This window comes from Chiloscyllium plagiosum, unplaced genomic scaffold (assembly GCF_037043375.1).
Source record: "Chiloscyllium plagiosum isolate Xiang-an unplaced genomic scaffold, Cpla_swu_hap1 HiC_scaffold_16, whole genome shotgun sequence".
In the NCBI taxonomy this organism is placed as follows: domain Eukaryota; kingdom Metazoa; phylum Chordata; class Chondrichthyes; order Orectolobiformes; family Hemiscylliidae; genus Chiloscyllium; species Chiloscyllium plagiosum.
In genome coordinates, this window is record NW_028270154.1 from 69108273 (window position 1) to 69252451 (window position 144179).

General features: G+C 41.9%; 1 long non-coding RNA gene and 1 pseudogene across 2 annotated transcripts; both read right to left on the reverse strand.

The window, feature by feature from the left end:
• Window positions 1-16240: 16240 nt before the first annotated feature.
• Window positions 16241-105770, reverse strand: LOC122556939 (uncharacterized). 2 transcript variants are annotated; one of them, XR_015759674.1, is made up of 3 exons: window positions 105386-105770; window positions 16920-17054; window positions 16241-16564 (listed from the first exon to the last, which is right to left on the reverse strand). It is a non-coding gene; the product is annotated as an uncharacterized LOC122556939 (long non-coding RNA). The 2 variants fall into 2 exon arrangements; XR_006313716.2 differs by lacking the exon at window positions 105386-105770 and adding an exon at window positions 103621-103658.
• Window positions 83482-84306, reverse strand: LOC148147569 (uncharacterized; annotated as a pseudogene).
• Window positions 105771-144179: the final 38409 nt, after the last annotated feature.

The following is a 144179-nucleotide window of genomic DNA, read 5'->3' on the forward strand; positions in this document are numbered from 1 at the left end:
TCTGGGTTACTCCTGTTTCACAGTAACATACAATTGGAAGTGAACAGCTCCAGAAGTGATTAACTTTGATTTTAGACACTGTGAAAGTTCATTGCATCAGGTCAAACCTTCGTTCATTCATTGGTGGTCCTTAGCAGACAAGGATGACTCTCTTCTACTCTCAGGGTGAGTCTATAGATGGCTTATAGATCAATGTGGCTATAGCAGGCTCTGTTAGACTTGGGGCAGAAAGTGGTCATGGGAAGGAGGGTGTGTCAGACACTGATGTGGCAGCACACTCCTTTCACTGTTTTTACCTGGCTTTCATTTTTTCCAAACAGCAAGTCTGAAGGTGCTCAATGCCTTTCCAGATGCTTGCCTTACACTTAGGACATTCTTGGACCTGTGGTTCCCAAGTGTCTGTGGGAAGATGCACTCTGCTAGTGAGACCTTGAGGATATCACTGAAGCACTTCCTCTGTACACCCAGGGTTCACCTATCAGTTCGAACATGGAGTAGGGCACCTGCTTGGGGAGTCTCATCTCGGTCATTAAGACCTTATACCCAGCCCAGAGCAAATGTGATTAGTGACCAGTGTTGGATTGGTCATGGACATTAATGTTCCTTAATATTTCTTCCCAGCGGATTTGCAGAGTCTTGCGCAGGCCGTTTAGATTTCTGTTGTAGCCATCTAAGCATCAGAGCCATATAGGAGGGCGGAAACCATCTTGGCTCTGTAAAACATGATCTTGGTGTTGGATCTGATGTTGTTGTCCTCGAGCAGCTGGAGGCTGCACTAGCACACTGGAGGTGATGCTAGATCTCTTCATTATTAGCTGCTTTGGCCCACAAAACACTCCTGACGTATTGGAAGCGATCAACATTCTCTGAGGCATTCCCGGTGACCTTAATGATTGGGGGTTTGCTCTACAGTGCCAGGTCAGGTTGGTGGAAGACCTTCATCTTGTGGATGTTCAGGGTGAGACCTATGCTCTCATATGCCTCTGTTAAGGTGCTGACGTTGATTTGGAGTATATCGTCTGAGACTGCACATACACAAACATCATCTGCATACTGTAGCTCAATGACACTGGTTGGGCTGATTTTAGCTTGGAGGTGACAGATGTTGAATAATCTCCCACAGATTCTGTAAGTTAGCTCCACTCCAGCAGGGAGCTTGTCGACAGTGAGGTGAAGCATTGCAGCAAGGTAGGTTGAGAACTGTTTTGGGGCAGTGATGCAGCCATGCTTGATATTGGTCCAAATGAGGAATAGATCAGTGATGGAACCACTTGTCATTACCATGACTTCCATATCAATGTGAAGCAGGTGAAAGATGGTGACAATTTTATGGTGTAACTAAAGTGGACAAGGATGCTCCATAATGCTTCCTGATTGACGGTGTCAAGGCCTTTGTAAGATCGAAGAATGTTGAGCAGGGGCTTACTGACTCTTTCAGCAGTCGACAGCAGGGAGATTTCCCTGCAGTTACCATACTCGGACTTGTTCCCATTTTTGAAAATATTCATGACTGTGGGATCTTGGAGATCTCCTGGGATGCTCTCCTCCATACAGATACGGTAAACTAGGGCATGTAGCTGCAGCAGGAGCTCATTGCCTTCACGCTTCAATGCCTTTGTGGGGATATGGTCTGTTCCTGCAGCCTGTTGTTATTAAGTTGACAGATGGCCTTCTCTGCTTCATATGAGTTTGATGAACCTTTGATCTTTTCCTTATAAATTTTGTGTCTAAGGTCTTTCACTCACACTAGCACCTGATGAAAGAACAGTGCTCAGAAAGCTAGTGCTTTCAAATAAACCAATTGGTCTATAACTTGATGTCATGTGATTTTTGACCTTGTCCAGCCCAGGAAACACCAGCACCTCCATATTATGATCTGATGATATTGTTATGCAGAGACAACTTGCCATCAAGATATTGTACTTGTCCAAGAACATTCTGACGTTTACCTGAAAATGTAAAATTCTGGAAACCTACATAAACAAGAATGTTTATGCTAATATGGATCGACAGAATTATTAAAGAAGCTCAGAATAAAAATGACATTGAGATTTGGTTAAGTATTAAGTCAAAATGGGTTGAAAAGTTATCTTTTGTTGATAAGTCAAAGTCTTGTTTCCGAGTTGTGATATCTGATGATTCCATTCATAAAAATACCAAAGGCAAATTCTATAATTGCTTGATTTTTTTTCTGGCACATTAACAGTATTAATGCACATTAACATATTTAATCTTAATATCTGCAAGATAATTGCAGAAGATTGTAATTCTTATGCAATATATTTTGTTGTAAAATCTTAGGCGATATTCAGGGGCTTCAAAATATTCTGGACAGGCAACCACTTTAAGAACTCAAGCTTCACTTAACAGACTTTGCTGTTGTCATGTGAGCAATTTTCACAAAATGCTTCTTTCACAAGTACTTATTAATGGATCCATTTTATCAGTTATAGCACTTTTAAGTGATCTGGATATATTGCTAAAGTATACACAGGAAACTATGGCAGGGCCTGTGTGTGGAGACAAAACGGGTCCCAATTATTCTATTTAAAAAAAAATCTTGTTAGCATATAGTGCAAGACTTTTCTGCCAGCATAATCAGGATTTTTGGATGAAATAATTAACTCTTTGGACCTACAGTTCTACAGCTACTTCTTCAACTGTAATTCTGTAAATCTCTTATATGCGTTCACAGTGGTACACATAAATAGGTATAGGTTAGCATTTCCACTAGAACATTATTTTCATTTTATTTAGTGTGTTTAAATATATTTGGTTACTTCATATTTGATGTTAGTACTTGGATTTTAGCATGTTACCATGAAGCCATGAAAATCCCTGGCAAAAACTAATAAATCAAATCCAAAGATCAGCTGTGGAGTACATCACAGGGTTCAATACAATTTTCTCTCTCTGGATGTTGAGTTAAACCATACAAAGAGAGATCACAAATTTGATCCCTGGCCAATGCTGAGTTAATTAATTGCAGTCAAGGCATCAATAAAATTGTTCCAATTGCCTTCAATTGTTGAGAGAGAAAGAAAAATCATCTGGAGTGCTAAGATTCTGTTCCTTATCACTATCCATTCTTGGCAAGGTTGAGAGCATCTAAGTTAATTGTGAAATTTCAACAGATTTTTGGTTTTATTATAGAGTCAGAGAGATGTACAGCACGGATATAGACCCTTCGGTCCAATTCGTCCATGCCAACCTAATCTAGTCCCACTTGCCAGCACTTGGCCCATATCCCTCCAAACCCTTCCTATTCATATACCCATTCAGAGGCCTTTTAAATGTTGCAATTGTACCAGCTTCCACCATTTCTTCTGGCAGCTCTTTCCATACAAATACCACCCTCTGCATGAAAATGTTGCCCCTTACGTCTCTTTTATATCTTTCCCCTCTCACCATAAACCTATGCCCTCTAGTTCTGGACTCCCCCACCCCAGGGAAAAGACTTTGTCTATTTGTCCTATCCATGCCCCTCGTGATTTTATAAACGTTTATAAGGTCACCCCTCAGCTTCAGGGAAAACAGCCCTAGCCTATACAACCTCTCCCTATAGCTCAAATCCTCCAATCCTAGCAACATCCTTGTAAATCTTTTCTGAATCCTTTCAAGTTTCACAACATCTTTCCGATAGGAGGGAGACCAGAATTGCATGCAATATTCCAACAGTGGCCTAACCAATGTCCTGTACAGCCGCAACATGATCTCCCAGCTCCTGTACTCAATACTCTGACCAGTAAAGAAAAGCATACCAGACACCTTCTTCACTATCCTATCTACCTGTGACTCCACTTTCAAGGAGCTATGAACCTACACTCTAAGGTCTCTGTATTCAACAACACTCCCAAGAACCTCACCATTAAGTGTATAAGTCCTGCTAAGATTGGCATAGATCAACATTGAAGAGGTGTTTTCAGGCAAGCAGAATAGGTTTAATAATGCCTGTAGGACTGTACTGGCCACCACTGTTAAGAATATCATAAAGAACAGAAGGAGGCTATTCAGACCATTGTCTCTGCAGTTGCTAGTCTCCTACTTCAATCCCCTGCTTTTGCCCCAACTGCACTGCAAATTTTCCTTTTCCAAGTATTCCCCTTTACTATTTCAAGTGTGAACCCATCTTTAAACACCACTTCTGTGTGCAGTAGATCATTTTCTCCATTGGGCTGAAGTGGATACTGCAGATGCTGTAGATTAGAGTCAAGATTAGAGTAGTGCTGAAAAAGGTCAGGCAGCATCCGAGGAGCAGGAAAATTGATGATTCGGGCTCAAGCCATTCATCAGGAATGATGCTGCGCTTTTCCAGCACCACTCTAATCATTTTCTTCATTGTCATAATTGTGCACATGAAGCTAAGGAAGTAATGAACTGTTAACATGGACAGAATGGAAATTGTTCAATTTGTGTGATACTGAATGATTGATGTTGGAAAGTAGTGCAAAGGTAGAGTTTTTTTATTTTCGCCGTCATGACTTAGGATATAATGCATTCTGATGACTGAAAGCAGACTTTCAGCACATTCATCCAAAGTGTATCATCACTGCCATAGGGTGCTTGTGCTGTAGTGGTAGTGATCCTACATCTGGACCAGAAGGCCTGGCTTCAAGATCCTTCTTCCTCCAAAAGAGTGTCATAACACATCTGAACAGGTTGACTAAAAATACCAACCACCAACACCATCTTGTCTCAATGAAAGATAGTCAATAATTTAAAAATTAAAAAAAAACTTCTTCCTCCTGCATGATTCTCTTATTGGAAACATTTTTCATAATCACTTTCATTCATATTGTGTGATACATTTAATAATAGTTTGATTCAGCTGGCACTTCCAAACTAGTCCAAACTGCAGCCTTAATATTATCTTTCCAGTGCACATGATTATGTAAAAAGAAAGGTAAGCATAGAGGTTTTAGCATGTTCTCAAGAGGTATGATAACTATGTTACAAATCTCAGCTTTGTTGTCTGAACTTATGGCAGATTTATGATAATTATGATTTTCCAAGTGCTGAGTTTTACGAAACTGGCTGCATAAAATTAAGTCCTTGGACAAAAAAAAATAAGCTTGGTAGCTCTTGCTTTCTGGATGTAAAGCTATGTTTAAATTTGCAAAATGGTAACTATCAGCACAAGCACACAATTCTGAGGTGAAGTATGCCAAATATCACTGTGCATAGATGAGCATGTTAGGTAGTGTACAGGGGCCATGTCAATGCTATTTAAAAGGAGATGTCATGGTGCTTCAGTGGTTAGTACTGCTGCCTCACAGCACCAGGGCCCTGGGTTCAACTCCACTCTCAGGTGACTGTCTGTGTGCATTTTCTCTGGTAGTTCTGGTTTCCTCCCACAGTCCAAAGATGTGCAGATTTGGTGTATTGGCCATGCTAAATTGCCCAATGGTATCCAGGTATGTGCAGGCTACGTTGGTTAGCCAGAGCAAATGTGGGGTTACAGGATAATGGCTCTGGGTGGGATGCTCTTTGAAGGGTCAGTATGGACTTAGTAGGTCTAATGGCCTGCTTCCACATAGTTGGGATTCTATGATACTTATAGGTGAGTGGTTGGTTTCTTTCATCTGGTTATTGCGACAATTCTATATGTTATTGGTATTTTCTGCAGTTCGTTCAGTGTCAAAAGCCTAAAAGGAGTCTAAAAGCAGTTGTTGAAAGACTGGGCGGCACGGTGGCACAGTGGTTAGCACTGCTGCCTCACAGCGCCAGAGATCCGGGTTCAATTCCCGCCTCCGGCGACTGACTGTGTGGAGTTTGCACATTCTCCCCGTGTCTGCGTGGGTTTCCTCCGGGTGCTCCGGTTTCCTCCCACAATCCAAAGATGTGCAGGTCAGGTGAATTGGCCATGCTAAATTGCCCGTAGTGTTAGGTAAGGGATAAATGTAGGGGTGTGGGTGGGTTGCGCTTCGGCGGGTCGGTGTGGACTTGTTGGGCCGAAGGGCCTGTTTCCACACTGTAAGTAATCTAATCTAGATTACTGTTGTGAAATTGCACTGTAAGCCTGAACTTGCCAGTAGGCACTCAATGTAGATACAGAATGAAAAGAGGTCGGACAAAATTGGACAAACTACTGAAAGGAAGAAGACAAGAAAGGGTTCAAGGGCTCTCAGCAGCAGGCCATATCTATATGTTCGGGGAGTAATTTTTCTTCAGAGACTCAGCAAGGAACACTGTGTCAAGCATCGACAAGAGCATGCCGACTGAAATTTGCCACCTGTACCACCACAATTCCAACCTCAGAGGAGTACAATGACTGTTTTGGAGGTGCCCTTTAAAGTGACCATGGTAACAATCATGTAGCTGTTTGGCTCCTTCTAGCTGAAATCCAAGATAATCAAACATTTCAGTGTTGCTTCTTTACTGATGAATAAGAGAGGTCAGTGAGGTTATTTATTCAAAAGACAAAGAACTTAATTTAATTCTCTATTGCCAGAGAGAAGCAAGTGGAACATCTGCAGGGATTTAGAAGTTTTCCAGACTTCCGCATAGTGGAGATATCATTGACTGCTTGCACATTGCATTGTGAGTGTCACAAGTCAACTCTATGATATAGGAAAAATGAAGGTACCACAGGGAATGTATCTTAAAGGTCATTGCCGCATATTTTGCAGAAGCCCACTGTGCTAAATATATTTTAGCTACCACAGCTAACCAAAGGGTGGTTATGAGTTTTTGTTTTAAGATTACTTACAGTGTGGAAACAGGCCCTTCGACCCAACAAGTCCACACCGACCCGCCGAAGCGCAACCCACCTAGACCCATTCCCCTACCTTTACCCCTGCCCCTAACACTACGGGCAATTTAGCATGGTCAATTCACCTAACCTGCACATTTTTGGACTGTGGGAGGAAACCGGAGCACCCGGAGGAAACCCACGCAGACACGGGAAGAATGTGCAAACTCCACACAGTCAGTCGCCTGAGGTGTCAAGATTCATGCACTGACAATATGCCTCATGACTTCAGTGTGTAATTTGTTTGTGCATACAAAGCATGCAGCAACTGAGTGAAATACTGACTAAAGAATTATAATAGGGCAGATTATTGAAATTTTGAACCAATATTTCCACAGTATGGCATCCTATTTCCCTTGACTGAGTCCTTTTCTAGATTGTAGTAGTTTTTCACATCATGTACAATCTCATCTACATGAGTGGACAGCTCATCTATTAGATGAAAGCTGGGGAGAAGAAAAATGAGGAAAAGGATCAAAAGAAGTGAAGTTGCAGCCTAGACAACAACTTTCAGCTTGGGATACGCTCTGTTTTACTTTGACTTTCTATGGGATGTGGGCAATACCAGCAACTTTTGTTCAACCCTAATTGCATTCAAACTGGGTAGCTTTCTTATCCATTCCAGAATCAGTTATGAGTCAACCACATTGTTGCATGTCTGAAGTCCCATGTAGACCTGATGAGGTAAGCATGGCAGATTTCCTTCCTGAAAAGGGTGAATAAACTGACTGGATTTTTACAACAATCAATGATAGTTGTCCTGGGTGCTATTAAGGAAATTAGTTTTAAGGCATAAATTGACTTCACATTCCAGGAGCTTCCATTTCCCTTGAGTATTCAACTGAATTTCTGAACTGTTAGTCCAGTGACATTAAAACTACACCATATTTCCCACAGCTTCCTGTGAAGAATTATGTCAAATGTAAGGAAGTGGGAAAAGAAAGTCAGGTCGCAGGTAGATAAGATAGTGAAGAAGGCGTTTGGTATGCTTTCCTTTATTGGTCAGAACATTGAGTAAAGGAGTTGGTAGTTCCTTGAAAGTAAAGTTGCAGGTAAATAGGATAGTGAAGACAGCATTTGGTATGCTTTCCTTTATTGATCAAAGCATTGAGGTCATGTTGTGGCTGTATAGGACACTGGTTAGGTCACTTTTGAAGTATTGTGTGCAATTCTGGTCTCTTTCCTATCAGAAGGATGTTGTGAAACTTGAAAGGGTTGAGAAAAGATTTCACAAGGATGTTACCAGAGTTGGAGGATTTGAGCTATAGGGAGAGGCTGAATAGGCTGGGACTGAATTCACTGGAGGGATGAGGGGTGTTCTTAATGAAGTTTATAAAATCATGAGGAGCATGGATAGGATAAATAGATGAAGTATTTTCCCTGGGGTGGGGAGTTCAGAACTAGAGGGCATAAGTTTAGGGTGAGAAGGGAAAAATATAAAAGGCACCTAAGGGGCAACTTTTTCATGCAGTGGGTGGTGCATGTATGGAATGAGCTGAGAGACGAAGTAGCGAGGCTGGTAAACATTTAAAAGGCGTCTGGATGGATATATGAATAGGAATGGTTCAGAGGCAAGTGCTGGCAAATGGGGTTAGGTTGGGATATCTGGTTGGCATGGACAAGTTGGACCGAAGGGTCTGTTTGTGTGCTCTATAACTCGAAATGTAGCACTTCACTTCATGCAGCAACCCGCTTTATTGTCACATGTACTCAAGTACAGAAGTACAGTGAAATGTTTTACAAGGTTGCCTCTTATTTTGTGCCTCTTATTTTGTAGGTACAAACCTTTTGTAGGTACAAACCTTAGATATGAAAAGAGGAATAAAAAAGAAAAGTAGTTGCATCACTTTACAGAAATAAGACATAGTTAAAAGGATAGTCGATACAGTCATATAAACAAATTACATATGAACATTACATTGCAGTAGCTGAGCGCAGGGGTTTCCATATGTGGTCTGACCGATTGCAACAACCCCAGTCCAACAACTCACTCGGCTCTGCTCCAAGCCTCCAATCCATTCTGCACTAGCTCTCAGCTGCTCCAAGGGAAGTCTTCTCCAGGACTCGATTCTCCTCACTGGCCTCCACTCCAAGACTGCTTCCTCATGCTGGCCTCTCTCTCTTTTGAGATTGCCTCCCTTCACTGGCCTCCACTTTGGGATTGCTTTCCCACAACTCTGGGATTTGCCTCCATTTTCCTCCGGGTGAGTCAAAGTCGTTAGCTGAAAAAAGACAGGAAGGAGGAAAAAGAGAAAAGAAGAGAAAAAAAGAAAAGGAAAGAAAAAAGAACGGGCAAAGCAGAGGACCTCTGGCTGGAGCATTTTATTGTGCTGCCATTGATGATGCAGAGCTGGGCTGAGGAGTGGCAGATGGAGTTCAACCCTGCCAAGTGTGAGGTTGTCCATTTTGGAAGGACAAATAAGAATGCGGGATACAGGGTTAACGGTAGGGTTCTTAGTAAGGTGGAGGAGCAGAGGGATCTCAGGGTCTATGTTCATAGATCTTTGAAAGTTGCCACTCAGGTGGATAGAGCTTGTAAGAAGGCCTATGGTGTATTAGCGTTCATTAGCAGAGGGATTGAATTCAAGAGTCATGAAGTGATGTTACAGCTGTACAGGACTTTGGTTAGGCCACATTTGGAGTACTGTGTGCAGTTCTGGTCACCTCACTTTAGGAAAGATGTGGAAGCTTTGGAGAGGGTGCAGAGAAGATTTACCAGGATGTTGCCTGGAATGGAGAATAGGTCGTACGAGGATAGGTTGACCGTGCTAGGCCTTTTCTCATTGGAACGGAGAAGGCTGAGGGGTGACTTGATAGAGGTGTATAAGATGATCAGGGGAATAGATAAAGTAGACAATCAGAAACTTTTTCCCCGGGTACAACAGAGTGTTACAAGGGGACATAAATTTAAGGTGAAGGGTGAAAGGTATAGGGAAGATGTCAGGGGTAGGTTCTTTACCCAGAGAATGGTGGGGGCATGGAATGCACTGCCTGTGGGAGTGGCAGAGTCAGAATCATTGGCGAACTTTAAGTGGAAATTGGATAGGTACATGGATGGGTGCTTAAGCTAGGACAAATGTTCGGCACAATATCGTGGGCCGAAGGGCCTGTTCTGTGCTGTATTGTTCTATGTTCTATGTTCTATGTTCATTGTGCACTTCATTGCAGGAGATGGGAAAGGTGGAGGAAACAGTGGAGACTGGGGGAAAGATACAGTCAGTCTAGACCAGGAGATGTATAAACATCCAATGTAGGCCACTTGATCCAAATTACATACACCCAGTCCAGCATTTTGCAACAAACGGGAAATGACTGCAGGCCTCAGGTTCGGGTTACCGTCACCATCTATCTGACAGAGGATAGCAAACTAATGGTCCTTGGAAACATAGCCAATCCACTGGGTTGGTGGCATATCTGCAATTCTGGTAATTTGGTGGAGGACAGAAAACGGGACTGCTGGGATCTTCTGCAGGCTCCTTTGCACACTGTCATCAACAATCATGGGGATAGCAATCTGAGCATGCAGCAAACTGAGTTTGCAAAGTAGTAGCTTGAACTTCCATGGCGGCACTTAGACTTTCAAGATAAGCTGATACATCTGGAATCAGTTGCTGGAATATAGTTGGGTCCACAAACATGACAATGCAGTTAGCCACCACTTCTATGCTGGAAAAGACATGACCTCATGATATGCAGAGAGCTCCGTATCGCGCTGTGCTAGACTCCTTCAGCTCCTTATCATTAACTGTAGACCCATGCTACCCTATCATTGAAAATAGACTTGCTGTCAGATTTCATAATGCATGAAGTGCCAATCAGATGTTCTTCTGGTCAATTGATGTTCTCAACTCACTCCTGTGCAGTAGAACTGATATGGACCTCCTGCCCTGGCAAATTGGCACCCGCATTGTCCTTACCTTCTGTCATGTCTGCTGCACACTAGTGCTCAATATCTCACAAAGTATAGATCCATGTACTGAGTGTGTTACAGAGAACAGAATTCAGCACAGGGATCTACTGAGTATATGTAACTGCTGATATCTTAGCTGGTGACTGCAGGTGTGAACTCAAGTGACAACATGCCTCCATCATTATTGCCTTCTTGTTTTGCTCCAGGGCCTAGTCAGGTTGTATTGCTTCAATACCTAAAAGGCACAATGGGAAGGGTTGCAGTGAGATATTAGACCAAAATAAGAACTGTTGACTTACATCAAGCTGAAGCCTGGCCATGGCCTCATCAATGGTACCTCCGTTAATAGCCAAATTCCTTGGAAGTTGAAACATACAGGCCTGCCTCCCTGCCTGGGTTAACTCCTGCACTAGTAGTACCCAGCCCCTAGTCCTGAAGAATGGAAGAACTTATGTGTCTTAAGTATCTAGGGGACCATGAGGGACTATTTATGATACTAGTTGAGCAACTCATTACCCATGTAGGTTCAATATCCATCATGGGAAATTGTAAATTTGAGTTTAGTAAGTCTGTTAATGTATTTTGTAACATCAGCAAATTATGATGAAAGCTGTGAGGTTGTTAAAAAAAATTGTTTCAGAAGTGTCCTTCAGGGAAGGGAACCAGCCAGGCTGAGTCAGCCTATGAATAACACTGGTGTCATTTTATGTGATTGATTCAGAATACTGTCTGAACTAACCAACCAAATCTCAAGGCCTTAGAGAAGTACTATCAGTTTCAGATAAATTATCTGTATTAGTTAGGAAGACAGGCATTCTAACAACAGCAACTAGGAGAAAGTGAGGGCTGCAGATGCTGGAGAGTCAGATTCAAAAAGTGTGATGCTGGAAAAGAGCAGCAGGTTATGTCAGGCAGCAGGAGAGTCAAAGGAGCAGGAGAGTCAACACCTCGGGCATAAGCCCTTCATCAAGAATGTTGAGGGGGGAGGCAGCTGAGAGATAATTAGTGGGGTGGGGTAGGGCTGGGGGGAAAGTAGCGGGAAGGCGATAGGTGGATGCAGGTGGGAGGTAATTGTGATAAGTCAGTAGAAGGTGAGGACCCAGATGCTGGAGATCAGAGTCAAGAGTGTGGTGCTGGAAAAGCACAGCAGGTCAGACAGCATCTGAGGAGCAGGAGAATCAATGTTTTGGGCATCAGGAATCCTTACGCTCGAAACATTGATTCTCCTGCTTCTTGGATGCTGCCTGAGCAGCTGTGCTTTTCCAGCTCTATGTTCTCAATTGTGATAGGTCAGTGGGGATAGTGGAGAAGATAAGTGGGAAGTAAGATGGACAGATAGGGCAGGTCAAGACAGTGGTCCTGAGTTGGAGGTTTGGATCTGGGATGAGGTGGGGGGAGGGGAAACTTGGACACTGGTGAAGTCAACTTATGCCTGGACCATCGACTCTCCTGCTCCTTGGATGCTGCCTGACCTGCTGTGCTTTTTCAGCTCCACACTTATCGATACTAACAATAGCATTTTTGAAGGAACCAATAGACTGGGAATCCCATGGTGAACAACTCATCCCCTGACTTTCCCAAGCCTTTCAGTCAGCTACAATGAACAAGTCAGGAGTGTGATGAAATAATCCCCACTTGCCTGGATGAGTGCAGCTCCAAATTTCAGAATGTTTGACATCATCCAGGACAAAGCAAGCTGCTTGACTTACATCTCATCCACCATCTTAGCATTCATTCCCTCCAATACCATTGCACTGTTGCTACTGTGTGTCCCATATAGAAGTCCTGCAGGAACTTGCCAAGGACTAAAGGACGAATTTGACTAAAGTATATCCTCAGAACTTCAATGTCTGCTACATTGATGATTAAATGCAAGAACAAAATCAATTCTCATTGGAACATACAAAGCATACAAAGAACAAACAACTGTTATGGACTAGGTCAGATCACACAAAACATTCTCAAGTAGGTAGACCCAGACCATAAGTTTGCAATTTGTTTTGGTAAGTGTACAGTAAAAATTACCCAGAGTAAGATAGCTAGGTTGACTACTAGATTTTAAAACAGACAAAATTCATTCACAAAATTACACAATGAAACACAAAGAACATAATAAAGAACCCCTGCAGAACTTAGCCTATCCAACTTGACTTAATTATGCTGTTCCGAATATATCCTAATAAGCAAACTCCCTTTAAAAACCATATAAATGGAATACATGCTTACAGGTTGAAGTTGAAAGGAAGAAAGAGAGAGAGAGAGAGTTTCCACACAGCTCCCTGTTGAACTTCTCACCAGTTCAAGACCAAACTAAAACAGCTCAGCTCAGCTAGCTAGAGAGTTGACCACTCCCCTTTCTTTATAAAGGTCACTTCTAAAACATGACCACTTTGGCCTGAAGTCTCATCTGTTTACATATAAACAAAAGGCCTCTCAAAATCCTTTTCATCTCTGTACAAATCCAGAATGATCAGAGCCCAGCCCGGTTTATTGCCCCACTGAAAAATAACAAGGACATAGTCTCCTTGAGCCAAGGAACAGCTTTTAGAAAGAAAGGGACTAGCTTTGTGACACAACAAAGAACAATAAAGCACAGGAACAGTCCCTTCAACCCTCTAAACCTGCGCCAATACATTTTGCCCTTCCATACTAAAACTGCTTTCACTTTCAGGATGCATATCCCTCTATTCCCTTCCTATTGATGTATTTGTCCAGGTGCTTCTTGACTGCTGCTATTGTGTCTGCTTTCACCACTTTCTCCGTTTCCGCATTCTAGGCACTCACCACCTTTCTCGTGAAAAACTTGCCTCGCACATCTCTTTTAAACTTCCCCCAACTCTGGACCTTGAACCTGTGTCCCCTGGTAATTGACCCCTATACCCGAGGAAAAAAAGGCTCATACTTTCCACTCTATCAATGCCATTCACAATCTTATAAACTTCCATTAGGTCACCCTTCAACTTCCTAGGTTCCACTGAAAACAAACTGGAATCAATGGGTGTTTGGGGACAAACTCTATGGTGATTAGAATCATACCTAACACATAGGAAAGTGGTCGTGGTTGTTGGAGATCAGTCATCTCAGCTCCAGGATATCTCTGCAGGATTTCCTCAGGGTAGTGTCCAAGGCCCAACCAATTTTAGCTGGCTCATCAATGAGCTTCCCTCCATTATTAGGTCAGAAGTGGGAATGTTTGCTAAGGATTGCACAATACTCAGCACCATTTACAACTGACCAGACATTAAAGCAGTCTGTGTCCAAGTGCAACAAAATCTGGACAGATCTGGGCTAACAAGTGGCAAGTAACATTTGTGCCACACGAATGCCAGGCTATGACTATCACCAATAAGAGAAAATCTAACCACCACTATCAACATCCTGGGAGTAATCATTTGTTAAGAAACTCAAACTGGACTCATCACATAAATGTAGTGGCAACAAGGGCAAGTCAGAGACTAAGAATACTGAACCAAGTAACTCACCTCCTGACTCCCAAAAGCTTGTCCACCATCTACAAGGCCCAAATCGGGAGAGTGATGGAATACTCCCTGCCTTTCTGGATGAGTGCAGACCCAACAAATCAAGAAGTTTGACATCATCGAGTGCAAAGCAGCCTGCTTGATTGGCACTGATTCCACAAGCATCCATTCCCTCCAACAACAATGCTCAGTAGCAGCAGTGTGTACCATTTACAAGATGCACTGCAAAAATTCACCAATGATCCTTAGACAGCAGCTTCCAAATCCATGACTATTTCCATCCACAAGGACAAGGGCAACAGATATATGGGAACATCACCACCTTCAAGTTTCTCTTCAAGCCAATCACCATCCTGACCTGAAAATATATGGGTGACTATTATTATCACTGGGTCAAAATCCTGGAATTCCCTCCCTCATGGCATTGTGTGTCAACTCACTACAGGTGGACTGCAACAGTTCAAGAAGGCAGCTCACCACCACCTTCTCGAGGCCAATTAGGGATGGACAATAAATGCTGGTAAGCTAGTGATGCCTACATCCCGCAAAATGATTCAAAAACAGTTTTTGTTTTAAATGCAGTCTATTCAGCCTTTCTTCATACCTTTGCCAATCTGCCAAGTTTCTTTGGATGCTCTGGTTTCCTCCCACAGTGAATGGCAGAACCCTTAGGGTTACTGATATGCAGAGGGATCTGGGTATGCTGGGCCACAGGTTACTAAAGGTGGCAGCGCATGTAGATAAGGTTGTAACAAAAGGCCTATGGCATGCTTGCCTTCATTGGCAAGGGCATTTGGTATAAGGATAGATAAGTTATGCTGCAGCCTTTATTAATATTGTGGCTGTGGGGGGAGAAATTTGGAAGGAGGTGAGTGCAGGTGAGGAGAGATGAGGCAAGGAATAGTAAGCATAAGCCTTGGTGTGATGTACATAGAAGAGTAGAAGAGATATAATGAGCATGAGCTGCATAAGGTTGTATTGGCACTTAGACCTCCGACACTACTAGTTATTCTTCTGTCTTTTGGACAGCACAAACCCAGGTGGCTATCTTAGATGTGACTGCCAGGGGCCTGGTGGCATGACCTCTTCTACTGGTCCCTTGGAAATAAATGCACCACTGTTTCTAAAATTGCAGCACCACTTTCCCCTTCTCCAACATGTTTAGAATCTGTCCATCACTGAGCAGGACAGCTTAGAAATACATTGCATGTCCAAATGGACAGTAACCTTTTAAATATGTTGCAAATGTCAAAGCCACTGGTATTTCAGCATATACCCAGTAAGTGGCGAGTTGTCCCAGGAGCAGTATGTGATCAGATGGGGCCAGAAGCAAATGTGAAGGATGCTATAAATGCCAGGTTGGTCATTATGAGGCAAGTTTTCTAAGGTACAGTGAGAATAATTTGGTTTTGCTTGCATAGCTAATACAATACTTAATATCTTATATCATGATCAGTCCAGCCCTGTACCCTGTCACTTTCCTCCCTTTCCCAAGATGTTGTGTACATTTTTCTTCATGCAATAGAAGCTTACAGTGCAGAAATGTGTCCATTGTGCCTAGAACAATTGAAATCTAATCAACCTCCGAGTTCTAAAGTAGGCTCACTTAACCTGAAACATTAACTCTGATTTCTCTCCACAGATGTTGCCAGACCTGCTGAGCTTTTCTAACAATTTCTGTTTTTGTTACCTTAAGACGTGAATTGCTTCACAATAGAAAATATTCTTAAACCACACCTTACCTGTAAGTTGAGTATCTGGCCCCTCATTGTGCACTTTTCCTGATCCTTGGTGAGTGTTTGTTATGACAAGACCCTGGATGAGGCTCCTTATTCTTTACATTCCCATACAGGATAACCAAAGTTGGTAAACTTCCTGATGAAGTGGAAATAACTGGCTTCTCTTTATTCACATACTCTCTCAGTTGTCTGCAACAAGGCTAGTTTAAGAAGAATCTCTTTCTGTGTGGATATTTTTCTCCTAGACTTAAATGAACTCATATTTCAAATAGCGCCAATTTAAATAGACTTTCTTAAATCGACAAAAGTAAACTTTTATTGGTTATTACATGTGAGAATAAATACTATTGCAACACAACTACACACAAATTAGAAATAAGAAGTTAATCCAAAGAGATAAAAAGAATTTAAGGTTGGAAATGTGGCTCAGTCTCTGAATGGTTTGAAAACAACAGAGAGCTGGATCTTGCACCCATTGTGGTGGAGCTTAATGGCTGTGCTGCCACTGATAATTGAACAATTGATTTCATGATCCCTGGTTTTGCAGTTTGTTGTAATTCTGTTGTTCTGATTCCTTCTAACCATGATTGAATTCCAGCATTCAGGATGATTGAGAGTCCTTATGCTGTCCGTTTCTTTCTTAATTTCTTTGTAGCACTTAGTGATGTTAAGAAACTTTATTCACCTGCAATGGAAGGGGATAGTTATTTAGCTGTAACATTGTCAACATCATGACAACACTCAAAACCAGGCTGGTACATACATGAACATTCAGTCCAGCTAACATGCTCCAGCAGAATTCAAAATAACTATTATGGTCAGACGGGCCAATCAAAGTGATGGATCTATGATGGATTTATGAAAAACAGACAATAAATGAGGCATGCTGAGAAATTGAGACAAGCCTTGAACAAAGTGACCGTGCTAATAAACAAGATGCAAAATCAAGACAGGTTGCAGCTACAGACAGACACGTGTAATTAACCCAACAGCTGCAAACAATACAATATTTAATTGAATTTGAATTGAATAGAACCAACCTGAATGCCATCACCAAGACAATCAGAACCTCGAGTTGTTTGCCAAACACAGGGCCACCTCACACCCTTATTTGGAGACAGCTACCTGACCTATGTGCACTTAACACCTCCAGGAATGGATGCCCAAGGACCACCCTGTCAACGACATGAAAATGCCTGATTAGGTCTGATTGATCTATATGATCGAGCCCTGATTGATTTATTGGAGGACACTAAAGACCCTCCCAAAAGGGCTATAACAACTATCAAGTTTAAGAATCGCTGCAATACCATCCTCACAGTAACTCGAGACTAACCACTGTTAAGAGAAGGCACTCCTGGGGCCACCAGGAGAAGACTACTAGATGATTACCGTCACATGGATCAAGGCTAAGATCTGGTGTGGTGATATATGATCATCCAGAGTTAAGTTAAACCACAAGATAGTTGATTAGATTTATAGTGTAAATTGTTAGCTTAAACTGTATTGGTTGTTATAGTATAATTGTGTTAAATATATATTATTGGTTATTATTATTGAGTCAATTTCGAAGTTTCTTTGCTAGATCTAGGAGTTAAACACACTGTGTGGCACACGCAACACTATTTAATCCTACTCTTTTGTATCCTTCAAAAGTGAAACCACAGAAGATGTTTACTATGTGGGACTGTCTATGTGGGGTAGCTGGCCTTTCAGCTGATTTGAACATAGAATGGTACAGGCTCTTCAGCCCACAATGTCATGCTGAACATTTATCTTAGTCTAAGATCAACGTAACCCACACACCCCTCAATTTACTACGATCCATGCAGTCTCTTAAATGTCCTTAATGTCTCTCACTTTACTACCAGTACATTCCACGCACCACCACTCTCTGCGTAAAGAAACTACAACTGACATCGCCCCATACCTTCCTCAAATCACCTCAAAATTATGACCCCTCATGACACCCACTTCTGCCCAGGGGAAAAGTCTCTGGCCATCTACTCTGTCTATACCTCTCATTACCTTGTACACCTCTATCAAGTCACCTCTCTTCTTTCTTCTCTCTAGTATGAAAAGACCTAGTTCACTCAACCTCTCATCAAAAGACAAGCCCTCCAATCCAGGCAGCAACCTGGTAAATCTCCTCTTCACTTTCTCTAAAACTTCTACATTTTTCCTATAATGAAGCAACCATATTCCAAGTGTGGTCTAACCAGGGTTTTATAGGATTGCAGCAATCCTTGTGGCTCTTAAACTCAATCCTCCTGTTAATGACAGCCAAAACACCATACGCCTTCTTAACAGCCCTCTCAACTTGGGTGGCAACTTCAGGTGATCTATGTACGTGGGCCCCAAGATCCCGCTGTTCCTCCACACTGCCAAAATCCTGTCTTTAACCCTGTATTTAGCATTCAAATTTGACCTTCCATAATGAATCACATTGCATTTATCCAGGTTGAACTCCATCCACCACTTCTCTGCCAAACTCTGCATCCTATCAATGTCTTGTTGTTGCCTGCAACAGCCCTGGATGCTATCTATAACACCACCGACCTTTGTGTCATTGGCAAACTTACCACCCAACCTGATGAAGGGCTTTTGCCCGAAACATCGATTTTCCTGCTCCTCGGATACTGCCTTACCTGCTGTCCTTTTCCAGCACTACACTCTTGACTCTACTTGTCAGCATCTGTAGTACTTACTTTCGCCTTAATTTCACCATTCCACTACTTCATCCAAGTCACTTATAAAAGCTTCAAAGAGCAGAGACTCAAGAACAGATCCCTGTGGGACACCACTGTCACACACCTCCAGGAGGAATACTTTCCGTCCACTCCCACTCACCGTCTTCTTTCGGCCAGCCCATTGTACCCAGACAGTCACATTTCCCTGTATCCCATACTCCCTAACTTTCTGAATGATGAAATTGATTAAAGCTATCCTGAATAATTCTGCTGATGTGTTAGTTGGCTTAATTTATCATTTTCCTTCAGTGAAGGATTTGAGGCACCACAGTCAAATTAAGGCAACTCCAAGCATTGTCTATAGTTCCATTTACTGTACCTGGAAATGGAGGAAGTTGTGTCTCAAATCATAACTACTCTGCATTAAACAAGTTAGAAAATGAATATAGTAAACACACATTCCAAAGATTCATTATATTTCTTTTAGATGATGATGATTGAGAATCTAACAACTCCACAGTCATGTCCAATAACTACATAAAATGGTACTCTTGATTTAGTGCTCTTTATTTCTGACATAAAGTGAAATGTTGAGAATACATGCACACAAATCCTTGGTAAAGTTAGTCTACATATGTATTTGCACTGTCAACTCATAAGATTTCAATTAATGGTATCCCTCCCATATCACCCAGTAGCTCTGTACCCCTTTTCTAAATGTCTGTGAATAGGTCCATTAATGTCTTTCTAAGGGTTATATACATAATAATCTATCTTAATAATCAGCTAGTTTCTTATCAGAAATTGATACAATATCTCCTGTTTTGAGTATTAACTATCCAGGAATTAGTTGTTTTCAGTCTTCTACAATTCCATTACTTATTGGGATTAGAATAGTAGCGTGATTATTTTTGACTGGCATGGATGTAATGGGCCTAAGTGGTTTTTTTTCTGTGTCATATACCTCTGTGACTTCTATAATTCTTATCAGTGAGAATGCTGCATATCCCAAATAAAAACCAAAAATGATGGAAATTCAAAGCTGGTATCTAAGTTAGATTAGACAACCTCAAGACTAAACAGCCATCAGAATTCTTAGCTGAACAGAAACAAGAAACACTGGATAAGAATTTAACTTATGTAGTTCTGGATTATGGAGGTCTTGTGCTACTCTCTCATGTGTGCCTACCAGTGGCTGCTTCTGGTACAGCCTGCACAACATTCTTTCAGGTTAAAAGTGCATACAGATGTCTTTCATATGCTGTGAATAATTTTATTTGGCCACACCCTGATATCACAGAGACAATGGCCTCATACATTCATAGATTCATCAGCTGATAAGACGCAGGATCACAAAGTTTGGCACTAAATGTCCAGGTAATACTTTTATTGTTTACTCAAGGAAGTAAACACACACAACTGTAAGTTGGGCCATATAGCAATGTTATTTGATATGCTGGGCACCTTGACTTTCGGCAAGGCACACAGGCGATGCGTCAATCTTCTGCCTCTACCCTTGTATTATTGGAAAACATCTCCTGCCAGAGAGAAGGCATAATGTCAGTGAATGTGTGAAATAGTAGTTGGGTGAGCTGTTTGCAAGCAGAGAATGGGATCAATGAAATTGAAACATACGGCGTTCCAGTGCACTTAAACGATTAGGAGTATCTAGCTTTAGCAGAACAACAGCTGGAATGATAGGCTCAGAAACAGCAGAGGGGCTTATTGAGCAGTAGATATGGCATCTAAATTGCTGGTGATAATAACCCTTCAAAGATATTGTTTTGTTGGGAGTTCAAGCTAAACTAGTTAGAAGTATCAGTAAACTCCAAAAGGTTGTAAAACCCATTTACTTTAAGAGATCGAAAACAAAAATGTTAAAGAATACTAAACCTTAAAGACGGGTTAAGGATAACCTAAATGTGAGCTACATTTTCACAGAGATGGGTGGAATTTAGGAACGTTCTCTGAGTTCAATTTATTTATATGTTGGCAGATGGAGGAGTTAGTTACAATTTGGAGCTGGATGAGTGCTGAATCATAAGTTGTTGCTGTTAGTCAACTTCAGGAGGCTAGTGTTCAGGGAATTTTCAGGGAGTGATGGTGCAATGAAAAAAGATTAGATCTAAGCATATTTGCTGTCAGCCATCTATAGTACAGTTCAGCTGAAATTTGGGTGAAGGAAGCCCACAAGCAGAATTAAATTGACACAGCTGAAAAAAATTGGAGCTTAGAAAAATTCAGTGACAGCTCAGTGAAGCTAACTGTTCAATAAAATTTGTGTCAATAATTAAATCATGGGACAAAATCTCCCACGCACTGAATGGTATGGGCATTGGTGGGAAAGTTGGGATGGTGAGGAGCATCTCCATAAGCATAAGAGCAAGAAGTCAATTTTTTCAATGAAGTATTGAGCAGTGAGACAAGATTCTTGTTAGTAACCATGAGAAATATAATGACATGCATAGTTTCTCATTCTCTCACTTACCAAATAGAAACGAGATGGCAACAATGCCCAACATGAATGTCATATTGAATCCCTAACAGTTTCAGCTCAACATGGTTCTTTTGACACTCTTAGACTCTGGTCACCAAAGTCTCAGTGCATGCTCCATGGGTATGGACTGCATACACCTTCACCCACAGAAGCTGGGATCAGCCATTTACCAACATCTCCCATGGGAATGACATATCCCTGAGATTCTTACAAGATGCTTCTTCACTTTCACATTGCACTTTGGAGCACACCAGGTCCTGTTTGCTCTAAGGAGTCTGGAGACAGACACTCATTTCATGGATTTGACCAGGGCTGTTGACTTGCTCTTAGTTCTCACTCACTTTGTACCTACCTGAATACTTGCAGCATCACTGGCCTAGCTTGTCTTTTTGAGATTTGCCCCCTCACCCAGAGCTTAAAGATTCACAGCACTTCTGTATTACCTTATTGTTTAGTATAGACACAAAGCCAGGCAAGTTGCTATAGTTGTCAGCAATCATCAGTCAAGAAGGTGAATACACTGTTTTATGCCACTATGGTATGTCAGTGTTACACCTACACCATGTGCTTATGCAGTGTTGCGGGTTACACAGGGACATAAATTAGCTGCAGAGCTGAGCTGAGAGGTGGTGAATGGAGTTTAATGCTGAAAAGTGTGAGGTGATTTACTTTGGAAGGAGTAACAAGAATGCGAAGTGCTGGGCGAATGGCAAGATTCTTGGTAGTGTGGATGAGCAAAGAGATCTGGTGTCGATGTACGCAGATCTCTGAAAGTTGACATCCAGATTGATAGCGTTGCTAAGAAGGCATACGGGTGTGTTAGCTTTTATTAGTAGAGGGATTGAGTTTCAGAGCCATGAGGTCATGTTGCAGCTGTACAAAACTCTGCTGCGGCCGCACTCAGAATATTGCGTACAGTTCTGGTTGCCGCATTATAGGAAGGACGTGGAAGCATTAGAAAGGGTGCAGAGGATATTTACAAGGATGTTGCCTGGTATGGAGGAAATTCTTATGAGGTAAGGCTGAGGGACCTGTGGCTGTCTTCGTTACAGAGAAGAAGATTGAGAGGTGTCTGAATTGAGTCTTACAAGATGATCAGAGGATTAGATAGGGTGGACAGTGAGAGCCTTTTTCCTCAGGTGGTGATGGCTCATACGAGGGGATATAGCTTTAATGTGAGGAGTGTTAGATATAGGACAAATGTCAGAGGTAGGTTCTTTACTCAGAAGGTAGTAAGTGCATGGAATGCCCTGCCTGCAACAGTAGTAGACTCACCAAATTTAAGGACATTTAAATTGTCTTTTGATAAACATATGGATGATAATGGAACAGTGTAGGTTAGATGGGCTTCAGATTGATTTCACAGGTTGGCGTAACATTGAGGATCGAAGGACCTGTACTGCACTGTGATGTTCTATGTTCTACATGATATGTCCTGCATTCATCGGTATAAGGCACTAAGTTCACTGTTTATGTAAAGACAAACATGACTCTCCTTGTCAGAGTCCTCCATGTCCTATGAAGGAGGAACAGAAGTGCCAATAAGCCCAGGATCAGCAGCAACCTTCAGTGGATGTTGAGAATGATGAGGTCGCGACTGAAGTGTAGGAGGTACAGGAGGCCCTAAGTGTATTTTCTTTGATTACATTTCCTGCAGATAAGCAAGACACAGTGCAGGCATTGAGTAAAGTTGCCCCAGAACCATATCTCCTGCAGGAACAGGACTGAAGGATTAGGTGACATTCTATAGCCATCAAGGTGACAGCTGTTTGAAACCTTTATGCAGCCTTCTTCTTCCAAGGAGCCACTCGAGACCTACTTTGGTTGTTTCGGTCCTTAACCCACATATATATCAAGGTTTTCCAATGTAATTTGTGTGAGCAAAATGTGTTCGCATTTCATATTAGTTACAAGTCTAAAATGAATAATGACTTTCTAACTAGAAGAACAGAGAAATTAGCTAATGTTTTCAGATGAGAAACAATCTATCGTAATCTGATCTGCTAAAGTCTAAGTGTGACTATAACTACAAAAATAACCCCAGGCAAGTTGGTGAAGGGCTTGAACCAAGTAACATTGTTATGTAGTTGATAAAATATATTGCATTGACTGAAATGACATTGAGTTAGTAATGTTCAAAGCTACTATCTTTGTTTTTACAAAAATAATTGATTTTCCATTTCTGTATTCACTCGCATGCATTAAATCACACCAGCACTCATCAAATAATTCTTTTGCTTAAAATCAATGCCAAAATTTATAAAAAGCAGTGCTGGATGAATGGTCAATTAATACTTGAAAAGGGACTTAGTGTATTCTATGAGCACTGAATGATTTGACATGGTGTTATTCATGAATAAGTTTTTAAAAAAATCTTTTTCTTACTGTAATCATCTCTGTTTCACAATGTCAATTTTCTTTCATCATCAATCTTTCTGTTTATCTTCCAATCATTTTGGCTTATATTTTCTCTCTGCTCTTCACAGATTTTTCTTCTCATTATCACCCTCGCATTTGTCTCCAATTTACATCTTCTGTTAAGACCCTGCTTCCCCTTTCCTTTTCACTTAAAAAAGAGCTCAACTTATTTTTTGTAGCACAATAATGACCACACTATTGGATGATTTTTATTCAAGTATCTCAGTTTGCAGATGAACATGGCGAAATACAACTCTAATTATTGCTAAATTAGTGAGTGAGAAGGAAGTTGTTTTGGTTGGAAAACTCAAAAATCTGTGTTTTCCTTAAAACAATTAAGTTTTGACTTCATAGCACTTATGCTTCTTTTCTCAAAGGGACCCCTTTCCTAAACCCTGACCAATTCAGCAAGCAAGACTCCTTGTTGGGAGAGGAAAGGTTTGCAACTCAGCAGCAGTGACTATGTGTTTCAGAACTACAAAGAAGGGAATGGAAACAATGTGGTTTGTTGGTTCGTGATCAGGTCAGCACTGAGACAGAGGTGCGATCTTCAGTCTTCATAAGGGATGTTTGACCCCACAGAGATCAGCAATGATGGAGTTGTTCAGTGATTGTGAGGGAAGATGAGCAGTTGATATGTCATAACATTCAAGGCCTTGGGCCAAGTGCTGAAAAGTAGGACTAGTTTTTTCGTCAGCAGACTCAATTAACCAAACAGCCTCTTTGATGATATGATGATTGTGTTCAAGTCCAATTGTTAGTTGGGTATGGATGATGGGGGTGGTGGCAGTGGTTTAGGATGATGGTCCATCGTGAAGAGGAATGCAAGTATGTTTTATTACTTAAGAAGCAGAGCTCCAGCAGCTTCTTTTGATAAACATCCTGGAAGGGCACTTCAATTTTCAAAATGGCAGTCCTGTTGCCAATTAACTGCCAGGTTTTCTGAGGCCTGGAAAACACAGAAAACCAAGGTTAAACAGAAAGTGAGATAAAACCTGAGACTTTCAGCCTCATGAAAATGTTTAAATGAACTATCAATTGAAAGTGTTTTGATTGCTCACCACTTCCTCACCGTCACACCTTCATTAAAACTAAAAGTTGGCAGATTTAATGCATCTTGGCTTTAGATTGGAGATTCTTTAAAACAACCTCCCAAATCCACCCATTTTGGGGTGATAAAATTATTCTCTATGATTCTAGTCATCAATAGTGTCAAACACACACTCAATCACTCATGCCCTCACTCACTGAGCCCTGGTGCATAATGTGATTAGACTAAAATCTATCACTGTGTTACACCACATTTTGCAGATGTTTGGTACATACATAACCTGAATAACTTTTTAAAAATTCTCATAGATGTGTGTGCTTCACTGAACAGGCCAGCATTTATTACCCATTCCTAGTAGCCCTTGAGAAGGTAGTTGTGGGCTTCCTTCTTGAACTGCTGCACCCCGTGTACTGTAGGTAGACCCACGGGCAGGTTTTGCATCTTTTCGGCTTGCAGGGGAAGGTATCTGGGGGTTAGGTGGCAAAGGTGGCGTGAAATAAAGACTGTCAAAGGGAATGGCCCTTGCAGAGAGGGGTGGGGAGGAGAAGATGTTTTAGGTGATGGGGTCTATTTGGAGTTAGCAGATGTGTTTGAGGATGATGCGTTGAATGCAGAGACTAGTGGATGGTAGGTGAGGACAAGGGAGCTCTGTCTTTATTACATTGGGGGGGGTTAGACCAGTGGAAGGAGGATTGGAGGTGGTGTGGCAGAGGGCTGTCTAGATGACTGAAGGATGAAAAGCAAGTTGTTCAAAATAGGTGAACATGTGGGATGCTCACAGGCGGAATGTCTCTTCATCTGAGTGTATCCGGTGGAGGCAGTGGAATTGGGAGAATGAGATAGAGTTCTTTCAGGATATTGGGTGAGAGGAGGTGTAGTCTAGGTAGTTATGGGAGTCTGTAAGATTGTAGTAGACATCCGTCTGGAGATTGTCACTGGAGGTGGAAATGGTGAGGTCAAGAAATGGGAGGGAGGTGTCCAAGATGGAAGTTGTGGGCGAAATTGATGAACTGCTCCAATCCAGCCTAGATGCAGGTTGCTGCATCGATGCAGTCATCAATGTAATGACAGAGGAATTGGGGTACATTGTCTGGGTGGAGACTGAAGAGGGACTGTTCAACACAGCCAACAAAGAGGCAAGCATAGCTGGGGCCCATCCGGGTACCCATAGCCACCTTCTTTTTTGGAGGAAATTGGGAGAGTTAAAAGAAAAGTTATTAAGGGTGAGGAGCAGTTCGTCGAGGCGGACGAGGGTATTGGTGGAGGGGGATGGTATGGGTCTATTGGAGGGGAAGAAGAGGAGGACCTGGAGGCTGTCCTTGTTGGTTATAGACATGTATAAGGATGGCACGTCCATAGTGAAGAGAAAGTTTTGTGGGCCAGAGAACTAGAATATCTAAAGGTATGGAGGGTGTGGTTGGTATTGCGGGTATAGGTGGGAAGTGCCTGAACTAAGGGGGAGAGGATGGAGTGGAGGTAGAACAAGATGTGTTTAGTGGGTACCTTCTCCTGCAACCAGAAAAGATGCAAAACCTGTCAGTACACCACCCTCTTCATCTCCATTCAGGGCTCCAACCAGTCCTTCCAGGTGAGACAGAGGTTCACCTGCCTCTCTTCCAATCTAGTTTAATGCATCAGGTGCTCCCAATATGGCCTTCTCTGCATCGGGGAGACCAAATGTAAACTTAGCGAGTGACTCACTGAGCATCGCAGCTGGGTTCTCAGGGGCTGACCAGACCGCCCATTTTAATTCCCCACTTTCTGACATGACCATCCTTGGCCTCTCCGTTGCCAAAACAAATCACAGCTCTTATTGGAGGAACAATAGCTTATCTTCCGTCTGGGGACCCTACAGCCTGGAGGACTCAACATTGAATTCTTCAATTTCAAATAACCTCCCCCTCCATCCCCGGAATCCCTTCCCAGTCCCTCCACATCCCTGCCACCAATCTGATTCAACCAGGTCATACCCTCTACCTGTCCTCACCTATCCCCACTTCACCACCTTTCCCCCACTTCCCCCTTTATCTGCAGCTCCTCCCACACCTACCTCCAGTCTTGAAGAAGGGTTACACCTAAAATGTTGACTTCGGCATCTCTTGATGTTGCCTGGCTTGCTGTGTTCGTCTAGGCTCCTGCCTGTCCTCTCTCAGCACACCTGATGAAGGAGCAATACCCTGAAAGCTAGTGTTTCAAATAAACCTGTTGGAGTGTAAACTGGTGTTCTATGATATTTGACCTCGTCCTGAATGGTGTTAAGTTTCTTGCGTTTTGTTGGAGTTGCACTCACCCAGGCAAATGGGGGGTATTCCATCTCACAAACACAGAATTCTAGAGACATTCAGCAGGTCTGGCAGCAGCTCTGGAGAGAGAAAAAGCTCAGTATGGCTTCTTCAAAATGAGTTTGGCATTCTGTATTTGTTTCAAATATCCAGCATCCAAAGTGCTTTTGTTTTTATTTGATTATTCCATCACTCTCATGTCTTTTGCCTTTTGGAGTCAGGGGGTGAGTTACTCATTGTAGTATGCTAAGCCTCTGATCTGTTCTTGTATTATTTATATGGTGAGGCCTGTTGGATTCTGCTTAATGGTAATCCCCAGGATGCTGATAGTGGGGGATTCAGTGGTGGTAAACACCATTGCCAAGGGGCAGTGTGTTATTGGAAATATTCATTCCTGGCATTTGTGTGGTGTGAATATTACTTGCCTAAGCCTGGATATTGTCCAGGTCTTTCTGCTATTGGGCTTGGAACCTACTTCTTATAGTATACATTTTAATCCATAGCAACATTCTTTTGTGTGACAATGAATCTGGTATATTGATCTCTTTCCCCATTTTTGAATTCCCTTTCTGTTTTGCTCCATTCAGTGCCAGAAATCATATCATCACACTGTACCGTACTTTGATAACCCCCTCGCGTTTACCAATTGAAAATTTCATGCTTCCTTAATCCTGAAAACCTGTGCACTTTGAATTTAGTATACTACATTAAACTGAAACAAAAACAAAACCCTTCTGAAGAAGGGTCACTGGACCTGAAATGTTAATTCTGATTTCTGTCCACAGATTCTGAAAGACCTGATGAGTTTTTCAAGCAATTTCTGTTTATATTTCTGATTTCCAGCTTCCGCAATTCTTTCATTTTTATTATTCTGCATTAAACTGACACTATTCAGGAGCATATTTTACACATTGTAACTCTCACCTGATTGGTTTGCCATCAAGTTAAAATAGCCTTTCTCTTTCAAACAGCTGTCATTACTTTGCTGCAGCCAACTTTTGTAAGTTTCTGCCATGTGAAGCTAACAAGACATTTGTTTTGAGGAAATTGATTACATGTACTAGGTAAAGAGTCGAGCCAACTATAGCAAATAGCAACCAATAGCATTTTTTTTTCACACTACCACCACTCTCCGTTTTTTTTTCTTTTTTTTTCTTTTAACCCCCACACTACTGCCTAACTGCGGTAGTGCTTATTTTTTCCCCCAGCACCCATGGTGTGTGTGTGCAGGTGTGACACACAGTGAGAGACACAAAGTGCACAAATCTTTATTCAATTTCCACCACCAGGAAGATAGGAAAACACCCGAGTGGCCAGTGACATGCAGTGCCCTTCACATCAAAGGGCAGTGCTGTGTGATCAAACAGTGAGGGGGAGGGCAGGGATTAAATCAAAATAGAGTTGGAGGGGGAAATAATGCACTCCACTCCCTGCGGCGCCCACCTCTCCCTGAACAACTCCAGGGTGTTGGTGGACACTGCGTGCTCCTTCTCCAAGGATACCCGGGCCCTAACGTAACCAATAGCATTTTAAAATGAGGAATAGTCATTGAGCAATTAAGACATGATGACAAACCAATATCAGGAACCATGATGAGAAGAATTCAACAATACACAAAATGAAAACCTTTTTTTAAACTACTTTGGAAAATGATGAAATTAAAATGTCAAATATTTTAGGCAAATCAATTTCAAAAAGGCACATATTAGCAAGTACTTAATCTGCATATGCTTAACCATGGTAACAGTTTCGAAGTGGCATACATATCCACTATCAAATTTGATTTCACTGTATAATGCTGTTAGCTTGCTGTGTATGTTTTATTTAAAAGCTATCTTGCCACATATTGATTCCAATTAATATAATTGTGATATCTGTTATCTTTTTAGATAAATAATTGCCTGTATAATCAATTATGAACCAACATATTTACATAATAAATCAAGCACTGCAGAAGCTTATTTTTATTTATTTCATTGACATATGCAGAATGTGGGGTGGAGGGTGATGGTTGCTGATGGATTTGCATTTTGTGTAAATTTGGGATGACTGCTTTTATGTTTCACTGACATTTACAAATTAATTCATCATGAATATTTCAGCTATTAAAAACAATATCTATATTTTATAGCAGGTAATTATAATATATATACTGCATTTAAATGTTTCTAATTAACTATTAATATACATCCACATTAATTAAATTATACAACAGTGACCTTTACTTTCACCTTTTATCATCATTATCATACTACCATCAATATGCTATAGAAATTCATTGAGTTAAAAGTTACTTTAAATGACATGGGTGGCACGGTGGTACAGTGGTTAGCACTGATGCCTCACAGAGCCAGAGACAAGGGTTCAATTCTTGCCTCAGGCGACTCTCTGTGTGGAGTTTGCACATTCTCCCCACGTCTGCGTGGGTGTGCTCCGGTTTCCCCCCACTATCCACAAATGTGCAGGTTAGGTGAATTGGACATTAAATTGCCCGTAGTGTTAGGTGAAGGGGTAAATATAGGGGAATGTGTCGGTGTGGACTAGTTGGGCCAAAGGGCCTGTTTCCCCACTGTAAGTAATCTAATCTAAAAAAAGTGATAAGATATGTAAACATGCTAAATGTCATGTTCAATTATTTTTATAGTTAATGCAAGATTTGAAGTTTTCAGCTGTATACAAGGCACCCATTAGTCCCACATATTCTTTCAACAAAATCACTGTTTCGTTTTGTCTTTTCTCACATTCTTAATCTTTCAACATATTATTTACCAATCTCAACATAAATTCAGGCTTCTTCCTTCTGTCCAAGTGTGTAATTTGCATACACCGAACTGGGTAGTAGTCATATATGTCTACGAATATTCTTTTATATAAAGCTGATTTCATCCACAAACCTGCAGGTCTCACGAGGGCAAGTATAAGCAAGCTCACAATAACAGGCTTGAAGAAATCCCAGGAAAATGTGTCACCAAATACTCAGCATTCACGGGTGCTTTCTGTTTGCACATGGGAAAGCGTTTACATGGAGCATTTTTACTAAGAAATTATATTACAACATTTGGAGGTTGGCAGGTTTAACCTGCATTTCAGATGCCTTTCTATTAGCATGGAATGCTACTAATGCCACTGTGGGAACAAGAGAGAGTCATGGTTGGTGTGTTGCCTGCAGGTGCCAGGGTTCGTGATGTGTCAGATTGTGTTTTAGGGATCCTTGAGGGGGAGGGGGAGGGGCAGCAACCCCAAATCATTGTCCACATAGGCACCAATGACATAGGTAGGAGAAGGGATGGGAATTAAAGGCAGAAATTCAGGGAGCTAGTTTGGAAGCTTAGTGCTAGAACAAACAGAGTTGTTATCTTTAGTTTGTTACCTGTGCCACCTGTTAGCGAGGTGAGGAATAGGGAGAGAGGAGTTGAACAGGGATGGTGCAGGAAGGAGGGATTTGGATACTTGGATAATTGAGGCTCTGGGGTAGGTGGGACCTCTACAAATGGAATGGTCTACACCTGAACCAGAGGGGTGTCAATATCCTGGGGGGGGAATTTGATAATGCTCTTCGGGAGGGTTTCAACTAATTCAGCAGGGGGATGGGAACATAAATTGTAGTTCCAGTGTACAGGAGGTTGAGAGGAGTGAGGTCATAAATAAGATTTCAAGTTCGCGAGATTGCACTAAAAGGCAGGAAGGTGGTTTGAAGTGTGTCTACTTCAATGCCAGGAGCATCCAGAATAAGGTGGTCAACTTGCAGCTTGTACCTGGGACTTGGATGTTGTGGCCATTTCGCAGACATGGATAGAACAGGGACAGGAATGTTTGTTGCAGGTTCCGGGATTGAAATGTTTCAGTAAGAATGGAGAAGATGGTAAAAGAGGGGGAGGTGCGACATTGTTCATCAAGGACAGTGTTATGGTGGCAGAAAGGATGTTTGATGAGGACATTGAAGTAGTGTGGGCTGAGGTTAGAAGCAGGAAAGGAGAGGTCAGCCTGTTGGGAGTTTTGCATAGGCCTCCGAAAAGTTCCAGTGGTGTTACAAAGATGATTCTGGATAGGAGCTAAAGTGACAGGGTATTGTTATGGGGGATTTTAACTTTACAAATATTAACTGGAAATGCTGTAGTTCAAGTACTTTAGATTGGTCAATTTTTGTCCAACATATGCAAGAAAGTTTCCTGACACCATATGTAGATAGGAGAAAGTGAGAACTGCAAATGCTGGAGATCAGAGTCGAGAATGTAGTGCTGCAAAAGCACAGCAGGTCAGGTAGCATCCGAGCAGCAGGAGAATCGACGTTTTGGGCATAAACCCTTCATTAGGAATGAGGCTTGTGTGTCAGGGCTAAGAAATAAATGGGAGGGGGTAGGGTTTGGGGAAAGGTAGCTGAGAAAGTGATAGGTGGATGAAGGTGAAGGAGAAGGTGATAGGCCAGAGGGGAGAGTGATGGACAGGTCTGGAGGGCAGTGCCAAGTTGCAAGATTGGGACTGGGATAATGTGGGGGGAGGAGAAATGAGGAAACTGTTTAATCTAGCCAATTTCTGATCCAAACCATTAAATCACCCTCAATCCCATGCCTCCGTATTTACTAGAATGTTGCCTAGTATGGACGGAAGGTCTTTTGAGGAAAAGCTGACGGACTTGAGGCTATTTTCATTAGAGAGAAGAAAGTTGACTTAATGGAGACATACAAGGTGAACAGAGGATCAGATACGGTGGACAGTGAGAGCATTCGTCCTCAAATGGTGATGGGTAGTACAAGGAGACATAGCTTTACCATGTGGGGTGATAGATATAGGAGAGATGTCAGTGGTAGTTTCTTTACTCAGATAGTAGTAAGGGCATAGAACGACCTGCCTGCAACCGTAGTAGACTCGCCAACTTTAAGAGCATTTAAATGGTCATTGGATAAATATATGGTTGATAATGGAATGGGCTTCAGATTGGTTTCACAGATCGGTGCAAATAGATTGTTCTATGTACTTCGATTTGCCAGTCTAAGCATTCTGGTATTTGTCTTGATCTCCAAAGAAGAGTGAGGAACCGCAGAAAGGTGCAAGAGGTAGTGCATCAGGCTCAACACAGAGGATCTGACAGAGAATAAACTTTCTTGCCACATCTACACACTGATGGAATTCAGTGAGAACAGACATTTACATCTTGCTCAGGAGTGTGATACTGGAAAAGCACAAAAGGCTTTTCCAGCACAAAAGCATCTGAGGAGCAGGAGAATTGACATTTTGGGCAAAAGCCCTTCATCAGAAATGAGGTTTGTGGGCCATAGGGCTGAGAGATAAATGAGAGGTGGGTGGGGCTGGGAGGAAGGTAGCTGTGACAGAGATAGGCAGATGGAGGTGAGGGTGGAAGGTAGGGACCAAGGTGGTTCTGTCCTTGTTGGAGTTGGAAGGGTGGGGTTGGAGGGGGGAGGTGCAGAAAGCAGATGAGATGTGCTGGAGGGCATCATCGTCCAGGACTGCAGCTCCTCCCACTCTGGCCCCTGTAAAAATGCTTTCCCTTATTCCCAATTCCTCCACCTCCACCGCATCAGTTCCACCACAGAACACCATCAGATGGCCTCCTTCTTCTAAGACCGCAATTACCCCTCCCACAAGGTTGATGATGCCCTCCAGCGCATCTCATCCACTTCCCGCACATCTGCCCTTGATCCCCACCCCTCCAACTGCAACAAGGAATGGTCCAATTACTTGGAACGTTCCGCAGCATCGAGACCAGGCCCATCTTTTGCAACAGCAGGGATAGGTAGAACCTCAGTATGTAATGACACTTGGTGTCTAAACAGATCTTGATGCAGATACACACAAAGGTGGCCATCTTGGTGAGGGCAACATTGAGTACATTCTTACCCCTCCTTATCCAGAGTTTTGTTCATGGAATCCTGCAGATCCAATCTATCTTAGGCTGCCAGATGAAATGGAAAATGGCTCGGGTGACTGCAATTTTGGGGAATGGACCAAACCTGTGCCATGTCCAAAAACAGAGAGAGTGCATCACACCTGATGACCAGGATTTTACCTGCAATGCAGAGGGAGCAATGTTCCCAAAAAAAACAGTTTCTGCTTTGGTGATGCACTCCTCCCAAGATTTTGAGCATGCCCCAGCCCCTCCGAAACATGCTTTTAGCACCTTCAGGTAATCTGTCCTGACGGTGAAGCAGTTGAAAGATCAGTCGACCCAGTTCCCAAAGATCATGGCCTCGCTCTTGCCTCGATTTATTTGGCTCCTGAGGTCTGTTCGAACTGGTCACAGATGCTCATGAATCTGCGCAATGACAACAGATCCAAGCAGAAAACAGTGACGTCATCCATAGTTAGAGAGGCTTTGACCTGCAGGCCTCCATTGCCTGGAATAGTCACCCCTCTCAGGCTCGCATCCTTTCTGATGGACTCAGCAATGGGCTCTATACAACACACAAGCACAGCAGGAGACAGTGGGCAGTCCTGCCTGACTCTGGACCTGATCGGTAAGCTTTCTGAATCCCATCCATTGCTTGAGACTGCACTAACAATTTTGTTGTGAGCAGTCGGATTCAATCCCTTCCAAAAACCCAGTTTGAACAGCATGTCCCTCGTGTTTGTAAGCGATATCCTGTCAAGGGCCTTCCATGGTCAAATCTAAAGAAGCAGGCATTCAACTCCTGTCCTGCATGTAGTTAATTGTATCCTTGAGAACCACAAGACTCTGAGGCATCATCTAGCCCAGGACAGCATAGGTTTGGTTGGAGTGAATCACCGATCCCAGAGCAGCCTGATCCATTTGGTGACAACCTTTGACAGGATTTTATAGTGTGCATTCAGCAATGATATTGGCCACCAATTTTTAATTTCTTCCCTCTCCCACTTCCACTTATAGATGATGGTGATGATATGTTTCCTCATGGATTTGCTCATGGTACCTGGCAAAAACAAACCGTCATACACCTCCAGCAGGTCCTGGTCAATCAAGTCCAACAGAGCAGAATATAACTCGGCCTGTAAGCTGTCACTTCCGGGGGTTCTATTCTTTTCTGAAGGTTTCAGGGTCTTGGTCAGCTCATCCAGAGATAACAACTGGTCCAATCTCTCCTGCATGCTGTTGTCTAAGACCTCCATGATAGAGGACAGAAACAACTGGGAGGCCACACTGCCTGTGGCTTCATATCACATTGTCAAGTATAAAAAGATTTGATGATCTTCAGGATGTCAGACTGAGATGGCATTACAGAGTCATCTTCATTCTTCAGGCTGCTGAGCATGGAGCTCTCCCTGTGCACCTTCTGGAAGAAGAAACGTGAGTACGTCTCATCCTGCTCCACAGTGCAGACCCTGAACTGGAAGATTATCATGGAGGCATCAGGGGCAAAACGTGAGATTTTCTGGATCCTCAGCTCCTTGAGATCTTCTGTGATATTCGCTGCCACACGAGTAGGTTCTATATGCTTTTCTGTAGTTTGGACAGTTTTGCCTGCCTCTCTCTCAACTTCTGAACATCTTTGAGGATGAAGAACCTCCTGATTTTCCCTTTAACTGCTTCCCACCAATTCACTGGAGCCTCAAAGAGGGGATTCACCATTCTCTAACCTGTGTAATGCCTTTTGAGTTCCTCAATGTTTTCTAGGGTCAACAATTTCACATTCAGTTTCCATGTTCCCTTGCCAGCCTGCTGGTTATCATGTATGTGACACTTGAACAGCAGGAGACTGTGGTCAGAGAAGAATACGAGCTTGACATTGGTGGATCTGACCGAGAACGTGAAGGACACAAACAGGAAATCAATCATTGAGCAGATAGACCCATCTGGCTGCGACAAGGTGTATCTACACTGCGCTCCCACTGCAGGAGTGTTGAGGATGTCATGCAGCTTGGCAACATCAACTGTTTCCATCAGGAATCTGGGCATGGAGTCCAGTTCATTGTCAGCACCTCCAGATCATCCACCTGCATCAATGACATAGTTGAAGTCTCTGACTGGATGTTGCCAGCAGCAGTGGGAGCTGTTGCAGGATTGCTAGCTGCTCATTCTTTACCACCAGGGTGTACAAATTAATTAACTTCATGGGAGGGTTCCAGTATGCAATGCCTGCTGTGAGGACACACCAACTCACCACCTCCTCGCAACATCCTGACCAAATTGAAAGCCCATAGGCCCATAAGCTCAACCATTTCTTGTAGTTGTTGAGATGAGGTATCCCACACTCCTGCAGAAACAGGAGGTCTGCTTTGACTTTGGCCAGGTAAGTCACATGGAAACACATCGTATGGTAGATTTAATGCAATGCACATTAAAAGTCATCATAGGGAATGAGATGAAGCAGTGTGTTCTGACACAAATTGCATCAGTAACAGCCTTAATGTATTTATGGATGACAATTAAGAGATCCAACACAGGTCCTAAATGTAGCTAAATTGTTTGATCTGCAAAAATTAGATTTCATGGATCGACATTACCTCAGAAACCTTTTCCTTTGATAAAGTAAAGAATGAATAGTTTGTTAATTCTCTGCTGATTGCATTACATTAAAACATATATTTTTAATCAACCTCAAAGATCTGCTTTGATGAAGCAAGTTATACTGTATTTCTTGTATACATGTTGCATTAAATTTATGAAGTGCATTTCTCAAACCTTTGTAGTGTTATGACATTAATAACATCGCCAACACATACCACTGATGGACATCTGAACAGCTTCTCTGCACATCCAGTGAAAGACTCACAACAACAAAGGGATAAGCCATCAAACATAATATGTAAGCCAAAGTGCCCCTCAGATATTGTAAATATACTTCCTACAAAAAGTGACAGTTCTAAAGCATGTTATCTAATCAAGATGTTTGGCTAAATCTTTAAAACCACTCAAGTTTCCATGTCAGACTTGATAATACTATTACTCATTCTCCAGTGTGATTGCTAATTTAGGACTCCAGCTTTTGTACATCACAATTACACTTTGTCTAAAATAGTCAAATGGACACTGCCTTCTGTACTTGAAGGGCAGTAAGTATTAGCCCTAAGAAGGTGGGATTTCCATTCGAGAAATCCAGAATGGATTTTGCCAAATGCAGCAGAATTTAAATGTTGACATGTTTATGATTTATTCATTAACAGATTCTTCACTTAATATGTAGCAAGATTAGATCTAAATTCAAGTGAGTGACGATCAACTGGTTTTGTTGAACAAAAGCAATGCTAAGAGAGGACATCACTTATACTCTATAGATGTGAGTCTCAGTCTCAATTTCTTACGCACATATTCGGTATGCACATATACATATTCTTAGACGAGCAGTATAGTTAACCCTTTATTCCATACAATAGTAGTACAAAAGCTACAACAAGATTTTAATAGATTAAATGAAGCAGTGAAACTGCAATACATACTTTATGATAAGATGCTACGCCATTCAAACCAACAAAGGATGATCCAGAACCCTTTCTTGAAAGGGCTAAAAATGGTGAAGGTCAAAAACCTGACCGCCTGTTGTAAGGGCAAGAACTCAGGGAAAAAGCAACAGCTGGGTACCTGGTAAGTTCCTTGGTTATTTGGGGTAGTGCCCATGGAGTAAAAGGAAAGGTGTAGTGGAAAAAACCTGGTTGGAAGCTTCTGGCATTACCACTAAAGATTCTGAGATGGCAGAGGTCAGTGATGTGGAGATTCAAAGAGATAGGAAGATTGGTGATCACTGAGTGATTCGGTGATTGGAAGGTATAGTGATCATAGGGAAGTTAATGACGGAGGTGGATTCTCAAGGAATAGTATTTATTGGGATTTTTTTCGAACAACTGTCTGTGTGGAATTTGCGCATTCTCCCCGTGTCTGTGCGGGTTTCCTCCAGGTGCTCCGGTTTCCTCCCACAGTCCAAAGATGTGTAGGTTAGGTGAATTGGCCATGTTAAATTGTCCATAGTGTTAGGTGTAGAGGAATGGGTCTGGGTGGGTTGCTCTTCAGAGGGTCGGTGTGGACTTGTTGGTCAAAGGGCCTGTTTCCCCACTGTAGGGAATCTAATCTAATTACAAAAAAAACTAGTTGCCATTAAAATAAGAAGTGGATGTATTTATATATTTTGGTTCCAGTTTTGCATTTTTAGTCTTTTAACCTCTGACTCAAATCAAAAGCATGTTTGTGGGGGTTATAATTAGCAATTATTTTCATGAATGCGTGATAAAATGTATTTATTTATTTATTTATTTATTATTTATTTATTTATTCACAGCTTTTGATGGATGGCCAGCACTTGTATCCGAGCCGAGATACTCTTGAGAAAGTGGTAGTGAACTGACTTTTGAACTGCTATAATCAGTGTGCTGTGGGTTGACCCACAATGTCCTTAGGGAAGGAATTTCAGGATTTTGACCCATCAACAGTAATAACAGAAAGAACAGTAATATATCTGCAAGTCAGATGGTGTGCCATTTTGAGGGTAACATGCAGGTAGTGTTCCCACGTATCTGCTGCCCTTCTGGATAGAAGTGGTTGTGGGTTTGACACATGGTTTCTTTCTGAGGATGTTTGATGAATCTCTGCAGTATGTCGTGTAAACAATACGCTGCTGCTACTGAGCATCAAGTCGTGGAAGAAGTGGATGCTTGTGGATGCAGTTCCTATCAAGCAAGCTGTTTTGTCCTAGACTGTATCAGGTTTTGAGTGTTGTTGGAGCTGCATCCATCTGGACAAGTAGGGTGTATTCCATCTCACTCCTGACTTGTGCATTGCAGACAATAATGCAGAAATGCTGGAGTTGGACTGGAGTGGACAAAGTCAAAAATCAAATAACATCATGTTATAGTCAAATAAACCTGTTGAACTATAACCTCAAATCATTTGATTTTTGACCCTGTAGACAATGAATGGGCTTTGGAGAGTCAGGAGGTGATTACTCACTGCAGTGTTCCTAGCCTTTGACCTTCTCTTGTAGCCATTATGTTTATGCATCAAGTCCAATTGAGTTCTTGGTTAATGGAAACCTACAGGATATTGAGAGATTGATGATAAGATGCTACGCCATTCAAGCCAACAAAGGATGATCCAGAGCCCTTTCTTGAAAGGGCTAAAAATGGTGAAGAATCACAATTGAATGTGAAGGGCTGGTGGCTAGATTGTCTCTTTTTGGAGATGGCCATTGCCTGGAATTAGTGTGGCTCGAATGCTCTTTGCCACTTGTCAGCCAAGCTTGGATATTGTCCAGATTGTTGCATTTGAACATGGGCTCCTTCAGTATCTGAGCAGATATAATAGTGCAAACATTGTACCATCATTGGCAAACATTCTCACTTCTGGACTTATGGAGGGAAGGTCAGTGACTTCATTAAAGCATACAAAAACTGAGTAATTTCAAATATGAAATGTATTAAACATAATTTTATAAATGCAATGTTTATCAGTTGGTGATTTGTATTATTAAAATTAAGATATAATGAAGTAGCAAAGAGGGTCATATGACCAGTTCCTAATCTTGCTTGATTGGATGGTTTGGTTCCTATAAGGACAATGAAATATAGATGGATTTACAAGAAAGTAGAAGACATTCACATCTATAGACAATAGCAAGTCCATCTGTGATGAGCAATAGATGACCGTTTGTCTCCAGAGGCATGTTGTTTTCCCAGTTTCAGTTGAACTGTTTGATGTCATGATGCCAAATCCATGATATCTCAGAGTTACTTTTCTCAAGCAATCTTCCACTGTTTAGCTAATTAATTATACAATTTTGCCCATAGATGCCATTCTTGGGGAATTGCTGAGTGGAAAGATGGAAATGCTCACCCCTGCCAGGACCTTTGGGTTTTCCAATTGCACACTACTTCAGTTACTGCAAGCCAGGAAATAACATCTCACACTTTATTGCTCAAGTATTATGGCATTGTAGATAGTAAAGTTGACTGCACAGATAGGGACCTGGAGTTACTGGTGGGCGGGGTGATGGAGAAAAGGGCAAACTTTTTCCCTCACAGGAGGGGTCCCATCACCAGAACAAGTCAAAATACTCCAAATAGCAAGTCTCAGTCTGGGCTTGCCAGCAGTGCAGGAAAAAGGCCTATGCCCTGCAAGGGTAGGAACCATCATCTTCTCTTTACTCCCTTGCACTTACAGGCCCACCACTCACACTAACTCTGCTATTTCATATGCATTTCACTCATGTTAGAGGGCTACAAATTTTACAATTGCGTGCATCATGCTCACACCCACCACATTCTCCCAAACTACTGAGTTCTACATGCTCTTGTTACTCTCTACTGAATCATCAGGGACACCTCACCATCTCTCCTCCTCTAATGTCACCATTGTCTATTTTTGCATTCTTTTCCATCATTCTCAGGCCTACCTTTTGTCTCATCGAACTGCAGGAAAAAATGGCCCAGACCTGGCAACAAGAATGCAAGGATTGTTATGGGGTTCTGGTGGAGATGCAAACATAAGGAGGCATCTCAAATTAGCCAGAGAAAATATGATCACTTTTGTGGTGTCATCAAGACCTCAATAGGTAACCATCCAGTAAACCTTGTTGTGTTACACCACATTATCCTCCCACTACCATCAACATGAACTCATTCTTAACAGATAACTAATTCCCTCTTTTCTCTTATACATGTATCAATGGCACCCAATAAAACTCTGGTTAGCACAGATCAGTGTCAAAAACCCTTCGAACTACCTACCTCTCTGAGGAGGAGGTCATGGAATCCAAAGAGTATGAATGAACAAGACTTTGACTTACACCCTACCATCAGCTCAGAGAAGTTCTCCTCACTGGACACCTATTTAGATTAAAGCCAGGAGGACAATCCAGAGAGCACATCACTGACACATCTCACAGATGGTTGAGGATGAAAGATCCCATGTCTCTGACACTCAGAAGGATGTTGGAGACCAGGTATTTACTCAGCCTCAGGAAAAAAAGGCGATCCCATGGTCTCAGCCATTAATCATTTTGTCAAAATGCACATGTTGGCACAGATTTGATAGAGATACTCAGTATGCTGTTTTGAAGGATGGAACAAGCCATCAAAATTATCTGTACTGAGCTGGATTCAGCATGTGTGTGTTTGGCTGCCTCTACGGAGAGGTTGGTGATGGTAGTGGAGACCCGAGTCCAGCACTCAGTCCAGTCAGACATGTCAACTTACATTTGCTATACACTTACTGCTATAAGTGGTCAGAATCATTGGCATAGGTTGAGGGTTGGGGGAAGGAATAAGGGATTACTACCTCCCTCCAGGTGCCCTTTCCTCTTTTGGAGACATGGTGGTGCTAAAAGGTTCGGGAGGAGGAACCACACAAAGGACCTCAGGAAATTTCTTCTCAGGAGCCCAACTCCGTTCCCTCCCCTTCATCCATGATGCCAAAAGCTGCAGAAGTTCATGCTGAAGAAGGTAAGCTTGTATCTAGGCAGGAGATTCTCAGTAGGTCTTGCCTCTCTAGGTATCATGCCATCCGATAATGTCTACTCAAGTCATCTAGGCTAATATGGCCAATGACACAGCAGGCTTCCTGCATTTCAGCTGCAGAAATTAGAGTGGGAGGCAGGCCAAAAAAGAAACATGTACTGAGAGCACATAGGTGTTGTAGGTGAAATAGATAACCATTCATTTTTAAGTATATGGTCATTTGTACTATCTAAATGTCTGCTACAGTGTCATTTTTGTTGCTGTTGAGCATAGTTAAGATGTAAGATCAGCCTTTTGAGACATTGAAAGCATAAAAGAAACAAATAATTAAGCATTGTTCATCTCTCACAAATAACTGAATCCTTGGCATGAGATAGCCACAGACATCAGGGATGCTCAAGCTGTGCTATTTAGGACTGCGGACAAGCAACACACTTTTTAATGTGGACAAACTGAACTAAACACAATGTATAGGGAATGTGCTAGGGCTTGGCCTGCACACATCATTCCGCACTTATTTACACCCTCCAAGTGAGAGTGTAGAATCAGGAATGATTCCACGTATCTCTGAAAGAAAATTCATTTTTTCAATCTGTTTTTCAATGGAACAGATTACCATTCAAGACTGGAAGATGTACAATGTATTTCAACTCAAACTCTTGGTGCATTAGTCTACTGATGAAAGCTTCACAAAGAACTGCCTCTTGCAGCTTCAATGCTGTCCTAGAATGCGCTCAAGTATTTAATGGTAATCTAATATTATTGAAAGTTCACCAATGATGGAAAAGTCAAAAGAAGATTCCTCAGGATTATTCTCAATTGCCTGCCTATCACGAGAGGCTTCATTGCTCAACATCTGAATGGGAAATGCTATCTGAATTCTTGAAAACACATAACACTATCTGAAGTTCGTGTACTGTCACATTGACTGCTTTTCTTAATTGTCAGTCAAGCCTGTCATAGGTGAATGCTTTAAAATTGAGATATCATATGAATGATATCAAATGAATGACAAAACATTTTTTCAGTAATAAAAAAGGTCAAGGACTGTAAAAGTAATAAATATCACATCTCCTTTTCACTGAGCAGTGATTGCTTGCCAGATTACACAATTAAAAAATGTTGAAACATAGCTCATTCATCTTAGAAGTAGATTTCTATGAGATTATCCAAAATATCTCTTGTTCTACAATACACAATTCTACCATGATATATTGTATGTCCCTCCTGGTCAACATCTTCATCTTTATTCTCAGAAGACTGCAATTGAGACCCCTCCCATTTCTTTACAACATTCCCCTTTGTCAGCTCCAGTTCTGAAGTGCACAGTGAGCCATAATGCCAGGACACCCTATCAGAGCTGTACTGCAAAGCTCTGTTGGGGTGTTCTAGGCATCAAAACCTTATTTTAAGGAGATCTATTGTCTGTTCCACAATGGTCCTGTTCAAAGAGTGTTGTATTTTCATACAGTATCAGTCTCAGTGTGTCATTATGGTGTCATAAGGCATGTTTGGAAGGGACAACACTTGATTCTCAGCAGTTACCCTTGTGTGATCCAGGGATCTTGGAAGGAGGCAGCAATCTATTGGGCCTCCTGTATGTACACGTCATAGCATCTCCAGGATATCCAACACAAACATCACTGGTCATATGTAATTTGAACATTGAAAGAATTTCTGTTAATAAGCTTTGCACATTCGTGGTAGGTGCTCTCAAAGCATTGTGGGTACAGTAAATTGTGCCCTGGACTTGAGGGAAACCAGTGATAGTGAAGAATCTCATTGCCTGAACTACTTGACTTTGCATCCATCATGAAGACTGGGTGTGAAGACCTGTGGTCTGGATAAAGCAACAACATCTTTGATGTATTTATAGGTCAAAGATTGTGAGATACTATGCAGGTCACAAGCTGGTCCTTGAAATGATCTGCAGCCATAAAAATTCAGGCAAGTTGTATGAGGTCTCATGTTTCTCCTTTGCCTCCTTGGTGAATCTACACCCACTGTTTTTCCTTCTGGAGGCTACGCAGCAGTGATTAGAGGTTGTTGTTCTTACTGGGCTTGCAGATTATTGCAGATGACTTAGACCATTGGTATGCCTTCTGGAGAAGTTGGGACCTGTATATGAAGGATGGGTTGCACCTGAACTGGAGGGGCACAAACTGTGGGCGGCACGGTGGCACAGTGGTTAGCACTGCAGCCTCACAGCGCCAGAGAGCCGGGTTCAATTCCCGCCTCAGGCGACTGACTGTGTGGAGTTTGCACATTCTCCCCGTGACTGCGTGGGTTTCCTCTGGGTGCTCCGGTTTCCTCCCACAATCCAAAGAAGTGCAGGTTAGGTGAATTGGCCACGCTAAATTGCCCGTAGTGGTAGGTAAGGGGTAAATGTAGGAGAATGGGTCTGGGTGGGTTACGCTTCGGCGGGTCGGTGTGGACTTATTGGGCCGAAGGGCCTGTTTCCACACTGTAGGTAATCTAATTCTAATTCAAATGTCCTGGGTGGAAGATTTGCTCGTTTCGTTCGAGAGTGTTTAAGCTAGTTTGGCAGGGGGGGAGAGAACCAGAGCTACACATCTGAAAGAGGGTAGTTGTAGATGGAGCACTGACAGGATGTAATGAATTTATTTCAGAGGAAGGTATTTCATGTGATGAAGAAAAGGGATTGGTTAAAGTGTGTCTGCTTTAACACAAGGAGTGTCAGAAATAAGAGTGATGACCTCAGAGCATGGATCAGTATTTGGGACTATGATGTTTTGGCCATAACGGAGTCGTGAGTTTCACAGGGGCAGGAATGGTTGCTTGATGTTCCAGGGTTTAGAACGTTTAAAAAGAACTGGGAGGGTGGAAAAAAGAGGAGGAAGTGTAGCATTGCTATTCAGAGAGTGCATCACAGCTACAGAAACAAAGGTTGTCGAGGAAGGTTTATTTCCTGAGTCAGTGTGGGTGGAAGTTAGGAACAGCAAAGGAGCAGCCACTGCCTTGGGGGTTTTCTACAGACCCACCAATAGCAATAGGGAGATCGAAGAACTCATAGGCCAGCAGGTTTGGAAAAATGCAGATGTCGCAGAAAAAATGCAAATGTGTTGTAATGCAAAGTGATGCATCTTGGAAGGTCAAACTTGAATGCTGATTATAGGATTAAAGACAGGATTCTTGGTATTGTGAAGAAACAGTGGGATCTTGGTGTTGAAGTGCGTAGATCCCTAAAAGTTGCCACCCAAGTGGATAGGATTATTAAGAATGCATATGGTGTTTTGGCTTTCATTAACAGGGGGATCAAGTTTAAGAGCTGCGAGGATTTGCTGCAACTCTACAAAATCCTGGTGTGACCACACTTGAAATATTGTGTCAAATTCTGGTCGCCCTATTAAAGGAAAGATAGGGAGACTTTGGAGAGGGTGCAAAGAAGGTTTACCAGGATGCTGCCTGGACTGGAAGGCTAGTCTTAAGAAGAGAGGTTGACTAAGCTCAGACTTTTCTCTCTGGAGAGAAGGAGGAAGAGAGGTGACCTGATCGAGGTATACAAGGTAATGAGAGTCGATAGCCAGAGACTTCTCCCCAGGGGAGGATTAACTGGCATGAGGGGTCATAGTTTTAAGGTGTTCGGACGAAGTATACAGGAGATGTCAGAGGTAGGTTCTTTACTCAGAGAGTTGTGAATGCATGGAATGCATTGTCAGCGATGGTGATCAAAGCAGAGCCATTAGGGACATTTAAGCGACTGCTGGACATGCACATGGACAGCAATGAATTGAGGGGTGCATAGGTTAAGTTATTTTGTTTTAGATTAAGAATAATCCTCGGCACAACCTCGTGAGCTGAAGGGCCTGTTGTGTGCTGTACTTTTCTATGTTCTATATTCAATAATGTTATAAATGTTGTTTTCTTCTATATTGTCTTTAGAGTTGAAGCAGACTTCAAGGACTTTAAGACCATAAGACAAGAGACCATAATAAATAGGAACAGGATTAGTTGGCCCTTCAAACCTGCTCCACCATTCAATTGGATCATGGCTGATTTAACATTCCTCACATTCACTTCCTGCCTTTTCCTCATAACCTTTTATTCCCTTGATCAAAAATCTAAATCGCTCAGCTTTAAGTATATACAAGGATCTGCACCCACAGCTCTCCATGGCAAGGAATTTGAAAGACTCACAAACCTCAGAGACAAGAAATTCCTCTTTATCTCAATCTTAAATTGGCACTCTTTTATTCTGAGACTATGCTGTCTGGGCCTAGACTCTCCCACGAATATGACAGCGATTACGATCTCCATGTCAGGTACAGGTCTCCAGTAAATAGAAATGGGGACCGTCAGAAAGTTTACTGGAAGTACTCATGAGTCCTCACCTCTATCACACTGAAGTGTCATGTTATATGCTCATACTGTGCAGCATGAAAGTTTCTTCAGGAGCTCAATGTATTGCCTCCATACTGACCCCTGAAGTATGTCACGTCCAAATAACCTTTGGACAACCAATGGTTCATGCTACATAGTGACAGTAACATTCTGGCAAAGAGCCACCATGGTAGCCAGCCACCACAAAGAAATGACTCCCTTTCAGATTACAAACCTTGCCCTTGCATACTTGCAATTCATTGTACAAAAGCATCAGCTGTGAAGCATTGTCTTCCAGTGCTAGTGATAGAACGTGTGCGTGAAATAGAAGGCTCAGGTTCACCCATTAAATTACCTTTGTCCATGGGTACATTTGCTGCTTGTACTACATTCCAGATAACAGATTGAGAGTGAGGTTGGATTAAGAAGGGCATAGGCAGAAGACTAATTTTGATGGTATTAGGCAAGAACTTTCAAAAGCTTATTGATGGCAGATGTTCACAGGTAAAGGGTTGGCTGGAATATGGGAAACCTTCAGAAATAAGATAACAAGACAGTATATTCCTATAAGAGTGAAAGGAAAGGCTGGTAAGTGGAGAGAATGCTGGATGACTAGAGAAAATGAGGGTTTGATTAAGAAAAAAAAAGAAGTATATGTCAGGTGTAGACATGATAGATCGAGTGAATCCTTAGAAGAGTAAAAAAGCAGTAGGAGTACACTTAAGAGGGAAATCAGGAGGGCAAAAAAGGGACATGAGATAGCTTTGGCAAATACAGTGAAGAGCTGAAAATGTGTTGCTGGAGAAGCGCAGCAGGTCAGGCAGCATCCAGGGAACAGGAGAATCGACATTTCGGGCATAAGCCCTTCTTCAGGAATCAGGCTTATGCCCGAAACGTCGATTCTCCTGTTCCCTGGATGCCGCCTGACCTGCTGCGCTTCTCCAGCAACACATTTTCAGCTCTGATCTCCAGCATCTGCAGACCTCACTTTCTCCTCAAATACAGTGAAGGAGAATCCAAAGTGTTTTTACCAATATATTAAGGACAAAAGGGTAACTAGGAAGAGAATAGGGCCCTTCAAAGATCAGCAAGGTAGACTTGTGTGGAGCCGCAGGAGATGGGGGAGATACTAAACGAGTATTTTGCATTATATTTACTGTTGATAAATACATGGAAAACAGAAATAGATGGTGACATCTGGATAAATGTTCACAGAGGAGGAAGTGCTGGATGTCTTGAAATGCATAAATGTGGATAACGCCCCAGGATCTGATCAGATGTATCCTATAACACTGTGGGAAGCTAGGGAAGTGATTGCTGGGCTTCTTACTGAGATATTTGTGTCATCAATAATCACAGGTGAGGTGCTGGAAGACTGGAGGTTGGCTAATGTGGTACCACTATTTGAGAAAGGTGGTAAGGACATACCAGGTAACTATAGACCGGTGAGCCTGAAATCAGTAGTAGACAAGTTGTTGGAGGGAATCCTATGTGACAGGATTTACATATAATTGGAAAATCAGCATGACTTTGTCTGTGAGAAATCATGTCTCACGAACTTGATTGAGTTTTTTGAAGAAGTAATAAAGAGGATTGATTAGGGCAGAGCTGTGGAAGTGATCAATATGGACTTCAGTAAGGTGTTCGACAAAATTACCCATGGGAGACTAGTTAGCAAAGTTAGATATCATGGAACACCAGGAAAATTAGCCATTTGGATACAGAACTGGTTCAAATATAGAAAACAGAGGATGGTCGTGGACGGCTGTTTTTCAGTCTGGAGGCCTGTGACCAGCACAGGGATCGGTGTTGGGACCACTACTTTTCATCATTTGTACAAATGATTTGGATGTGAACATAGGAGATACAGTTAGTAAGTTTGCAGATGACACCAGAACTAGAGGTGTAGTGGACAGCGAAGAAGGTTACCTCAGATTACAACAGGATCTTGATCAGATTGGCCAATGGGCTGAGAAATGAGAGATGGAGTTTAATTTGGATAAATGCGAAGTGCTGCATTTTGGAAAAGCAAATCTTTGCAGGACTTATACACTTAATGGTAAGGTCCTCAGGAGTGTTGCTGAACAAATAGACCTTGGAGTACAGGTTCGTAGCTCCTTGAAAGTGGAGTCGCAGGTAGATAGGTTAGTGAAGAAGGCATTTGGTATTCTTTGTTTTATTGGTCAGGGTATTGAGTTCAGGAGTTGGGAGGTCATGTTGCGGCTGTACAGTTCATTAGTTAAGCCATTTTTGGAATACTGTGTGCATTTCTAGTCTCCTTCCTATCAGAGTGAAGTTGTGAAACTTGAAAGGGTTCAGAAAAGAGTTAGAACGGTTTTTCCAGGGTTGGAGGATTTGAGCTCTAGGGAGAGGCTGAATAGGCTGGGGCTGTTTTCCTTGGAGCATCTGACACTGAGGGTTGACCTTATAGAGGTTTACAAAATCATGAAGGGCATGGATAGGCTAACTAGACACTTGGGGTGGGGGAGTCAAGAACTAGAGAGCATAGGGTGGGAGGGGAAAGATATAAAAGGGACCTAAGGAGCAACTTTTTCATGCAGAGGGTGGTACGCATATGGAATGAGCTGCCACATGAAGTGGTAGAAGCTGGTACAATTGCACCATTTAAAAGGCATTTGGATGGGTATATGAATAGGAAGAGTTTGGAGGAATATGCACTAAGTGCTGACAAATGGAACTAGATTAGGTTGGGATATCTGGTCAGTATGGACGAGTTGGACTGAAGGGCCTGTTTCCGTGCTATATATCTCTATGACTCTATAGTTCTATGAATATATTATAATTCTTAATGTTCTTGCACGGTTGGATGTGGCAAACTGATGCTGCTGAAATTAATCTCCTCTTTAGCACTCTAAGACATCAAGGGTCCTTGTCCTTCACCATTTCTATTCTGCTCTTTTCCATTCCAGGAGAGAGGCATCTAGGTCAATGATAGCCATGTCTTTATTTGGGTGATGTACCTGTCATGGATGAATCAGTGGGAGGTATGTGGAGAGCGAGAGGTGCATGTAAGGATGAGGAGGAGCATTTGAAATGTTAGATTTTGAATCCTGTCTGCTTGGGGCAGCTTGTTGAGTAATGGGGGTGTGACGCATTGAGCAATGGTCGAGCAAAATGTCATTTAAAGATGTATTCTTGTCCAACTGTATGAAGCTGTTAAACTTTGTCCAGCATTGTCACCAGATCTTCAGGGAAAATCTCCTTGTATTCCCTGGTTACTTGCTCCTGTTCTCTTCAGAGATAGCCTATTGCCACAGTCTATCTTCCCACTGCCTTGGAACAGAAAGACTGCCTCTCTCCTGAAATTCCATGATTCAAGCTTCTCGACCTACGTAAGTGCACTAGATGGATTCACTTCGTCATTGTCACTTTGTTTTTTAATTGCAACAGAGGCAGCAAAAATAGTCAGCAATGCAGCTTCTCTTCAGTCAGTGCAGCATCCAATGACATGAGAAATACTGACTGTAAGAGCTGGAACAGATGATAGCTTCACATAATGTAAGACTTCTGTTGAGCCAGCAGCACTTGACTATTCTCTACAATCAGGTAAAAACAATGACTGCAGATGCTGGAAACCAGATTCTAGATCAGTGGTGCTGGAAGAGCACAGCAATTCAGGCAGCATCCGAGGAGCTTCGAAATCGACGTTTCGGGCAAAAGCCCTTCATCAGGAATAAAGGCAGAGAGCCTGAAGCGTGGAGAGATAAGCTAGAGGAGGGTGGGGGTGGGGATAGAGTAGCATAGAGTACAATAGATCAGTGGGGGAGGAGATGAAGGTGATAGGCCAGGGAGGAGAGGGTGGAATGGATAGGTGGAAAAGGAGCTGGGCAGGTCGGACAAGTCCGGACAGGTCAAGGGGACAGTTTTGCTGGAGGTTAGCTGTAGTTTGTTTCAGGACATGGTTGAAGAGCTTCATGGCAGAGGAAATGACCTGGGAGTTGAAGTGGGAGAGAGACTCCCTGAGCTTCAGGCTCTCTGCCTTTATTCATGATGAAGGGCTTTTGCCCGAAACGTCGATTTCGAAGCTCCTCCTATTCTCTACAATCAGACAAACACAGAAACAGCAAAAAATGTGGGCCCTGTTTTTTCCTAACTGGACTGGCTGTGAATGAATTACAATTCACATACTCAGAGTAGGTGAAGCTGAATTTCTCGACACAAATGTTTGAACATCTTCAGGCAAGTTCAAAATATGGCTATCAACAATGAGGTCTAAAATTGCATTCTACATTCAGGCTTTCAAACAGGTTTGTTTTATTAACACCAACTTTCAACTTAGAGCAAAAGTTAAAAACGGAAGATGGTGTAAATCAGAAACAAAAACAGAAATTGCTGTAAAAACTCCTCAGTTCTGAGGAAGGGTTGTCCAACCTGAAACATTAACTCTGACTTCTCTCCAAAAATGCTGCCAGACTTGCTGACCTTTTCCTGTTTTTTTTGCATAGGGCAAAAGTTAACTCCTCACATATTTTTCATTATTACCATGTCTACACCTTAATTCTTTATAACTGTGCTCCATTATTTGAAATTGACATAAACCTAGATTTCAGTGAAGTAATTCTTACTTCAAGTGAACTATTTTAATTCAAAAAGTGATTTTTCATTATATTCTTTTTGACACATCGCAGAAATGTCCTGTGCGATGATTAAAACAGTTCCTCATTTTGTTGCTCTAACTATTGTATTAGCTTCTTTCAGAATCCCATTCTGTCATGCTTGATAGAATATATAGATATTGACTGAATAAGAACTCTAACTGTTGCTATGAGTTCGAGAAATTAAGAGACAGACTGTTAACAAAACAGCATGTAAAAGGCTACATTTTAAAACAAAAGTGGCATATCTTTCTCAAAGTGTTAATATTAACAAAATTTAAGTGTTAGTAAAAAGTTGACAGAGATGGAGATTTCACCTGTAAATATATGAAAGGGAATTAAATCAAAGAAAGTGACTTATTAGTACTGTCACAGCTCAGTACAGAGATCATGCAGCAATACAGTACAACCTCGATTATCCGAACATCAGTTATCTGAATTTTGGATTATCCGAACAAGATTTCAATGTCCTGTAAAAATAAAGCTATCCATTATCCAAACAGTTTGTTATCCAAACTCTCAGTTATCCGAACAAAATACTCCCAGTCCATTTCATTTGGATAATCGAGGTTGTTCTGTACATAAGTTGAGGGTAAGAATGAAAAGAACAAACAAAGAACAAAGAATAATATAGTTCAGGAACAGACACCTCAGCCCTCCAAGCATGTACCACCACATTTTCCCCTTCCATACTAAAACTGTCTTCACTTACAGGATCCATATCCCTCTGTCACCTTCCTATTCATGTACTCGTCCAAGTGCTTCTTGAAGGCTGCTATTGTGTCTGCTTCCAACACCTCCTCTGGCAAAGTGCTCCAGGCACTCACCACCCTTTGTGTGAAAAATGTGCCTCGCACATCTCTTTTAAACTACCCTCCCTCTCATCTTGAACCTGTGTCTCCTAGTAATTTACTCCTCCATTCTGGGAAAAAGCCTCATAGTTTCCACTCAGTCCATGCCATAAAGATAGCATTTTAATTCAAAGTCTGTATTGGGCTTAGAGTTGTACATTAAGTACAAGTTTTGAATATCATCTAAGTAGTTAAACATTTAATGTAGTGCATAATTTTATATTTTAATATAATCTCCAAGTATTAAGTCATACGTACAAGTATCTTCGGAACAATTGGGTCAGAGATTTGAGTGTGACACAAGTTTAGAGTCATGGAATGAATGAAAAGATCCAGGATAAAGGCTGAAGGTTCCCATATAGTGTGAGGCCATAAGTAAACAATTAGATTGTTAGCATGGTTTGCTAGGGCAACACGATATAGCACTAATAATATTATACATGTCAGATAATGTCCAAATAACATTAGAACGTGGAACATAGAACAGAGAATAATACAGTATGATGCTGTGCCGAACATGATGCTAAATTAAACTGGTCCTTTCTGCCTGTCCTTGATCCATATCCATCTGTTCCTTGCATATTCATGTGTGCACCAAAAAGACTCTTTAAATTCCTCTATAATTTCTGTCTCCACCATTACCCCCGGCAGTGCATTCCACATTCCTACCACTCTGTGTAAAAAAAGCTCGCTCCTCACATTTCCTTTAAACTTACCCCCTCACTGTAATTGCACGCTCCCTAGTTTTAAACATTTCAACTCTAGGAAAAAAATTCTGACCATCAATCCTAACTATGCATTTCATAATTTTATAAACTTCCATCAAACCTCACCTCAGCCTTTGCCTGAGAAAACAAACCAGGTTTTTCTCGCCTCTCCTTTTGGCTCATATTCTCTAATCCAGGCAGCATCCTGGTAAACCTCTTCTCCACCTTCTCCAAAGCCTCCACATCCTTCCTATAATGTTGCGACCAGAATTGAATGCAATACTTTAAGTGTGGCCAAACCAAAGGTCTTATAAAGTTGCACCTTGTACTCAATTCCCCGACCAACAAAGACAAGCATACCATATGTCTTCTTTACCACTTTATCTACTTGCGTGCCCACTTTTAGGGAACGATGGACTTCAATCCCAAGATCACTCTGGATATCAGTGCTGTGGAGGGTCCTGCCATTAACTATATACCTTTCTTTAACATTTGATTTTCCAAAATGCAGCACCCTATACTTACTCAGATTAAACTCTATCTGCCATTTCTCTGCTCATATCTGCAACTGATCTATATAGATGCATAGACACATAGAAGATTGAAGCAGGAGGAGGCCATTCAGCCCTTTGAGCCTACTCACCATTGATTATGGTTGATCGTCCAACTCAATTCTGGATCAGTGGTGCTGGAAGAGCACAGCAATTCAGGCAGCATCGTCCAACTCAATAGCCTAATCCTACTTTCTCGCTATATCTTTTGATCCCACCTCTTGAATATATTCAATATTTTGGTATCAGCTACTTCCTGTGGTAATGAATTCCACAGACATAGCACTCTTTGCATGAAGAAATGTCTCCTCATCTCCATGCTAAATGGTGTACCCTGAATCCTTGGACTGTGACCCCTGGTTCTGGACGCACCTACCATTGGGAACATTCTCTCTGCACCTGCCCTGTCTCGTCCTGTTAAAATTTTATAAGTCTCAGTGAGATTTGCCCCACATTTGTCAGCACTCCAGCGAAAACAATCCTAAACTAGCCAATCTCTCCTCGTATTTTGGTACTGAAATCCCCGGATTGAGCCTAATAAAGCTTTGCTGCACTTCGAGAGCAAGAGAAGAAAAGGAGCCCAAAACTGTACACAATAATCTAGGTGTGACCTCATCAAGACCGTGTATAACTGCAATATCACATCCCTGCTCCTGTACTTGTAACCTCTCATAATCAAGGCCAACATACCATTTGCCTTCTTTAACACCTGCTAAGGCCGCATGCTCACCTTCGGCGACTAGAAGTAAGGACACCCAGGTCTCACTTCACACATCCCTCTCCCAATTTTTCACCATTCAGGTAGTAATGTGCCTTTTTGGTTTTGCTTCCAAAGGGAATAACCTCACATTTATCCAAATTATACTGCATCTGCCATTGATTTTCCAACTCATCCAGCCTGTCCAGATCATGTTGAAGGATCGCTGCATCCTCGTCACAGTTCACCCTTCCTCCCAATTTGGTATCACCTGCAAACTTAGAAATGTTACATTTTGTTCCCTCATCCAAATCACTAATATATATTGTGAATAGCTGAGGTCTCAGCACCAATCTCTGTGGCACCCTACTAGTTATTTCCTGCCAATTTGAAACTGACCCATTAACTCCTACATTTTGTTTCCTCTCTGCCAACCAGTTTTGTATCCATCTCAATACACTTCCCTCAATCCCATGCGCTTTAATGTTGCACAATAATCCCTAATGTGGGATTTACCCGCCTTCAATCCCCTCAATTTTCCAACACCATTTCTCTACTAATATTGATCTCCCTCAATTTTTCCCTCTCACTAAATCTTGCATTGTCAAATATTTCTGGTATCTGATTTATGTCCTTTTTTCTGAAGAAAGAGCCTAAGTATGTTTTCAGTTGCTCAGCCATTTTTTGCCTTCCATTATATATTCCCCCATTTCTGTATATAGTGGACTTACATTTGACTTCACCATTCTTCACATACCTGTCGGAAATCTTAATATCAATCTTTATGTTCCCTGCAAGCTTACATTCGTACTGTATCTTCTTAATCAATCCCTTGATCCTTCTTTGCTGAATTCTAAACTGCTCCTCCCAATCCTGAGATCTATTAATCTTCTTGGACAATCTGTATGTTTTTTCCATGGATCGGATACTATCTCTAATTTCCTTCGTAAGGCATGGATTGGCCCTCTTAAACATTTTGCTTTGGCGTCAGACAGGAATAAACAGTTGTTGCAGTTCCCCCTTGCATTCCTTGAATGTTTGTCATTGCCTATCCACTGTCTCCAATTATCAAGGCCAACTCACACTTCATAATTGCATAGTTTCCTCATTCAGCACCCTAGTCTCCGAATCAACTATCTCACTCTTCATCTTGATAATAAACAATTCTATCATGTTATGGTCGCTCATCCACAAGCGGTCTCACACAGCTAGATTGGCAATGATTCCCTTCTCACTACACAGCATCCAATGTAAGATAGCCTGTTCTTTAGTTGGTTCCGCCACATGTTGGTCAAGAAAACCATCCAGGAATTCCTCCTCTTTAGCATTGCGGCAATTTGATTTGGAGAAATTGAGGGCTGCAGATGCTGGAGATCAGAGTTGAAAAGTGTGGCTCTGGGAAAGGACAGCAGTCAGGCAGCATCCAAGTAGCAGGACAGTTGACGTTTTGGGCATTAGTCCTTCATCAAGAATATGGGGAAGGAGGCTGGGAGATAAATAGGAGGGTGGGGTGGAGGTAAAGTAGCTAGGAACATGACAGGGAGATGATGGTGATAGGTCAAAGGGGAGGGTGGAGCAGATATGTGGGAAGGAAGATGGACAGGTGGAACAGTTCAAGAGGGTGGTGTTGGGCTGGAGGGTTGGATCTGGGATAAGATGGGGGGAGGGGAGATGAGGAAACTGGTGAAGTTGACATTGATGCCATGTGGTTGGAGGGTTACAAGGCGGAAGATGAAGTGTTTGTCCTCTGGGTGTCAGGTGGTTTGGATTTGGCAGTCAAAGAGACCCAGGACTTGCATGTCCTTGGTGGAATGGGAAGGGGAGTAGATGTGGTTGGCCGCAGGGCAGTGGGGTTGTTTGGTGCATGTGTCCAAGAGATATTCCCTGAAACATTCCACGGGTTGGTGTCCTGTCTTCCGGATGTAGAGGAGACCACATCGAGAGCAATGGATACAGTAGACGAGGTGTTTGGATGTGCAGGAAAATCTCTGCCAGATGTGGAAGGATCCTTTGAGGCTTTGGACAGAGGTCAGGGGGGAAATGTGAGTGCAGGTTTTACACTTCTTGCAACGGCAAGAGCATGTGCCAGGAGTGAAGGGTGGGTCAGTGGGGGGGCATGAAAATAATGAGGGAGTTGCTGAGGGAATGGTTTCTGAAAAATGCAGCTAGAGGTAGAGAGGGAATATATATCTCTGGTGATGGGTCTGATCATGGGTGGTGGAAGTGTCAGAGGATAATGTGCTGTATCAGGAGTTTAGACGAGTGGAAGGTGAGGACCGGGAGGTTCTATCCTTGTTGTGGTTAGAGAGATGGGGTCCAATGGCGGAGGTACTGGAAGTAGAGGAGATGCGCTGGAGGGCATTGTTGATCATGTGGTTGGGAAAATATGGTCCTTGAAATAGGAGGTCATCTGGGAATTCCTGGAGTTGAATTGTCCTCCTGGAAGCAGGTATAGCAGAGGCGGAGGAAGTAGAAGTAAGCAATAGCATCTTTACAGGCAGGGTATGGGAGGAATTGAAAAATGTGGTGCTGGAAAAACACAGCAGGACAGGCAGCATCCGAGGAGCAGGAGAATCGACGTTTCGGGCATAAGCCCTTCTTCAGGAAGGAATCCTTCCTGACAATCACCTTACAATCAGACAATCACCTGATGAAGGAGCGTCGCTCCGAAAGCTAGTGTGCTTCCAATTAAACCTGTTGGACTATAACCTGGTGTTGTGTGATTTTTAACTTTGTACACCCCAGTCCAACACCGGCATCTCCAAATCATGTATAGTTAATGAAGCCATTCATACCTACACTCTCTTTACTTACAGAGAACAAGTTAAGCCTTGACATTCACCATTCTTTATATTTACAATCAACCTTTTGGCATTTAGCTGAGGATCAGCAGGGCCCAATTACTGAATGGCCCCAGTTATTCTTAGGCAGAAGGACCTGACAAGGTGGTCTTTCCCCACTGCACCTTGGCAGCAGCTGCCTCAAGCTTTAGTGCACCCTTCAACACATAGTCCTGGATCTTGTAACACACAGTCAGGGTCAATTCCTTCAATTGGAAAACCAGAAGCTAAACAAAAATCACTGTAAACAATAGAAATCATAAGGATTTACCTGCCTTTCTTGGAGGGTGTCTTGCTGAGGTTCTCCTTCTGCTAGTGATGAGTGTGCTGATGCAAATCTTCACCCGAATAGCAAAATAGCATTATCACAGCCCTCCTTTGACAACCTTGCATAACTCCACAGATCTTTGTGTTGTCTGCAAATGGCCTTACCCTCCTATCTACATTTTCATCCAAGTATTTTATATGTACCACAAACAGCAGAGGCCTGAGTACGGAACACAGTCACTGATCTCCAGCCTGAAAAACAAACTTCCACCAGTATTTTCTGTCTTCTTTGGTCAAGCCAATTCTGAATCCATGCAGCCAAGTCACCATGGATCCCTTGCATCTTAATCTTTTGGATGAGCTTACCATGAGAGACCTTGTCAAAAGCCTGACTAAAATTCATATAAACAACATCTACTGTTTTACCCTTATCAATCATCTTTATCACTTCCCTGAAAAATTCAGTCAAGTTAACAAGATCTGCCCTGCACAAAGCCTTGCTGACTGTCCCCAATTAGACCATGCTTTTCAAAATGTGCAGAAATCCTATCCTTAAGAATTCTCTCCATTAGCTTCCTACCTACTGATGTGAGACTCACTGGTCTATAGTTCCTTAGATTGTCCCTACTTCCCTTCTTGAATAGAGGAACAACATTAGCCACTCGCCAGTCCTCTGGAGATGTCTCCAACAGCTACTGAAGATACAGAGATCTTGGTCAATCCCCAGCAATCTCTTCTCTTGTTTCTCTCAATAACCTGGAGTAGATACCATCAGGCCCTGGGGACTAATCCACCTTAATGTTTTTCAAAATACCCAACACCACTTATTTCTTGAACTTAAAATGCCCTATCTTGTTAGCATGCTCCACACAAATCTCATTATTACTCTTATTCTTCTCCTGGCTGAACACTGATGCAAAGTACTCATTTGCGATCTCACCCAAATTGTCTCCCTCCAAGCAAGTTCACTCCTTTATCCTTGAGTGATCCTACCTTCTCCCTAGTTATTGTCTTGTTTTTAATATATCCAGAGGATGCCTTGGGATTCTTTATAAACCTACTTGTCAACGTCATTTCATGGATCATTCTTGCTCCCATAATTCACTGCTTGAATTCTTTCTACTTTCTGTATACTACTCATGAGCCTTGTCCAATTTTAATTTCCTAAACTTTACATGTGCTTCTTTTGTCCTTTTGACTAAATTCACAATTTTCCTCATTATCCAAGGGTCCATTATCTTGTCATCCTTGTCCTTCCTCCTTACTGGAAAATGCCAATTCTAAACTTTGATCAGCAAATCAGATGTGGACTTGCCTGATTACAGCTCCTCCCAAATAACATTCCCGAGCTCCTACCTAATGCTGAGATAATTTATTATTCATAGCTATCTTAAAATTTAAGGAGTTGTGATCACTGTTTCCAAAATACTCTCCAACTGAAAGGTCAATTATCTGGCCTCATTCCTAATGAAGGGCTGACACTCAAAACATTGATTCTCCTGCTCCTCAGATGTTGCCTGACCTGCTGTGCTTTTCCAGCACCATACTCTCGACTTTGATCTCCAGCATCTGCAGACCTCACTTGCTCCTAGTCACTTGGCCAGGCTCATTAGCAAATACAAGGTCCAGTCTGGCCTCTCCTCTAGTTGGACTATCTATGTACTGTTACAAGAAATCGTCTTGGATGCACTTAACAAAATCTGTCCCATCTAAGCCTCTTGCTCTTCAGGAGTCCAGGTCAATATTGGGGAAGTTAACGTCACCCACTATGACAACTCTATTTTTATTGCATCTTTCCATAATCACAAACCTGTTTTTATTGTACCTTTCCATACTCACAAACCTGTTTTTATTGCATCTTTCCATTGATCTGCATAAAAATCTGGAAGAGGACAACCAGAAAAACATTCACACTTAAGGCCCTTAGTTATTAGGAAATGCTCATGAAGTTTTAGTTTTTTCATTGGAGAAGTCAGAGACTGAGAAGTGAATGAATTCTGGATAATTCTCTTGAGGTAGATAGGATGGAAAGAACTAGCAGCTGTGTGAACAAAATGTATTGGCCAACAGAATGCCAATAATATCTGGAATGGAGCAATGAAGCAGATAGCAAAAGAATACTTCATCAGAGAGATGGATGATTTCCATAAGGGCAGGCCATATTGAGTGGTAGATAATGGCACGGTTGATAGAATTTGATAAATCCTAATGCAGTTTAATAGGGCAGGATATTTCCCATCGGCTTTCAGAGACAGATATAAGGATCATTTGGTATCAGTGCTGATACTGTAAGAGTAACTGTTATCTCGCAAATTGGTCTGGTAAGGGATTGTTATTGTCTATGGAGCACCAGTGTTAATGTCAGAAAAGTGTGTTGGACAGCCTGCTGTGTTCTGACTGACAAAGGTACTTGCCTAAAACATTGACATAGTTCCAACCTTGATATTTGGGATGGGATCATCAGGAGGTCAAGGTAGAAATTAAAAGTTAAGTTTTCCATCCTTGTACAGTTCTGAACAGCTTATAGTTTGTTGGATTGGAGCAACATTTTTAAGGACCTTTCTGCTCAAAGTTGAATGAAGAAATAAAGGGATAAGTAGATTGATGTAGAAATTCAGCCATGATCTAACTGAATGGCAGAATGGTGTAGCCTAATTCTGTTCCCATTTATGTTGCTATGCACAAGTACGTCCTCTCCCTCTGGCAACATATTGTCAAGAGAGTCAAATGAATGGGTCTGTTTCACCTTTCCTTTAAATGCAAGAACTGCATAGGAGAGGAAAATTTGATACTTACAACTATATTTGCACTATTTGCAAGAAACTATGAATTGCACTTTTGAAATATAATCTTCTGCATTTCATTGTTATGCTAAAGTCAATGAGAAGTTATGGGACACAATAAAGCATTAGATCTTTATAAGTTTAGCTAATTTTTAACTTTTAGGAAAAATCTTCTGAAACCCTGAATGACATGTGAGGAAGTTAAAATGTTATAGAGGGGCAATTTCCATACTTCGCTTCTTTTTCAAGACACATTGGGGACTCAAGAGTTAAATATTCCCCTGCCAAAGGTCTTACTGCAGCATCACTGACGGCCTGTACTCTTACAATACAGACAAAACACTTCAGCAGGGGGAGGCTGATTATATCTTAGAAATAGAATCTATTGGAGCCACACATGTGGATTCCCCCATAACCCCAGAAATGGAATTTGCCCTTTCTAGACAAGACTGATAGCCTGGCCATAACCCTGTTAAAATGCCTCCCGCTCCCTTACTTCCCCTCCATATTAGCATTGATATGTGAATCCCCCTTTCACTTCCCTTCCATATTGGCATTGGCATGTGAATCCACCATTTACTGAAGGAAGAACCCTTCTGCCTTAATCTCTTCCCATCAACACATAATCATGAACAATACGATAATCTGTTTCTGTAATCCATTTACATGTTATCACAGGGCATCAACATTCATCAAGCTTTGTAAATTCATAAATACCTACTTTAAACTATGTAATGACAATTGGCCATATGACTGATATGCCATTGTCTAATTCCTATAAAATATACTGTCTCTGTGTATAAGGCAGAGATTCGTGAAAAAATAGGCACTCGGCTACTTTAGAGACGTTTTGAATCTCTCGGCGGTTGTCTGATAATAAAGCTACTGCTGTTGTACAAAAAACTTGTGTCGTCCGGAATTGTGGAATAAAATAGACATCAACACATGCGCCATAAAAAGAAAATTAGGAAAATCTTATGTGATGGTCAGCAAGAAGAGTCAGATCATTGAAAGCAAAAAGCCCCATTTTTCAACCAAGTGTTGAATGGCAAGATGAGATTCTCACCAATGTTGGCAAGAAATCTATTTATTTGTATTATCATGCATGACCATGTCATTGTCAATAATCATGACTCATTTTGCAGAAATGGCTGTCACAAAGAGTCATAATTTTAAGGTGAATGGAGGAAGGTATGGGGGCGATGTCAGAGGTAGGTTCTTTACACAGAGAGTAGTGGGTGTGTGGAATGCACTGCCAACGATGGTGGTAGAGTCAGAGACATTGGGGACATTTAAGTGACTGCTGGACAAGCACATGGACAGTAGTAAATTGAGGGGTGTGTAGGTTAGGTTGATCTTAGACTAAGCGAAAGTGAGGACTGCAGATGCTGGAGATTTAGAGTTGAGAGTGTGGTGTTGGAAAGGCACAGCAAGTCAGGCAGCATCCGGGGAACAGGAGAATCAACGTTCGGGCAAAAGCCCTTCATCAGGAATGGGCTGATGAAGGGCTTTTGCCCGAAACTCCTGCTCCTCGGATGTTGCCGAAGGCCCTGCACTGTGCTGCACCATTCCATGTTCTATTTTATATACAGTTTCCCATTCTCCCACTACCAAATGGAAACTACAAAAGCAATACCCTGTTCCCATGAATTAATGTAGAATAAGTTATTGTTAATCACACAATGTAACCTCTAAACATCAAGAATATCCAACACAAGTCCACGAACAACAGGTACTGCAGATATTAATGATGCAAGATCTTGCAGTAAAATCCTGATAGTAAAAGCAATTAAAATTGGCAAAATGTATTAATTAAATATTATTTTCTTATTAGTCAATTGAATAAACTTGTGGATCACGTACACATTCAAAATAGTAGTGACATTGAGTATTGACAATTAAACAAAAAGGATAATAATATGAGAATTTTGTCAGAAGTTTTCTCGGGACTGATGTGTACTATGATGACATATGAGATGGAATCTTACTGCCTTTGATCTTAAATTAGTTATGGAAACATCAGTATGTCCTAACCCTGATAGTTTCCAAGGTCCATCTGCCTGTATAATTCTACCTAAGATAATAATTAACAGGCTGCCTCTTGTGGCTACCACTTCCAATTAAGGACAGGAGAAAGACAATTGATGAGACCATCCATGGCACCAGGTGACTCATAGCTCCATGAAGAGAGGCAGACATTACCAGTTTACGTGTTGGATGATAAGGGCATTATAAAATTGAGGTGCCCTCTAAAGATTTCCAAGAAAATATTAAAGCTTGCCACAGTTACAAACCTGACGATCTGAAGAAAGGGCATCAGGCTGAAGGGAATTTAAAGAAAGTCTCAAAAGCCCTCCTTCTGCCATTGGAATCAGTTACTGGGCTTTGGCTTAAACAGGGGTCAGTCACAAATTTGGGAACTTGATATCACCAATTAGCTACATGCCACCTGTTGGCAGGTAGGTCACCTGTCAGCAGCAAAGTGTCTCAGAGACTGAAAAGCACCAAGGAGTCACCCCAGATTTTGAAAACACTTCATCTTCAAAGCCACCCCCACTCGACTGTATGATTCTACTCATCAACTGCTGTTTCTTCCTAGCCTTACAAGGTGGAAATGTGGCCAAATTAATTGATATTGTGATTGCTCCATCACTGTAAAACTAAAGATACTATTTTAGCTCTGGTTCTCTCTCTCGAGTAAGCAAGCCAAAGAGAAATCAATTATTTTATCAATGACTTTAATTTCATGGACAAGAGCAGTTACAGAGAAAGGAAGGTAAATTTCAGTGAAGGATTTTGGGACCATTTAATTAATTTTTCCTTATTGAATTGTCCACATCTGCCATTAGATTGTTTGTTTAGTAATTCTATTTGCACATCTGAGGCCAGCATGGGTAATAGGTTATGTGACAGGGCAGGTTTCAAAGTCCCCAGTGCAATGGCCACAGAAATGAACATGACAATGTGACATTGAATTTAATACTAAGGGACAGCTGTATATCAGTCACTACTTGAAGCATGTTGTGTGACTGTAACAGCTGAAGCAAGATTAGCTTCAAAATACAAAGACATTAAGCAAAGTATTTCCCAGCTGCCATATTCAACTGCATACAAATGTAGCCTCGGGTAAATGTAATGAGGAAAGGTCAAAGAGCTCTAAAATAATGGAGAGAAAGGAATCACATGAGATTGTGACAACGTTTCAGAAACAAAGCTCTGCGGCAGTTCAATTTATCATGGTTTTAATGTTAGCTAAAATTATTGACCTTGGATAGCCAAGGTTGGAAACAACTTTCAAAGGCTTAATAGTATAGCAGATAGCAGGTCAGTTACAGTGCAAAGACAGGCTGTGCATATTATAATACAACCAACCATTCTCTCTTTGGGCTGGTGAGGATTAGAATAAAATACTGTTTTCCAAACAGAAAACTAGAGATTGAATTAGGAATTTGTTTAACACAATCGTGTATTTTTTTCAATGTTGTAAATAGCTAAATCTAGGCTCATTTTACAGTAACGACTTTTAATATATAGAGAGAATTTTTTTAAACATAGCTACTGTAACTATGTTATCATTAATAACAACCCTTTAAAAACATATCCTGAAATAACAAACACATTGGTTAGCTTTGGGCTTTTACCTAACTTTAGTCCGGTGTTTATGACATGAAAATTATGATACTGTAATTGATCACATGACTTATATCAGGAAGAGGATGTTAAAGTCATTCTACAAGAGAGTTGCAATTGAAACCTGACGCTAGAACAGGTGTAAATAAAGGAGTGTGTCTTGGACCAAAGCAAACCCCCATAAAATATATTAAGAAGCTCCCCTAGACCCTACTTTTTCTTATTTTAAAGGCAAGTGCCAGGCTTACATTTCACATGCAATTTGATTGGTCGAACTACCTGTCTTGAGGCAAAACAAACTTTATTTATACAGTATAATTACAATACAAAAAATAAAGACAAAATTGGAATAAGTTAACTCTATTGGAAATCTTGACAGAATTATAGATTATTTAAATACTAAACAGTATTCCAAATGGCAACATACATGAATCATGCCCTTGGCAAAGGCAAATTCAATAAAATAGATTGTTTCAGAGACAATTTTCCAGTCCAGAAGGAAAAACATCAACAGAAAACTCAGAGAGAGAGAGAGAGAGTAGCAGGGAGAGATGTAATGCAACTTCCAAACCTAGCCTGAAGACCCTAACAACTGCAGCTGATAAACCAAAACTAAAAATCCTGATTCTGGGGGAGTCAGCTATCCCCCACATTCAGACTGTTTTATTGTTCCAACTTGAAAAAAAAACCCAAATGGCTCACAAGCTGTTTATTATTTTGGATTCAAGTAGACAGCTCGCCACCTCAGTCTTAAAACCTCTCTTTTTAAATAAAGGGCAAAATACACCTCTTACAGCCATTGTATCATTACAAGTCCTACAGTACATAAGGATTTGAAGAACCTTACTTAATAAGGTGCAAACAAACTGAGAGACAGTGTAATGTTCAATTTTCTGGAAAAAAGACCCTTTTATCTTCTTTTCGTCTTCTGGCAAGAGAACAGTACTGACACTCTCATCACTCTCATCGATAGCCACCTTGAAAGAGTTTGCGTAATTAGATCTAGCTAACACTGTGGCAGTGGTTAACGCAGCTGGCAAATGCTTTCTGATATTCCTCCATCCACTGAAATTTCCTATACTTCTTCAACAAGTCAGTCAGTGGAGCAATCACATTGCTAAAATTTGGTTCTTTAAAAAACATTCAGTCACAGGAATAGTAGTGCTCTCCATTTTGTTGATGGTATAGGAAACTCCTCAGTCACCTTTGTTTTCACATCCTGTGAGGCCATCTGTCCATATCCAAGATGTGGCCTAGGAACGTGACTTAGAATTTTGCAAACTCACTCTTAGCTAGGTTAATCATCAAGCCCACTTCCCCAAGTGCTACTTTCAAATGCTTTCTAGCCAACTCACCCACTCAATTCAATATTTCCTTAAAATTTGACACATATGTCTGAACTCTGACTCACCAACTTCTCCTTAGTGGTCCTCTCACCTCATGCCCCAAAATAATTCAAATGGACTGAATTTAGTTGATTCATTAGGGAATCTTTAATTGCAAAAAATACAAAGTGAATTGCTTTACCCCAATCCTCTGGTTAGTCTTGACTAGAAGCCCTTAACGTGGTCTTTAAAGTTTTATACCACCATTCTAACGCTCCCTATAATTCTGAATGGTATGCAGTTGATTTGAATTGTTTTATTCCTAAGCAATCAATAACTTCCTTCAATAACTTTGATGCAAAATCTGGCCCTTCTTCTGATTACATTTCTGTGGGTAATCTGTATTTTATATAAAAATTAGTAACTTGTCAACAATCCTTTAAGCCTGACTCTAAATAATGGAATGGCCACTGGAAACTAGTAGACATATCCATTCTGGCCAACAATTGGTAATTCACACTTTTTGCTTGAGTTACAAGTCCCGTGCAATCATTTGAGATTCTTGTAAATGGTTCTTTCAATGCAGGAATGAGTCTTAAGGGTATTGGTTTTATCACTGCCTGAGGTTTTCCAATTATCTGGCACATAGATATGTCGGGTAAGATTGAACCACATCCTTATGCAATCCAGGGCAATAAAAAATATTTTTGTATTTTGGCTTGAGTTTTCCTTACTCCCAAACGACCTATTACAGGTAATTCATGTGCTACTCACAACACCTCTTTTTCACCCACCGGTAATAAAACTTGATGAACTTCTGCCCATTTCTTGTTCACCTAAATATGTGGTGGTCTCCGTTTAATCATCAAGACATTGTGTTTAATATGTAACATTCTGGGATACACTCAGATTTTTCTGTGTATGCTTTTAGATACAACTGCTTTCATTCTTCATCATTCCATTGTCATCCCTCAAAGTTGCAACCCAGTTGATAGGGTTGTTCAGAACGGGTGTGGTGCGTTGGCTTTCATTAGCAGGGGTGATCAAGTCTAAGAGCTGCAAGGTTTTGCACAGCTCTATAAAACCCTGGTTAGACCACTTTTGGAAAATTGTGTTTAGTTCTGGTCACCTCATTAAAGAAAGACTGTAGATGATTTAGAGAGGGAATAAAGGATATTCACCAGGATGCTGCCTGGATTGGAGGGCTTTTCATATGAAGAGAGGTTGAGTGAGCAAGGGCTTTTCACACTGGAGAGAAGAAGGAAGGGAGGTGACTTGATAGAGTTGAACAAGATAGGCACAGATAGAGTAAATAGCCAGAGAGTTTTCCCCAGGGCAGAAATGGCTGGTACGAGGGGTGATTGGCAGGTGTAGGGGAGACGTCAGAGGTAGATAGGTGTGTGGAATGCCCTGCCAGTGGTGATAGTAGAGTCAGAGACACTGGGTCATTTAACCGACTGTTGGACAAGCACATGGATGGCCGCAAATTAAGGAGTGGTGGGTTTGGTGGGTCTTAGATTAAAGTGAATGCTGGGCAAAACACCATCGGTTGAAGGGCCTGTACTGTTTTATGTTCTATGTTCAACCCCTAACCAGGTTGTCCATTCTTTTGCAGCTTTATAGTTTCCACTGTGTTTTCCTTTACCATTTCAACAAAACTCACTGGCTTATCTTGTTTTCCCACATCGAACATCTCGGTGCTTTTACTAAACGATCAACACTGCGACTTCATGAGGCCTACTTTTTTACAGAGAAATCATCTGACCCTACAGTATGCAAACAGGCCCTTTCAGCTGAACAAGTCCACACCAACCCTCCGAACAGTAACCCACCCAGACCCATTCCTGTATCCTATATTTACCCCAGACACCTAACCTCGGCATCCCTAGACACTACAGGCAAATTTAGCATGACCAATCCACCCTACCTGCACATCTATGTGACTGTGGGAGAGAAACCGGAGTACCACACGGACACAAGGAGAACGTACAAACTCCACACAGTCGCCCGAGGCTGGAATTGAACCCGAGTCCCTAAGTGCTGTGAGGCAGCAGTGCTAACCACTGAGCCACCAGGCAGTCTCAACTTGTATCCACACTGTTGCTTATCTTGCAGTCTCAGCTCTGTTTTTCCACATTCCAGGTAATCCGAGATGGAGGATAGGAAAAATTTCTGGTTATAACAGGCTACTTCTTTTTTGAGGTATTTTGGGTTTTGGAAGTGATTTCCTCAAATTCCAGGAGCAGCAAATAATGCTATTGCATTGTTTTGGAACTTTGGAAAAAAGCAAGTCAAAACAATGGCACTTTTAAAGGGGAGAAGGACAGAAAATAGGCAGCAGATGGTCTGTGCTGGAGGGAGAGAGAGAAAGAAACACTCACTGCTAACTGACACAGCAGTGAACCTGAACAGTTACTGCCTTTGCTGTTTGAATTCATCTATTGCTGGATGTCAGAGTGCATCTAGGAAGACATAACAAACAGTGAAATTCACAACTGCTCTTGGAGGAACCTGTTTGGGAGAGGTCACCGCACAGAAACAGATAAGTAAGTAGTTTTAAATGTAGCCTTACTGTAAGTCTACATTAATGTGTAGAGTGAGTTCTTTCTTGATTATATGTTTTCTTGAAATATGTCTCTTAAGTCATAAGTATTAAGTTAGCCTGGAGCAGTGTTTTGTAGAGGAATAAGACAGTGCTATTTTCTGGGTCTGTAGATTAGAAGACACAAAAATGGCCTTTAGTAGAGTGATATGCTCTTCTTTTGGATGTGTGAGTTTAGGGAGAGTTTATGTGTTACTGAGGATTATATCTGTAACAAATGCTGTAGTTGCAAATCCTATCAGATCAAATGGATCAGTTGGAGCAACAGTTAGAGGCAATGAGGAATTTACAAGAGCAAGGGGGTGTGATGGATGGCAGTTAGAGGAAGGGAGAAAAGCCGCAGATATGGTAAGATAGATTGGTTAACACTAGGAAAGGTAAGAGAGGTAGGCAGGTAAGGCAGGATGTGTGTACCCCCATTTCAAATCAGTATGCTATTTTGGAAAATATAGGTGTGCTGGATTTTCAGGGAATTGTAGCACAAACAGCCAAGTTTCTGGTATCAAGACAGGTTAGATTAGATACCTGGCCTGCTGTGTTTTTCCAGCACCACATTTTTCAACTCTGGTCTCCAGCGTCTGCAGTCCTCACTTTCTCCTAGATTAGATTAGATTCCCTACAGTGTGGAAACAGGCCCTTCGGCCCAATCAGTCCAACCAACCCTCCGAAGAGTAACCCACCCAGACCCATTTCCCTCTGACTAATGCACCTAGCACTATGGACAATTTAGCATGGCCAATTCACCTGACCCGCACATCTTTGGACTGTGGGAGGAAACCGGAGCACAGGCTCTAATGTAATGAGGGGCACGTTGGGTTCCAAGCAATCGATTGTTTTAGGGGACTCTCTGGTCAGAGGCATGGACAGATGTTTCTGTGGCCAGCAGCAAAAAATCAGAATGGTGTGTTGCCTCCCTGGTGCGAGGATTACGGATGTCTCCGAGAGGGTGCACAATGCTCTCAAAGGGGAGAGGAACCAGCAGGAGTCATTGTACACATTGGAACCAATGACATAGGAAGGCAAATGGATGAGATTCTGAAGGGAGAATATGAAAAGTTAGGCAGAAATTTTAAAAAGGAGGTCCTCAAGGGTAGTAATATTTGCATTACTCATGGTGCTACAAGCCAGTCAGGGTAGGAATAGGAGGATAGAGCAGATGAATGTATGGCTGAGAAGCTGGTATATAGGAGAAAGATTCACATTTTTGTATCATTGGAATCTCGACTAGGGTAGAAGTGACCTGTACAAGAAGGTTAGATTAAACCTGAATTGGAAGGGGGCTAATATACTGGCAGGGAGATTTGCAAGGGCTGCTCGGGAGGATTTAAACTAGTGAGGTCAGGGAGGGGGGGTTGGGACCCCGGGAGATTGTGAGGAAAGAGATTAATCTGAGATTGGTACAGTTGGGAAAAGGAGCAAGGGCAGGCAGGAACTAAGCAGAGAACAAGGTCAGACTGATAAATCAAATTACATTTATTTCAATGCAAGAGGCTTTACAGGGCAGGCAGATGAACTCAGGGCATGGTTAGGAACATGAGACTGGGAGATCATAGCAATTACAGAAATGTGAATCAGAGATTACAGGGCTGACAGCTTAGTGATACAAATACTATAGGAAGGATAGAAAGAGAAGAAAGTGGGGTGGGAAGTGACGTTTTTGATAAGGGAAAGCATTACAGCTGTAATTGGTGAGGATATTCCTGGGAATATATCCAGGGAAGTTATTTGGGTGCAACTGAGAAATAAGAAAGGGATGATCACATTATTGGGATTGTATTATAGACCCCCTAATAGTCAGCAGGAAATAGAGAAACAGATTTATAAGGAGATTTCACTTATCTGTAAGAATAATAGGATGGTTATGGTAGGGGATTTTAACTTTCCAAAATAGGCTGGGACTGCCATAGTGTTAAGTGTTCAGATGGAGAAGAAATTGTTATGTGTGCACAAGAAAAATTTCTGAATCAGTATGTGGATGTGTCTACTAGAGAAGGTGCAAAACTTGAACTACTTTTGGGAAATAAGGTAGGGCAGATGACTGAGGTGTCAGTGGGGGAGCACTTTGGGGCCAACGTCCATAATTCTATTAGTTTTAAAAGTGTCAAGACTGGAGGTTGGCTCATGTGGTGCCATTATTTAAGAAAGGTTGTAAGGACAAGCAGGTAACTACAGACCAGTGAGTCTGACATTGATAGGGGCAAGTTTTTGGAGGGAATTCCAAGGGATAGGATTACATGTATTTGGAAAGGCAAGGAGTGATTTAGGGATAATCAACATGGCTTTGTGCGTGGGAAATCATGTCTCATGAACTTGATTGAGTTTTTTGAAAAAGTAACAAAGGATTGATGACGGCAGAGTGGTGGACGTGATCTATATGGACTTAAGTAAGGCATTCGACAATGTTCTCCATAGGAGATTGGTGAGCAAGGTTACAAATATGGAGAACTAACCATTTGGACACAGAACTGGCTCGAAGGTAGAAGACAGAGGATAGTGGTGAAGAGTTGTTTTTCAGGCTGAAGACCTGTGACCAGTGGTGTGCCATAAGGATCGGTGCTGGGTCCATTACTTTTTGTCATTTATATAAATGATTTGGATATGAACATAGGAGGTATAGTTAGTAAGTTTACAGATGTGGTGGCATGGTGGCTCAGTGGTTAGCACTGCTGCCTCACAGCACCAGGGTCCCATGTTCAATACAGCCTTGGGTGACTGTCTGTGTGGAGTTTGCACATTCTCCCTGTGTCTGCGTGGGTTTGCTCTGGTTTCCTCCCACAGTCCAAAGATGTGCAGGTCAGGTGAATTGGCCATGCTAAATTGCCCATAATGTTAGGTGCATTAGTCAGAGGGAAGTGGTTCTGAGTGGGTTTCTCTTCGGAAGGTCGGTGTGGACTGGTTGGGCCGAAGGGCCTGTTTCCACACTGTAGGGAATCTAACCTAATCTAATGACACCAAAATTGGAAGTGTAGTGGACAGCGAAGAAGGTTACCTCAGAATGCAACAGGATCTTGATCAGATGGGCCAATGGGCTGAGGAGTGGCAGATGGAGTTTAATTTAGATAAATGCAAGATGCTCCATTTTGGGAAAGCCAGTAAGAGCAGGACTTATACACTTAATGGTAAGGTCCTAGGGAGTATTGCTGAACAAAGAGACCTTGGAGTGCAAGTTCATATCTCCTTGACAGTAGAGTCGCAGGTAGGATAGTGAAGAAGGCATTTGCTATGCTTTCCTTTATTGGTCAGAGCATTGAGTACAGGCGTTTGGTAGTCGTGTTGTGGCTGTATCTCATTGTTAGGCCACTTTTGGAATATTGCTTGCAATTCTGGTCTCTTTCCTATCAGAAGGATGTTGTGAAATTTGAAAAAGGTTTTTTAGAAGAGTTACAAGGATGTTGCCAGGGTTGGAGGATTTGAGCTATAGGGAGAGGTTAGATAAGCTGGGGCTGTTTTCCCTGGAGCTTTGAAGGCTGAGGGGTGACCTCATAGAGGTTTAGAAAATCATGAGGGGTATGGATAGGATAAATAGACAAAGTATTTTTTCCCTGGGATGGGGAAGTCCAGAACTAGAAGGCATCACTTTAGGGTGAGAGGGGAAAGATATAAAAAAGATCTAAGGGGAACGTTTTCACACAGAGGGTGATGCATGTATGGAATGAGTTGCCAGACAAAGTGGTGAAGCCTGGTTCAATTGCAACATTTAAAAGGCATCTGGATGGGTATATGTATAGGAAGGGTTTGGAGGGATTTGGATCAGGTGCTGGCAAGTGGGACTAGATTAGGTTGGGATATCTGGTTGGCATGGACAAGTTGGACTGAAGGGTCTGTTTTCATGCTGTACATCTCGCTGACTCCCTGAGTTCTTGCTACTTCAGGAAATGAAATTTTGAACTCCTCCAAAATAGTCAACTAAGAGCATCATATGTTTGATCTATTTTCACGGCACGGTGGCCCAGTGGCCCAGTGGTTAGCACTGCTGCCTCACAGCGCCAGAGACGCGGGTTCAATTCCCGACTCAGGCGACTGACTGTGTGGAGTTTGCACGTTCTCCCTGTGTCTGCGTGGGTTTCCTCCGGGTGCTCCGGTTTCCTCCCACAGTCCAAAGATGTGCGGGTCAGGTGAATTGGCCATGCTAAATTGCCCGTAGTGTTAGGTTAAAGGGGTAAATGTAGGGGTATGGGTGGGTTGCGCTTCGGCGGGTCGGTGTGGACTTGTTGGGCCGAAGGGCCTGTTTCCACACTGTAAGTAATCTAATCTAATACCCTTATCCATCTATTTAAATTACTTTGTTTGATCCTTTCAAACTCAACATATATTTTATCAGGTTTCCTCCTTGTATTCTTAAAACACTGCCAAAAGACTTCTGCAGTTCGTATGGTTTTTTTTTCCATCTCATTATACTCCCCAAATACCTTCTCTGATACCCCACTGGCTCTACCTTCCAACTTCATTTGAATCAACAATACCCAGATGGCCACCGGCCACTTTATTGTTTAGCCACTTTCTCAAATGAAACTAAAAAGTCTGTTACATCTTTCTCATCAAATTTAGGCAATGCTTGAATTTATTCCAACAGGCTCCACACCCCCAGGCCTTTGATTACTCTCCATCAGTGTTCTCATCACTACACCTACTTTTCACCTCTACATCTGCCATTTTAAGTTGAATTTGAGTTTTCAGTTCCAACCTCTGAAATTCAAAAGCCCTCTCTTTCTCCCTTTCTTCTTTTTTAAATCATAAGTTAAACTGTCTCATTTCCTTTTCTCTTTATTTTTGTTCTGCCATGGCTATTCTTTCCTCATCTTTTGGCCTTGCTATTGCCTCTAATTCAATTTTCTTCATTTGCAATTGTATTTTAACCATTTCCAAAGATTCTAATGGCATTCCTTGCTATAGGAAATGCTGTGTGAATGCTGTAATTATCTCACCTTTCCTCACAGACACAATCAATCCCAACTACAGCTACAATTCCAAAAACCTTGCCTTACTCAATTTCTGTAAAACTCTTGAAGTGAATTCTTCTACCCCTAGGAAATTCTTAGTGAATGGAGGAGTCATTATGACACAAGACACACCTGTCTAAACTAACTGAATGCAAAATCCGAAATAAAACATGCCAACATTGACCACTCATTTCTTTGAGTCCAACAATCCTATAACCAACCTGAAATTAAAGACTGATCCTAATTTGTTATGGACAAGACCAACCCCATCAAGATATATTAAGAAGATAGCCTGGAACCTAAGTTCTTCTTATTTTAAAGGCAAGTGCCAGGCATTGTGTTTTGGATGCAATTTGATTGGTCAAACTCAGTCTTAAAGCAAACCACACTTTATTCATATACTATAGTTAAAATACAACAAAAAAAGAAGAAATTAGAATAAGTTAACTCTATTGGAAAACTTAACAGAATTATTTAATTACTAAACATTAACTATTCCAATGTAGTAACATTTCATAAGCACACCCCTGGGAAAGTCAAATTCAGTAAAATAGATTATGTCACGGGCAATTTTCCAATTTAGGAGGACAACCATCATGAGAAAACTCTGAGTGAGAGAGTGGCAGAGGAAGACATACTGTAGCTTCACAACCCTGCCAACTGCTGCTAAAAGATTAAAAGCAAAAATCCTGACTCTGGTAGAGGTGTGAAGCACCCATTCAGTTCCAACTTTTAAAAAAACCCAAATGGCTCATAAGCTCTTTACTATATTGGATTCAAATAGATAGCTTGGTGCCTCTGTCTTAAAAATTCTCTTCATGAAATGACCAGGACAAAATACACCTCTTAAAGCCATCTTTTCATCACAACTGGTACTGTACATAAGGAATCCTGAAGAAGGGCTTATGCCCAAAACGTCGATTCTCCTGTTCCCTGGATGCTGCCTGACCTGCTACACTGTTCCAGCAACACATTTACTTATAAAGGAGCAAACAGACTCAGAGACAGTAGATGCCCTGCATCTGTCCCAAGCATATAGGTTCTTTTTGAGTTTACATGGAGTTGCATGAGTGAGGATAGCCATCTTCTAGTCTAATAAGATGTATCTTTTAGAATAGAGAAGATGTAGTTTGCTGCATCTCAGAAATTACTCACAAGTAAAGTATAGACTCCAGTTACTGAAAGGATCGAACCATTGGTCTGCTTCCTACGAAATCTAACTTCATTCTCCACCAAATCATTGTGAGGGTATTACAGCGATTCAATCAAGTATAAACACTTTTGTGTCCTTCAGACATATATAAAATTAAACCCACATCCCAGAGATACTCCAACCAGACAGCAAGAGATAGTATTGGTTTAAAACATATGATAATTTATGGTATTAGCTACAGAAAACCTTTAGAGTCATGATCTGAAGTTAAAAGAGACTACAAGGCCACAGTTAAAATTGGAATTCTCTGAAGGCAGACCAAGACATCAGAAGACTTATTTGCAGGGAAACAGAACAGGAAAGCTCTGAAAAGCAGGAAAAAGAATCTCAGAAGACTTTGAACATGAGCCATGAATCAGCAATATTCTGAAAAGAAAAAGAACACAGGATCAGAATTCTTCAACAGTGTGAAGAAAAACCCAAGGTCCAGAATCTTATATAAGTCTGAGTGACATGAAATATGTGGCAGAATCAGAGAAGTCCAATGAGCTCTCTCTCAATGTTGAGAACATATCACTCCATGCTTTTCACAAGCAACATTGTGAAATGCTCATTTGATGTTGGCAATGTGTCAATTAAGGGGGATTTTAGCTTGTTAAATGCCTTCTTTACAGTAAAATTAGGTTATTATTCAGATTAGAGCATTGATAGACATCTTTGTCTCCTCTTTGGCTATAGGTGAGGTCCTAGAGGGCTGGAGAATAGCTAATGTTGTCCCATTGCTTAAGAATGGTAGCAGGGATAATCAAGGAAATTACAGGCCTTTCAACCTCAAAAAAGGGTGGTAGGGAAATTATTGGAAAAGATTCTCAGGGCAAGATCTACATGCATTTAGAAGCAAATAGACTTATTAGTAATAGACAGGATGGTTTTGTGTGGGGGAGGTCATGCCTCATTAACTTGGTCGAGTTTTTTGAGGAGGTGATGAAGATGATTGATGAGAGCAGGTAGTTGATGTTATCTGCATGGACTTAAGTAAAGCCTTTGACAAGGTCCCTCATGGCAGATTGATTAAAAAGGTGAAGTCACATGGTATCAGGGGTGAACTGGTAAGATTGATGCAGAACTGGCTTAGTCTTAGGAGACAGAAGGCAGTGGTGGAAGGTTGCTCTTCAGAATGGACAGCTGTGACTAGTGGTCAGGGATCAATGCTGGGACCACTGCTGTTTGTGGTCTACTTAAATGATTTGGAGGAAAACGTGACTGGTCTAATTAGTAAGTTCACAGATGATCAAATATTGGTGGAGTTGTGGATAATGAGGAGGATTGTCAGAAAATACAGCAGGATATAGATTCAGTTGGAGGCATGGGGAGAAAAATGGCAGATGGAGTTTAATCAGGACAAATGTGAGGCAATGCATTTTGGAAAGTCAGGTACTAGTGCAAGTTATCTAGTGAATGGCAGAGCCCTCAGGAATATTGACGTGCAGAGGCATATGGGTGTGCAGGTCCATAGATCACTGAAAATGGCAATGCAGGCAAATAAGGTAGTAAAAAAGGGCTATGGCATGCTTGCCTTCATTGGATGGGGCATTGAGTATAAAGATAGGTAAGTTATGATTCAGCTTTATAGAGCTTTAGTTAGGTCACATTTGGAATATTTGCATACAGTTCTGGTCACCACACTGCCAAAAGGATGTGGATGCTTTGGAGGAGCTGCAGAAACGGTTTATTAGGGATGCTGCCTGATATGGGGGATTTTAACTGTGAAGAAAGGTTGGATACACTGGGTTTGTTTACATGGCAATGCTGGAGGTTGAGGGGCAATCTGAAAGAAGTTTATAATATCGTGAATGGAATGGATAGTGTGCAAAGTATGAGGCTTTTTCCCAGGGTGGAGGGGTCAATTACTATGGATCACAGGTTCAAGGTGCAAGATGGGGGGAAATTTAAAAGAGATTTGTGAGGAGCATTCTTCATACAAAGGGTGCCTGAAATGCTCTGCCAGAGGAGGTGGTGGAAGCAGACACAACATTCAAGAAGCACTTGGATGAATACATAAGTAGGAAGGGAATAGAAGGATAGACATCCTGTAAGTGAAGAAAGTGTTAGTAAGGAAGGGCAAAATGTGTCAGTGCAGGCTTGGAGGGCTGAAGGGCCTATTTTTGTGCTGTGCTGTTCTTTGTTCTCTTTGTTCTTATTCCCAAGGAAACCAAGATATGAAGATAGAAAGCATCAACACAAACAACTGAAAGACAATTGTCAATGGTCAGGATATCTAAATTTTGATTATTTGCAGAAACATTGAAAAAAGAGAGAAAATACAAAATGTTTAGCCGTCTGTGAATAGAGTTCAGAAGAGAGAATGGCACAATAGCACAGTGGCTAGCACTGCTGCCTCACAGCGCCAGAGTCCTGGGCTCAATTCCTGTCTCAGGTGACTGACTGTGTGGAGTTTGCACATTGTCTGCGTGGGTTTCCTCCAGGTGCTCTGGTTTCCTCCCACAGTCAAAGATGTGCAGGTCAGGTGAATTGGCCATGCTAAATTGCCCGTAGTGTTTAGTGTAGGGGTATGGGTGGGTTGTGGGTCAGTGTGGACTTGTTGGGCCAAAGGGCCTGTTTCCACACTGTAAGTAATCAAATCAAAAAAAAATGTTTAGCTGTCTGTGAATAGAGTTCAGAGAAAGCAAAGGTCATTGAACCATCTTGTAGTAGAGTGGAAGTGGTGACTAATTGTCTGTCACTGATAGATGCCAACTTTTAATATAATCAGAAAGGTGAAACAACCCTTGTTATGTTCATTCAATTCTTCATTATTCATCCCTTTATGGTCCTCCATTCCAATCATTTGGTGGGATTTTTCTTCACAGTGGCCAATGTAGTGAATATAGAACATAGAACAAAAAACAGTAGAGGACAGTACAGGTCCTTCAGCCCATGATGTTGTGCTGAGCATTTATCTTAATCTAAGATCAACCTAACCTGCACACCCCTCAATTTTTTGCCATCCATGTGCTTGTCCAACAATCACTTTAAATGTCCCTAATATCTCTGACTCTCCTACCACTGTTAGCAGTGCATTCCATGCACCTACCACTCTCTGTAAAGAACCTACCTCTGACATCTCCCTTATACTCTCCTCCAATCACCTTAAAATTATGACCCCTCATGAGAGCCATTTCTGCCCTGGGGAAAAGTCTCTGGTTATCTACTCTATCTATGCCTCTCATTATCTTGTACACCTCTATCAAGTCACCTCTCTTCCTTCTTCTCTCCATTGTGAAAAGCCTAAGCTCATTCAACCTCTCTTCATAAGATAAGCCCTCCAATCCAGGCAGCATCCTGGTAAATTTCCTCAGCACCTTCTCTAAAACATCTACATCCTTCCTATAATGAGGCACAATATTCCAGGTGTGGTCTAACCAGGATTTTATAGAGCTGCAGTAAAACCTCGCAGTTCTTAAATTGTTAATGAAAGCCAAAACACCATCAGGATTCTTAACAATCCAATCAAATGGTTGGCAACCTTGAGGGATCTATGTACGTGGACCCCAAGATCCTGCTGTTCCTCCACACTGCCAAGAATCCTGTCTTTAACCCTGTATTCAGCATTCAAAGTTGACCTTCCAAAATGAATCACTTCGCATTTATTCAGGTTACACTCCATCTGCCACTTCTCAGCCCAGCTCTACATCCTGTCAATGTCTTGTTGTAGCCTGCAACAGCCCTCAACACTATCTACTATACCACCGGCTTTTGTGTCATTGGCAAACTTATTAACTCACTCTTCCACTTCTTCATCAAAGTAATTTATAAAAACTACAAAGGGCAGAGGCCCAAGAACAGATCCCTGAGGAACGCTGCTAGTCACCGACTTCCAGACGGAATACTTTCAATCCACTATCGCTTGCTATCTTCTTTCGGCCAGCCAATTCTGTATTCAGGCAGTCATAGAGTCATAGAGATGTACAGCTCACAAACAGACCCTTCGGTCCAATCCATCCATGCCGACCAGATATCCCAACCCAATCTAGTACCACCTGCCAGCACTTGGCCCATATCCTTCTAAACCCTTCCTATTCATATACTCATCCAAATGCCTTTTAAATGTTGAAATTGTACCAGTCTCCACCACTTGCTCTGGCAGGTCATTCAATGCATGCACCACCATCTGTATGAAAAAGTTGCCTCTTAGGTCTCTTTTCTGTCTTTCCCCTCTCAACCTAAATCTATGCCCTCTAGTTCAGGACTCCTCCACCCCATGAAAAAGACTTTGTCTTTTTATCATATTCACACACCTCATAATTTTGTAAATCTCTATGAGGCCACCCCTCAACCTCCGATGCTCCAGGGAAAACAGCCCCAACCTGTTCAGCCTCTCCCTGTAGCTCAAATCCTCCAACACTGGCAACATTCTTGTAAATCTTATCTGAACCTTTCAAGTTTCACAACATCTTTCCGATAGGAAGGAGACCAGAATTGCATGCAATATTCCAACAGTGGCCTAACCAATGTCCTGTACAGCCACAACATGACCTCCCAACTCCTGTACTCAATACTCTGACCAATAAAAGAAAGCATACCAAGCGCCTTCTTCACTATCCTATTTACCTGCGACTCCACTTTCAAGGAGCTATAAACTTGCACTCCAAGGTCTCTTGGTTCAGCAACACTCCCTAGGACCTTACCATTAAGTGTATAAGTCCTGCTAAGATTTGTTTTCCCAAAATGCAGCACCTTGCATTTATCTGAATTAAACTCCATCTGCCACTTCTCAGCACATTGGCCTATCTGATCAAGATCCTGTTGTAATCTGAGGTAACCTTCTTCACTGTCCACTACACTGCCAACCTTGGTGTCATCTGCAAACTTACAAACTGTACCTCTTATGCTCACATCCAGATCATTTATATAAATGACGAAAAGTAGTGCACCAATCCTTATGGCATTCCACTGGTCTCAGGCCTCCAGTCTGAAAAGCAACCTTCTACCACCACTCTCTGCCTTCTACCTTTGAGGTAAACGTGAGGACTACAAATGCTAGAAACCAGAGTCTAGATTAGAGTGGTGCTGGAAAGCACAGTAGGTCAGGCAGCATCCGAGGAGCAGGGAAATCTATGTTTCGGGCAAAAACCCTTCATCAGGAATGCTTTTATGATTTTTTCTTAGAATATAGTACGGAATGGGTCCTTTGCAGTTCTGAGAGAGTGTGGCAGGGCTGACTGTAGAGAGGTTAGGTGCCAGCGCGTTGCTGCGAGTGTGGAGCAGAGGATCCTGAAGGAGAACCGTTGCTGGTGTTTTGAATCTGCCGTCTGTACTAATTGTCTTGTTCGGGTCCGAACTGTGCTAGTTTGAATGTAGTCCGGAGTCCATGTGAGATCAGTTGGTTATGGAGGCAGGCACTGCGGAAGCAAATGTAGCTGTGATAGCGAGTCTGTTTCTTCTTCTACATTTGAGCCAGTTCTGTATCCAAATGGCTAGTTCTCCCTGTATTCCATGAGATCTAACCTTGCTAACTAGTCTCCCATGGGGAACCTTGTTGAACACCTTACTGAAGTCCATATCGACCACATCTACCGTTCTGCCCTCATCAATCCTCTTTGCTACTTCTTCAAAAAACTCAATCAAGTTTGTGAGACATGATTTCCTATGCACAAAGCCATGTTGACTATCCCTAATCAGTCCTTGCCTTTCCAAATTCATGTATATCCTTTCCCTCAGTATTCCCTCCATCAACTTGCCCACCACTGACGTCAGGCTCACTCGTCTATAGTTCCCTGGCTGTCGTTACTACCCTTCTTGAACAGCGGCACCAAGTTAGCCAACTTCCAGTCTTCCGGCACCTCACCTGTATCTATTGATGATATAAATATCCCAGCAATCACTTCCCAAGTTTCCCAAAGAGTTCTAGGGTACACTTGATCAGGTCCTGGAGATTTATCCAACTTTATGCATTTCAACACATCCAGCACTTCCTCCTCTGTAATATGGACATTTTACAAGATGTCACCATTTCCCTACATTCTATATCTTCCATGTCTCGTTTAGTATCTTCCCCATTTTCTGAGGCTCCACGCAAAGGCTGCCTTGTTGATCTTTGAGGGGCTGAAAATGTGTTGCTGGAAAAGCGCAGCAGGTCAAGCAGCATCCAAGGAACAGGAGAATTGACGTTTCGGGCATAAGCCCTTCTTCAGGAATCGGGGCTTATGCCCGAAACATCGATTCTCCTGTTCCTTGCATGCTGCCTGACCTGCTGTGCTTTTCCAGCAACACATTTTCAGCTCTGATCTCCAGCATCTGCAGTCCTCACTTTCTCCTCTGATCTTTGAGGGGGCCCTATTCTCTCCCTTGTTACCCTTTTGTCCTTGATGTATTTGTAAAATCCCTTTGGATTCTCCTTAATTCTATTTACCAAAGCTATTTCATGTACCTTTTTGCCCTTCTGATTTCCCTCTTAAGTATACTCCTACTGCCTTTATACTCTTCTAAGGATTCACTCGATCTATACTGTCTATACCTGACATATGCTTCCTTCTTTTTCTTAACCAAACCCTCAATTTCTTTAGTCATCCAGCATTCCTTATTCCTACCAGTCTTTCCTTTCACCCTAACAGGAATATACTTTCTCTGGACTCTCATTATCTTATTTCTGAAGCCTTCCCATTTTCCAGCTGTCCCTTTAACTGTGAGCATCTGTCCCCAATTAGCTTTTGAAAGTTCTTGCCTAACACCATCAAAATTGGCCTTTCTCCAATTTAGAACTTCAACTTTTAGATCTGGTCTATCCTTTTCCATCACTATTTTAAATCTAATAGAATTATGGTCGCTGGCCCCAAAGTGCTCCCCCACTGACACCTCAGTCATCTGCCCTACCTTATTTCCCAAGTGTAAGTCAAGTTTTGCACCTTGTCTAATAGGTACATCCACATACTGAATCAGAAAATTTTCTTGTATACACTTAACAAATTCGTCTCCATCTAAACCCTTAACACTATGGCTATCCCAGTCTATGTTTGGAAAGTTAAAATCCCCAACCATAACCACCCTATTTTTCTTACAGATAGCTGAGATCTCCTTACAAATTTTTTTCTCAATTTCCCTCTGACTATTAGGGGTCTATAATACAATCCTAATAGAGTGATCATCCCTTTCTTATTTTTCAGTTCCACCCAAATAACTTCCCTGGATGTATTTCTGGAAATATCCTCCCTTAGTACAGCTGTAATGCTATCCCTTATCAAAAATGCCATACCCCCTCCTTTCTTGCCTCCCTTTCTATCCCTCCAGTAGCATTTGTATCCTGGAACATTAAGCTGCCAGTCCTGCCCATCCCTGAGCCATGTTTCTGTAATTGCTATGATATCCCAATGCCATATTCCTAACCATGCCCTGAGTTCATCTGCCTTCACTGTTAGGCCCCTTGCATTGAAATAAATGCAGTTTAATTTATTAGTCCTACCTTGTCCCTGCCTGCCCTGACTGTTTGATTCGCTTCTGTTCTCAACTGTACCAATCTCAGATTGATCTCTTTCCTCACTATCTCTCAGGGTCCCACCCCCCCCCCCACCGGGTCCCCCAGGGTCCCACCCCCACCATACTGGTTTAAATCCTCCTGAGCAGCTCTAGCAAATCTCGTTGCCAGTATATTTGTCCCCTTCCAATTTAGGTGCAATCTGTCCTTCTTTTGCAGGTCATGTATACCATCTATGTGACTGTATCTGCGACTTTTCCCCCTTCCGATAACTGCAACCATCACATACAGTTGTTGTGCTTTTCCAGCACCATTCTAATCTTGATTTTAATCTCCAGTATCTGCAGTATGCACTTCCGCCACAGACATAAGACTGACTGGTCTGTAATTTCAAGGGTTTTCCTTATTCCCGTTCTTGAACAGAGGAACAATGCTCACCATGCTCCCTCCTCTGCCACACAATCATCTGGTACTACTCCCGTGGAGAGTGAAGATGCAAAGATAATCACCAGAAGCACAGCACTCTCATTCCTCATTTCCTGTAGTAACCTTGGATATATTGGGTGGGGTCCTGGGGACTTACCCATCTTGATGCTTCCCAGAATTTCCAGCAGGTCCACTTTCTTAATATCAACCTGTTCAAGCCTATTAACCTGCACAACTGTGTTCTTAATATCAGCAAGGCCCGTCTCTTGTGAAAACTGAAGCAAAAAAAAAACATTTAGGCCCTCCCCTACCTCTTCAGACTCCAGGCACAAGTTCCCTCCAGTCTACCTGTTCAGCCCTATCCTCTCTCTGATCATCCCATTATTCCTTACTTAAGTGTAGAATGCCTTTGGATTTTCCCTAATCCTTCCCACCAAGTCATCAGGTGGAAAAGGTTTGGTGATGGAGGAGGCCCAGTACCTAGATATCCTTAGTGGAATGGGTGAGGGAATATATTGCACCATTTCCGACACCTACAAATGGAACCCACCACCAGATATATATTTCCCTCTTCACCCCTATCACCGTTCCGGAGAAACCATTTCATCTGTGACTCCCTCATCAGATCCACGTCCCCACCCCCTACCCCAGACACAAACACACACACACACACACTCCACTGCTGGCACCTTTCCCTGCAACCGTAGGAAGTGCAAAGCCTGCGCCTAAACCACTCTACTCACCTCAGTCCAAGGCCCCAAAGGATCCTTCCACATCTGACAGAAATGTACCTGTACCTCCACCAATGTCATCTATTGTATCTGTTGTACCTAATGTGGTCTCCTCTACATCGGGGAGACAGGTCGCCAACTTTCAGATCATTTAAGAGAACATCTCTGGGACACCCGCAACAACCACCCCACCTTCTCCTCCACTTTCATCTACCTATCACATTCTCAGCTACCTTGCACATAAGCCGACATCTCTCCCATTTATCTCTCAGCACCCCCAGCCCATAAGCCTCATTCCTGATGAAGGGCTTATGTCCGAAACGTCAATTCTCCTGGTCCTTGGATGCTGCCTGACCTATTGTACTTTTCAAGCACCATACTCTCAACACTGATCTCCAGCATCTGCAGTCCTCACCTTTTCCTAACTACAGATTGAGCCAGGAATCCTTACTGACACACCTGACAAAATTGGCTCCACCCAGACCATCTGCACTAAGGAGGTTACAATCAATATTGGGAACATGTTTGTTTTTCTCTGACTGTGAACCAACTATGACCTGAGACCCATTCAAGGAAAGAGGAATGGTGGTAGCCTTCAGTATGCACAAATTATTTTTCAGTTTCAAAAATATAATTTATTCATAAAAATATTGTGATGTCTGTACAATTGGTAATGCTATTCATATGTATATATTGCATTTCATTACATACAGAGATCAGACTGAATCATTTGTACATACTAGTCTGTATGTTGACCATCCAGATGTTTAGCTGAGGCATCAGCAGAGCCCGATTACTGAGTGGGCCCTCTCTTCTTCTTCAGCAGGCAGACCTTATACGGTGTTCTTTCCCCACCACACCTTGGCGGCAGCTGCCTCAAACTTCAGCGCGTCCCTCAGCACGTAATCCTGGACCTTGGAATGTGCCAGTCTGAAACACTCAGTCCAGGTCAACTCCTTCAGCTGGAAGACCAACAGGTTTCCGGCAGATCAAAGAGCGTCTTTCACTGAGTTGATGAATCTCCAGGCACAGTTGACGTTCGTCTCGGTGTGCATCCCGGGGAACAGACCGTAGAGCACGGAGTCCCGCATCACGGAGCTGCTCGGGAAGAACCTCGACAAACACCACTGCATTCCTCTCCAGACTTCTTCTGCATAGGAACATTCCAAAAGGAGGTGTGTGACAGTCTCGTCCCCACCACAGCCACTTTGAGGGCAGCGTGCGGTGCGGCAGGGAGTCTGGGCGTACATTAAAGATCTCACTGGCAGAGCCCTTCTCACCACCAGCCAAGCCATGTCCTGGTGCTTTTTGGAAAGTTCTGGCAAACAGGCATTCTGCCAAATGACTTTGACAGTCTCCCCAGGGAACTGCTTAACAGGATCCACTCTCTCCTTTACCTGAAGGGTCTCGAGGATACTATGTGCTGACTACTTCCTGATGAACTTGTGGTTAAAGGTGATTTTCTTCATAAATTTCTCCATGAAGGACAGGTGATACAGAATGGTCCAACTACTTGGAGCATTCTGCGGCAGCGAGGCCAGGCCCATCCTTCGCAACACTGGGGACAGGTAGAACTCAGTACTAGTGACACTTAGTGTTTGCTTACCAGGAATCCACACACAGCTTGATGCAGCCACACACAAAGGTGGCCATCAGGGTGAGGGTGGTATTGGGTGTGTTTTTTACCCCGTTGCCCAGATCTTTATACATTGTGTCCCTTCGGACCTGGTCCATCTTTGATCTCCACATAAAGTAGAAGATGGCCCAGGTAACTGTGGCGGCACAGTTCTGGGAATAGGCCAGGCCTGCGCCACATATAACAACAATGACAGTACCTCACACCTGATGACCAGGTTTTTACCCACGATGGAGAGCAACTGTTGCTCCCGTGTGCCCAGTTTCTGCCTCACTTTACTGATATGCTCCTCCCAACACTTGGCACAAGCCCCACCCCCTCTGAACCAAATACCCAGCACCTTCAGGTGGTCAGTCCTGACGGTGAAGGGGATAGATTTAGATTACATTACAGCATGGAAACAGGCCCTTCGGCCCAACAAGTCCACACCGACCCGCCGAAGTGCAACCCAATATGCCCCTACATTTACCTCTTACCTAACACAATGGGCAATTTAGCATGGCCAATTCACCTAACCTGCACATCTTTGGACTATGGGAGGAAACCGGAGCACCCGGAGGAAACCCATGCAGACACGGGGAGAACGTGCAAACTCCACACAGTCAGTCGCCTGAGGCGGGAATTGAACCCGGGTCTCAGGCGCTGTGAGGCAGCAGTGCTAACCACTGTGCCACCGTGCCCACCCACTAGAGGATTGGTCGGCGCAGTTCCTGAAGAGCATGGCCTTGCTCTTGCCTCGGTTTACCTTGGCCCCAGAGGCCCGTTTGAACTGGTCACAGATGCACATGAGTCTGTGCACGGACAGCGGATCTGAGCAGAAAACGGCGATGTTTTCCATGTACAGAGAGGCCTTGACCTATAGGCCCCCACTGCCAGGAATAGTCACCCCTCTCAGGCTCGCATCCTTCCTGATGGACTTGGCAAATGGCTCTATGCAACACAAAAACAAGGCAGGAGAGAGACGGCAGCCCTGCCAGACTCCAGATCTGACTGGGAAGTTTTCTGATTCCTACCCATTGATTGAGACTGCACTAACAATGTTGGTGTAGAGCAGTCGGGTCCAATTGCAGATTCCCTCCCCAAAGCCCATTTTGGAGAGAACATCACTCATATACGTGTGCGATATCCTGTCAAAGGCTTTCTCCTGGTCCAGGCTGATGAGTCAGGTAGGCAAAATTGAGGACTGCAGATGCTGGAAACCAGAGTTTAGATCAGAATGGTGCTGGAAAAGCACAGCAGGTCAGGCAGCATCCAAGGAACAGGAAAATCGATGTTTCAGGCAAAAGCCCTTCATCAGGAATAGGCAAGTGTCCACCCCCTTGAGGAGTGCGATCGCATGTAGGCGATCATATCCCTGAGGAGTGCAAGACTCTCAGTGATCTTCTTGCCCAGAACAGTACAGGTTTGGCCAGGGTGAAACACTGATCGCAGAGTTGGCAGGATTTGACAGGATTTTATAATCTACGTTTAATAGTGAGATTGGTCTCCAAGTTCTGATTTCCTCCCTCTGTCTCTTCTGCTTGTAGATGAGGGTGATGATACCTTTCCTCATGGATTCGCTCATGCTACCTGCCAGAAGCATACTGACATACACCTCCAGCAGGTCCTGATGAATCGAGTCCCATAGAGCAGAATAGAACTTGAACAATAAGCCGTCGCTTCCGGGAGTTTTATTCTTTTCGAAGGACTCGAGGGCCTTGGTCAGCTCATCCAGAGATAGAGGCTAGTCCAGCCTCTCCCGTGTTCTGTTGTCTAAGACCTCCATGATCGAGGACAGAAATGATTGGGAGGCCATGCTGTCAGTTGACTTCAAGTCATATAGACAGGCATAGAAGGATTTGCTGATCCTCATGACGTCAGCCTGAGATAACGTTACCGAGCCATCTTCTTCCTTCAGGCTGCTGAGCACGGAGCTCTCTTTGTGCACCTTCTGGAAGAAGAAACGTGAGCACGTCTCGTCCTGCTCCACAGAGCGGACCCTGGACCGGAAGATTATCTTGGAGGCCTCCGAGGCAAAAAGCGAGGCTTGCTGGCCCTTCATCCGCTGGAGGTCCTCCGTGACATTGACCCCCAACGTCTGCAGCAGGAGCAGGTTCTGCAAGCTTTCCTGGAATTGGGGCAGTTTTCCCTGCCTCACTCTCACCTCCTGCACACCTTTGAGGATGAAGAACCTCTTGATGTTCCCTTTTACTGTTTCCCACCAGTCTGCTGGAGACTCAAAGAGGGGCTTCACGGTTCTCCAACCTGCATAATCCCTCTTGAGCTCCTCAATGTTTCCCGGGGTCAACAACTTCGTGTTCAACTTCCACGTTCCCTTACCAGCCCGCTGCTCATCCTGTAGGTGACAGTCGGCCAGCAGGAGGCAGTGGTCAGAGAAGAACACCGGCTTGACGCCAGTGGATCTGACCGAGAACGTTCGGGACACAAACAGGTAATCTATCCTTGAGCGGATAGACCTGTCTGCCCATTACCAGGTGTATCTACGCTGCGCTCCGTCTGCAGGGGTGCCGAAGACGTCGTGCAACTTGGCATCTTTTACCGTTTCCATCAGGGCTCTGTCCCCCCCAACCCACCAGATCATCCATCTGCATCAATGATACAATTGAAGTCTCCGGCCAGAATGACTGGCCTGGACGTAGCCAGCAACAGTGGAAGCTGCTGCAGGAAGGCCAACCATTCACTTTTACCCGCTGGGGAGTGCACATTTATCAGTCTCAAGGGAGCATTCCTGTATATAACATCTGATGAGGAGGCACCCGTCCACCACCTCCTTAAACACGAAGATTGCCCCCCCGACCAAACTGACGGCCCATGGGCCCATAAGCTCGACCATCTCCTGTAACTGCTGAGGTGCGATATCCCACACTCCTGCAGAAACAGGACATCAGCTTTAACATTGGCTAGGAAGGCCAACATAGAAACACACATTGCGTAGAAGATTTAACACTATGCACGTTAATACTGGCAATTTTTATCGCCATTTTACAGATTATAAAGTTACCAGTGTCCATTTGCCAATGGTCCAGTCACTGGGGCAGCTGTCTGCATCCCCGTGGTAAAGGTGAACTGCTGGACCCTCGCAGGGCTGAGGTAGCCGTACTGGTGTTATCGGGCCAGGACCAGTGTCCGCACAGTCCAGTTCAGCGCCTGACAGTGGAGTTGTCAGAAGATCGCTGTTCCCAGTTACATGGAGCTATGGGTCAGTGGGTACCCCTGGTTCTCAGCAGGTGGGGGTGCGCTTTACCAGTCACCTCAGTGGGTTTGTCGTTGCCTGGTTGGTGGCATGCTACCCTCCTTTCTCTACACGGTGCTCTGCCTCTTCTTTTGGTGACGACCCTCCTTGCGCCCGTCTCCACCATCTGAAGAACTGTCCGTATCCTCCTCCTGCAGCTGCCATTTCCCCCTTTGCTGGGAGGCTTTTGGGACCTAGCGGGTTTTCCTTTTCCTGTTTTTCACAGGTATCCACTCCCCTGCCTCCTTCGTTCCCTCCTCTTCCATTTCCTCCATCTGTCCTGTAGGAACTTGGGTCGGCTGCTGTACCTCTATGCTGGCTGCCGCCTGCTCCACTCCAACCTGTCCTTTCCGTGTGCCACCAGACTCTGTTCCCCTGCGAGTTGATTGGACCTTGCTGGTCTTTTGCGGTCCCCAGCTCACATTGCCACCTCCAGCCACCTGTGCGTAGGTGGCTGCCCCCCCCTCCCCCAAACCCGTGTTGGGCAGGCCTTGCACATGTGGCCCGCCTCTCCTTCAGTACGCACAAATAGCACACACAGACAATCACAATGAAAAATCATGATCTTTTTGTTCAACTCCCTGTCAGTTACTACCGCACAACAGCATCGTTTCCTTTTAATTTTGCTTGAAAAAATCTGAACCCATTGTTTATCAATGGCAAGTGCTTGTTAATAACATCTTACATTTACTTTGCACCTTTTTCATAGAATGTTGTCCATAGGGACATCACTGAAACAGTCAGGAAATGCAAGTTGACACTGAGTTAGATATGGAGGCATTGAAACAAAAGCGGTTAAAGAGAGAGATTTCCAGAGAATCACAAATGACAGTTTGATCGGGAAGTGCAGCAATAAAAGGAGGGAATTCCAGCACTTATAGCTGGAGGCACAAACACCAGTGATGGCTCAGAGAACCTTGAGGATGCAGATGTCTTGGAGAGTTTAGGATTGGAGGAGGTTGCAGCAATAGGGAAAATTGCACCCATTGATGGATATGAAAACCAAGATAAACATTTTAAAGTGGAGACATTGCCTGTACAAATCGAGAAGAATTATGGTAAACAACCTGCATGTGTTCAATTCAAGATTAATAATTACATTGTCAGTAGCTAACCACACAATTGAATTACACATAACTAAACACATCATCAACTTCAGACACACATGATATTTTGAAGTGGTTGCTTTATTAATAATGAATGGAACCTACGAAATAGATTGAGTTTAATATTAATGACATGGGTATGAAATAAGTATGTTATTTAGTGAACCATGTGTAGCTTTGCAGCATTGTCTAAAAAGTGTACATTATGCTGCACAGGTTAACTCTAAAACACATAGCAGCACACAAATAGAAAACATTACTTACAAATTATTAGAATCAATAAAGATCTTAAGTAGATTTGGCTAAAGCAGCCCTGGGGACAGCAGGGTTTAGAATTGTTCTACAGCTTTTGCTGTAATGAACTGTTTCAATACCAACGTATTGCAGCTAACCTATCCGCAGTATTAGAAACTTGTTGGAAGCAAGCATCAATGATAGTCACTTCTCTGATATGTTTTCATGTTAGATAACTTTAAGTATTTTCTGAAATCAAATTTGCAGCAGTGAAAGTAATGCTCACAACAAAAAGCCCCTCCTTTAACAGTAGTCATGACCTGGTCTAATAAATATAAGATGAGAGCAACCTCGGTTATCCGAACATCAATTATCCGAATTTCAGATTTTCCGAACAAGATCTCAAGGTCCCGTAAATTGTTATGAACTCTATATAAAAACACACACCATGAGAGAGACGCTTGCCCACAATCACACACAGGACACCCACCAAGACAAAAGTGATTTTTTTGTAATTGCGCATTAACAACAACAGCAAACAACACACAAAACAAAACTGAGCTGCAACCTGAATTTCAAGTTCTTCCAGAATCCTAAGTATCTGTCCTGATCTGCAATGTCACACAGACTAACATTGGTTTTTCCACTCCCTGCACTCCACGATTGCTTGTGCTCTCCTCTCTCTCTCTCTTTCTCTCTCTCACACTCTCCCTTTCTCTCTCTCGCTCTCACTCTCCCTCCCTCTCTCACTCTCTCTCTCTCTCTCTCTCTGCTGGTTATTTTCAACCAGAAAGTGGGGCCAGGACTTAAATTCCCTCATTGCAACTGAACAGGATTTGGAGGTGCCGGTGTTGAACTGAGATGTACAAAGTTAAAAATCACACAACGCCAAGTCATAGTCCAACAAGTTTATTTGGAAGCACTAGCTTTCAGAGCGTTGCTCCTTCATCAGGTGATTGTGTGATAAAGCAACTGAACACGAGTTGCTTTATCCTCACTATCAGAACCCATTCGCTTTAACCTCTATTTCTGCGCGCACACATACACGCACACACACACACATGAATGAGTTAATGAACCTTTTGTTCGCTCTTGTCTCAATTCAAAACATTGAGGGCATGAAAAACATCTGACGTCAGTCACTGCTCAGGAGGTGGCATGAACACAGGATGCTCCTGAGTGGACAGAAAGTACAGTTCGCATGTTCAGTATGACTTCCGATCAGTTGTCCGAACAATCAGTTATCCCAACAAAATACTCCCCACCCATCTTGTTTGAATAATCGAGGTTGTTCTGTACATTGAAATCACTGTGTAGTATTTATATTTTTTTTTCACTCATTTTTTTTTTCCTTTTTACCCTCACACTACCTTTTTTTATATAACTCCACAGATGCCAGTATCCCATCACCCATTGCTTACAAAAGAGGAGTCCTTAACACTGATCCAGCTTTCTCAGAGGCAGCTCTCAGAGTGAACAGAGCCTCTTGACACTCCTGTTCTTTCTTTTCTTTTATTAATATTTTTTGTGTAGTATTTGTATATGAATGAAATGGCATTGTTTGTGTTTGGTATTTTAATTAGATTTAATCCACTTAATTATATTAAATTGGAACTCAGCTATTCCCATGGGCAGCGAAACACCATGGGAAATGTTTAATGAGTAAATGGGAGAAGGGTTGAATGAGTAGTTGACAAGAAAGATGGAAATAATCTAGAAAAGATACATTTGCCTTATTTCATGAACGAATGATGGAAATAACTTAAAAATTTGCCACAGTCAAGGATTTGGTTGAAGGGACCTCAAACAGTGGCTCTGTCCCTCTAGCTATCTCATGGTCATTCCTTTCGCTCCATAGCAGTCAGCTTGGTGGATAGTTGGGGACATGGTTGGGGAAATTTGTAAGTATTGGTCAGGACTCTGGTCATTTTCATCCATGGTTGCCTGGTTAGGTAACTATGGTCAATCTGTCAGGTCAATCCAGAGAAACCAAAAAGAAAGTGCAGCAGTGAGACATGGCTGAAGAGGATTCTGGGAAAAGTCTGCTTGCTCACTACAACCAAGAAAGGGATTGTGGAGGACCCAGTGCTCAACAGGAGGAAGAGGAACCAAGTATAGGGCTATTTTGGGACATACCATTCTATGCAGGACCCGTGAGGTTGAAGTGTTATTATTGAGGTCAAAGTGAGTGTTAGGCTTCATGGAGAAGGGCAAGCAGCATGAAGGTAAAGCAAGATATGGTCTTTCCTTTTCTTTTAATCCAATAATTACTATAGGGATAGTAATGGCAATTAGTGAAGTGGTAAGCTCCTGCAGAAGAGATCAGGTCGAAGTCAATCTGACAGCTTTGTCTGCAGGAATTTTGACTACCACCAGCTCCTCTTGGAGCAGCAGTTGGACTCACAGAGGAGCATGCAGTAGGTAGGAAGCTTTAGAGGAATCCTGATGAAAAGCTTTTACCCAAAATGCCGACTCTCCTGCTCCTTGGGTGCTGACTGACTTACTGTGCTTTTCCAGCACCACACTCTCAACTCAGGATATCTGACACTGCTATTCTTATCTGTCAGCTAGGGTCCCTGATTGGACCAGACCTAACCAAGGAGCTCATTCTCCAACTTCTACCTGGCTGACCTCATTATAATAGGAGAAAGTGAGGACTGCAGATGCTGGAGATCAAAGCTGAAAATGTGTTGCTGGAAAAGCGCAGCAGGTCAGGCAGCATCCAAGGAACAGGAGAATCGATGTTTCGGGCAAGACCCCTTCTTCAGGAATGAGGAAAGGGCTCATGCTGCGCTTTTCCAGCGACACATTTTCAGCTCTGACCTCATTATAATCACTACATCCTTCTCTCTCTGAGTTCAAGGACATAGGCTAGCTCTTTGTTTTGCAGTTACTCCGAGGGTCTTTTAGTACCGGGTCAGGTTCCTGCAATTCTGCCAATGATAAAGGCAATGTGTAATGGGCAGTTGCTTGTCTCTTGCACCTAGAGCATCTCGGAAGAAATTTTTTCTCATCTTCAGGCAGCAAAGGCGATATGGCGGTGACATCCATCATGTCCATCTCTGATTCCAAGGTATCTTCAACACTTGACAGAGAGGGAGAACCCATGGTTTCTGGAACAGTAAGAAAGCAGCCAGGCATATTTTGCTCATGCACATTTGTGAGTTTGTAGCTTTCATATGCCGAATGTGCTCGGTAGCACCTACCCAAATTTCATACATCAGTCAACCTGACCTTGCATTGACTATGCCTCTTCTTCCTGCAGGCTGATTCCCATGATTCCTACACCAAACATTATCCCCTGAAGTGAACTGTTCTCTTGCTTCATGGAGTCTTGTGTCCAGATTGGCATTTCACTTATTCCCCCAGGTCAGGGAAGATCAGATTTAACCTGGTACAGAGTCTTCTCTCCATTAACAACTCTGCTCTAGCTGTCCCTGTAGTTGCATAAACAAATAGGAACCAGGGCAGTTGGTATCAAGTGAAGCTGTTCGCTGCTCCTTTAAGCCTTCAAAATTCAGACTGCTCTTTCTGCCAGACTACTGGATAATGGATGGTGTGGAACTGTCCTTTTTTATTGAATACTATTTGAATTTAAGGAATACACAAATTCACTGCCCCATTGACCCATTATATGTGACCAATACTTCTGGGAGTCTGCGTATTGCAAAATAATTGTGGAGTTTTCTATCAGTATCATTATCTCCTTGTTTGACAAATGTATGCCTCTGCTCATCTCGTCACTTGAGTGGACATCCACAATTGTTAAGATCATTTAGCCCATGCAAAGACCTGCATAGCCAAAGTATTATCAAATCCAGCCATTCCCATGAATGTGGGGGAGCAGTTGGCGGTAATTTTTATCCTTGTTGGCACTCTGGGCACTGCCCCTTATACGTGGTTATGTCTACATCCAATCCTGGCCACCAGATATAACTTCTCGCTAACATCTTCATTTTATAATCCCCTGGATGACTCTGGTGAAGTTCAGCCAGTGTCTGGTGATGACCTTTGCTTGGGACAATCACTCTTGCCCCATATAATATGCCATCCTCAATTGTGATCTAGTCTCTCTAGCGATAAAATGGTTAGTTCTTTTTGTGACAGGCTTTTAGTTTCCCATATCATCACCAGCTGTTTCAATTTTCCCAGGACCTGATCTTTCTCATACAAATTCTGATATTGTCAGCTCTGACTTGAAGTGTGAGCATAAAGTGTACTACCATTACGGAGTCTTTCAAAGGTGGTGGTGTATCTGCCAGTGGAAGATGGCTCAATGCATCTGCATTTGTAATTTGGCCTCCTGGATGTGTTCTAACTTGTTATTATACACACTTAGTATTAAAGCCCACTGCTGAATTCAGCCTGAAGCTATGAGCGGCACTGCCTTGTTCTCTTCAAGTAGACCTAGCACATGTATGTGATGTGTTATTATTAGAAATTTATTTCTGTAAAGGTATTGGTGGAACTTTCTGACTCCAAATATGACTACCAAACCTTTCTTCTCTATCTGCGCGTATTTACAATCATCGTTAGTTAAAGTCCTCGATGCATACGCTATCGGTTTTTTCTCCATTGGGCTGCCCATGCGCTAGTACTATTTTGATGCTATACAATGAGACATTGCATGTCAATACCAGATCTCACTTGGGATTGTACAGTGCCAATACCTTATACAATGATAACTGTTTTTTCACTTCCCTGAAAGCCAAGGCTTGGCCATGCAACCATTTCCAAGGTTGACAATTTTTAAGGAGTTGTTTCAATGGTCCCAGACTGAAGGGCAGGTTAGATCATAAAGCATAGAACATAGAATATAGAACAGTACAGCACAAGAGTGGGTCCTTCAGCCCACAATGTTGTGGCAGACATGACAACAAATTAAACTTATCCATTCTGCCTGGCCTTGGTCCATCTCCCTCCATTCCTTGCATATTTATGTGCTTATCTAAAAGTCCCTTAAATACCCCATCACATCTGTCTCGACCACCACACATGGCAGCATGATCCAGACCTCTACCACTCTCGGTGTAAAAAAACTTGACCCTGACATCTCCTTTGAATTATCTCCCTCTCACTTTAAAGGCATGCCCCTTAGTATTAGACACTTCAACTCGGGGAAAAACAAATTCTGACTGTCAACCCTGTCTATGCAGCTCACAATTTTATAGACTTCTATCAAATCTCCCCTCAGCTTCCACTGCTCCAGAGAAAACAACCACAATTTTTCTAGCCTCTCCTTATACACTCTAATCCAGACAGCATTGTGGTTAATCTCTTCTGTACCCTCACTAAAGCCTTTACATCCTCCCTGTAATGTGAAAAACAGAATTGAACACACTACTCTAAGTGTGGAGAAAGTGAGGTCCGCAGATGCTGGAGATCAGAGATGGAAATGTGTTGCTGGAAAAGCGCAGCAGGTCAGGCAGCATCTAGGGAACAGGAGAATCGACGTTTCGGGCATTAGCCCTTCTTCAGGAATCTCTAGGCCACTCTAAGTGTGGCCTAACCAAAGTCTTATAATGCTGCAATGTGACATTCTGACTGTTGTATTCCCCGACCAACAAAGGCAAGCATGCCATACACCTTCTTTACCATCCTATCTACTTGAGTGGCCGCTTTGAGGGAGCTATGGACTTGAGCTCCAAGATTCCTCTGTAGATTAATGCTGCTAAGGGTCCTACCAGGAATTGTGTACTTTTCCTTAACATTTGATTGCTCAAATTGCAGCAACTCACACTTACCTGGATTAAATGCCATCTGTTTTTTCTCTGCCTATATCTGCAATTGATCTATATCCTGCTGTATCCTTTGACAACCTTCTACACTATCCACAACTCCACAAATATTTGTATTATTCTCAAACTTACTAACCCACCCTTCTACATTTTCATCCAAGTCATTTATATATCACAAACAGCAGAAGGCCCAGTACAGATCACTGCAGAACATCCTTCATGGATCTCCAGCCAGGAAAACACCCTTCTAGCACTACCTTCCACCTTACACGGGCAAAGTTAAAAATCACATAACACCAGGTTATAGTCCAACAGGTCTATTTGGAAGTGCTAGCTTTCTGAGTGCTGCTTCTTCGTCAGGTAGCCAATTCTGAATCCATGTGGACAACTCACCATGGATCTCATGCATCTTAATCTTCTGGATGATCCTGCCATGATGGACCATGTCGAAAGCCTTATTAAAATCCACGTAGACATCATCCACTGCTCTATTCTCATTGATCACTATTCTCACCACCTCAAAAAATTCAAGCAATTTAGTAAGACATAATCTGATCCCCACAAAGCCATGCTGACTGTTTCTAATTAGTCCATGTTTTTTCCAAATGTGCATTACTCCTATTCCTAAGAATTCTCTGCAATACCTTCCCTGCCACGATGTGAGACCCACTCAGCTATAATTTCCTGGATTATTCCTATTTCCTTTTCTGAACTTACTCACGATCTTTCCATAATAATTGACCAAGTTGATCACTTAATGTCCTGGAACACATATTTTCTTCTATCAAATGTGCACAACCACCTGGGAAAAATGTCAAAGGTCTATGTCCAAGTTGTCTAAGTGTTCCTTATTGCTCATTCCCACATTCACACATCATCTAAATAAATGACGATGTGGGGTAGACCTTGTAAAATATTCTTCATTGTCTACTGAAAAACAGATTGACAATACCCCAAATGGCAGTCTCGTATGTCGGTACAAACCCTTATGGATATTAATTGTACCATACATCTGGGAATCCTCCTCTAACCACCATTGCAAGTATATAATGCTCATGTCTACCTTTGTGAAGGACAGACTGCTGCCAACTTCGCGTATACATCCTCTATGCAAGGAACTGGGTATTTACCCAGCTGAAAAATGTTGTTTACCATTTGTTGCAATTCCCTACAAAGGCAAACCGATCCCATCGGGCTTCACAATTGGTCAGAGCGGTGCTTCCATTTCTGCAAACTGGACTAGTTTGATGATTTATTCACTCATAGCTTCCTGATTTCTACCTCCATATTTGCCCTTAAGGCTAAAGGCACTGGGTGGGACTTGCAGAATCGTGGAATTGCTTTTTGTTCAATGTGCAAGGTGGCCTTGGCTCCAATAGAGAGTGGCAGAGAAACTTCACTGAGGACCATTCTGTGAGAAGTTGGCTTAGTCACCATGACTGAACAGCAGATCATGAAAGAATTCTATCCCCCCCCCCCAAGTGCTAAACAAGACGAGCATTACAGGAGGCTCCCTGTGCATAAACCCTCAGTATGCAAATACCAAGTCTCACTAAGTACTGAAGTGCTACTTGTCTTCGTTTTTGCAAAGGATGAGACTGGCTTCTTGTTGTGAAACATTCCAAGAAATTGGACTGTTCTGTATCTCCTATCCTTGGTAGAGAAGTTTACAAAGGAAAAACACCTTTGACCACCTATCCATCAGCACATAGTGTCCTTGAAACTCTGAGGTAAAAGGAGAGGGTGAATCCTGTTATATGTTTCCCTGAACAGACCGTCAAAGTCAGTTGGCAGAATGCCTCATCACCAGAACTTTCCAACAAGCACCAAGACATCACTTGGCTGGTGGTGAGAAGGCACCAATTGTGAAATCCTTTATGTACACCCGGTCATTCTGCACCTTCAAAGCAGCTGTGGGGGGTGTTGAGACTGTCAAACATCTCTGGAATGGTACTTTGCAAAGGAAGTCTAGAAAAGATGCAATAGTTTGTGGCAAAGGTCATCCCAAGAGCACTGTGATGTGGGACTCTATGCTCCATGCTCTGCTGCCTGGTAGACACGCTGAGACAAACATTACCTATGTCTGGAGAACTATCAACTCAGTAAAAGATGCTCTGTGGTCTGCCTGAAATTTCTTGGTCTTCTAGTTGAAAGAGTTGACCTTGACTGAGTATAGCAGACTGGCATATTCCAAGGTCTAGGACTACATGCTGAGGGACGCACTAAAGTTTGAGGCAGCTGCCGCCAAGGTGCAGTGGGGAAAGACCACTGTACATGTCAAGGCATATGGGGGTCCATTCATTAACTGGACCCTCCCTGTTGCCTCAACTAAAACCCAAGAATTTAATTGTAAATAGAAAGAAAGTTGAACCCCAATGTTTGTCTTCTGCTCTATAACTAAAGACGATGTGGACCAGAACAACGTTGTTAACTGTGTATAGATTTCTTTCTATGAATAAAATATATTTTTGCAATAAAAATATTCTGAGAGAAAATGGCTTCGTCAGCATGACTGATAGTGGATCACAGAAGAACATTCCCCCCTCACACTGATGAACAGGAGGAAGAGCATCAGTGCAGCAGTGAGATTTCACTGAGGAGCATTCTGGGAGAAGTTGGCTCATCCACCACAACTGAACAGTGGATTGCAAAAGAGTCACCCTAGTGAAAAACAGGAGGGCAAGTCTCCACTAGACAATGGCAGAGAGACTTCACCGGACAACATTCTGGAAGCTTCCTGAGCAGACTGTCAAAGTCTTTTGGCAAAATGCTTCATCAACAGATCTTTCCAACAAGCGCCAAGACATTATTTGGCTGGTAGAGAGAAGGGTACTACCTGTGAAAACCTTCACGAACACCTGGTCATTCTGCACCACCGCACCCTGCTCTTAAAGCAGCTATGTAGGTTGGAGGAGGTAAGAGTCTCACATATACCCTGCTGGAATGTGTCTTTGCTAATGAAGTCTGGATAAAGTTGTTGTGGCTTTTGTCAAGGTGTGTCCCAAGCAGACTTTGATCTATGGTCTCTTCCCCAGGACTCACACCAAGATGATATCGACCATGCCTGGAAGACTATCAATTCAGTGAAATATACTTGCCTGAAACTTGTTGCTCATCCAGAACAAAGAGTTTACTATGACTGAGTGTTGTAGACTGGCTTACTCCAGTGTCCGGGACTATGTGCTGAGGGATGCACTAAAGCCTGAGGCAGTTGCCACCAAGGTGCAGTGGGGCAAGACTATTGTCTGAGGTCTTCCTGCCAAAATTAATAAGGGATCCATTCAGTTATTATACCTTTGTAGTGCCTTAAATGTATGTTAATATCATCTTGTATGTTTAAGAGATGCCATCGGTTTGTTGGGTTAGAGTCAAGCTGCAATATTTGTCTGTTTCTCTGATACTCTATTATACAGAATCAAAATGCATTTGTGACAATCTATGTACCCAAAGAGATTTTTTATGAACAAAGTATATTTTTGAAATAAATAAAAATTCTGGAAGAATTCAGCTTAGGGACCAGGATTGGACAGCGGATCGCGGAATAACCCAACACCCAGCGATAAACAGAAGGAAGAGTATCCAATAGTGGACGGTTCACTGCTTGGATCAAATTACTGAGGTGTCCACTTCACCACAGCGCCAGGCAACTGAGAGCTGCGATCCTCTGACAGTCCATCTATTAGACTTACAACTGGACTTTGTTGACCTTGTTCTCATCCCGACAACACCAGAATGGATAATGTCCCCAGAGAGTAACTGGACAGCTAACTCAGCCCTGCAGGGGACCCACAGTTAGCCCACATCATGGGGATGCCGAAAGTCCTTCCAGTGACAGGGCTATTGGTGAATGGACATTGGTAACCTTATAAACTTTAAAATGGATGTTAAAATTGCCAGAAATTAATGTGTATTGCGTTATATCTTCCACGTTGGCTTTCCGAAAGTTTGGGACAGTTGCCACCAAGGCGTCATGGGGAAAGACCAGAGTTTAAGGTCTTTTTGCTGGAGAATAATGGGGGTTAATTCAGAAATTGGGCCCCTCTGACACCTCAGCTAAATGCCAAGATATTGACTAAATATAGAGTACAGAGAACATCAAAAAATATTTTTTATCCCTGTAAGTAAATTGAATATAGATCTGAATGCCTCCATGAATTGTATATATACCAAAGATTTCTTTCTATGGATAAAGTACATTTTTGCAATTAAAAAAAAAATTGTTGCGAAGGATGGGATTGGCCTTGCTGCTGCGGAATACGTCAAGTAGTTGGACCATTCTGTATCATCTGTCCTTCATTGAGAAACATACAAAGAAAGCCACCTTTGACCATGAGTCCATCCAGTGGTCAGTACACAGCATCCTTAAGACACTGAGGGAAAAGGGAAAAGGATCCTGTCATTTGGTTCCCTGAGCAGACTGTCAAAGTCATTTGGCAGAATGCTTCATCACTAGAACTTTCTAACAAACACCAAGACATTGCTTGGCTGATGATGAGAAGGGCACCTGTGAGATGCTTTATGTACACTCAGTCGGTCTGAGCCACCACTCAAAGTGGCTGCAGAGGCAGTGGTTGAGACTGTCACACATCTCCTTCTGGAATATGCCTTTGCAATGGAAGTCTGGAGGAAGTTGCGATGGTTTGTGTTGAGGTTCGTCCTGAGCAACTCCAAGACGTGTGACTCTATGCTGTATGGTCTGATCTCCAGGATGCACACCGAGACAAACTTGAACTGTGCCTGAACAATGATCAACTCAGTAAAAGACCCTCTTGTGTCTTCCAGAAACTTGTTGGTCCTCCAGAACAAAGTATTGACCCTGACTGAGCTTTGCAGACTGGCACATTACAAGGTCCAGGACTACAAACTGAGGGATGTGCTAAAGCTTGGGGCAGCTGCCGCCAAGGTGCACTGCGTGAAGTATTCCAACTAAAGATAAATGGGTGTCCATTCAATTTCCGGACCCTCCTAGTGCCTTAACTTTATCTAAATATTAGCATGCTGTGGAGGTGCTGGTGTTGGACTGGGGTGGACAAGGTCAAAATCACATGACACCAGATTACAGTTCCACAGGTTTTTTTGAAATCACAAGCTTTCATAGCACTGCCTCTTCATCCGATGAAGTGAAGAGAGCACCCGGGCACAAATGTTTTATTCAAAGAGATCAAAAAATCATGCAAATGATCTGAGTTGAGTGTCCATAGACTGAATAGTAGTTCTCTGCAGGTGATCAAGAGTGTCAAGTGGTATGAATAAACTATCAACAGCTAAGTAGCAAGTAAAGGGAATAATCCCATTAATTGACGTGAGATAATTACAAATAATTTAAAATTTGGTAGTGATAGAATCAAACCAAATGACTGGAATAACATGTTAGGTATAAAACTCACATCGCAAGGTTTGTGAAGGTTTGTAGCTCAGGTTGAGGTTTAGGGTGTAGGTTTGCTCACTGAGCTGTAGGTTTGATATCCAGACGTTTCATTACCTGGCTAGGTAACATCATCAGTGGCAACCTCCAAGTGATCTATAAAATTCCATGCAAGGACTGCCACAAATACTACGTAGGACAAAGAGGAAGAAAGTTAGCCACCAGGATACATGAACACCAGCTAGCCACAAAAAGACACGACTCCCTTTCCCTCATAGCCCTACACACGGATGAAAAAAAACACCATTTCGACTGGGACAACACATCTATCCTGGGACAGGCTAAGCAAAGACATGCCAGAGAATTCCTAGAGGCCTGGAACTCCAACCATAACACCATAAACAAGCACATAGATCGAGATGCCATCTATCAACCCCTCAGAAAACGAACAGGAAATGACATCACCACAAACCCCAGGAACCCCATCCAGGAGAAAGATATAAATAGAAAGCAGGAGACAACAGCTTCACTTCACTTGGAGGTCGCCACTGATGATGTTACCTAGCCAGGTAATGAAACGTCTGGATATCAAACCTACAGCTCAGCGAGCAAACCTACACCATAAAACTCACATGCCGAGGGTCTAACCAAAGTAACAAGTAATCCCAAACTGTACAAACTAATTAAGATAGAGAAATCACAAAAAGGTATCAAGATGATGGTGTCAAAACAAGACTAAAGAAGATTTTAAAGAACAGTGTGGGTGGGGTCACATGTAGCGCAACATAAACCCAAGATCACAGTTGAAACCATCTCCATGGGTATGGAACTTAGCAATCAGTTTCTGCTTGGTGATTTTGCATTGCTGTGTACCTCAAAGGCCACCTTGGAGAATGCTTACCCGAAAATCAGGGGCTGAATGTCTTTGACCACTGAAGTGTTCCACGACTGGGAGAGAACAATTGTTGCGCAGTGTCCATTCATCCATTGTCTGAGCATCTGCATGGTCTTGCCAACATACCATGCCTTGAGGCATCCTTACTTGCAGCATATGAGGTAGATACCATTGGCTGAGTCACATGATTATCTGCCGTGTATGTAGTGGGTGGTATTCCCATCATGATGGTAGTATCCACGTCACTGATCTGACATGTCTTACAGAGATTGCCGTGGCACGTTGTGGTCGATATTGTCCTGAAGACTGGGTATTTTACTGCGAGCAATGGTCTGTTTCATGTTTGGTGGTTGTTTGAAGGTGAGAAGTGAAGGCATAGGAATGATTTTAGCGAAATATTGGATAGAGTCAAAGTCCAATATTTTATTTATTTACTTGATACGTAACTGTATAGAACCAAACTGCTTTTGTGACAAAATATACTACTAGTATGTTGGAATCAAACAAATTAAAAAGTTAAGAGCAGTTGTCACTTTGCTAGCTGTTGGTAGTGCATTGCCAATGGGTCCAGCAGGCAGCAAATCATCCTCGAGGAGGATATAGATACCTGTCATTATCTATCATGACATCCTGGAGCACTGTTCTTGTGATATGTCAAAGATTCCCAGACTCTTTACAGACTCTGTCACCTCCTGTGCTTACCCGTCTACTGCTCCCCTTCTACTGACAAACTATAAGTCTCTTAACTGACTCTCTCTGCTGCTGTTGGAGCTGCTGTTTATGTTGGACATTATTTTCCATATCTAAGATGTAACTCAGCTACATCCCATTTGTCCTGAGGTGATTCAGTAAAGCTCTAAAATTCATTAACTAAATTTCTCAAAAAATATACTCTGAATAAACTATTTTCCATTGGTAGAAAGCATAAGACTGCACTGAAGTATTGCTTCATTTGAGCAATTGGCATATACTAATAGCAAATCCTCTCCCTTGGAAGGTTTTGTGTACAAGTGAGTTACCATCTCGAAGTGAAACATGAAACTTGGCATGCTGGAGATAGGTTTAATGGCCCTGCTGAGTTCAAGTTTCCATCCTGTGTGATATTTGCCCTGTCCCCATTCTGCTATATGTAAAAATGGGATCTGTCAGAAATGGAAGCTTTTCAGTTCTTCCATGGTATCTCATGAGAATATTACACGGTCAGACTCCACGTTTTGTACTATAGTATTCCATTGCACTTCTGCTCTGTACCTTGTAGAGGATGCAGACTTTTTGTTGAGCCAGATAGTGACTTACTTGTCTAAGAATTCCCAGCTGCTGATCTGCACCAGGTGACACCAGGTTAAATGCCATTCAACAAGATTCATCTGTTGGATTGTGGCCATATTAGCATTATTTAATATTAAAAAGCAGATGACAAAAACTTTCCAGCAAAAGAAATATGAATTTTCAATGCATAGAGCATTCTTAAAACATGCTACTTGTTACCACATCTGATTAGTCAGAAACTCCTTGAAATTAGCATAATAAATGCTATAATTTCTGGCATGTGGAGAGCACCATTCTGAAAATTACAATGCAAATTGGTTTGAATGAAAAGAATTCTAAAATAATCCCTACACCAGTAATTAAGTGGACTGTTCAAAAGCATTTCTTTGAATTGTAGATATTGTCATCATTTATTAAATGCAAATATCATAATTTAAACACTGATATGTTGGGAATTTTGCCAAAGATGTCAAGACAGAACAAACACAGCAGTGCGCCAACGCCACCATTTAATAGTTTTGCTTGGTTTCATTTTGCTGGAAGGGGTACAGTGGTTCAGGCATTCAAAGCACATTTGTTTATTTTTCTTTTGCCCGAATTCTTGACAGTGGCTACTCAATACCATATCCTGCAGAAGTTCACTGGGGCTAATAGGTTGCTACACATTATCATTGAAGAGCCTAACAGAGTTTTTTGCTAACTTTCTGACTGAACTTTAACACTTGCTATCTGTTAGAGGTAACTTTGTTCTGCAAATGGAAGCCTAAGAATCATGTGTCAATTCTTTTAATTTTCTCATCTTTGAAATCTTCGACATACATAATTATTTAGCCAAGAGTTGCATTTACTAATTCCACATCTATGTTATTTCTAACTGGGCTGCTGCTTAGCAGGTACAGAGGTCCCTGATTTATGAACATTTGACTTTACGAACATTTGAACTGAAGGACACAATCTCCTATAGGAATATAATTTATACAGGAATATAAAAACAACATGTGAGCATTTCCTGAACTTACGAATAGCTATTTTCTTTTATCAACATTGTATGGGGAGAAAGTGAGGTCTGCAGATGCTGGAGATCAGAGATGGAAATGTGTTGCTGGAAAAGCGCAGCAGGTCAGGCAGCATCTAGGGAACAGGAGAATCGACGTTTCGGGCATTAGCCCTTCTTCAGGAATGGCTGAAATCCTGAAGAAGGGCTAATGCCCGAAATGTCGATTCTCCTGTTCCCTAGATGCTGCCTGACCTACTGCGCTTTTCCAGCAACACATTTCCATCTATCAACATTGTATCCCAATTTGCATACAAATCAACTTGGAAAGGATTTCAGTTGGGAACCCAGTCACATTCAAGTAATATCTGAAAAAAATGGTACCAGCTTAGAAACTCAATGGACAGATGAGGAGCAGGATAAATGCTCACCATCTTCCTAATGTTACTGCCATGAGGTCTAAGCATAGACCATATGACCATAAGAAAAAGGAACAGGAGTAGGCTATTCAATACCTCAAGTCTACTCCACCATCAAACAGGATCGTGGCTGACCTTATTACTCTTCACATCCACTTTCCTGCATTTTCTTTGTAACCTTTGATTTGCTTACTGAACAAGAATTTATCTATCTCAGCTTTAAATATATACAAGGTCTTTGTCCCTTAGCTCTCTATGGTAAGAAGTACTAAAGACTCAACCCTCTGAGAGAAGAAATTCCTCCTCATTTCAGTCTTCAATTGGCACCTCTTAATTCTGAAACTATGCCCACTGGTCCTAGACTCTCCCATGAGGGAAACATCCCCCCAGCATTGACCCTGACATGTCCTTAAAGAATGCTATATGTCACAATTAGATCACATTTCATTCTTCTGAACGCCAGTGAATAGATTCCGAACCATTTTAATCTTTGCTCATAAGCAATTCCTCCCAGTTAATCAGGATAAGTTGGATTCAACTGTAACCTGCACAAAGTGAGTTTTCTCAAAGGCTTCAATAGAACACACGTCAATTGACTCACCATAAACTGGCTAGCAATTGCTAGGTATGGAGAGCCAATGTGGGGATCGGTTATGGGGCTAGGTGGAAGTTTCCTGCTCAACAAGTTCCACAATGGGTTTTTTTTTAGTCATCTCAAGTAGCCCTTTTACACATCACTAGTTAAGCTTCTTAATATTACCATCAGTGTTGGTGGCATATTATGTTCCCATTTGTAATTCAGTATTACGTCTAGTTGCAGATTATGATTGGATTTCTGTATGCATTGATTGTCTCATCAGCTTTATCAGCATCCTGTGAGACACAGCAACAATTCCATTGTCAAGATATTTGAGGAAGTAAATCACTCAATGCAATTTTACAGTTGCTACCCCTATTAGTTTTAGACCTGACAATCCAAAGCATTGCCAGTCAGACATTAAGCTTCTAGCCTCCATGACCTGCAGCACACCTAAGTTTCTGCTACTCACATCTGCTGTGACATGGACCGAATTCTATGTCATCATTACCCCCATGTGCTCATTGATGTATGTCTCATTTATCCAAATTTATAATTTTTATTCTTGCTTTCATGGCTTTCCATGCTCTCATGCCTCTCTACTGCAGTAAATTCCTTTAGCCCTGTAAATATGCAAGTTGTCTGAACTACTCTAATTATTCTCTCTGAAACATCCCAAACTCTCATTGCCTAACATGAATTGGCAGCCAGACATAGAGATGCCTAGGCTCAAATTAGCAAATTATCTCTCAAACCTCTCAGCTTTTATTTCTCCTCTTTTGTCCTTCGTGACGACTTTTAAAATCTAACTATTTATCCAAGCTTTCGATCACTGACCTTAATGGACTGAACTTAATGGGATATAGAAATTGCAAGGCATATACCATTACTTTGGCAGTTTCTTGCATGTGAGATTTTAGCTTAAAGAAACTTTTTGATGAAAGCTGCTGGAAATGTAAATTAACTATTGAGTTATGGCAAAATGATATTTAGTGAATGGATGGGGTAGACAGTTATCTCCTTAAGAGATTAAAGATTGATAAAGAAAAAGATTGATTAATGATGAAAACGATGCATTAAAATTGGTGCAGTAGAGTCAAATTAGGTACAGAAAGTGAAAAAAAATTAAGGAAATAAAGACAGGATCAAGAGAAAAAAAGGACAACGAAAGATAAAAGAACTAAAATTAGATTTTTGTTTTACATCTCTAAGCATTAAGTACATTGTAGGAATTAGACTCAATAGCTTAATTTGTTCCTACTGTTGGCCAGAGAGTTTGCATTAACAATCATTATATTCGTAACTTAGTAACATGACCAGTTTTAAGCAGTAACTTATTAAGATGAATTTAAAGAACAATTAATGCACAAATTCAGCAAGTTCTTAAATGTAACAGGGAATCTCACAACGAAATGTAATGTATGTGATGCAAATGACAAAGTGTTGGAAATCAGCCAGAAAGTCTGGATGTTTACAAATCATGCCGTATCTTTTCATTCCTGTATTTGCTAGTTGATTTGCACATAATTCCATGATGTTTTATCCTTAACATCACTTTACATAACTGATTGTCAAATGTTGCTTTGCTAATGCTTCTGAGGAACTTTGGGAAATTTGTTCACGTTATTTTACTAAAAGCACGTTGCTGGTGTTGTTCTTTCCCATTTCCGACACTGACAGATTCATTGTTTATTTACAATGTCATGTTTTTATTTCAAATTTCATTATAAGCGTTCTTCTCTTTTACTTTAGAAGTGTGACATAGATGTATATAACATTTATTACCTTCATGCATAAAATTTGCTTAGTTATTCAAAACACTAAGCATCTAATAGGATTTCACTGTAAACGTATCTACACTCAAATAAACATTACTTTTGTCATTGCAGAAAACATATTTTTCATTTTGAATAATGTTTCATTCAAGACCCTTGTGATGATTATGAAGTAAGACATGCCATTTCATACAGCAAAATATAATAAATAAACGTTGGAAGAAAGATATTGAATACAATAAATATTCAGTGACTTACCTGACTGTAAACCAATGAGTGAGTTATCATGAGCTGAATATCTGTGACATTCATCTCCACTGTCTCGTTGTACTCTGAACGTGATGGAATTCATAATGCACTTTAGACGTTTGAAATAACTGTTTGGCTCAATCAAAACTCACACCTGCAGAGATTAATGGTCCTGAAGTTGCTTGCGCTTCTCTGGCATATTTTAACTGAGGTGAATATGTTGGTATGTATATACACATCATGTCATTGGCAGATAAGTGGCCAGTACTGCAACCACTTTTACCACAGCTTAGCATTCATCACAGAAACAGGAAGTGGGAAAAACACCAGTAGTAAACATGATTTTTATTCATTTGTTCCATTGTCCTGCCAAAGATATTAGTGACGGCATTTGTAGTGTGATGGGCAGGATGATATAAGATCTCAGCCTATGTGCACAATCTTTTTCTCAACACATTAGAAAAGTAGATTTAACCCAATATCTAAGTCAGTTGGTGAGAGAGACACAAACCGAAGATCATTTCTTTCATTCTAATGGGCCAGTTTTTGTGATCGATGGAAACTTTCCCACAAACTGGGCACAAAAATTTGTGTTTGATAATTTAAAAAAAAATTCAGTTGTATTAATAAGTTAGTGCAGGAAACAGGTTCCAGCACTTTAGTTTACTAATAATAGCAAAGACCTGCTGCCAATCAAGAAACTGGCACACAGCTTCCTTTCTCAATTGCCTGTTCTCTCTTTCCCAGTTGGCAACTGCACTCTTGGAAAGTTGCACAGAACTTGTAACACAGAATTGTCTATATTAGTTTTAATTAGGTTTAAAACCCATAGAATTCAAGTCCATTGTGTGGCCCCTCCAGTTACTCTTCTATTTTCTTGCTAGTCATATAGTTAAGCATAATTCCAGCAGAACAACGGTTAACAAGTTCACTTCATCATTGCTGCCTTCATAGTAACAATAATTTAAATTAATATAAGTAAATATTTAATATTAATAATATTAATAAAAGAGATTGAAAGAAGAAGTCCGTTTAGGCTTTTGCTTCACTTGTAAATAATTTGCATCGAAATTGAATATTGTGCTTCATTTACCTCAGTTCTGTTCTATTTTGTTTACAGATATTTTCAGAATTGTCAGGAACATGAAGGATAGCCATTGGCTTCTGTGAATATTCTTTACTCACAGCCAATTATCACAGCATCTAATCCACTTCAAGTAGGATTTTGGTAGAAAAACATTTTTCCATTACAACAATGTGAAAACATGGTGTTTTATCTTTAGCATCTGTAGGAAGTGCTGATTGGCTTATTGTACACCAGCTCCCTCATTCTGACACTGGGCTTATGTAATGAGATGTGGTGTGGTGAAAAACACAGAAGACAGATACTTCAGAGGCAAAGGAAACTCCAGTTTTATTAGAACAAGCAAAATTGAAAATATGCACAATAACTGAAAACAAAGAATATTTCAAAAACCCCAATGTGAGGTTTATCTGACAGCTAACCAGCACTCTAGTTAACCCTTGCAGTCCCAACTGCAGGTTTAAAATTACAGAGAGCTGTTAATTACTTGGTGACAGGGGAAAGGGGAGGGAGAGAGAGAGAGACAGAGAAAAAGAATGCTAATCCTGCTTCCCTTCCCCGGGGGTGCACTGCACTGTTGGCCCTGAAGCACACCCTTCTTACCTTATCTAACAGAGCTGGGACAGAGGATCTCGATAACCTTGGAAGTGGAAACGTGGTTTCGACTTGCATACATTCATAGTCACTCACCGTAGTCAGGCTCTGCTGTGGACCGTGAGTGCTGATTTCTCTGTCAACCTGGATGATGCCCCAGTCAGTATCTCGGCTCTCCGATTGCTTCAGCCACTTCTTGTCGGTACATGGAGATTTATGGGAAGATCATTTGCTCTCTTTCTTTCCTTGTAATGGTTACAGTCTATGATTCACTGCGACTGGCTGTGGGTGATTTTCTCGACTCTGGCTGAACCACTCGCTGAACCGATCTTCGTTAGGCATAGTTATACCCAGTTATACCGACTGTCAGTTCCTCCTCTCTCCTGCCAAATCCAGATTTGATTACTGAGTTCGTCCTCTCGGGGTTGAATGAGCCTTCTGATTACTAGATAAGGTGCAAATGATTCTCTGATTAAAACGAATGGGTTTCCGATAGTTTTGAATATCCAGAATTTCTCTGGGATGGATGTACAATATGATAAAGTTTTACTAGTCGTGTGAAGGCCTTCAGATTCAAGACAAACAATTAAAAATCACATAACACCAGGTTATAGTCCAACAGGTTTACTTGGAAGCACTAGCTTTTGGAGTGTTGCTCCTTCATCAGGTATGCATATAATACAGTGGTGTGGAATGTTAGGTATTTCTGCGTCCATGCAAACTGATTGAAAGTTGAATGGTTTTGTATGTTTGTAGGCTCCAGAATATCTCAGTTGTTTGCTCTATAAGCATGTGTTCATTGTCTTTACCTGAAGTATTTGTGGGTGTCTTCCTTTTCCTTTACAAACTCTTCTAGATAACTGTCCCCAGGCTTACATAATGCCTAGATTAGAGTAGTGCTGGAAAAGCACAACAGTTCAGGCAGCATCCGAGGAGCAGAAAAATCGATGTTTTGGGCAAAAGCCCTTCATCAGAAATAAAGGCAGGAAGACTCCAGGCTGGAGAGATAAATGGGAGGGGGGGGGGGGGGGGGGAAAGAAGGTGACTGCCTGGTCAGGTCCACACACCCCAACAACCCACCCATTCATCCTGGCACCTTGTCCTGCCACCGCAGGAATTGCCATACCTGCACCCACACCTCCTCCCTCATCTCCATCCAAGGCCCCAAAGGAGCCTTCCACATCCATCAAAGTTTCACCTGCACATCCACCAATGTCGTTTATTGTATTTGTTGCTCCCGATGCAGTCTCCTCTACATTGGGGAAGACCAGGCGCCTCCTCGCAGAGCGCTTTAGGGAACATCTCTGGCACCAATCAACCCCACTATCCCATGGCCCAATATTTCAATTCCCCCTCCCACTCTGCCAAGGACATGCAGGTCCTGGGCCTCTTCCACTGAAACACCCTCACCACCTGACAGCTGGAGGAAGAATGCCTCATCTTCCGCCTCGGAACACATCAACCCCAGGGCATCAATGTAGACTTCACCAATTTCCTCATTTCCCCTCCCCCCACCTTACCCCAGTTCCTAACTTCCAATTCAGCACCGTCCTCATGACCTGTCCTACCTGCCAATCTCCCTTCCCACCTATCCGCTCCACCCTCCCCTCTGCCCTACTACATTCATCCCCACCTCCATCCACCCATTGTACTCTTTGCTACCTTCTTCCCAGCCCCACATCCACATCCCCCCCCCCCCACCCCATTTATCTCTCTACCCTGGAGGCTTTTGCCCAAAACGTTGATTTTCCTGCTCTTCGGTTGCTGCCTGACCTGCTGTGCTTTCTCAGCACCACCCTAATCTGGACTCTGGTTTCCAGCATCTGCAGTCCTCACTTACACAATGCCTTCTGTCTCAGCCAGAGAGCTCAGCTAATCTTAGTGCTAATGATAATTCCACAAACTCATGTCCCAAGTTGTAGTCCAGAATATCTGATGGGGATTTTTGCCCCACCTTACACTTTGTGCTGTAAGTGTTACTAACGTACCTGCTAATAGGTGATGCTGTTATGTTCAAAAACTAATTGCATGTGCTCTGCATGTTTATCTATATGTTGGTGTGAAACAGCTTTTCCTGGGGAAGAAAACAATGGTGTTGATTGCCTATGATTGCCTATACAACAAACTGTAATCATGGTACATATAATCACAGAAAATGCTCTGCATCAGCCAATAACAAATAAGGGTTGTTGTTATCCATAGAAATAAATGATTTTTAATACAAATTACTGCAGATTGTGGAATCTGTACTAAAAACAGAGAATGCTGGAAACACTGGTCAGGCTTCATCCCTGGACAAGAGAGCAAGCTCACGTTTCAGCCGAGATGACACTTTCACCAGAGCTCTGCAGTAGAGTCATCTATACCCAAAATGTTAGCTTGCTCTCTCTCTGTGGATTTTTGGTAGAACCTGAGAATGTAAAGGGTTCCAAGAAGTTGTGAGTGATGGCAGCAGTGAAGGCTTCACAGAATGTAATTTTGCCTCTCAATTGTGAAGCTAAAAGGTCATTCACAATTTGTATTCTGCTTAATATTGCAAAAATAAAGATAGGGCAGATCTTGACTTTGAGGTATTGCATAAACTGAGCCAAAGCCATTGATGTAAATGGAGATGTAAATGAAAATCAAGAGAGTAAAAGATTCCAGCCTTGGGCGACTGTCTGTGTGGAATTTGCACATTCTCCCTGTGTCTGCGTGGATTTCCTTCGGGTGCTCCGGTTTCCTCCCACAGTCCAAATGTGTGCAGTTAGGTGAATTAGTGATGCTAAATTGCCCATATAGTTAGGGGAATGGGTTTGGGCGAGTTACTCTTCGGAGGGTCGGTGTGGACTGGTTGGGCCGAAGGGCCTGTTTCCACACTGTAGGGAATCTAATCTAATCTAATACCTAGCTGCCATTTCTTTGATATGTAGTTTACATGATTTTTCTGCAAAGGCAAAGATCTACCTCTTTAATCGAGCTTTCAGATGCTCCAAAAGTATAATTCAGGTGACTGATGTTAATGATGTAATATAGGTGTCTCAATCTTTTTAATGCTTCAAACAGTAAATTGAATACATGCTAAGGTTCCGATATTAAACTTAAAAACAAATTTAACAGTATATTAAAAATCTGTTTAAAATGCAACTTGCTTTTTACAACTATTTTAAATCAAACAATAATATAGCCAGAAATCTGAACTAAAGCCATTCTGAAAATATGGAGTAGGTATAGGGTTCTGATTTGCAATCAGTTATTTTACTGATCTTTAAGCAGTTCAAATCAGTCCCAGACCCCTGGTTCTGGACACTGGACTTATTTATGGGGATATGAATGAAGAGACAGTAGACAGGTATTTAAGGGCAACCTTGTATTTAAGGTACAAAGCATAATTATAATACAAGAAATAGGTGACTATTCTAAGAAGTTTATACAGTGAATACACAGGAACATACTACTACATAAAAATACACTATGAAAGAGATTACCACTATTAAACACTGTTTACTGATGCACAGAAAACAACCAGTGTTTAAATTTATACTCTTAACCCGAATTCTCAGGACCTCGGGAGTTCTGCTCACCACTCAGAATGTGATTTTGAAGTCCCAACGCTCGTTCTGGTTTGCTGTACCCGGAGCCTGGGTGAAGACTTTAGACTGCATAGGTTTTTCCAGTTTGGGTGTAGTCTGCTGATGCAGTAAGACAGTCTTTGGACTATCTGGTGAGTACTACAAAATCTGTTTCATTGTCTCTTTCAGTTGTCCAATATCCTGTGAAAGCACTCCAGTTCCCAGTCAGTACCTAGAAATATAAAATAGGAGGAGTAGATTCAGAGTTGTAGGAGGCAGTAACCAGGTCACAGAAAGAAGCTCAGCTTCCTTGATATCTCTGAATTGTTTCTGGAGGAGTCATGCTAGGTGGGGGTAGACATCTAGCCACTTGAGTCTGTTCTACCATTCATTATGTTCATGGCTGATTCTTTTCAGTTCTGAGTTACATATTCTAGGCAATTAGAGAACTATGCTCCACAACCAACTGCTAGAGACTAAAGATGACAGTCAAAACAGCATTGAATACCCAAACCTACATGAGCTTCTTCTTGTGGTTCCACACCTATGGCACAAAAAGAAATATTCCTTTCACAATCATTGGTACTGCATGGCCTCCAGCTCCAGCTCCAGCTGAGAGCAAGAATTCTTACAGGGTACTGCAGATGTCTACCCCCACCTAGCATGACTCCTCCAGAAACAATTCAGAGATATCAAGGAAGCTGAGCTTCTTTCTGTGACCTGGTTACTGCCTCCTACAACTCTGAATCTGCTCCTATATGTAAATCAAACAATAATACAGCCAGAAATGGATCCATGGATATCCCTCCTGTATGTTTCAGTTCTCAGCACTTCTCTCCTTTGGCAGCTGTCAGCTTTTATCTTGCCATCCCAGCCACTTCCCATCCTCATATTTAAAATTCACACAACACCCGGTGAGAGTCCAACAGGTTTATTTGGACGTATTGACTTTCAGAGTGTTGTTTCTTCATCAGGTAGCTAGTCACTAGCTACCTGATAAGGAGCAGCGCTCTAAAAGCTAGTACTACCTGCTGGACTATAACCTGATGTTGTGTGATTTTTAACTTTGTCCACCCCACTCCAAAACCAGCACCTCCTCTCATCCTCATATTGTCAGTTTAAAGTTCTCTGTGATTGAAGAAAGCTGTATCCATGCATGCTGCTAAATATTCCAGGCAGCACTGCAATAAGTGAGGTTTTATTCTGATGAGACAAGAACAAATTTAAATACTCAAATAACTGTTACTCCAACTGGCCTCCATCTCCTCTAGTTAGTTTCCCTAACCCAGGAAACAGGTGTTGTTCAATTTAAAATAGAGAACCAAATTAACATTAATTTAAAAAGAAATCATTACAATCTCCTCAGAATATTGATTAAACCAGAAAGTACCTGTCTGGCTTCAATCAGTGAGACTGATTGTTACGCCCATTGTTGCACATGGTTCTGAAAAGGTTTTTACTGACAAGTGCCATAAGCCCCACTCACCATGATCAAGTCATAATGCAATTGTGTGCAGAACAGCTTGGAATTTCAAAGGAGTGAAGCCTAATCTCTGGCCCTTCTCAAAGTCTCTAAGAGCATTGATCATTTCAATTGTTATGAAGATTGATGAGAACCCCAAAGTAATGTCATTTTTGATTGTTACAGAAAAACATTAAAATTAAAATTCAGTGACTATCTGGCAAAGACCTATTGAAGAATGTCCCGCATGTTAATTATCATGAATCTTCAAATGAGGAGAGACTTAACATGAACAGACACTGAGGAAAGGCTGACTATCCAGTCGATTTCAGTAGAAAGCCATTCTTGCAGGAAAACAAAGCACTCTCTCTTTCTGAATACTGGAATTTAATCATGTTCGAAAGGCATCAGAATGACAGAATCTCAACTATTCTGCAGAAGTTACAACAGTGATTGTTCGACTGCTGTTGCAAAGTTGGATAGAGTAATTGTAAATTTGGAAGGAAGAAGTTAGAATTTGGTATTTGTAAAATTGTAAAATTCTATGGAGGAAAGCATTGTGTAGTCCCTTTAAAAGATGTTTCTTTTTCTGTGCTTAGAGACTTAAAATGGATGTCTGTGAAGTTTGCAAGTACATAGTGCACCCAAATTGAAACATTTGTATTGAAAGGCCATAGTTAGCAGGTCAAGCAGTTTGTACCAAGACAAGTCTTTTGAATTCAGCCAATCAATTTGAACCAGGACCTTAGATACCAAAAATCTGTTAAATTTACACCTGATGGCTTTGACAACGTACAACCAATCCTATTATAAGAAATATTGATAGGTCATTAATTATATAAATGAAGAGGGCAATTGAAAAAAGACCCAGACAGCTAACTGCCATCTGCCAAAGCTAACAGCCCTCAGTTCTCAAGAGCGAAATTGGCTCTCACAGTCACCTATGAATTAGAGAAAGTTCCATCTAAATAATAATGGTACCAATGATGAAGAATAGGAGGAAAAGGTATTCCTGACAGAATCAGAGGAAGTGGTCCTGACAGAAGACTCAATGGAGGAAGGCACAGAACATTTCGGAAGACGTGTAACCTGGCTATAATTTTGAGAGACTAAATTCTATTTTGTTATTTGAGTCAGACATGTATTTATTGGAACTGCATACTATTAGAATCTTGTTTTGTTTGGGAATAGCTAGTAACAGAGCGGCGAGGAGAGAAGGTGGAGTGAAGCGAGGGCTGCCGGGAAGGGTAAGATTTCCCACTTAAAAACGGACTTACCTCGGGAGTCGGGCCTCCATTTTGACAGAGTGGCAAGGAGAGAAGGAGTGGTGCAGCGAGGGCTGCCGGGAAGGTAAGGGCTTAATTTATATTTGGGCAGTGGCTAAACACGTGCACCAATGATATAAGTAGAAAACGAGATGAGGTCCTGAAAAAGAGTTCAGGGAGCTAGGAGAGATGTTAAAGAGGAGGACCTCAAAGGTGGTGAGCTCGGAAATGTGGAGTGGACACATCTATTTGAAGGGAAGCCCATATTTGAGATGTGGGAGGCTTTCAAAGATAAGTTAAAGATAGTGCAGGATAGGCATGCCCCGTTGAAGGCAAAGGATATGAAGGGCAAGATTTGTGAACCGTGGAGACAGGAGAAATTGTATGACTAGCCAAGAGGAAAAAGGAAGCATACATAAGGTATAGGCAGTTAAGAACAGAACGGGCCCTGGAAGAATATTGGAAGAGTAGGACAAGACTTAAACGAGGAATCAAGCTTGCTAAAAGGGGTCATGAAATAGCTTTAGCGAGCAGAATTAAGGAAAATCCCAAACATTTTATTCTTATATAAGAAGTAAGTGGGTAACTAGAGAAAGGATTGGTCCACTAAAGGATAACGAAGGAAGGCTGTGTGTCGAGCCTGAGAGAATGGGTGAGATTCTGAATGATTACTTTGCATCAGTGTTCACTGAGGAGAGGAACATGATGAATGTTGAGATTAGAGATAGAAGTTTGATTCATCTGGATCACATTGACATAAATAGGGAAGACGTGTTGGGTAGGCTAAACGTTATTAAGGTTGATAAATCCCCAGGACCGGATCGGATTTATGCCAGGTTGCTGTTGGAGGTGAGAGAGGAAATAGCTGGGGCCCTGACAGATATCTTTGTGGCATCCTTAAATACAGTTGAGGTGCCGGAGGACTGGAGGGTTGCTCATGTTGTCCCCCTGTACAAGAAGGGTAGTAGGGATATTCCAGGTAAGTACAGACCAGTGAGCCTGACGTCAGTGGTGGGAATGTTGCTGGAGAAGGTACTGAGTGATAGGATCTATTTATATTTAGAAATGAATGGGTTATTCAGAACTGGCTTGAAGATAGACTGGAGGCCTATGACCAATGGTGTGCCACAATGATCAATGCTGGGTCCACTAGTTTTTGTCATTTATATAAACAATTTGAATGTGAATATTGGCAGTATTGCTCAAAGATTTGCAGATGATACCAAACCTGGTAGTGTAATAGAAAGCCAAGAAGATTATCTCAGAGTACGGTTGGGCTGATAGGCCAAGAAGTGGCAGGTGGAGTTTAATTTAGATAACCGTGAGGTGCTGCATTTTGGTAAGTTAAATCAGAGCAGGATATATACACTTAATGGTAAGTTCTGGGGAGTGTTGCTGAATAAAGAGATCTTATGGGTTCATTATTCCTTGAAAATGAAGTCACCGGTACATAGCATAGTGAAGAAGTTGTTAGATTTGCTGGCCTTTATTGGTCAGTGCACTGAGTATAGGAGTTGGGAGCTGTTTTTGTGGCTGTACAGGACATTGGTTAGGCCACTTTTGGAATACTGCATCCAACTCTGTCTCCTTGCCATAAGAAGGATGTTGTGAAACTTGAAACTTGAAGCTTCAGAAAAGATTTAATAGGATGTTTCTGGGGTTGAAGGGGTTAGCGGGTTTGAGTTATAGGGAGAGGCTGAATAGGCTAAGGTTATTTTTCCTAGAGTGTCTGAGGTTGAGCTGTGACCTTATAAAAGTTTATAAAATCATGAAGGGCATAGATAGGATGAACAGCTAAGGTCTTTTCCCCAGGGTAGGGGAGTCCAAAACAAGAGGGCTTGTTTGAAGGTAAAAGGGGAAAGATTGAAGGTAAAAGTTTGAAGGTAAAAGGGGAAAGATTTAAAAGGGACCTCAGGGGCAACTTTTTCATACAGAGGATGATGCATGTATGGAATAAGCTGCCAGAGGAGGTGGAGAAGGCTTATACAATTATATTGTTTAAAAGGCAGCTGGATGGGTCCATGAATATTAGGGGCCAAATGCTGGAAAATGGGACTAGATTAATTTAAAATTTCTGGTCAGCATGGACGAGTTGGACTGAAGGGTCTGTTTCCATGCTATACCTCTTTATGACTCTTACCAAAAAGTTCAATTCTAAAGGGATGCAGGAACAGAGAAACCTTGTAGTATATATGAATAAAATATTGAAGATGGCAGGGCAGGTTGAGAAAGCAGTTAATAAGATATACAGGTTCTGGTGTTTTCCAAATGCAGCTACTAAAGCAAGGAAGTTATGATTAACATTTAGAAAACACTTTTGGCCTCAATTTAAATATTATGTCAATCCTTATACCACATTTTAGTAAGGGTTTAGGGTAAACACAGAAAAATATTACAGGAATATTTCTATGTCAGAGGATGTTCAGCTACATTTTAAAAAATGGTGAAGCTGAGCATGTTTTCATCAAAGAAAGGAAGATCATTAGTAGACATAATTAAGCTCTGCAAAATCATGAGGACAGAATGAATAGGATGTTCCCACTGGCAGAACTACTGACAATAAGACCAATTTAAGGTGATTTAAAAAAAGAATGGAATGATGAAAAAATCAAGTTTTCACTCAGTCAGTCATTAGGATGCATTGTTCAGGAGTGTCATAACAATAGATTCCCTCCCAGCATTCAAAAGTGAATTGGATTAGCAAGTGAAGAAACAATTTGTTTAAAAAGAAAGTTGGGGCAGTGGGAATTAACTGAACTGCTTTTGCAGTCAGCCAGCTGTCTGACTATTGCCAATTGTTGCTGTGACATTTGGGAAATGAAAATGTTCCAACAATCCAGTGGAATCAGCAATCACAGTTAATAATATTTGCAGTCAGCCAGCATGAACACAAGAGACTGAATGGCCTCCTTTTGTGCTGGAACTATGACTGAGTCAATGGCTGAATCATGCATTTGCTTCTTGGCTTGCCTATACTGGAGTTGATGACAATAAAAAGTTGTAAGTAATCATTTGAACATTCATTGTTAAATGCATTGTTCTAATGAAAAGGTTGCATCATTAATCCAGCAAATTAGGAATTAATCTGCTATGATGTGCCATTTGTCCTTTGAGAAATAATACTTTCGATTTTCATAAAACATCAAATTGTTCAAAATGGAAAATGGAACATCATGAATAATTTTCATATTTTAAATTGATACCATTCCCTATAAGCTTGGAAAAAATACAGCAAAAATAATTCTATGAAAGTTTAATGGGTTTGAGCAAATTCACAGCCTGCTGTTTTAACAGATAACTTATTTATTTTAAAGAACTTAACGTATCTGCTAAGATGGGCGCCAGAGAAATCTGATGTGTGTTAGCATTCATTCCATAAATTTCCACAACTTAACTTATATGCTTTCATTTGTGTATGAATTAAAAGAGTACAGTCTTGAAGATCACAGATGAATTTTTAAACAATAATTTGGCGGCACGGTAGCTCAGTGGTTAGCACTGCTTCCTAGCAGCACCAGGGCCCTGGGTTCGATTCTAGCCTCGGGCGACTGGCTGTGTCGAGTTTGCACATTCTCCCCGTGTCTGCGTGGGCTTCCTCTGGGTGCTCTGGTTTCCTCCCACAATCAAAAGATGTTCAGGTTAGGTGAATTGGCCAGGCTAAATTTCCCATAGTGTTAGGTGCATTAATAAGAGGGAAATGGGTCTGAGTGGGTTACTCTTTGGAGAGTCGGTGTGGATTTGTTGGGCCGAAGGGCTGTTTCCATACTGTAGGGAATCTAATCTAATACTATTCATCACAGCCTTACTTAAGCATTTGAGTCAGGAAGACATGATTCCAAGCTCTACTTTAAGTTGTCAAAGTTGGTGGTGCAATCTGTTTATTGAGATGTTAAACCAAGATTCCAAATGTCCCTCTGATATACTACATGAAGAAAACAGGCAATTACTACCCAGTGTTTGATCAATATTTGTAATATCACTATCAAATAAATTATCAAGTGATACATCTCAACAATGTTAGTGGAATTTTTCTCCTTGAAAATTCATTGCCACATTACTACAGTATGTGACTATACTCAAAAGTGCACTCTTCAGAATTGGTTCCATTCTTGAACTTCACAACTTCACCAACAATGGATATCTCAGTACTTCACTTTGCCCTAAGCTCACAGATAACCTTACAAAGCATCACTTCTTCAGCTTCCACACTAAACATGTTAAAGAAGCCATCCCTTACAGCAAGCCCTGTGTATACACATGATCTGTTCAGATGAGGAGGAAAGCAACTCGCACCTGAAAGATGCCTTCAGAAGAATGGGATATGACATTGATCAACAGTTCTGACATGCTATTGTGAAAAACCGCAATGATCTCCTCAAAATGTAGACACAGGACATGACTGACAGAGTACATTTCATTGTTCAGTACTTCCAAAGAGAGGAGAAACTACATCATGTTCTTCCCAGCCTTCAGCATGTCATCAATGATGACAACACCTCCCAAGGCCATCCCTATATTTCCACTACTTACCTTCTAACAGCCACCTAACCTCAAAAGGACCATCATTCGTAGCAAACTGCCCAGCTTTCAGGAGAACAGCAGCATACAATTCTGCCACAGCAACTTCTGCGAGATGCATCAGATTATTGACATGGTGTGAACATCACCCAACAGGGACATGGTATGTTCTCATGCGACTCAGCCAATTGTCTACCTCATACACTGTAGGTAAGGATGCCCCAAGGTGCGGTATATTGTCAAGACCATGCCAACACTATGACAACAAGTGAACAGATACTGCGCAACAATCACCAAGCAGGAGTGGACCCTCCCGGTTGGGGAACACTTCAGCAGTCAAGGACATTCAGCCTCTGATTTTTGGGTCAGCATCCCCCAAGGTGGTCCTCGAGATACACAACAATGCAGAGTCGGCAAGCAGAAACTAATAGCCAAATTCAGCACTCATGAGGATGGCCTCAATCATGATCATGGGTTCACGTTGTGTTACATGTAACCCCATCATATTGTATTATGTGAAACACAACTACCTTGTTTTGACACCATTATCCTTATTACTTGGGATTATCTGTCTGCCTGAATTAGTTTGTGCAGTTTTTAGTACTAATTACTTTTGTTAAACCTTCATCATGCAATTTAGATACCTCCTCATGAGGTCCCGATGAGTGGTGGAATAGACTCGGTGGGCTGAATGGCTTATTTCTACTCCTATGTCTTATGGGAGAAAGTGAGGATTGCAGATGCTGGAGACCAGAGTAGAAAAGTGTGGTGCTGGAAAAACACAGCAGGCCAGGCAGCATCCGAGGAGCAGGAGAATCAATGTTTCGGGCATAAGCCCTTCTTCAGGAATGAGGCTGGTGTGCCAAGTGGGCTGAGATAAAAGGTAGGGGGGAGGGAATTTGGGGGAGGGATGCTGGGAATACGATAGGTGGAAGGAGGTGAGGGTGAGGGTGATAGACCTGAGAGGGGGTGGGGGCGGAGAGGTCGTCCTGGGAGGTGCAGGACCTCGGGACCTGCAATCTTCTTCCTGAGTGTTGTTGGAGCTCCATTCCTCTAGGCAAGTGGGCAGTATTCTATCACAATCCTGGTAGGTGCTGGACAGGATTTGAGAAGTAATTGTGTGAGTTACTCAATGCAGAATTCTCAGCTTTCGAACTTGTCACTGCAGTATTTATATGGCTGGTACAGTTTAGTTCCAGGTCAATGGTAAGCACTCGGATGTTGATGCAATGGTAATACTATTGAATGTCAAGTGGAGATCATTTAATTCCCTATTTTTGTGAGGTAGCCATTACTTGGTACTTGCATGATGCAAATGATACTTGCGACTTATCAACGTAAACTTTGATGATGTCCAGGTCTTGATCCATTTGGACACAGGCTAATACAGTAGCTGAGATTTCACAAATAGTACTGAACATAATGCAATCATTAGCAAATGTCACTTCTTCAGATGTTATGGTAAAGGTAAGGCAATTGATAAACTGCAGAATATACATGGGCCTTGGACTTTACCCTGAGCAATCTCTGCAGAGATGCAATGAGTAAACCACAACCATTTTCCATTGTACTGGGTCTGACTCCAACTGGCAAAGAGTTTTGCCTGATTAACTTTGATTCAGGTTTTGCTAGGGCTTCTTAATGCTGTTCTTGGTCAAATACTGCTTTGATATCAAGGATAGCCACTCTCACCTCACCTCTGGAGTTCAGGTGTTTTGTTCCTATTTGAACCAAAGTATAGTGATGTCAGGAACTAAGTCACCCTGGCATAACTGAAACTGAGCATTAAATTATTCCATCTCATTTTAAATGATTGGAAGTGGACCAGGAGGGCACAAGTTGACCAGGTTGGCTTTGTACTGCATTACACTGGGCAATTTTCCACATTGCCAGTGTTGTAACTGCATTAAAACCATTTGACTATAAGCACAAATAGTTCTGAAGCAGATGTCTTCATTATTATTAACAAAATGTAGACAAACCCACAGTCTTTTCAGTATCTGGTGCCATCAGCCATTTCTTGATATAATGTGGAGTGAATCAAATTGAGTGAAGGTAGGGAATGTGGGGTAGGGGGTAGGGGGTTTACAGGAGATGTGGGGTGATGGTGGGAGTCTGGGGCTCGCTGCCCGTGGGGGGTGGTACAGGTAGGGACTCACCTAGCATTTGGGAGGTGTTTGGATGTGCACTTGCGATCCCAGGGTATGCGGGCTGTGGGCCAGGTGCTGGTGGTGGGACTGAGGTGATTGGGTGATTGTTTTTGATTGCGGCACATTAGGCTGAGGGGCCTTGTTCTGTACTGGAGATCTCTATGATCTAAAACTGACATCTTATTGTTCAGGAACTTAAAGGGGAAAAAGCTGGATCATTCACCAGAAATGTGCATGCTGCGGCCTGCTCAACACAGCTGATTGGTCATAACAATTGCCTCACCCCTGGGGATGTTAGCCTGAGAGAAGACACTTGTATTAGAGCACTAATCCTGCACTGCTGGTGATATTTCTTTAGGGATTGGACTTTACCCTGAGCAATCTCTGCAGAGATGCAATGAGTAAACCACAACCATTTTCCATTGTACTGGGTCTGACTCCAACTGACAAAGAGTTTTGCCTGATTAACTTTAATTCAGGTTTTGCTGGGGCTTCTTAATGCTGTTCTTGGTCAAATACTGCTTTGATATCAAGGATAGCCACTCTCACCTCACCTCTGGAGTTCAGGTGTTTTGTTCCTATTTGAACCAAAGTATAGTGATGTCAGGAACTAAGTCACCCTGGCATAACTGAAACTGAGCATTACATTACCCATGTACATTACTCATGTCTCAAATTCATATGGCATTGCAGTCCATGAGCTTGGTATTGAATTTGAGATCTTTTAATCTAATACTGTGTTCCTCAGATGACCAAAGGCTGTGCTGGCAGACTGCAGATGATGCAGAATTGCTTTTCAATGAGTGTTGTCTCTGAGAGGAGGCTCCCAAGGTACAAGAGTTAATCCATATTGTTCAGTGGCTGGGAGTGTGCATCTGGATAGAGAGGCAACAGTGTTACAGAATGGGAGCAGGCTGGAAGAGTACTTTTGCCTTCTAAATGTTTAATCTAAGACCCATTCCACATATGCATCAACTATTGTTTGGAACTACGCCTCTGGGTGTGTGCGCACACATGTGTTACCTCCATGTTGCAATTCAGCAACAGAGATTGGGGTGGTCTTGGTTTTAGGCAGGAGCTAATGGAGGTTGAACCTGCTGATCCAGTCAATTAAACATACCAGGGTGAAAACGCATGGATGTCGGGTAGAGGGTTGCAGCGGAAGAAGGGGAAAATCGTTGGTACATTTACACAACTTTGCTTAACACCAATTTGCGCACATATGTAGTTGGATATATGGTGGATCCATTGGTAAGAATCTCAGCTTGCAGCTGCCTTGCACCAAGTGGTGATGGTGATGGAATTTCTGCAGACAACCAAATTTGAGAAGGATTTACCACAGAAATTGGCTAGCTGAAAGAAGACAGAGGATGGTGGTTGATGGGAAATGTTTATCCTGGAGTTCATTTACTAGTGGTATACCACAAGGATCCATTTTGGGTCCACTGCTGTTTTGTCATTTTTATAAATGATCTGAATGAAGGTGTAGAAAGATGGATTAGTACATTTGCGGATGACACTAAGGTTGATGGATAGTGCCAAAGGATGTTGCAGGTTACAGAGGGACATAGATAAGCTGCAGAGCTGGGCTGAGAGGTGGCAAATGGAGGTTAATGTGGACAAGTATGAGGTGATTCATTTTGGAAGGAGTAACAGGAATGAAGGCTACTGGGCTAATGGTAAGATTCTTGGCAGTGTAGATGAGCAGACAGATCTTGGTATTCATGTACATAGATCCCTGAAAGTTGCCACCTAGGTTGATAGATTTGTTAAGAAGGCATACTGCTTTTATTGGTAGAGGGATTGAGTTTGGAGCCACAAGGTCTGTTGCCTGATATGGAGAGAAGATCTTATTAGGAAAGGCTGAGGGACTTGAGGCTGTTTTCATTAGGGAAAAGAAGGTTGAGAGGTGACTTAATTGAGACTATACGATAATCAGCGGGTTAGATAGGTTGGCAGGGAGAGCCTTTGTCGTTGGATGGTGATGGCTAACACGTGGGGACATAGCTTTAAAATGAGGAGTGATAGATATAGGACAGATGTCAGAGGTGGTTTCTTTACTCAGAGAGCAGTAGGGGCGTGGAACACCTCACCTGCAACAGTAGTAGACTCACCAACTTTAAGGACATTTAAATGGTCATTGGATAAACATATGGATGAAAATGGAATAGTGTAGGTTAGATGGGCTTCAAATTGGTTCCATAGGTTGGCACAACATCGAGGGCCAAAGAGCCTGTACTGCGTTGTAATATTCTATGTTCTATGTTCTAACTCTGCAATCTATCTATATTCTGTTGTAATCTCTGACAGTCCCCTTCACTATCTGCTACTCCACCAATCTTAGTGTCATCTGAAAACTTGGTAATCAGACCACATTTCCCATCCCCCATATCATTTATATCACAATCAACACGGATTATGTATATCTAAACCAACAGTGGGTCACAACGTGGATTATGTATATCACAACCAACAGTGGTCCCAACGTGGATTGTTCTGATCAGTGGTAGGCTAGGAGGCTGGAAAACCAGAAAATAGCTATGTCAGGAAAGTGGCTCTGCAAGCATGCTGTTTCCTCTGCTCACTGCCAGCCAGAGGAAGGCAGTAAATATACACAGTTTAAAGGACCAGTAGATAGCCATTTTCTCAGGCTACTGGAATTTTGTCACAACTGACCTCCCCCTGTCCTCTGCCCAATCTCTGCTATATACCAGGTTGCCAGGTTGCTTCATGAAAGCAACCTCCCATTTGTTTCCTGAATTTTCAGGACGGATGGAAGGTGCAAGAAAGCCTACTTTTCTGGAAGTCTCAGAATTCGCAGGAGATTTCCCGGTTACAATGGTCACTGCTGCAGAACTGAGGCCAACGCAGAAGTGTCACCCCTCCAATTATGGAACATAGAGCATAGAACAGTACAGGCCCTTTGGCCCTCGGTGTTGCACCAACCTGTGGAACCAATCTGATGCCCAACTAACCTACACTATTCCATTTTCATCCGTTTGTTTATCCAATGACCATTTAAATGCCCTTAAAGTTGGCGAGTCTACTACTGTTGCACGCAGGGCCTTTCTTTTTAGAAATAAATTTCTGGATGGCACAATGGTTAGCATTGCTGCCTGTCAGTGCCAGGGACTTAGGTTCAATTCCAGCTTTGGGAGACTGTCTACATGGAGTTTGCATGTTCTCCCCTTGTCTGGGTAGCTTTCTGCCAGATGCTCCAGTTTCTTCCTACTATCCAAAGATGTGCAGGTTAAATGGGTTGGCCATGATAATTTGTGCCAGAGTGTCTAGGGATGAGCAGGCTAGGTGAATTAACTGTGATAAATATGGGTTATGGGTGGGGGATAGATGTGGGTAGGATGCTCTTCGGAGGATTAGTCAATGAGTTAAATAGCCTTTTGCTGCACTGCAGGGTTTCTATGATTCTAACCTTTTGTCAAAGAAGCCTCAGAATGGAAATATCAACTTTCTCTTGTGCTTTAAGTCAATATTTAGATACTGGTCTGAAGTGTCTCATTGCTGCGGAGATCTGCACACAACACTTCATGAGGCAGCTCACTCCTTACCTCTAAATAAGACCCTTCACCTCCTTATGTAAAATAACATGCCTCTATAGCTGTCCATTTGTAGGTTATTAAATATACCTTGCTAGTGTAATGTCTAAAACCTCTCCCTCTATAGATTCATGCAACTCTTCTTTCCTATTGATGTCAGAGTCAGATATCAGTTGCATCCTAATGATGTAAATGAATCTTATTACACCTCAGTGATCCCTGATCATTTTTGCAGTGTCAGCAGAGGCCACTTCCACCTGCAGTACCTGTGGCTTTGCTATGATTGGACTGGCAGTGTGGAGAACCAATCCACTGTCGTCCACTGGGAGGTCATTCTAGAGACTGCCTTTCAACTGGCCACTAATGACCCATGCAGCCTTGGGACCCCGTAAGGGCCCCAACACCTGAAGACTTGCTCCATATCAGAAACACCCTGGGCCTCTGTCACATTAATCCTGAAAACTATTTCTGACTGCATATCTGCATCATCACTAAGATAATCTATTTCCACCTCTATATCATAATTCATGTTCCCTTAAACCCTTAGCCACATCTTTCCCTCCTGACGATTTGACAATACCAACTCCTTCTGATTGGTCTCCAATGCTCCAACTTTTTACAGACATTCAGAATTCTGCTGCCTGTTGCCTGACTCTGAAAAGTCTCACTCAGTGATATTCCTGTGCTCCCTGGTTGGCCCTCAATAAAATAATGCCTTGATTTTTAAATTCTTATGCTTTTGAAACACTCCCCAAGAGTGACCTTTCCAATTTCCTCCAGGCCCACCGATCGCTTAGATAATTGCATGTCTCCATTTCCTGATTTTGTGTATAACTCGCTTTTAATCACTTCACCAAGGGAGCTCTAATATTCTCTCCTCTCAAAATCCTACCCCTTCTTTAATATACTCCTCAAACTATTTCATTCACAAATTTGAATTGTCTTCCCTAAATCGCCTACGTAACTCAGTGTTGAATTCTATTTGGAAAAATACTTTGAAATGCCTCAGTGGCTTTATTGAAGTAAAGGCACAATATAAAATTCAAGTATTTTGTTGCTTTTCTAGAATGCATTAGCCATTAAGTTTTCTTTGCTGTTAAAAATGCAATGGAAACCGAAAAAACTAACATTGCTATATCACACTGGGACTTTAAAATATTATATATGCAATTTGGTTTTATTCATTTATGAGATGAGGGTGTCATTGGCTTAGCCAGCATTTATTGTCCATCTGTAATTGTCCAGAGGGCGGTTAAGAGTCAACTACATTGCTGTGGGTCTGGAGTCACATGTAGGCCACACTACGTAAGGATGGAAGATTTCCTTCCCTAAAAGACATTGGTGAATCAGACGTGTTTTTCCAACAATCGGTAATGAATAGACATTGTTACACTCTTAATTCCAGATATTTATTGAATTTAATAATTGAATTCAACTGGGGTGGCACAATGGCTCACAGCGCCAAGCAGCCAGGTTCAATTCCAGCCTAGGCAACTGTATGTGTAGAGTTTGCACATTCTCCCCATGAAAGTGTGGGTTTCCTCCCACAATCCAAAGATGTGCAGGTCAGGTGAATTGGCTATGCTAAATTCCAACTGGAAAAAGCAATGGACGCCTACCATTTCCTCTGCGTAATCTTCGACCTACATAGTTATCCTCGAACCAGCAGCGGTTGCAGTTCATCTGGAAGCGCATCAGCCAAATGTGCAATAGCTTCATCAATGTTTTCAATCGGAATAAACGCAAGACCAATTATCATTTTAGCTCTCAAAGAAAACTCCGAGTCAATGTTATACCTACTCAAGTGTCCCAAACTGGCAAGATGTTTTCTTATATTTTGAGCCAGGTGAAAAAAAAATCCCCGGATTTCTGTAGAAGGAAAATGCTGCTGTAAACTTTTGAAATTTGCAAGTTCAAAGTCACAGTTGATAATGTCAGGGTGGCATTCAGGCTGTATTTACAGAACCATTTCAAATAATTTATCATATGTTGTTTGTAACTTATTTGGGAGTAAAGCATACAACAGTGGGAACACACCTTCATGTATTTCCCCTAAAATAACATAAACTTGTGAAAGGTGGGGAAATTTTGAATGTTCCATCAACATATAACTTTTTGATTGTTTCAGAAACTCGGCATTCCTTTTCCTTCCAAATGTAAGAATTCTGCAGGTGGTGCTACCGCTGTCGACTAGTAAAAATTGTTCTTCATTGTATTCTTTAACAGAATATGTTTTAAAGCTATCTGGAATTACAAGTTCTTCTAAATTTCTTGGATTTACTGGGTAAGCAGCAATTTCTTTCCTTGTCCTACGAACCATTTTCTTCAGTGCTCTGTTGTTAGGCATCGTTCCTTGGCAAGCTTCTGACATATTTTCGAGGCATTCGTTAACCACTTGTAAACTTCCCTCTGCAGTTTCAGCAGCTCGTACTTTTATCTTTGAAATGACGGTATCTCTTTCCACCTTAGATGCAAAAGCTGCATGCGAATGTTCATTAATTTGTTTCACTAGGTCACCATTTATAACATGAATTTGAGATTTACAAATGTCCTTCCTCTCATATCTCCAAAACTTTGTTACCTTATCAGCAGCATATCTATTAAATACATATATATAGCCGTCGTATGATCACTTTTCCATTCCACGTTTTGACAACAAAATTGTCGATGGCATTTTAATGGGTTATATTTTATTTTAATAATAACTACAAACTATTGGAAACCATATATTTGCACCAAAATAGTTCTGTGCCTAAATGGGTCTGCGGCAAAATGGGCTGCGCCAAACAGGCCGTGCCAAAATGGCTGCGCCGAATGGTCCCACTCCGAATCTAAGTTATATTAACTTCAGTGCACACACACATACTCCCTGTTCAGGAGACTAGGAAGCAGCACTCTGCGCATGAGACCCTGCCCCCCCCAGCTGTCCGCCGTCTGCCCTCCAACCCAATCCATCCATGCCCTTTGTCCGCCTGCCCCAACTTTGCCCCGTCTGCCCCCGCCCCAATGAGGCCCATTCCATCCTCACCCCCCGTCCGCCTCCTCGCCCACCCCCAACCCTGTATGCCCCCACCCCCATCCACCTCCCTAACCCTGTCGATACCCCAAACCCCATGTGCACCCACCTCCCATTTGCCCTGCCCCCATCTGCCCCCCAACTCTGTCCACATCCCAACCACGTCCGCCCCTGCCCATGTCCGCCTCCCCAATGCCATCCACATTCCCAACCCCGTCCACACCGCCAACCCGTTCCACCCCTGCCCTCCTGTCCACACCCCCAATCCCATCCAACCCCACCCCAATGTCCGCCCCCCCCAAACCTATCCGCCCCCCCACCTACCAACCACAGCCCCAGCTTCCGTCTGACCCGGCTGCCCCACCTGCCCCCCCACTTCAACCCCCAACCCCTCTCCAGGGCAGGTTTTACTGCAACTTTTTGGCAGGTTCTACCTCTACCCTGTACAGGACAATGTTGGAGAGATTATGTAGGGAAGGGGGCTTAGGGTATATCCCTGTGTAGAACTCCAGAGAAAGTGTGGGGAGAGAGAGTGGCAGTTGGTCAGTCATGTGGTGACAATGCCTGGGCTCCCATTGATATCCAGGACTGTTTTCAGCAGCATTTCAGGAAGCTGGGTAAACAAAAGATGCGATCAGTGTTGAAACACCTCTTTGATGTAATGTTTCTATTGAGACCTTGAGATCTTCTTCGGACAATCTGAAATTCAGATAATTAATATTCGGATAATCGAGATTCCTTTGTGTGTGTAACATATAAATAGGCATCTATTCAATCTTATCTGTATTTTTTTCCATTAAATCCGTGATAATGCATCTGCTATCATATCTTACAATCTGCAATATGTACGATTTGTAAATTAAAAGTCTGTTACGTAAGACTCCAATGAAATAGTCTCATCTTCTTGCCTTTAAATCGTTCCAAGAATGTAAGGGGATTGTGATCTGTGTACACAACAATCTTCGACACATTGTTTATGATGTAAACATTGAAATGTTCTAAGGCCAATATCAAACTCAATAATTCCTTTTCAATCAGAGAGTATTTTCTGTGGTTGATGTTGAGCTTCATTGAAAAGTAACCAATTGGAAGTTCAAATCCGCTTGATTATTTTCATCAATGATAAGATTCCATTCTTCACTTCAGCAAGCAGGATTGCTCCCTGAACAGTCTCTGCTAATCCCCCTGTGTTCTATTATCTGGCAATCAGGAATTGTGATTGATACAGTTTATTGATAGCTGGGTGATTAGGCTGGGATACATTGAGCTTCTTGAGAGGCTCACAATACAGTTGATGAGGTGTAGCATTTGAAAATGTACTTGCTGATCCTGATTTGAGCCCCTTGAGGTTTTGGCCAAAATGTAAGCTTTGGGGCTTGACCATGGCCTCAAATTTCATGGGTATTGGCACTCATTGTTGTGACAAAGCCTCATGTGGATAGATGCCATCTCTCCTCCTGCCCACCTCCTTAATCAGGGCTTCTAATGCAGTGTCAGAACTCCACTCAATCCCATGTTGTGTCATGACTGTATGCTCTTTAAATCAAAATGAATCTTACAATAATTATTGCACCTGTCCAGCTAAAGTACATTTTTCTTTCAAAAAGTGCAGGCTGGCTTTAAGAAGGTCAATCTAGCTTTAACTCATGCCAGCCCTCACAATTTTGTGTCCCCTACTCACACATTCAACCAAGCTCAATGAGCTGGCAACACACCACAGTTATGTTGATTCAAAGATGACACAAAATTTGTATTCCGCTTGCATTTGACATGATCATCATAGAATTATATTACATCTCAATCCCCATGCCTGTATTGAGGCTATGTCCTATTACAGGGCTCACAGTCACAAAGAGGATTTTCAAATCTCTTCAGAGACAGCATAGGCCGCTTGTAGAGTCCACCAGGCCTAATTAGATTCTAGATTAGAACAAGTCTTTTCTCAAAAGTGGTTTTATCTGCCCTCTCGGTTAATGCACCTTACTCACAATGAATAATAGCACTCCTATCTAGCTATCATTGCAAAATGTTTATGCTCATCACCAGCTCATGATGTTGCTGGTATAAACCTAAAAGTTGATTCCTAGCACTCATGTAGAAAAGTACCTCAGCTTATCAGTCAATACCATCCTTCACCTACTGACATTTTAAAATATCAGTTGCTTCTTTGTCTTTGTCTATGTGCACATGAAGGGTTTAGAGGGATATGGGCCAAGTGCTGGCAAATGGGATTAGATTCATTTAGAATATCTGTTCGGCATGGATGGGTTGGACCAAAGGGTCTGTTTCCGTGTTGTACATCTCTATGACTCTATGTAGGGTAAGCCACAAATTGTTCCTATGTCACAAATATATATTTTTGCCAACAGCTTAGTTTCTTGTCTAATCATTCCTTTAACAAACGCCTACTTTTTTTTTCCTCTACCAAATGTTTCCACTTAATTTGCACAAAATACATTTTTATTGGAAAAAATACCAGATAGTGAGATGAACACCTAATTGAATCAATATAATTCCAAAATGATTGGGAAGAATTGAAATTCAAATGTTTCATTACTATTAAATGGAGAATAGAATAGAATAGAATCTCTACAGTGTGGAAACAGGCTACTTTGCCCAACAAGTCTACACCAACCCTCCAAGTATCCCATCCAGACCCATTTCCCTACTCTATTACTCTACATTTCCCCAGGCTAATGCACCTAGCTACACATCCCTGTATGCTATGGGCAATTTAGCATGGCCAATTCACCTAACCTGCACATCTTTGGACTGTATTAGAATCTAATTGTAATTTCTGTGACACCTTAGAATGAAAAAGATGCATATCATACGTAGCAACCTATAAATCAGGGTCAGACATTTTCTGATTCAATTATTAATTAAGTCCATACTTTGTGGGAACAGAACAAGTGCTTCAAATTTGTTATGGACTCAATAAACATCCAATTATGTTTGATCAAAAAGTTAGTACATAACATGGTTTGTAAGAATAGCATCAAAAATATTGAAAGTGCAGAAAAGTATATATAAAAATGAACAAAGACTGTGGATGCTGGAAATCTGAAACAAAAACACAAACTGTGCAATGTTACAAAGGGAGAGGAGGGGAATATGGGAAATAGCCACCAATCTTTTCATGAGCATGGATAAAATCTCAAAATCTTGAAGCCAAGTTTATACACAGTAAGACTCTACAATTACAGCTTCAGAATTGAAACAGACATATTTGTCCAACCAGGATTTGGAGGTGCTGGTGTTGGACTGAGGTGTACAAAGTTAAAAACACATAATACCAGGTTTAGTTGGAAGCACTAGCTTTTGGAGCATCGCTCCTTCATGCAGCCAGGCCTTGGACAACGAACTTCCTATCAAAACCAGACCAGGCCTGTCTGCCTAGGTGCTAAAGGCCACATTGTTTCAGTATGAACTGTTGTTTACACCTCAAGTGAATGTCTTTGCATAGCATTCTTCTGACAGACATAGTGGTAATAGTTTAGCAGGAAGCCAAAGGCATAAGATGACAAATTCAGCACTTGACAGTTGAAGGTTCAAAGCCATGTTCTACGACCACTGAATATAGCAAGTTACCACCTCATTGAATCTTCCTGCACCCAACTGATGCTATTATTAGTACAGAATCTTCAAAAAGATTGTGAAGAGGGGGATAAAAGAGAGAACCTCATGCCCTAGCTCTCTCTGTTTCTGCATCTTCTTCAATAATGTGTCCAGAGAGTACCTTCTACTGGCAGGTGAGCTGCACAGTATCTCCAGCTCCTTATACCTCATAGTGAGCACCAGCAGACTGCCCAGACCCAGCAGAGCAGAACTGGCCCTGGATGAGAGAGGAAGCCCAAACCAACTACTGCTGATCCTGAAATATCAACCAACTCTCCAAAACTAAGCAACAGCTTGTCCCAGACTTATTGTATGTGCATTTCCAGTCCTTTCAGACAAATAGTTCAAATAGAGTGGTAAAGATCTATGGAAAGGGCATAGCAAAGCTTTAGAAGTAAATGTTAGAAGTATAGAGCTAGTGTAAATTTAAGACCATTTATTTAGAGACTTAAGACTGTTTACTGAAGAGTACTATGAATAGTTTGATAGATTTTGACTGAGTTTCATTAAAGACCAATAGCAGAGTTTGAGTAGTATTGTTTTTTTCCTTCATAAGGCATTCAATGCAGTTATGTTGGACCTTCCTCTAACACTTGTTACCTTTGATTATCTCGGCAAGTAAAAATTAAGAGAGGTTGCTGCAAACTGGTCAAGTTTAATCAGGGTAGGTTTATCATCCTTTCCCTTTACTGCATCTCTCACCTTGAAGTATGAAAATTAACTTTTATAGAGAAGACAAGTTCATTGACTCGAAGCAAAACTTAAATTTAAAAAGCACAGCAGTGATAAAATATATTTTATGCAAAGGATTTATGCAGTAAACAACTTATTTTTAACTTTATTCTATATCATTTTATAGGAAGACTATCTGCCTTATATAATAGATACTCTTAATATAATGATGCATTAAAAGGGGGAAATCCTAATTAACCTCCAAAAGATTGGTGTATGATTTATTTGATTAACAATGTAGATGTGAAGAGCTGGAGATGCTATGCAGCTCTCAGGAAGTACTCTCTGGACATGTTATTGAAGAAGGTGCAGAAACAGAGAGAGCAAGGACACAAGGTGTTGTCTTCTATCCCCCTCTTCACAATCTCCTTCCAATGTAGATACCATGCATCTTTCAAGAGATAGAAGAGATTCCCTCTGAAAATCAAAGATGAATTGAACGTTTTACTGGGAGCCTTTCTCACTCCCGCACTACTTCTCCCTTTTCCAACAGCTTGCCCTCCAGGCCACATCTGCTCATTCAATCTGCCAAGCTGTAGTTCAAGTGGCGTCATACTTTGACATCCATATTGGAATCAAAATAACACAATGGAACTTATCAAAACAGTGCCAAGACCTTCACCACCCATAATACTATACAGGCTTTAGCAGCTTTATTTAGAGTCATAGAGATGAACAACATGGAAACAGACCCTTTGGTCCAACCCGGCCCATATCCCTCCAAACCCTTCCTATTCATATACCCATCCAAATGCCTCTTAAATGTTGCAATTGTACCAACCTCCACCACTTCCTCTGGTAGCTCATTCCATACACGTACCACCCTCTGTGTGAAAACGTTGCCCCGTAGGTCTCACTTAATCTTTCCCCTCTCACCCTAAACCTATGCACTCTAGTTCTGGACTCCCCACCCCAGGGAAAAGACTTTGCCTATTTACCCTATCCATGCCCCTCATATTTTTGTAAACCTCTGTAAGGTCACCCCTCAGCCTCCGGCGATGCAGAGAAAACAGCCCCGCCTGTTCAGCCTCTCCCTATAGCTCAAATCCTCCAACCCTGGCAACATCCTTGTAAATCTTTTCTGAACCCTTTCAAGTTTCACAGCATCTTTCCAATAGGAAGGAGACCAAAGTTGCACACAATATTCCAACAGTGGCCTAACTAATGTCCTGTACAGCTGCAACATGACTTCCCAACTCCTGTACTCAATATTCTGATCAATAAAGGAAAGCATACCAAATGCCTTCTTCACTATCCTATCTACCTGCCACTCCACTTTCAAGGAGCTATGAACTTGCACTCTAAGGTCTCTTTGTTCAGCAACACTCCCTAGGACCTCGCATTTATCTGAACAGCACCTCGCATTTATCTGAATTAAACTCATCTGCCACTTCTCAGCCCATTGGCCCATCTGGTCCTTATCCTGTTGTAATCTGAGGTAACCCTCTTCGCTGTCCACTACACCGCCAATTTTGGTGTCATCTGCAAACTTACTAACCGTACCTCTTATGCTCGCATCCAAATTATTTATGTGAATGACAAAAAGTAGAGGATTCAGCACAGATCCTTGTGGTACTCCACTGGTCACAGGCCTCCAGTCTGAAAAACAATTGTCCACCACCACCTTCTGTCTTCCACCTTTGAGCCAGTTCTGTATCCAAGTGGCTAGTTCTCCCTGTATTCCATGAGATCTAATCAGTCTCCCATATAGATCACATCTACCGCTCTGCCCTCATCAATCCTCTTTGTTACTTTTTCAAAAAAGTCAATGTAGCAGAACCAAAAATCAAACTCTTATATTAATTAAGTCACAGCTGAAATCAACTAACTACTTTGCTGAAACAGGTTGATGGTTATTTCTTATAAACATGGTTGGGCTATTTTTTGTTATTAAGTGGATGTTCAGCTGTTTGAAGTTGAAAAAGTATGTCAGCTTTTACATTGAAAATAGTAATGCTGAAATCTGAGCAAAATTACACATCAAAGTCTTGAAATGGCCATACTGCATATTTTCAGCACATGCAACATGCATATTGTATTTTTAGCCAAGGGGACATGCAGAGGTGACACTAGTTTTAATGTCTAAACAGAAACTTTATCTCTTGTGTGTTTAAAATATCTCTGTACTCTAATGTTTCTAGTTGCTTACACGTACATTTTATTTTTGTTTCTCTTTCTCTATAACTACACCCAAGCTCAAATAACAGCACACAGAATAATTAACAGGCTCACACAGACAAATCAATCAAACATGAAATAATTGAACAGTTGAATACAATATTGTGGGTTTTCCAAAATGGATCTGGACTGCCTAGCACTTAATTGTCCATGCTTTCTGGAGATCGCATCGTGACTGGCTTCCTCGTAGCTCCTAAAAGAAAAGCATTAGAAAAATATTGTAGCATGAGTCTTGACCTGTCACATTTTGGAATTACAATATTGGATATTGCTAAATAATTTCATTTCTGATTTCCTGCTGTTGGGTTCTTTTTAATATGAAATTTTGATAAACTATCTAGCTATTAACTAATGCCTATAACATTAAAAGCTAATTCTGCAAAAGTGATAATAAAATTAGCTTATCCAAGAATGTAAATGTTGGTCCTTTCAAACATAAGATAAACATGGTTCAGAGCCTATCCTGATGCAGCAATTTCGTTAATTTATGTCCACTTAGAAATCAAAATTTAGTAAGATTACATGTTTGCTACATTATTATTGGTCAGGAGCAAATGAACAAGGCAAAAATAAGATTTTTTCCTATCCATGTTTCAGTTCAGTGCTACCTTGATGTTGCTGTATTTAATGGTTTCAGCCTTGAATAAACTCCCTGAGGAGAGATTGTGAGCACAGTATTCACATTTATCACAGAAAATCGTAAACCCACTAAATAATGTTCACTGCTAGTTCTGGACACGACTGAATTTCCCAAGGGCTTTTGTGCAGCTTAGAATTTAGGAAAGAAATATTTAAAGGAGATCCTCTCCTTTATGAGTTCTGACTGTGGAGCTATTATATGGAGCTATGGAATCAGAAACTACTTTACTGTACAGTGTTAAGGTATTTTACACTGAAGCAGGAGTAAGTGCTCTGAGAATTTTAATTCCATTTTTAATCAAAGATGTTCTGAAGAGGTTGACAGCAGTGCTAAAATAACATGTACTGAATTCAATGTGAGAACAAAAAATTTGTATTTATATTTATCATGTCTTTAGGATGTAGCAAAGCATCAAACAATCAACAAATTGCTGTTCTGTACAGAAATGCAAGTCAATTGCACACAACAAGCTTCTACAAACACAAATCATAGTGAATAACTTAGTTAGTATGTTATTTTATGTAAGGTAGTCAGGGGGGAAAGTTGCCCCGAATGCTTGCCAAATCATGATGTAGAATTTATACCGACCAGACAGAATTTCTAGATTAGATTTAGATTAGATTAGATTACATTACAGTGTGGAAACAGGCCCTTCGGCCTAACAAGTCCACACCAACCCGCCGAAGCGCAACCCACCCATACCCCTACATTTACCCCTTACCTAACACTACGGGCAATTTTAGCATGGCCAATTCACCTGACCTGTATATCTTTGGACTGTGGGAGGAAACCGGAGCACCCAGAGGAAACCCACACTGACACAGGGAGAAAATGCAAACTCCACACAGTCAGTCGCCTGAGGCGGGAATTGAACCCGGGTCTCTGGCGCTGTGAGGCAGCAGTGCTAACCACTGTGCCACCGTGCCGCCCACCAATTTCAAGTTAAACTTTCATCAAAACGTGGTATCGCCTTAAGTACCACAGCTTAGATTATTTGTTTGGATCCTGGAATGAGGCTTAAATGAAAGATCTTTTCACTCAGGAGGAAACAGCATTGCTTTGGATTCAGGAATTGTTGATCTGTAATAAGCAGACGAAGGATATTCAACACAAAGAGTGAAAACAATGTACACTGACACTTAACACAGCAACTTAACATGCCAACAATGGCATGTAATGTCAATGAATAATTGTAATATTAATGGACACTTACCTAACCAAACAAAAACATAAATATCGAAAAAAAATCAAGAAAACCAGATTCACTGAAAACAAGGTGACCCCCATAGTTTTGTAATTAACATACTACGTTGAGATCCACAGAACATACTGGAACTGTGATGAAGGAGAAAATTAGTTGTGTTTCATAAGATTATTCACAAGATCAGGTATTCCCAAAGCATTTTTAATGTCAATTAAACAGTTTTAAAAAGTAGTACAGGAAACAATACAAGTGAAGCCACACAGTATAGAGTTATAGACTCATTGAGTCATAGAGTCCTAGAATCCTACAGCATGGAGACAGGCCATTTGGCCCAAATTGGTCCATGCCAACATAAATGTCGAACTATGCTAACAATATTTCTCTGCACTTGGCCCACATCCTTCTACTCCTTTCCTATCCATGTATTTGTCCAAATGACTTTTACATGTTACTAATATACCTGCCGCAACCACTTCTGCTGGCAGCTCACTCCATATGTGTACCACCCTCTGTGTAAAAACGTTGCCCCTCAAGTTCCTTTTTATTCGTTCCCCTCTAACCGAAAACTGATGCCCTCTAGTCCTCAATTGCTCAAACCTGGGAAAAAGACTGAGTGCATTTACCCTATCCATGTCTCTCATGATCTTATACATCTCTATAAGGTCCCCTCTCTCAGTCACCTATGCTCTAAATAAAAATGTCCTGGCTTGTACAATCTCTGCCTACACCTCAGACCATTGAGTCCAGGCAACATACTTGTAAATTTCTTCTGTACTCTTTCCAGTTTAATGACATCCTTCCTATAATAAGGTGACTAAAACTGAACACAATACTCCAAATGCAGCCTCATCAATGTCCTGTATAACTGCAACATAACTTCCCAACTTCTACTCTCAATTCCCTGACTGATGAAGGCCAGTGTACCAAAAGCCCTGTCTACCTGTGACTCCAGTTTCAGAGAACTATGAACCTGAACTCCAAGGCCCCTATGTTCTATTAGACTCCTTAAGACCCTACCATTCACAAAGAAACTGCTACCTTGATTTGACTTTCCAAAATGAAAGGCCTCACACTTATCTATATTAAACTATATTGATAAGTGATGGGCGGCATGGTGGTTAACACTGCCGCCTCACAGCACCAGGGACTCGGTTTTGATTCTAGCCTTGAGCGACTGTCTGTGTGGAGTTTGCACATTCTCCCCCTGTCTGCATGGGTTTCCTCTGGGTGCTCTGGTTTCCTCCCACATTCCAAATGGTGTACAGGTCAGGTGAATTAGCCATGCTAAATTGCTCATAGTGTTAGGTGCATTAGTCAGGGGCAAATGTCGGGAAATGAGTCTGGGTGGGTTACTCTTCGGAGGGTCGGTGTGGACTTGTTGGGCTGAAGAGCTGTTTCCACACTATAGGGAATCTAATCTAAACTCCATTTGTCATTTCTTGGCCCACTTCCCCAGCTGATCAAGGTCCTGCTGCAATTTCTGATAATTCTCCTCACTGTCCATGATACTGCCGATTTTTGTGTCATTGGCAAACCGACTAATCACGCCTTATACGTTCTCATCCAAATCATTGATATTGATAACAAGCAGTAATGGGCCCAGCACCGACTCCTGAGGCACTCCTCTAATCACAGGCCTCCAGTCTGACAAGCATCTTTCCACTATTACCCTCTGCTTCCTATATCATCAAGTCAATTTTGTATCCAATTTGCCAGCTTGCCCTGGGTTCTTCCGGGACATCACCCGTGGCTATCGACAATACAAAAATGTCAGCCAGGGCCCCCGCAATTTCTTCTCTAGCCTCTTGCAGTGTTCTTGGATGTATTTGATCAGGAACAGTAGATTTATCCACCTTCATACATTCTAATGCATCCAACATCTCCTCCTCTACTGTAATATAGACTGCCCCAAGTTTCTAAGTCTTTTGAATTAGATTAGATTAGATTAGATTCTCTGCAGTGTGGAAACAGGCCCATCAGACCAACAAGTCCACACCATCCCTCCGAAGAGAAACCCACTCAATCCCATTCTCCTACCCTACATTTACCCCTGACTAACGCAACTAACACTGTGGGCAATTTAGCATGTACAATTCGCCTGACCTGCACATCTTTGGATTGTGGGAGGAAACTGGAGCACCCGGAGGAAATCCACACAGACACAGGGAGAATGTGCAAACTCCACACAGACAGGTGGGAATTGAACCCAGGACCCTGGTGCTGTGAGCCAGCAGTGCTAACCACTGCTTCATGTCTTTCACCATGGTAAACACAGGAGAAATATTCATTGAGAACTTTGCCCATCTCCCTGTGGTTCTGCACATACATGTTCACTTTGGTCCTTGAACGGCCCTATTCTCTCCTTAGTTATTCCTTTTCCTTTAATATACTTAAAGTACCTCTGATTTCACCATAATATTCTCAGCCAAGGCTATCTAGTGCCCCCTTTTTGCCTTTCTAATTTCCTTCTTCAGTAAGTACCCGTATTCCCTGTATACCTCCAGGGATTCCTTTGATCCCAGCTGCCTCTACCTGAGCCATGCCTCCTTCTTTTCTCTGGTCAAAGCCTCAATATCTCTTGTCATCCAGGATTCCCTATTCCTGCCAACATTGCCTTCACCCTCACAGGAACATATAGATCTTGAACTCTAGCTATCTTGCTTTTAAAGGCCTCCCATTTGCTAGAGGTCCCTTTCCCTGCAAATAAACTGCTCCAATCAACCCCTGAAAGCTTCTATCTAGTTCCATCAAAATTCACCTTGCCCCAAATTAGAAATTGAACATGTGGACCACTTTTGTCCTTCTCCATAACTATTTTAAAATTAATAGTGCTATGGTGACTGGTCCCAAAATGTTACCCCACTGTCACCTCTGTCACCTGTCCTGTCCTATTTCCCAAGCGTAGGTTGAGTTTTGCCCCTACCTAAGCAGGGCCCTCCATATAATGGTTAAGGAAACTTTCCTAAATTCACTTAACAAATTCCGCCTCACCTAAGCCCTTAATCCTCTGGCAGTCCCAGTCTATGTTAGGAAAATTAAAATCCCCTACTATGAGAACCCCATTGCAAGACTCCCCAGTCTCCCAGCATATTTGTTCCTCCACTTCCTGTTGACTATTTGGCGGTCTATAGTACAACCCCAGTAACGTCACCATCCTCCTCTTATTTCTTAGCTCGACCCACAAAGCCTCACTGGATGGTCCTTCAGTTATTTCATCTCTGATTATTGTGATACTCACCTTAATCAAAAGTACAACTCCCCCTCCCTTCCTTCCACTACCTCTGTCCCACCTAAAGCACCTGTACCCTGGCATATTAAGCTGCCAGTCCTGTCCCTTCTTAAGCCATGTTTCTGAAATGGCAATAATATCACAGTCCCACGTACCTATCCACACCCTGAGCATCTCACTGGCCTTACCTGTCAGCCCTCTTGCATTGAAATAGATGCAATTTAATCCAACAAGCATTCCTTGCTCCCTGACATGTTCCAGCCTGACCTGTCTCTTCAACCTATTATTTCTGATTACCGTGACTCCTCTGAGCCTTGCACCTGCCTCCCTGCTGTTGAGGATCCCACTCCTCTGCCAATCCAGTTTAAACTCTCCCTTGCAGCACTAGCAAACCTGGCTGCCAAGATATTGGACCCCCTCCAGTTCAGGTGCAACTTGTCCCTCTTGAACAAGTCACCTCAACCTCAGAAAGATCCCAGTGATCTAAAAATCTAAATCTCTGCCCATTGCACCAATTCTTTAGCCACACATTCATCTGCCATATCCTCCTGTTCTTACTCTCATTGACATGTGCACTAGAAGTAATCCGGAGACTATCACCAACAAGATCCTGGTTTTTAACTTTTTTCCTAGCTCTCTACAAGCACTCTATAGGATCTCATCCCTATTTTGTCATCCCTAATGTGATGCTGACCAGTTAATGTGTTGAAATGATCACCAAAATGTACCAGGGTATCTTTAAAACCACTTGAAAGAGCAGACTGGGCTAAAAGGTGCCTATTTAGACTTGATCATACTTTGTGCTACAGGTACAGATTCTACAAGACGCTGCATTCTATTGTTCTTTTACTTGTTGATGTTTTAACACACTGATTGATAGGCATCCGCAAAGGTAAATTTCCTTTTGTTATCAAAACAAGAGTAGCTGATAACGTTATTTCAGAATCCTTAAATTCAACATTATCAATTCCAGAAAGATACTTGGATTTTCTGACAGGTTTGATAAAAATGATTATAAATAAACTGATTGATGGCAAATACAAGACTTTCTGTGCCTGGTAGAATGACACAAACTCAAAGCAGAAGAAGTTTTTTACCAAAATGCAAAGGCAGTTTCAAAGGCACTACGACAACATGAAGAGCAGATAATAGGAAGTCAAGATAAAAGAAATTCAACATCTCACTGCTGTGAATAATTGCAATGGCTTCTTCACTACCACAAAGACAGTTTATGATACAAGTACATAGGAATCAGCATTTATGTCCTCATTACTCAACAATCAACTCTTCTGAAGGTGAAGAATGGAGGAAATCCAATCAAGGAAAATAAAGTTCTCACCAATGATTACAGGGAACATTCCAACACCATTCCAATCAACACTGTTCTATTGATTAGGGTGTTTTAACTTCCACAGTATCCAATCAGAGATGAGTACGATTCTAATATTGTTGCTTGTTTCAATTTTAGTATTGTTCCCAATGTTATAATGTTTGTTTCACTTTCACATAAAAAAAACCCATAAATCTTATTTCTGTAAACTACAGCAGTTCAGATTAACACTCAAACAAAAGATTAAAGTAACCAGACAAGCTATGGGTTACTCTTTAAACCCAGAACATGATATCTAATAAAAATTCTGACTCCAGTCCCAAATAGTTTAAACAATCAAAATGAACATAAAAGTTCTGGCTGTGGCACATCAAGCACTGCTGTCCACTAAGGGTGGCAAAGATTTGAAAATAGCTGATGCTGAGATAGGGGGTGTCATGTCAGTTTGCATTTGGAACATTGGTCTCCTGCAGGCAGGTAATGTGAACTGGAACAACAAGCTTTGTCAGCAACAGACCACAATTGTAATCTGCAAACTAAAATGGAATCATACAAACTTTGAATTTGTCTTTCCTCTCTCTCAGGGAATATTTATCTTCAGGTAAGGCCTCCAGATTCTGCTGAATCAGCAACTTGTTAATAAGTTCCCTTTTATGTTGATCTCAACCTATTTGCTAGGATGTGCCAGAGCAGCATAACTGAACAAAAGAAAATCTTTTCTCTCTTATAACTGAAATCTTGATACTTATTCCAAAAATAAACTGCAACAATTTCTCAGCAGATGACTAAATTATCATGGAGTGCTTTGTAACATCTAGACACCATGAAAGATGTTATGTGAAGTCATCAATTTCCATTCTAATAGATATTATCATTATTTCAGAAAAGCACCAACTCTTTCAGGAATAAAGGAGTATAATCTTGCATGTCATAAATTTGAGCTTCTAATAGATAACTACAAAAGATATACATTAATTTGTGAAATAACCTCCCAGCTACTTACTACTCATCACTTTCATTACAGTCATTAGGGGCACATTAAGCATCTCAAAAAGCTGGAAGTGAGGTTTTACAGTCACTGTAAATACAAAAGACCTTGGAGATAGAAATGGCAAGATTAGTTTGAAAGGGGTGTGGAATTTAATGGTCACGGTCAGGTCAGAGCAGTGCAATTCAACTGTGACACATCTGAACTACCCCAAATTCAAATACAGGAAACCAAGCCTGGGAATAAACTTATCATCTGAAACAGTTCATACATAAATCAGGACAGCAGAGATTATTCGGACAATTCCATAGCATCTGAAAGAAAACTAAGCAAGAGGTGCAATAGAATTATGAGTGAGATGAAAGCTTTAACACCATCTGAAATGATCTGTTAAATATTTGGTCTCGGAACTCTGATAGGTGATAAAATTTGATGTCAGTTTAACAGCAGGATTGAACCATTTTTGTGGCCTACAACTTACTGAATAAAAAGCTGCAAAAAACATTTACTTTTTTTTAAAATACAGAGTATGATCTGATTCATAATGCCAGCAGAAATGAATCATCTTTATCATTGGTTAATTTCTACCTGACTATAATTCCCAAGGACACCAGCATACATACATGCTCAATGACCATACATTTCCACAAGAAGAGATCAAGAGATACAAGTATTTCAGTTACACACAGAAGTTGTTCAAGTAATGATCATTGTTTGACCCTGTTCTCTTGCATGTATTTCTAATACTTTTTCTGTCATTTTTTGAATGAAAATATTTGCTGGTCAGATAAATAAATTTGCACAGGACCTGACAATGGCTATCAGTGAACTGTGATTTTAATTACATTTCTGCACCATTCTTGTCTGACAGAGGGAATGAAAATTACCCAACTATGTCAAGTAACTATATCATAGCTATCTGTGCATATATTATAATTTACTTATAGCTTAATTTTTTATGGACATATCTGATGGTATCAGTCAGATCAATAATATGATAAGATTCATCATGGCTCAAGAAACAGCGTAAACTAAATGGTGGCACTAATTTTTTGTGAAACTTCTATTTCTCTACCTTTTCAACAGAAAGCAAGAATGACATTCAACAATTTACCACTTATCAATTGTACCATTTAGCGTAGCAGACTCTTTGCCCTGTAAGTGCTACTTTTTAGTTTGTCTCGTGGATGACTAGTACATAAGCCATATGATTTGACAATGTCTGAAGTTACATGTATTTATATTAATAATAATATCGCTGGACTCTAGTTGCCAAACAATCAGCATTCTCATTCCATGTAGTAAAATGTTGGTTTCTTTTGAAATGAAATTCTTGTGAATTGTCCTGATAAGTGTAAGATGGAAAGCTTTGATAACATTTTTGGTAATACACAATTATATTAATCCTAAATAATGCTTTTCCAATTATTAGAACTTTCTAATTCCAGTGTGAGGAACCTGTAAATCCCAGCAAATTAGTCTAAGCCTCTGGATAATTAATCCACTGATATATTACATTGTACACATATTTTCCACCTTGTTTTGTTTTTGGATCAATTGGAGTAAGTGGGAATTTGGAGTTGAGTCCCCAGTTGGATCAGTCAGATTCTTATTCAACGGTGGAACATAGTTAAAGGGCCAAGAGGACTACTCTTGATCTTCACTCATATTTGTCCATAAGATCACAAATATTACCATATCTTGCAAGTATCCAACTCAACAGCATATTTTTAAAGAGAGTTTCAGTTAAACTTTACCAGAGAATTTTCTTCCTGACATCATACAGACAACAAATGAGTAATTCAGTCATACTGCTCAAAGTAATGCAAATTATTTAATTTCAAAAACATCAATTAGGTCAATGGACAGTGCTTCCAGTTTCTATGATGTTTGTACTGCCTTTTGAAACAGGAATTATATACCAGGTAGACAAATGGTAAATCTGAAGAGGAATACTTCAGCGGCAAGGCATACACTTCCATAGTCAGTTCTAGACTGAACCCAAGCTCCATCCTCTGGGTCACCTGATCAGCTCTTTTAAAAGCACCCCTAACGACATACATATCAGTTTCATACAGAAGTAAAACTCAAAGTAAACTGAGTCATTATAGTTACATAATCAAACACTACTCATGCAGTGGCCAAGTGCAGAATCACTTTGTAAACTTTTCTTGTAACATGCTTCTCATCATGTTAATGCAGGAGGTAAACTGAAAGGTTCATCTCTAAATTATACTCACAAATAAAATTGTGATTTTCATTCTTTCATTATCAAGCAGGTTCTGTGCTGCAACAAATAAACAATGGGAGCTGAAAATTGACTACTTGACCCCCTAACTACTCACAAGTTTTGTTAAACAAAGTAATTAATCACAAATTGCACTGGCCTCAACTAACTTAACTCTGTACTGAATAAACCATAGCACTGCTGTTGCAATAGTTGTGGCATGGGCTGTCAAGCAACTTCAATTTAAAAGTTTATCAAGGACAATTTATTTCTATGATTTACTTTCTTAACCTTTTTTTGTACTAATCCGAGAATTTCACTCAAAAATTGTCCATATGTTCATTATTTAAATCTCCCTTGGCAATTTAGAGCAGAGGGGATGAAGGCTAGGGCAGAGGGAGGTAAGGGTCACCACTGGTGTCCCTGCTGACTTCACCTGTGAGATGTGCACCCAACTCCAGCTCTTACAGACCATGTTAGGGAACTGGAGCTGGAGCTGGATGAACTTCGGATCATTCGTGAGGCTGAGGAGGTGATAGACAGAAGTTATAGGGAGGTAGTCACACCTAAGTTACAGAATAAAGGTAGCTGCGTATCTGTCAGGAGAGGTAAATGCAGGCAGTGCAGGGACCCAATGTGGCCATTCTCCTCAATAATAAGCGTACCGTTTTGGATACTATTGGGGGGAGAACATCAGAGGACAGTCACAGTGGCTGCGTTTCTGGCACTGCGCCTGGTTCTGTGGCTCAGAAGGAAAGAGGGGGGAGAATAGGAAAGTGATAGCAATAGGAAACTCACTCATGAGAGGAACAGACAGGAGATTCACTGGTCATGAACGAGACTTCCAGATGGTTTGTTGCTTCCCAGGTGCCAGGGATGTCTCGGATTGAGTTGACAGGATTCTTAAGGGGGAGGGGGAGCAGCCAGAAGTCGTGTTACACATTGGTACCAGTGACATAGATAGGAAAAGGGAGTAGAATCTGAAAAGAGAATAGAGGGAGTTACGTTGGAAGTTAGTAAGTAGGACAAGCAGAGTGGTAATCTCAGGATTGCTACTAGTGCTATGGGGTAGTGAGGATAGGAGCAGAGAGCGAGTGCAGGTAAACATGTGGCTAGAGGGCTGGTGTAGGAGGGAGAGCTTCAGGTATGTGGATCATTGGGGTACCTTCTGGGGATGACCAGATCTGTAAAAAAAGAACGGTTTGCACCTGAACTGGAGGGGCACCAATATCCTGGGCGTTTGCCAGAGCTGTTCATGGAGGGTTTAAACTAGATTGGCAGTGGGCTGGCAACCTGAGCTATGGATCAGATGATGTAGTGAACAGCCAGATACAGCATGCAGAGAGTCTGTGAAGAAGGATAGACAGTTGAAAGGGCAAGGGTGCAGTCAGTGTAATGGGTTGAAGTGTATCTAGTTTAACACAAAAAGTATCAGGAAAAGGGGACCAACTCAGAGCATGGATCAGTACTTGGAACTATGATGTTGTAGCCATTATGGAAACTTGGATATCACAGGGGCAGGAATGTTGTATGTTCCAGGGTTGGGGTCGGGGAATGGCATTACTAATCAGGGATAGTATCATAGCTCCAGAAAGGGAGGTCATTGTGGAGGGTTTGTTGACAGAGTCAGTATGGATAGAAGTCAGATACAGAAAAAGAGCAGTCAATTTATTAGGAGTTTTCTGCCGAACCCCCAATAGTAATAGAGACACGGAGGAGCAGTTGGGAGGCAAATTTTGGAAAGGTACAGAAATAACAGGGTTGTTGTCATGGGTGACTTTAACTTCCCTAATATTGATTGAAACCTTCTTAGTTCAAATAGATTGGATGAAGCAGTTTTTGTCAGGTGTGTCCAGGAAGGGTTTCTGACTCAGTATTTGGATAAGCTGACTAGAAAGGGGGCAATATTGGATTTTGTGCTTGGCAATGGACCATACCAGGTATCTGATCTCTCGGTGGGAGAGCATTTTGGTGATAATAATTATAACTCCCTGGCCTTTACTATAGTCATGGAGAGGGATGGGAGCAGATGGTATGGGAAAGTATTCAACTGGGGGAGGGGGAATTACAATGCTATTAGGCAGGAACTGGGGCACCTAAATTTGGAATAGATGTTCTCAGAGAAATGCATGACAGAAATGTGGAGGTTGTTTTGGAAGCACTTGCCGATTGTGCTGGACAGGTTTGTCCCAAGGAAGGGATGGCAGTTTGAAAGAACTGTGGGTGATAAGGGTTGTGAAACATCTAGTCAACAGGAGGCAAGGATCAGACAGGACTCTACAGGTTTTCAAGAAAGCCAGGAATAAACTGAAGAATGGACTTATGAAAACCCTTAGGAAAACCCTAAGGTATTCTACACTTACGTAAGAAACACGAGAATGGCTCGATCCTTACTCTGACCAATCAGGAGGGAATTTGTGCCTGGAGTCGGAGGAGGTGGGGAAGGTCCTTAATGAATACTTTGCTTCAGTGTTCACTACTGAAAGGGACCTTGACGTTTGTGAGGACAGTGTGAAACAGACTGATACCTCAAACAGGTTGATGTTAAGAAGGAAGATGTGCTGAAAATTTTGAAAAATAAAAGGATAGATAATTCCACAGGCCACTCCATTTGAGTGGGAGCAGCGGCCGAGTAAAGGCGAACCCGGGAGACTACAGCTAAGGTAAAACAGTTTGTTTCAAAATTACTTACCTGTAGCGGGCAGCGGTGTTATTTTTCTCTCTTCACAAAAAGAGCGGGAGCAGCAGAGGAAGTGACGGCAAACAGAGGAGCAGCCGGGAAGGAGAACTGTGAGTATAAATACTCACCCTTTAATCACCAACGGTCATTTGAGTGGGAGCAGCGGAAGTGAGGTTGGAGCGCATAGCTGGGCGGGAAGGTAAGTGATTAGTATTTGAGTGGGTGTGCAGCCAGAAGTCGTGGTGCACATTGGCACCAACGACATAGGTAGGAAGAAGGGTGGGGAGGTCATTCAAGAGCTCAAGGAGTTAGGCTGGAAGCTAAAAGCTAGGACAGACAGAGTCGTCATCTCTGGGTTGTTGCCGGTGCCACGTGACAGTGAGGCAAAGAATAGGGAGAGAGTGCAGTTGAACACGTGGCTGCAAGGCTGGTGTAGGAGGGAGGGCTTCAGATATTTGGACAATTGGACTGCATTCTGGGGAAGGTGGGACCTGTACAAACAGGACAGGTTGCACCTGAACCAGAAGGGCACCAATATCCTGGGGGGT